Source organism: Cinclus cinclus, chromosome 3, assembly GCF_963662255.1.
Source record: "Cinclus cinclus chromosome 3, bCinCin1.1, whole genome shotgun sequence".
Taxonomy (NCBI): Eukaryota; Metazoa; Chordata; class Aves; order Passeriformes; family Cinclidae; genus Cinclus; species Cinclus cinclus.
In genome coordinates this window covers 49,696,014-49,840,192 of record NC_085048.1, presented here as the reverse complement: position 1 = coordinate 49,840,192, position 144,179 = coordinate 49,696,014, and the positions used below count along the sequence as shown (strand labels likewise).

The 144,179-nt window shown below is 36.4% G+C and overlaps 2 protein-coding genes across 2 annotated transcripts; one reads left to right on the top strand and one right to left on the bottom strand.

Moving 5' to 3' along the window:
* Positions 1-14,794: 14,794 nt before the first annotated feature.
* Positions 14,795-15,940, bottom strand: GJA1 (gap junction protein alpha 1). Its single transcript, XM_062488767.1, has one exon. The coding sequence runs from the start codon at positions 15,938-15,940 to the stop codon at positions 14,795-14,797; it is 1,146 nt and encodes a 381-aa protein (XP_062344751.1).
* Positions 15,941-65,886: 49,946 nt separating this feature from the next.
* TBC1D32 (TBC1 domain family member 32) lies at positions 65,887-136,908 on the top strand. The gene is made up of 33 exons (XM_062488766.1): positions 65,887-66,041; positions 69,364-69,525; positions 70,687-70,864; positions 71,518-71,589; positions 72,750-72,875; positions 73,733-73,811; positions 73,967-74,067; positions 74,165-74,226; positions 74,715-74,859; positions 75,538-75,597; positions 77,373-77,472; positions 77,730-77,867; positions 79,338-79,430; positions 79,684-79,826; positions 80,527-80,651; positions 81,570-81,771; positions 84,936-85,018; positions 86,663-86,801; positions 87,296-87,383; positions 88,838-88,956; positions 89,577-89,693; positions 92,417-92,505; positions 102,839-102,961; positions 104,242-104,350; positions 105,197-105,290; positions 113,705-113,830; positions 120,313-120,396; positions 128,805-128,874; positions 129,698-129,813; positions 130,794-130,948; positions 132,390-132,530; positions 134,376-134,564; positions 136,789-136,908. The coding sequence occupies exons 1-33, from the start codon at positions 65,887-65,889 to the stop codon at positions 136,906-136,908; spliced, it is 3,903 nt and encodes a 1,300-aa protein (XP_062344750.1).
* Positions 136,909-144,179: the final 7,271 nt, after the last annotated feature.

Genomic DNA, 144,179 nt, shown 5'->3' with positions numbered 1-144,179 from the left:
CTGGTTTCACAGAACTGCCCAACAACAAACTCCTGTGTGTCACTTCTGTGCAGGACAGTCTTTCAAGTTTATTGTAAGGTAAACATTTCCATCAGCTGATCACAGATTTCATCAGACCCATGAAGGCTTTGACCTTAAGTATCACCTGAACACTCTGGCCAAACAAACGCATGCCTTTACTTAAATACTAGACCATATGTCCCAAGTAATATGCATTTGAAGTGTTGTAACTCAGCTTGCTCCGTGGAGTTCCTCAAGCAGAATTCGATTTTATTTTACTATTGGTCTCTTGCAGTTTTATTGTGTTTCATTACGATTTTGGACAAAAAACATCCTATGTTCCACATACATTGTACTATACTAAAGCAGGGTGAGAGCTGTTCAAGAAGAAGCTGTTTCACAGTATTGACTGTTTCAGAGTGGTAAGTGTACAAAGGCAGATAATTCTGATGTTTAGAATAATCTGTCAGTCTGATTTACTAGGATGTAAGCCACAGGATATCATGACATCATCCAGACCCACAGCAGATCTAAAGGTTCCTGTTCTTTTACTATTGGGAGCCAATCTCTGAGAGTTCTCACTCCTGTACAGCTGATACAAAACTGATTTGCCAATACTTGTGTGAACCTCAAGTAATTTATCCAGCATTTCCTTACAGCCACAAAAGTAACTTTTCATGTGTGTTGGCATTTTCAAGACATAATCACGGAAATCTAACAGTTAGAACTGTATCTTTGGGGGGCCCTTCTCGCAAGCTCCATTGTTCATCCTCACCAAGACATACAGTGCTATTCTTAGAAGAACAGGAACGTGTGAAGAATGCTCATGGTGAATTTGAAAGAAGGTGACTGCAAAGGTCTGTTTCCATTCTAGAAGATATATCTAAACAAGAGTTATGGAGGGCCAAAAGCTTGGTATAAAAACAAAAGACAACAATTGTGAAAATGTGCATGAACCTGTAAAAAATGTACATTTTCCTGAGAGGTTGTGGTACACCCTATATAATATCCGTGTTGACCTGTTCCTAGGAAGATAAATCATACAGGAGTGAAATATTGGGGTGTGCTGGGTGGCACTATCTATTACTGCATAGGCCAGGTCAGAACTGCCTAAGAAATGAAACAATTTTCATTAAAGTTTAGGCAGTCAGTATAAACTTAAGATAGACATCCTCACACTCTCACCCCACATGTGACTACTGCACCTGCACAAAAATGAAAGAGTAAACACCCCCTGTAGCCATTAAAGATGAAGATTGAAGATGAAAACAAAACAATTCAAACAAAAGCCCCAAGCCTTACATTCACAGTTTGGTGCTGTTAAACCTCACATGGGAATGATCTGTTTGTGGGCTGCTAAAAAAATCCCAATAAATTAAGTTTATGATTTGTGAAATATGTACATGGACAACATTCCCTTCCTCCAGCTCCTCAAAACAACCCCCATTCTCCCCATGTAAACCAAACTGATCTTCCTCTCTGAGGCCACAGCCCAGTGAAGCCTCATCTCTCTCACCCTTCATCCCCCCACTTTGATTTATGAAATAAATTATATGCGATGTGATATTTGGAAGCCACATCCTGCTGGAAGCACGGCTGGCTGTACTTGCTAACACAATATTTGGGGATGACTCTGCTTCCAGAAAGTGGAGTTGATGTGCTGGACATGGTTTAATTTGTGCCAGCTTTGTCCTATTAACAGGACATTAATTCTTGACTAGATGCACAAATGGTGATGTCCTACAGGTTATAGCACCCTTATGCATTAAAGCTTTTTGTATATATTGCTGCCTGAGTTGAAAGGAAATAGTGTATGGTACCAGCAGATAATTCACATGAGCAAAGTTGCTTGCACGTGCATGCAAAACTAAGGCTCCAAATTCAAAATGCATTTTTATCTAATCCCTGAGCTATTCTCTATGCATACGTCTATATATACTTCCATGCTTACTACTTTTTATTACTTTCAAAACTTAAAAATAAAATTGGCTGGAATTAATTTTGAGGATTGGCACTAATCCAGGACAATTCTTGTTTTAACTGAAACAGTTCGCCCACTGCTAATTTTAACACAAGTGGTTTATTTTATTAACATGGGTGCAACTGGGAAGCACACTCTGCCTTCCTACCAGGAAGCCTTGGAAGCCTAGCACAAAGATTCAGAAATAGCTATGCCACAAATTTGTGGAAATGATCTCTTTGTCTGTGAAAAGGCGTTTTTAAGAGATGCCAAATTTCCATACCTGCCTTTGCTATTGTGCAGGATGGAGGGACCTAAAAACTTCATACTCTCAGATAACTACAAGAAACTGAGACAGAGACACTGAGTCTAATTATCCCAAGTTCTTCGTTCCTTTAACTTCAGTGAGAATACAGAGGACCTGCCTCAATGATTGCAGATGATGAGAGTTAGCAATACACATTTAGCTAGGAGCTGAAGAGCAAAAAAGTGAGGGAAAATTGCTATGTATAGACAGTGCAGCCATTGAAAGACCTTTAACCTGTTTATCTTTCCTTAATAAAGTTTTTGCAATCTGTGAAAGAATGACTTTGTTATTCATCACCAAGCTTCAGCACATGACCCAGCTTTTTCTACCATTCAAGGAATGTAATTTAAACTAGATTTAGAATCCTCTGCATGGCCAAGAGTGATGCCCACTGGAATGTTCAGCTTATGTGGAATTGTTTGGTTCAGTTTAAATAAATAAATAGCATTAAAATCTAATCATGGAAAATGTGGCTGTTAAAAATAGACTGAGGTAGCACTAACTCAAAGCCTTGAGAAAAGGTATGCGCAGGAGGGAGGCTGAGAGCTGATTCATCAAGTGTAAGAGCAACCAGACGACCAGTGCTGGCGAGTTTTCAGGCACGTAAGCATCGCCACCAACTCTCCCCACCCTGCAGCAGGAGTTCTCAGCTTGAGTTAGACCTGTTTCCTTCTCTTTGCACTTCAGCCACCTGCTTTCCCTCCAATCAGATTCTCCATGGAGATACAAGATTCTCATCGAGCTACCTGTGGTGAGCCTGGCATCCAGCATCAATACCGCTGTACACAGTATTTCTCCACCTGTGAAGCAGCTGTTTAAAAATGAAGCAATAGTAGAAAGGATTCTATTTTTTAGTTTTGTTTGTAGCTTTTGATGCTGAGGTTTGTTTTTCTGTGCCAAAGTAAAACCTAAGCAAGCAAAAGATGTCATGAATCCAGGTGGCAAAGACGGTTTCTCGCAAGTTGTTTCACCTTGTGCTGTTTTCTACTTACTTTCAGCCTTAAACATGAAACTGTTATAATTCTTGATTAAGACGTGTAAGTCAATCAGAGAATTTAACAAAAAAAAAAAAAAAAGCAAGACATTTTACATATTGGGTTCCATGATGAGTTTGTGGTTTTTTGAGTATTTGTGAATTTTTATAACCAGAAAAGAATATTCCATCCGGTGCAACTTATTTTCTAAGATGCACCATGAGAACAGAAAAGAAGCCTGGCCATGGTGCATCATGAAGCCTTTAAAGCAGCCTGGAAGCCAATCAGGAGAGTTTATTTCAGACAGCAACTACTGCAAAGACCTAGCAATGCTTTTCTTAACAATTATGATGTTTTTTCACTATAACTTTCAGTGCAGCATTCCACTGAATTCCACTTTCATTTTTGCTCCTGAAAAACTAAATGCCTATGGAAAACTTTCTGACCAACTGTACTCAAGCATATCAGGGCTTTTGGTAGTTGAATTTCTGTCTCTTGGCTTTGGACAGACAAATGATGGTGTTGTCACTTAAGATGGCAGGCAAGGTGCTCAGCTGCCTACTTCACCAGCACTGCACAGAGAACAACGCATGCATCTGCTCCTAAGTCACTGAGTTACAGTGAGATTTGGTTTAAATTTGTGGTTAGAACTGGCTTTGTAATGCTGATACACACATAACATCTCTGCAGGACCTGACTGCTCAATGGACCACATCTTGCTGCCCTGGGCCCTGGTAGACAGACCAGGCAATGACTCTATCTGTTTTCCAAAGGTGAACCCCCCCTACATCTCAGATGAGACTAGTTCTCATTTCCAGTAATCAGTAATCTCCTTTTCCTTAAACCTTACAATTTATCTATATAGAGTAGACAAGGGAAGGGAATACAATTGACAATTTTCAGAAAGGAAATCCAACAGTAAAGGTCATTCAGTCACAGACTGGAGATTTCCTGAGTCTTCTTCTAGTGATCTTTTTGTGGTCACTACTGTTGGCTCAGATAAGTTCTAATTCATATATTAAATATCATATGTGACATCAGGTCACTACAAAGAAATTATAAATGTAATATAAAACTTTAGAAAATGTGTAACAATTTTAAGATTTTTTTAGAAGTGAATAAAGGAAGTAAAAAAACTATGAGAAAGATGTACATTTGTGATGAATATTGCCTGCAAAAGCTACGTGATACTTTAATTTCATTCACTTGTAAATTTATTAAAGAGCCCAAGAAGAGACAGGTCCCAAAACAGTTATTTCTGACACCCTGGTTCTAAAAAGCTGCAAAATGAATCCTCCTACTTTGCCAAAAGCATCTAACCATCAACAAATCAACTACTCAGTTTGCATGCTTCTGCAAATGCTCCATTTACGTGTGACAGGGAATACCTGAACAGCTCACAGTTTGAAAAGCTTGTCAGAATATGGCCCAGAGCAAGGGAAAATTCAGTAAGATGTGGCAGAGGTCAGGTGAGATCCAAAAGCGCAATTTAAACCTAAGAGAAGAAATAGTGTGGACGAAAATGCTGGTCAGGTCTGCTGTGCACAGCAGCCTGGTGCTCTTCCCTGAGATTTCCTGTCCTTGAGCCAGCACCAGCCTGGGCCAGTGCCTGCTGGTGACTCAGAGCAGCAGGGTGTGACATCTCCAGGAGCGTGGCAGCCACACTGCTGTGGCACTCAGACCTGCTTAGTAACATCACCTTCTCTGTTGGACACACTGAATGAGCCACAGTGTCAGTAGGATGTGGAAATATTGATTGCTCCAAGCCCTAGGGCTGGCTGAGCCTCCAAATGGGTGCACGGAGCTCAGACGTATGGAGAATACCTGGCCAATCAGTAGAGGTAAAAACAAGAGAACAATATCAGATAAATAATAAAAAAGTAGGGCCTTTAACAGGGAATGACAGTGTGAAACTTGTACATATGGCTTTCAAAATGATAAGTCTGAATCTGCAAAAAAATTAAAAAGAAGGATGAGTTTCCTCCTCATACTCCTGAAGAGGACATTTCCCCTCAGAGTGGCTGTATACTGCCAGAATTGTGAAGAAAACCACATTTCTCTGCTGAGATATGTATTTATCATGTGTTTCAAAAGAGAGCAGTCAGGCCCAGAGAAACTCCATGAATTCCTGGAGAATATTACGCTCTGAGTTTCTCACCTCCGACACTTTCTACATTGTAATCTCAAATTCAAAGTTCCTTTATTGTTGCATATGGGAAGATCACAGAACATCTAGTTTAGAGCAACTCTTTCTTTTGAAACATCCGTTTTCCGGCTGTCACCTTTTTTCCTACACCACGTTTCATGTAACTGTGCCTTGTCACTCCCTTTCCTTCCTCCTGATTCAAGATCTACAGTTACACCACTGTAAAAATAGCTGGCGTGGAAGGCTAACTTCTTTTGCTACAGAAATGAAACAGCTAGGATGGCTTGAAATCTGGAAGGACTACCCAAATCATTCTTCTCACTGCTCTTTCCCAGCCATTTTCCTTGTTTCACTACTCTTCCAAAACATTATCTTTTTTTCTTGAGGATAGGTGGATGTTACAGTTTTTATATAGTGGCCATATTGATAAAGCTGTACTGATGTACCACATGAGAAAGAGAAGGCAACTTTAGTAGGTACCTCTCATATTCCTGAGGTCATATGCTGACTTTCCCTTAAGCAGCCCAAGAGTAGCTAAAAATAAGCAGAATGTAACATATGCAGAGAATAAATTTCAATTAAAACTAATGGAATAAGCAGTAAAAATAAAAGCAAGGAGTCTGAGTCCAAACCATCATTCGTCAGTAAAACCCTCATTCTGACATATGGTTATGTTTATGGTTTTGTGTGATATTTAAATATAACAGGGAAGAACACCAATTTTAAAAAAAGAAACAGTGATCTTCAAATGGAGCAAAAAATTGAGACGTGAGTGCATGTATCCATTAACCTCATGGGAAGCAGAGCTGCTTCTGCCTGTCCAGCAACTCTGCCTGACCATAACTTTTGAAAATTAGTCTCAAGATTATTCTTCATTTGACCATTAATATATACAATGCTGTAAAATGGTGTCCTTCTGTCCTATGGAATCTTCCATAAGAAAAATTTATTTGGAAAAGACAAATAAAGCATGTTAGGTTTTGTGCTGAGAAAATAAATGCTAGGCACTGTACTAGAGAGAGACAAATAAAAAAATTTGTAATGTTCAGAGATACTCCAAGCATCCTTTATACAAAAATGCTCTGTTCCTCTGCATTCTTGTTCTCACCAATTTGAATGGACTCTTACGGCTTTTTTTTTCCTTCTCTTTTCTTAATGGTGTAATTTTGAAAAGACTGTTTACAAATTCATGTTGGGATGATAATGTGCAGCAAATACCAAGTTGATTTAAAGAGCACATTCCTGGACACTGACAAGGACTTGTTGCAAGCTCACTGGAAATACTTGAAAAAATACTGTGATATTAAAATATCACAGCTGGACTGTCAATTGCCAAAGGTGTACTCCAGATATATTGTTCCCCTGGAGTCTCACTGAAGTTTGTAAAAACCTATTTAATGTTATATTTATTATGTCTGCATCCCTTCTGGATTCATCAAATCAAAACTTTTTAAATTAAAAAAAAAAGATATATTCTAGTTGCATGAAGATGAAGATTCCACGCAATGAGATAATCTACCTGTTATCTTCTGCCAGCTTGACTGAGGCATAGTTCAAGGTAAAATGTGTTTAGAATGTGTTTAGAATGTGTTTAGAGATCTGAACAAGTAGATTACTGGCAAAGAAAACATTCCTGTTTCCTTATCATAGGGAGACTGGCTTCCTGCTGGTTGTGGATCCTTCTCCTGTGTGAAGTGTTACAATATACTTGTTCAGCATTTTCAATTTCTTTTAGTGATATGGAGGTTTTGTATGGTCTCTGTGGCTGTTCAGATTCCTTCTTTGACTCTCACAGTGGTTAGTACTGGGGTTCAAGCAGTATCATCAGAGACGACTCCAGAGCAAATTAATTACACTGGGTTCTCAAAGTACTTTGAAGATGAAAGGCACTGTATCAGCGTAATTCCAAGTATTATTATTATTATTGTTTATATAGCATACATAACCATTAGTGGGAGCCTAGATTTGAGTTCCCTTTAGGACTAAGGTCGGAGGAAGATTTGGACAAACTTCATGTCCTGACACTTTCACTGCACCTGGTTAAGGTAGACAGTTAGATTTCTGAGTTCCTCTGCTGTCTTCCTTAATTGTAAAATAGTGTGAAAAAGGAAGTGATCAAAGCAAATGCGGACTCCTATGAGGTGAGATACAAAATTACTTCCTAAGCTGTCAGGCAAAACTTGTAATAGTTAATATTAATTCTAAATAAATTAAATAGATGATACACCAGCTCGTTAATTAATAGATATTTAATGGAGCCAGTTGTTCTAAGAAATTTGAGTGGTCCCCAGCACATGACAGAAGGAAAAAAATAATCATCTGGAAGGCTTTTTTAGAACAAAACACTAAATAACTGTGGCATAAGTGATATGCAGAAAAGAAGTGGGTGGTGAGCAAAGATGGCTGCATGAGAGGAGTGAAGATGACAGAGATTAAGAGGAAACCACAGGACACAGTCGAAGGCTCTGTCAGAATGCAGGAACCCTTTCACACCTTTGCAGCTTGACTTTTCAGGACAAGGAAGGATGATTGACTAGCTTGCCTTGATTCTATAGGAAATCCTATGGGAAACAATCCAGATCTACTTTCTCTAATTGCACAGCCTTTGCCTTCACCAACTACCCTAGCATTGATGGACTGAGCATTATAGTCCACTCAAAGTCCACAGAGCTGGGATAACCAAAATGGAATCTGAAGAAATTCCTCAGAGATTATCCTAGACCTCAGCAAGTTACACAGGCTCATGGACTCGTGGTTGGATCCTCTGTGTGCTTAAAACCATACCCTTACAGGGACTTGAATTAAAGAAGGAGCTAAGTAAAGCTCAGAGAAGAGTTTTCATCTCACATCACTCAACAGAAACTCCTTGTCCTCAACAGAAGTATGCTAGGTCAGGCCAGGTAGGATTCTTGCCTGAGTAATACTTCTTTGCCTCCACACACAAAACCCAGGTGGCAATCTTACATCTGGCTATATATTCAGCTTTGAAACAACTATGATGAGTCTCCCAAATATATGTCAGAGTACTCCCAGTGAAACACTTTGAAGTAGCGATGCATAGATAATTTTGAACATTCCCCTTTGAATAGGGAAATTCAAAGTGTAAGCAGAGCCTGTGTTTTGAAGAAGCCTTCCTGTGGAGGGTGTCCTATTATATGTAAATACTACTGAGAATAGCATGCAAATATGGTCATTAGGGAAGGTCTGTGCTTTTTCAGAGCTACTTCAATTTTGAGCCAGGGTACTTCAGCCTTCAAAGGCAGCAAACTCTGTGACTCAGCAGAAGTCGAGCCTGAAAAGACCTGTTTCAGCAAGGACAGTGGATTTCAGATGTTAACGTATCCAGAGGATTTTCTATTGCCTTAAATTGTTTTCCATGCTGCTCTCCTATTGAGTTAGTTGCAGACATGCAAAAGAGAATTACTACCTATTTCCTGGTTGTCATGTTTTGTTATCAACTGTGATTGCATTTATTTACATATCTGGGACCACTACTATTTTCCAGTATGGAATTTATACTATAGATGGAAAAAGAAGGAGGGGATGAGGATGCAAAGACCCTTACCCAAGCAAAGCTCCCAGAGAAACTGCTCAGGTGTTTGGGTTATGAAAAACTTTCTAACAAGGATGAGGAGAGACAAAGCGAAGACTTCACTCCCCAGCTGCCTAACCCAGAAGAGTTAGATGCATGTTATATATTACCCCACACCCCCTTATGTAATCCTGCATAAATTTGACATGGAGTAATGTAAATGTATTTCATTGTGTTTACAGAATTCATGTCTCTTTGTAAAAAATGCAAACCTTTAGACTACTTTTCATAAATTTGCCTCTAGACCAAGTTTACAGTAAAAAGACACTGTGAGGAAATAGAATGATTACATATATTTAAGTAGTCACCTTCCAAGATTTCATAGCTTATACTCATCAGCTTTCCCCCTGCAGTTATATAAATGAAAATTAAATGTCATAATACATCTTTCTGGGTCCAATCTGTTTATGTTTGATGTTGAAAATAATTTTAGCATTGATTTAAATGACTGAAATCCTGGAACTCATGTGAGCATTTTCTGTCAGTTCTAATGGGAAGCATGTCACTGTGGTCTAGGCTTGTTTCAAGGAATAATTTAAATGTCTGAACATTTTCCCTTTTGTACTGCTCTAAGCTCACATGTCTCATTTTGTTCCGCAAATTTCCTCAACACAGCAGCAGAGACCTTTTCAAGTGATGGGAGAGGCTACAATCCCCAAAAAGCCAATGCTTTTCACCAGTGACTCCCCAGGATGGGTATTACTAACCCAGTACAGGCTGTCCCAGATTCCCTGCCTCCAGCTCCCAGCATTAAGCTTCTCCAGCATATACAAGGAGTTAACACAAAGCAATCACTGTAAAAACATGCCTGCCTTTGTCCAAGGTGCTTTTACATTGCGAATATCAGTAAGCTAGGAAGCCAGATTCAGCATTTTGGCTACCAGGTGGAAAGAGTGAGGGCAGCCATTTTAGAGGAGGCTGGTTTTACCACATTACTGACCAGCTGGATCTATTTAAACTGTTTATATTCATGGTATCCATTGATGATCAACATATTTACATCCACATTATCTTCATAAGGTCTTCGGTAGTGCTCTGGGTTAGGAAGTATTTAATATAAGTTTAAATAAGTGTTCTCTTTTTTGTTCTTTCTTTTTTTTTCTTTCTTTGTGTCTATCAAAATACCTTTTAAATAGGAACAGGAACAAATAAGCTCTTCCTGTTTCAATCCAGTGATGTGCTAGCATCATGTAATTTACTTATGACACACTTTTCTAGGACTGGCAGAGTCTGGGTGTGAATATATCCTTGGACACAGTCAAAAGCACATGACTTAATTCAGGGGAAGGCAGTCATCTCTTTGCAGAACTGATTTTACAGCCCCATGTTTCTGGACCCATTATGTTAGAATAAGTTAAATAAAATGGAGGATACGCATATACTTTCATGCAACTGAGGCAGATAATACATCTAGGCAGTGATTTCTGAGACACAACTTATGTTTCTGACCTTATTGTCTATGTTGACAGTAGAAATGAAAGTAATGTAAAGAGTAGCTCTGTATCATCAAAGGACTGTATTTTTGTCAGACCACTCTTCAAGGGCATCCACCCCACCTCTGTCGTCTGAGTTCTTTGGCAGATCTCACTGCAAATGGCTGGAGAAGCATGACTTCTCATGAGCAGCATGAGAAGTCAAGAAATCTTCAAGGAGATTATGGCAAATCTGACTACTTAAATAATACAGTGCATTAAAAAATGTATGTCAAGCTCATTAGAATGCTTAGTCCTGCTAGGTTTGGATTAAGTATAAATAGAAAGGAAAAATTCTATGGGAGGAAGATAAATCCTACTTTCTGCCCTATTTTGTTTAAACTCTTGGAAAGGGAGCAGTGGTAATCATGGAGGAATTACAAGAAGAATTAAAAGTAGTTATGTCTCAGCAGAATAGAAACAGACACCACCAAAACTGGAGGAGGTTTTGATCTGATATACTCAGAACTCTGGATTAACCAGTTAAGATAACTTCAGAACTCCTACATCTGACTTGAAAAACTATACTCTTTACATCAATTTTTTTCTCCTCTGTTTTAATCAATAACAAGCTGTAGAGAAAGTCTGAGGGAAAGGCAGCATGGCACAGCTGAGCCAGTGCGCTACTGCTGAGTAGCACAGGAGTGCTGCAGACAGATGTGGGAGATTCTGGACCAGTGACACAAGTGCATTGCTCGAAAATGATGGATTTCAGTGGGTGAGACAGGTACGCTCCCATAATGTGTTTCGGTTCTCAAACTACTACTCTAGCTTCTATTTTAAATATGGAAATCTGATTTCTAAATTAGGAAATAACCTTCAGTGTGTGCTCACTGAACTTAAAACATCTTGAAATTACATGATACGCATATAGATTTTAGGCTGTCTGTAACTTTTCCTTCTAACTTTACTCTTTAAAAACATTTCAAATTACTGGGACAGGGTGGAGGCTTTAAGATGATTTGCCATTTTGCAAAATACTGCAACACAAAACACAAGCACAATTTTTAAATAATTAACAGGTTGTGAATTTGGGTTTTATGTTTTTGTTTTAATTACCTTCAGAGATTGTATTTTTGCATCTTTTCCAATTTGAAATCACTATCTAACATATCCTTCTACAAAGGCTGAAGTGTGTACTAGCATTGTATCACAGCTTATTTTGTGTCATCTGCAGACAAAGAAAATGCTGCTGCAGGAATGCACTGGGAGAAAAAGTCTAAAGAACTAGATGAATGGCATACAAAATGATGATGACTTTGAAGTGTATTATAAATGCTGTTCAAAGAAATAAATCTAGGTGGGAGAAATGGCCTCTGGGAAGTCTTTACCCTACACATGCTCACACATGCATTACCACCGAAAAAAGAAAAATCACTGAGAGCCTTGGCACTGAAGCACTAAATTATTTCAGTTGTCTGAGATGCCCCATGGGACATACCTGACAATCAGCCTGTCTAGGAGACACTACATTTTATCTCAGGGTGAGCCCTTCTCTGAATGCACTAGTGTCCATCTTTCCAAGGGCATGATCCTTACAAAATGCTCAGAATGCCCCTCCTATTGTACAGACGAACAAAGCCAGCTTAAATATGAGTGATTATTATTATTTAAGGAAAACTTCAAGGAGCCATTTCGTGTGCTGGTAATTTTGTAGTATCTCTCAGAGCTGTAAATCCACTACCACCGCCCTGCCTTTTCCCCATCTTTACTAATAAGAACGGGAAGAATTTTGACTTAAAATAACAAGCAAATTTGAAAGCAAAAAGTTTTATGATAATCACATGACCATTATATTTTGATTTTTCAAATAAAAAATTGAGTTGAACTACCTTACATCTAGAGTCCAATCCTGAAAAGCCAAGCACTGTAAGACATTATTAGTAATGGGGGTGTAAAGGGTGAAGAAGGAGAGGCAATATGCAAAATCCCAGCCTTATCAAAATCAGTACCTTTCTCCTATTGACTTTGAAGAAATGAGGTGTTAATTTCAGAAACTGAAACTGACTGTTACTTGAGCAATCTGATGACATGGGAAAATGTAAACTAGATGCAATGATTTCATAATGTAAAACCTAAGCCATATACAAAAATCGCTTGAAAAAATATGTGACAATCCTTTAGTACTGTCTTTTTTATAATAGTCTGCAAATAAATATATATTTTCTGAGACTCCTGGAAAGATCTGTTCATGCTGAACATTACTCTCTTTCATAAAGCTTGTTTTTCCAGTTGTTGTGAGGGTGTCTGAATGTGGCCCTGTGGAATTTCAGTTCAAAGCAAATCCAGATGGATTAAATAAAGGATGCTTCTGAAATGGAGAGTGACTGGGGAAAAAAAAGAAGAAGGGAACAATGAGTTTGGATTATTAGACTGAAACTAAAGATATATATGGACATATGAAGCAGTAAAAACAATTAGAGAATGTATTTATACTAAATTAAAACTTTATTGACTAATATTCTCCAGACAACATGATCTGACAAACTATGGTTGCATACATGCAATGAAGTTGAAGACAACAGTAGTTTAACATGGAATGTCAAACAAATTAATATAATGTCTTAAATGAAACAATTTATTTGTGTTGCTGCAAAAATGAAACCAAGCCATGTATTTCCTTGGTCAATCTGTGTTCAGCTAAGAGGCTATGCATTTGAAGAAACTGGTAGATTTCTTTAGCATATATTTCAAATAAATTAGTTAGAGTTGTACTCTTTAAAAATCCTTTCAACTTCACTTGCATTTCAAACATAATCTAACTGTAAACACTAAAGTTGCTAGAGCCATCTAGAAAGACCTAACTGTCAAACTCGGTGAACACTGCAGTTCAGAAAATGTGAATATTTAGAACAAGAAAAATACCAGTTACTGCAAAAGCCATTTAGGCATATTTTATTATTAATCCAGCACAAAGCACTTCTTCTAAGTTTCTCACATAAAAGACTAAAGCTTGCTTACAGTACTACATCTTCTATCATTCAAGCATCATTATTACCTATCAGGGAGATTGGCTAGATGACCTAATGGGTATTTTCCACCCCTACCTTCTAAAAAAAGAAAATCATTCATGCCAGCAAGAACATGGTTCGCTACATCTTGGGCTTGATCCTGCAGATTTGTTGAGGCAAAACTCCCAACAGCTTTAAAGAGAGATTTTCCAGAGCAAGACGTCCAGGATTAGGCCCTTTAGATTTTTTTATTTTTAAAAGAGCATCCATTTAGGATACATGGAAAATATTTTATAGAATTTAAAAAAAATATAACAACGTGTGCTTCACTTACATTGAAGGAACCAGAGAATGTAAACACCATAGTGGCCCACATCTTCACAAAATCCATGAGAAAGTGTCAACTGCAAGTAACCTGTGTGCGTTTATTTCTCAGCCTATGCTTCTGAGGGTGTTTCGTGTATATTTTTGCCTCCACATCTACATACATACGCACACCCTTAGTACACATAAAGGTGTGATAAAATTCACTAAAGGCAGTTGCTTGCTTATCTTGATGCTTAAATCTGCAAGTGGTAGCAAACTGTGTTTTGTATAATATTAAAGAGACTCTATGTAAGTAGCAGGACACAAGTATCGCAGTGGGCAAGACTGTGTCATTGCTGGTTCCACATGTGTGGAGCCATCCCATTTACGCACACCACAAAATACACCTGCATGAAGGGCTGGAAGAGCAGGTGACCAAATTATTTCTTGGTGGGCCATGCCTGAAATTTGAGTAGAATGACTCAAAGACTGTACATTGTCCTCACAGGAGCCTTCCAACAACCCAAAGGACCATGTAGGAAAGTTTACCTTCAAAGTGCACTTTCTAAGAATGGAATGTTCTTGACAGGGAAATGATCAGAGGCAATCCTGGAGTTTTTTGCTTGTTGAATAGGAAAAAAATGTTTTCATCTTCAGGTAGCACTTCACCCTGACAAATGTGAGTTCAGTTATTATTGGGTTTTAGTATTACAGAAGATTCTTTAGAAACAGACATGATAGCACACACATTCACATACACTCAGATATTTACAGCCTTTCTAGAAAAACAGCCCTTTACCTTAGTACTACCTTTTTTTCCTGTTTTTTAGTATTTAAATTCTTTAAACCAGCTACATTAAATATCAATGTGTACTGTACCACCCCACACCAACCCCACACCCCCCAAAGAACCAGCAAGTATTTTAAAAGTTTGTTTGCTTGTTTGTTTTGCTTTTTTTTTTTTTTAATGATTGTTAAAATCTCCTGCTCGAGATTAAGTACCACCTCCACTGGAACAAGATCAGCACTGACGGCATCTTCCAATGCACGTCGTTTCATAGTTGAGCAAGTACTGCATCAAGAAGCTTAGATCTCCAGGTCGTCAGGTCGAGGCCTGCTGCTGGCTCGGCTGCTGGCTCTGCTGGGAGGCCTCTGGTCCACAATGGTGAGGGGCTGCAGCTCATGTCCTGACGCCAGTTTTTTCGTGTTCTGGTGCTCATCAGAGAAGTCGAAGGGCTGGGCGTGTGAGTTGGAGATGGTGCTGCCAGCCTGCCCCATTCTGTTCTGCTCGGCACTGTAGTTGGCCCAGTTTTGCTCGCTGGCTTGCTTATTGTAGTTACGACAGGAGGAATTGTTCCTGTCTCCAGTAACAAGCTTGTAGCCTGGGGGAGACATGGGAGACAAGGGGGCAGTCGGTGATGAGCAGCCATTGTAATAAGCATATTTGGGGGAGCCACAGTCCTTGGAAGGGCTCATGGCACCACTGTGGGAGTAGGGGTCGGTTTTCCCTTTCACACGATCCTTGACACCCTTGAAGAACACGTAAAAAAGCTCAATGATGTTCAAGGCAAGAGACACCAAGGACACCACCAGCATGAAGAGGATGAAGATGGTTTTCTCAGTTGGACGGGAGAGGAAACAGTCCACTCTGTGTGGGCACGGGTCTCGCTCACAGGTGTAGATGGCATTCAGGCTAAACCCATAAATGTACCACTGTATCAGCAAGAAAGCCACCTCAAAGACAGATTTAAACAGGATGCTGATGATATAAGTACGGAGCAGTCCCCCACGCATCTTCACTTTGCCATGCTCTTCGATACCGTACTTGAATTTCTTAATTTCTATTTGTTTGAGATGCATATCCACATTCACACCATCATTTGCAACTACCTTAAGCTCTTCTTCTCTTTTGTTCAGCTTCTCTTCTTTCCTCATTACATAGAACACATGTGCCAGGTACAAAAGGGTAGGTACAGACACAAATATGATCTGCAGAACCCAAAAGCGTACATGGGAGATAGGAAAAGACTTGTCATAGCACACATTCTCACAACCAGGCTGCTGAGTGTTACACCGGAATGCAGACTGCTCATCTCCCCAGGCAGATTCGACTGCTGTTCCCAATAGCAAGATTCGGAAAATGAAGAGGACAGACAGCCACACTTTCCCTCCTGCAGTAGAATAGGCTTGAACTTTGTCAAGAAGTTTTCCCAAGGCACTCCAATCACCCATCTTCACAGGATGCTGGCTAAACAAGGACACAAAGGAAAAAAACAGCAAGAGTTAGGTCAGAGTTTTAATACCTTTGATATACTTAAATCACTGATGAATGCTAATAGAGCAGTGGTGTCAGCTTTGTTGTAATTAACGTATTTTACGCAATCTGAAGAGAAACTGGAGTTTTAGTCTGCAGGTGAAGTGGGAAGTCAGGGAAACTGAAAAGAGAAAGTAACATATAATATATCAGAGCACAATTGAAAAAGTTCCTAATTTCACTCCAGTTTTCAGTGACCACTCTGGTTGGCACAGCTTCCTTGATGGCAGCTTCAGTTGAATGACTGACACGTGCCTCAGGTGAAAAAGAGCTGTGACACACAGCTGAAACAGGGTGTGGAACTAAGTAGTAGTACTGCCTAAATATGCAGTAATATATATATATATAAGGTTTCTACATTTCAATGTGGATTGATCATTCAATGTAATTTTAATGTTTGCTCTTTCAGATACTAAAAAAGCAAACCACAGTATAACCTAAATACATTAGGTTACCTTAAATTAATATTAGGGTTACATACCTAAAATTCTACCTTTGCAAAATACACAGTTTTTCCTACTCAGCAATATTAAACTGAGCTCCTATCACTTCCTGACATGTAATACATTTAAGTGTATGGTCCCCAATGATGCCAAGTTTATATTTTACTCGAATTCAGAAAAAGTGTTTGCTGTCTAAATTAAGCTTATACATTAGTATTTGCATCAAAAAGATCAAAGAAAGCATTCTTTACCTATAGTTTTATGAAGGAATGATAAATAGTAAATACATTAAACACAGCTAAGATCATGTTTCCATATTGGAGGAACTGGTTTCCTGTTTATCTGTGATTTGCTTAATTCATTGGAGTTTCAGGTTTGTATTTGCATCTTTTTGTATTTAAATTCCTTCTTTGTTTTGAAAGGAAAAGTTTTGGCAAGAACAGCAACAACAAAAAAAAAAGGTAAATATGCTCCGTTTGTAAGGTGACTCTTGGCTTGCAGTTTGCATTCCAAGTGTTGAACACTGCAAGTTTAAAGTTTCCTGACTTGAGTTTTAAAGCATGCGTTTCTAGGACACAGGGAGCTTCTCAGGATATTTGGAAATACACAGGATGGAAGAAATTAAATAGTTTGCTTGATGTTCTAGATTCCTAGGGAAAACAAATTTCACTATAGATTTTTATCAACTAGAGAACGGCAATCTTATAAAAACTTACTCTTTAACTTGCCCAACATGAAAAAGCATGAAATCACATGAAATCAGCAACTTAAAAGGAAAAATAATCATGAAGTTTCCCTTTTAAAGGGAATGCTGCTGGGCATAGATATTTGTTCCATGGATGCTGACTAATCCCTTCCTGGTATTAGCAGTTTTGATAATGTCCAAATGATTTCCTCCCAGCTACTTCATGGATATATTCCCTAGTGAAGGTCATTTATAGAATAAATGCTTTTTTGGATAATTCATAAAATGGGAAATTTTTAGCACCAAGGAGACTTGATTTCAAGAAGCAGTGAGTCACCGGGAACACAAGATTATAAAGCTGGCAAAGTCAAACATAACAATAGATGCCAAATAAAAACACACCATTCCTGCTGCTGAGTCTGAGAGAGCAATGGGAGACGTATTTAAAGTATTCGTTCTGATAGCTCTGAGATGCCAATTATCTTTGAACCCCTGAAAAATATCCCAGGGCCATTTCCTCCATCTGCCTAAACAGCTGGCTCTGAAGTTCAGGCATTGCAGCCTGTTGACCCTTCCTCATGTAATTAGTTCTTCTCATGAATGAAGCCCCATCAAAGGATCAGGCCTGCTTTAAATTTTTTAAAACTGGAAGCCTCTGCCGGGAGGAGCACGCAGAACATGTTTGTCTCTGACACATCCCTTCAGCTTTCATCCTTCTCTGAAAAAGTGAGTTTGTCTTTTTGGGCTGGAGTGGCAGAGAAGGAGTCAGGCAGAGAAGTGTGGAGGTCCCTGGAAAGGCTGGAATGAAATGTGGCCACGTTCCTCCTCAGGCAGGGATTGTTAAAACAGAGAACAGCCTGTAACTATACAACACGTGAAGTTTGTTTTAAAGGCAAGCTATTTGCTCCCTGTCCTAAAAGTGCAAGTGGACAGAAGGAGCCTTTTTCAAGTAACAGCTCCTTGATTTAATTAGTCAGCTTTCCAGTGACTAGAAACTATTGGGTTAACAGACTTTCCTCAGACTCGGCGTACTTTTTTACTGCCTAAATGTTATTTCAGATTGAAAGCCTGATTAAGAAAACAGAGGATATGTTATTTCTAGGCAGTTATGTGTTGTTTGTTTTCTAATTACGCTCCTCTCTGGTTCATTAATGCAATATGATTTATTTCAGTTTTGACCTACTTAATCCCACACCTGCAATATTTGGAGAATTTACTACCTATTTTTTAATTTGCTTCAGCATGCAAAATTCCTAGGTTCCATTTGTGTCCGCTGGCAATATAAACTCCAGAAGGAAACATTCCATGCTTGACTTACTCATACATAGTTCTGAAAAGCAACTTTTTAAAAAGGAGATCAGTTACATGCTAGCCTTTGCCAGTGATAAAAAAACCCCACATCAATTCAAAACATTGTACTGTTAATCAGATAACCTTGTGGTGGCACAAATATATTATTCCTTTTCTTAAGTAGATTCCATTGCTTTATGAAACACAGTACTTTGCTTTGTTGTAGAGAAAATTCATTCATCGGATCTAACCTGCTTACTTTCAGGGCACTGAAAGACCAGTTTTATTAACTGATTACAGATCTGTTTACCAGGTATAAAAAGAGGTTTTTTTATCAAGCAGGTACTTAGCTTTGTATGTAGTTAGAAATGGTTGGCAGACAACCTTTTAAAATAGCACCTAAGCGTTCTGGACTTTAGCTTGTTTTAACACTTCCAAATACTTTAAATGAGTCCACTGAATGACACGGGCTGGCCAATTCAATTGATACACATTCAATACTTCAGGAGTTTAAGGATAGGTTGAGGATGAGTATGTGCATTTCATGAGTTCCTATTGATTAATACTTTACAGGATCATAACCTTCTCTGAGGCAGACTAATGCTGGCCTAACATTAAAATATAGCAGTCCTTAAAAGATGGATTTCTTCCAGGTCCTACTGTGTGTGGGTAAAGGGAGGGGAAAAAATACATAGAGCAGCAGGAGAACTGACAGCATTCATCCGCACGGGTTTGGGATGACCACATATACAAGACATTTGATTTGTAAGCCACAATTAAGAAATTCTAGAACTATTTTTTATGGATGGCATTCATCATGTCATCTGGTTCATATTTTCCAAGAAGAATAATGCAAACTCAGTACTGTGGTAATGTCCCAGGTCTGACTACAGTGTTAGAAGGTCACATGCTAGGGGATGGAAGAGCAGCAAGGGTTAGAGTGGGTTCTAAAATGGGACTGAAGTAATTGGGAAACAGGCCAAAGCTTTGGTTTTCCAACTTTTTCTATCCTTTTATTTGTGCTCACACACACCTAGACAACAAAAGAGAAGGCTCTGGACGCTGAACACAAATCAGGTTGAGTATTTCCCAAAAGTAACATGCATTGCAGACAAAGCGGATGAGATGTGCAACTCATTGGGTTTGGACCTTTTGGAACATGGAAGGCTACTTTTCCAAAATCTTATAAAAATAAGCCAATGCCTTGCAGACATTCCCTTGGGAAGGTGTAATTCATATACAGGTCTGCAGATGAGCTTCAGTTCGTTTCATTCACCAGAAAAAGGTTGTGCACAAAATGGTTGCAATAACAAGAATTTAAAGTGTCACAACCGTGGTTTTTCCTTTGTCTGCTGGTACTGCTGGTGGTCAGTCACTACCAGATCTACACCGTAGCCTCTGCCTCTCCCATCTTGTATCCTTCACACCTAATTTAATTTTACAGCATGTTTGCAAAAGCAACTGTAAGCTCTTTCTTAGACATTCTCTAGTTGTACAAGTCAGGTCTATCCTCCGTGTTAATGTTCAGATTCATCCTTCCCCTGACTCACTTTGGAATTAAGGGAAGGAACGCTGAATTCCCTGAGGGGCCCTCAGGCGCTCTGATGCTACTGTGTGAGGATCTTGAAATCTGGATGTCTAAAAACATAAATGGCACAAACAACAGCCCAGGTGCCTTTACATGAGACGAGTTCAGTGAGTAACAAGGGAAGGAGATACCAGAGATTGGGGGAAAGAGAGCAATGTATCTAATGAAACAGATGCATTGCTCAATGTCCTCTAACCTTCCCCATACCCACAGGAATCCTTGGCCTTGGTTCATTACAGAGACAAATAAAATTAATCTCTTGTGCTTGCATAATATAAAAGCTGAGATAACTTTAGAGTGTTGACTCTGTCTGCACTCCTGTGTGTATAAGCATTCAGCTTTATGTTGCAAATCAAATCCCTTGTGTCCATCCCTCTCTTCCCTCTCCTGATCCCAGCCTGCTCCTTGCCTTTCTCCCATTCGAACGTTTGTTAGGTGTCGTGGGTCAGCGCCAGTGTTTGGCTTTGAAGTTTCTGAAGGAAACACTTCAGTAAACATCCCAAAGACTAGAGGCTTAAATTCTGCCGTGTAGTGTGCTGTCCAGATGTTAAAAATGGCAGGATGAAAGCTTCACACAAAGTCCTCTAACTCGCTCCCTATGCGCACACACATGGGGACGTCAGGGAAAAGGTGTCCATGTCCCATTTTTGTGCTCATTATCAGGCTTTTTGTCATAAGTATCACGTACAGAAATGAAAAGGAAATCCTCAGATGAAATATGCTGCTTCATGAGGCTGGCTGGTTATCTCAAGGCAAAATATGAGGACACATATAAGTACACAATATTCTTGTTTGTATGTTACTCGATAAGATAGACTCTCTGCTTTGTCTGTCTTTCAGCTGAAGGCTCTTTTTTCTCCTTCCTCGTGCTGCTTTTTTGACTACTGGCAAGCAACAAGCAACAACTGCTACAAGAAATCACTCCAAGTCTCACAACATGAAAAGGTTTTTAGTTCTCCAAGAGATGCTGCTCAAGTATTTCCTCCTCTGCATTTTGACAATTAGGTCTTCGAGGTATTATACAGGGAATGTGTCATATGGGGATTATGTATAGTCCTTCCTAGAGAACTTTCATTTATATCTATCAAAGACTTTCACAGACATTGCCAACGTGGTAAGGCATATCATGATATCCCACATTCCTTCTCTAAAATCCCTCACTGAGGTTGCTAAAACAGAGTAACTATATACAAACCAGGTTAAAAATCCATAACCCGTGTCTGGACTGTATCACATCTATTTTAAAAGAAAAGGGGGAAAAAACTTATCAGGAAGACCACGTGAAAGTCAGCACTTCAGTAGCTGCAGCGTTTAACAAGGCATCTAATTAAGAAGCTTGCTCTGCTCAAACTATCAGACATCAATCAGGATTTCCATATGAAAGCAAAACGTGTGGGGAAGGAATGGGACGCATCCGTGGCAAGGTCTCCCTGTTACTAACTTCTGATGCAATTTTGGTACAGCGGAGGAGGGTGAAGCGCACCTCGGCTTTTTCTTTGAAGGAGCTGAGTTAGCCCAAAAGCTGAGTTAGCCCAAAAGCTGAGTTAGCCCAAAAGCTGAGTTAGCCGATCGCTCGCAGCAGCAGATCTGCAGCTCGCCCTCGACTTCGCCGCAGTTCCTCCTTCGGCTGAACAAGGTTACAAGTTGTAAAAGTGTAGCACTGTTAGAAATGTATAGAAATGTGACAAAAGAAAGCAAAGAACTCCTCCGAGCTGGAATTTAGAGCTTCAAGAGAATCTATGCTGTTTAGAGATGTGTGTTTTTAAACAAGTTCAACCCACAACGCATTAACAGAATTCTTAGGTTGGGGGGGGGGGGGGGGGGGGGGTGAGAGGGGAAGAAAAAAAAGAAAAGAAAAGAAAAGAAAAGAAAAGAAAAGAAAAGAAAAGAAAAGAAAAGAAAAGAAAAGAAAAGAAAAGAAAAGAAAAGAAAAGAAAAGAAAAGAGAAGTACTGTATATAAAAAAAATAAAATACACAAAATTATGGAAAAGAAAAACTTTCAACTTACCCTTGCTGATCAGCACTGAAAATGGATCAGAGTACTTCTTTGGAGGGTTAAACTAAAATGGTAGAGCACGTTCAGGCACTCAGACCTGTCTATTTAAACTTTAAAAGTCTACTGCTGTTTTGTAATTTTCATCCTTCCTTCCTTCCCCACTAATGAAAGAAAAGTGCTGATACCTCGTAAAAGTTTTTTCTAACTTGGAACACTGGGAGAGCTTTTAACAAGTTTTCTAGCCTCTGACTGTGCGAGAGGAGGGGAGAGGGAGGGGAGGCAGCCCGGGAGGAGGGGCGCGCTGCGGGCGGAGAGCGCGGAGCTGAGCTGGGGGAGGAGGAGGGAGAGGATTGAAGGCACAGCAAAGAAAAAAAAAAAAAAAAAAGGAAAAAAAAAAAAAAAAACCACACCACCACCAGCCCGCGGAAAGTCAGAGAGCATGGAAGCCCGCTCTTGCTGATGTAACAAAACAAATACAGGAGCAGTCAGCAGCCGCCCCGCAGCCCCTGGCCCCTGGGGCACCTGGGTGGCACGGTGACCCGATGATCTGGGCTCGCCTGACACAGATGCAACAGGCTGGCTCCTGGTGTGCGGCAGGAGTTTCACTGCAGGGAAAGGCAGAAATGCAGCGAGACGCATTAATGGGTAACCTGCGTGCACTTTCTGGGTGCTGGGGCTGCTGTGTCCTAGCCACCACCCAGGAGAGGAAGCCCTCCCAAGACCTCTCTACTTTTTTGTTGTGAACACAGTCTGGTTTACTGAGATCAATTTCCTTTACGTGCACACATGAAAGTACACACCAGGGGCAGCGTGTTTGTTTCGACGGGAGATACACATCACATACTTTTTTTTTTTTTTACTATTATTTGTGTGTGCGTGTGTGTGTGTGTGTGTGTGTGTGTGTGTGTGTCTGTCTGTCCCACGGGAGAAATTAAGAAATGATCTCACATTCCAGGAACCTCTTTCCAGGAAACTTCAGAAAATCAAGCACAGTACAGATAATCAGGCTTCAGTAGTGAGAAATGTTCTTGATAATTTTTGAACGCATTCTACGGAATTAAAGCATGCTTCAAAACTGATCTATGCAACTGGAACAAAACTAGTTTGGCTTTGCTCCTGCCTAGACCATGGTTAAACACTCCTTGAAAAATGCCTTGTCTGTAGAACAGAGATTAATTTATTTCTCTATGTTAAACTCCTCACACATGGAGTTCAAAGATCATTAGGAATTGGTCTTGTCCTTGTTCATGTCATGGAGTATTAGCTGCTCCATGGGACTTCTTAAGAGCTTCCCTACAAGTATTCCTGCTCAGACAGTCCTCTGTGAAGTTTCATACTTTGGGTTGTACCAGGCTCACCTGGGTTTCAACTCGTGTTATACTCAAGAGCTGTTTCTGGGCTCTGTAGCATGGATAAGCATTTTTTGCTCTCTGAAGGGGAGAAGTTCAGTAATGGGTATGGAGCTTTTCCTAGGTAAAAGTTGTCTTTGCAGTTTATTTTTGAAATAATGAAAGTTACACTCTGCAACACAACCTAGGTATTACTGGTTATTTTCACAGCTCTTCCCTAGTGTTTTTTGCCCAGTTCTCTCCAGAGAAGAGAAGTAAGACAAGATCTTTGTAGAAATATACTCAGCAGGGAGCTTTGAAGTGAGAAGCTAAACACAGCCATCCTGGTTCTTGCTCTGGAGCAGTTAATAGCAGCCCACACTGCCTCCTGTTTGACAAAAAGAGCTAGTACACTATAATGCTCACCTTCCATTCCCCTTCTTCCAGCTGCAAAAAGACAACTGGTTTGCTCAGTTTCCCCTCTTTCCTTTGATAGCGGCTGTTAGTTTGTTAGCTTTGACTTTTTTTCCCCCCTCTCTTGTTTCTACAGTTGTCCAAGCCATATGACAGAAGGAAACTCCATGTTTTCTGAAGGTGGTTTTCAGGTTGCCTTATCACATTAAGGAAGATTTGAAGCTTTGTACCTCATAGACTGGGGGTCCTTCTTCTTAAGAATGGATAAATTATAATATACAAACCATAGCATTCCACTGTCTTCATGACTGTGGTATCGAGAGTGAGCAGAGTACACGTGGGGCTCCTGCTATTGTCTGTAAAACACTGGTTATTCTGGAGCTAGGTATAAAACACCATCAACATGACTATGTGCATTAATGTTGAGACATTGAGGACATTTTGGATGTTGTATGAGTTGGTCATGAAAAGATTGCCCCTTAGGAAAGCAGAATTATGCCAGGAATAAACCCTTGAATTATAACATGCAAGAATACAAAGCTATCATTCCCCATCGAAGCTGGCAAGATGACAAGATCACAGGGTCCAGCTTGCCTGATCTTGCATTTTCCCATTATTTTCCAGTATAAGCTTTGCAATTTTTCAAACATTATGGTTTAGAAGGAAGAAAGAAGTATTTCTCCACTGAAATAAAAAACTCCAGTATTTGTGAGAAGATCCAGCAATCTTAAAACCCAGTTTGTAAAACTAAAATATGTACACACTAGCAACAAGGGAATAGTTTTGCAGCCATATTAAGCATAGAACTTGGTATTGCTGTAGCATATCTATATGCAAAAGGGAAAATTTTACAAGTCTCCACTGCGATACTGTGTAGAATTAGGAAGGAATATTATCTGTCCCAGTAAGAATTACTTGGGAATGTCTCTTAGAGTTTGGAAATATGTCTCCATGATCACATTTTACAGCCTATTACCAGAACATATTCAGCTTCAGGTGATGCAATGATCTACCATTTCACAAGGTTATGAGAAAATCTCACATTCATTTGTCTTTCAATGGAAAAAAATCCTTCAGATGGAACAAATGTCCTCACATACAACCCTTCTTGAGCAGAAACTGTGTTCAACATGAAAGCACAGGGGTGTCAGGTCTGAAATGTTTGTGAATCTGTTAATAATTATGCACTAAGAGAGGGGTAAGAAGATCACAGTTAAGTTTGAATCATGCATTGTAGAAGACAATTTCACATAAAAATTTAAACATTTTGAGGCATTGAACTGTCTGGGAACCCTCTTGCCATCCATTGACATTTTGCCTTTTGGAGCAAACAGCACTATCTTGGCACGGCAAAGACTCCAGAACCTGCTTGCTTTTGTTTTGGCAGCACAGTCTGTAAGGGCACAGTCACGCCATGACCCAGGTGCAGTGCTGGAGCCCAGGCTCTACCAAGTGCATGTCTGAGCACTTGGTGACTCTGAACATCTCTGAACCTCAGGGTGAGGTTCCATAGTTCTTCTGTCCATTCTCTGCTGGATCCTCAGCTAAATCGGTGAAATAATTCAGAGTCCACACTGCCCACTTCTGCTGCTTTTCTGTGTAGATTTACCAAAGGGAACCAAAATTTGGATTATTTAGTATTTCCAGCCTTTGGCACATATTCATGGTTAATACAGAACTCACTCCACTGTTTCTTTGTAGCTATCACTTAGCTCAAGTGAAGCATTTTATATATAAAAAAAGTTTCTCATATTTCTTCCCTCCATAATATTTGAGCAACCTGATTCACTAGAAAAGCCCTAGTGAATATTTTATTTAGAAGGCCATCTAGTCTTTTGACCATTACCAAATTTCCTATGGATACCAGTGGGGTTCATGGTCTACTTCCAATTAAGCATGTCTGTAGTTTGTGGAGCTCTTAAAATTAATCACATGTCTTCACTTGTTTTCAATTTGCTTGCAAAATTCACTTCCCAGCACTTCCATGCATGGCACTATCCTCGTCCTGTGTGATTTGGGAGAGGAATCCGCACACCAAGAAACATGAGCTAAATATATAGTAAATGGAGATTAATATACACAGGCAGTGCAGATTTTCTTGGGTGCTTTCAAGGCAGCTGTGCAGTCCCCCACATCCCTGGATGGCACGTAAGCTCTGGCAGGTTTTCACTGTTATCCCTTCTCACAAATTTGGCTTTGAAGGCAAACTTGTGAATAATGTGTGGCTCTGTTTCATGCCCTATGGAAGTAAAGCTTTTCAGAACATTCAAGGAACAATAATGTAATACTTCATGATTACCTAAGCACATAAATGTGCAGACTAATGCTTTTTTTTTTTTTTCACCCAGTGGTGGTTTTTTCTTTTTTTTTCTTGTTTAATTAATTTACATCACATATAAATACAACTCACCTTTGAAGTAGCTGACCACAGTGCTTGCACACTCTTTCAGCTGGGGTGACTGTGTTGGAGCCCACTGATGCAGTCAGCATACCCTTGAGTCTGAGAAACACAGCCCTGCCCCAAGTTTCAAAGGGTCATTGCTTATTCAAAACAGACAGTTAAAGTCAATTTTCATCCTTCAGGGTGATATCTGGTCCCACTTGGGTGGCACAGTGCATAGTCTATAAGCATATTTTCTGAGAATTTAAGGATAATAATAATAAAAGGAGGATAATCACAAGACTGCTGCTTAGTGAGTTCACCTTCCACTCCTCATTGAAACAGGTCTCTCAGATTCACTTAATTCAAAGCTAGATATTCCTCAGGGGAAAGGGAGTCTTATTCAGCATAAGATAGATTCTGCTTTTACTTCCTGCAAAATAAAATTGCTGCTTTAAAAGAGACCCTCCTGGAAAAAACAGCAGACTGAAGTACCCAAAATGAAAGTGGGAAGTTCCCTATGACAGATACCATTGCATCAGAGTCCACCCTAGGGAATGGCCACCATTCTCAGGAAATACATTGCACTGTTGTACAGTCATCTGTCTACAATCTCAGAATGTTTTATAAATACTATCATAGAAGAAGTTAGGTTATAGTAAATTTTATGGACTTGGAAATTTTGTCATGGAGAATATCACCAGCTCTTCTGAGTCATAGACAGCTCATAGCTCAATTGGAATGAGAAGCAAAATTTCTGAATGCCAGGGTCCATCCTTTAAGCACCATGTTTTTCTGATTTGTTCTCAGTTCCATTTTGGAATATCAGCTAGCTGGACAAACAAATGTGAGTTTCTTTTTAAAATATATGAGGATCACAGAGAAGGAAAACAAAGCACTCAAAATTTCGGGTGATTGTTTCTGTTCTTTGTGCTGGTTGGTACTTGCCACTGGATACCACTAAGGTCTCACCACAACCTCATGGAAATTCTCAGCTTGCTCACTTTCACATGCTACGTTTAGAAAAATGAATTCACTCCTGTGTCACTAATGGAGAAAGGGAGGAGGATAATACATGAAGGCTCAGATGCTCTTCAGCTGTGCCAAGAAACTTCTAAACCTCATTAAAGACAGCTTAAACCCCAGAAAAGTTGGTCTGAAAAGGATTTATCCCAAGATTGTAACTGATTCCAGTCACTACATCTTCCTAACTAGTTGCCCCTCCAGAAAGACACTAGAAAAGTATTCAAAGATTGAAGCATGAGTTCACAGATCCTTATGAATTTGGCTCCACCTTCTGTACACAGTGAAAATAAACATGAATTATATCAGATCTTGAATGGCGGGTAATCTTTTTGTTTATTTTTCATTTCACACTAAAAAATCCAGCAGTGAGATGGTCTTACAGTATTTTGTGAGCTTTTGTTTCTCTCTCTCTATTGATGGTGGTGACGCTTCCAAGTCCTTCGGTCCCAAAGGATTGGAGATTTTTAAAACAAATATGGCCATTTCACGTTTTCAAACCATAGAGTAACATAGAGTAAAAATAATAATGTCTTTCACAAAAGTGTCTTTAAATTCTTCAAGAGGTTTGGAAATGATGGGGTATATTAACAATAAAATAATAAAAAAAATCAGGATGTGTATTGACATTATTTGCTACTTAGTATTATGGGAAATCTCACAGAAGACAATAAATTTGCATACATAAAATATTATCCAGCAATATAAATAAAGGTTGTACAACCAAACTACAAAGTAGCAATCTTCACAAATGAAAGAAAACCAGAGTAGGTAAGTCAACAAAATTAATACCCAGCTGAAAATACTTTTGTACCTTTATTGATGACAAGAAATTATTTAATATGAAAAAAAATGCTGTTAAATAATCTTTGGGCTTTGGATGTTTAGAATAAGTGAGCTGTTTTGACATAATTCTAATATTTTTTGTCCAGGATTTGCAAACAGAAACTGCTCCTTTCTATGGAAGTCTTAGAAATCTTGTAGGGATTGATGAGTTTTCCACATGTGGCTGAACAGAGGGACAGAAAGTTTGGCTACTTTCAGAGGAGCAAAGAGGAGATGGGTGAGCTTCCTTCCCCTCAAGTAACAGTATTGTTTCAATCCTGTTTTCAGAATATCCTCGAGTTTTTTCTAATTTTGATTTTTGATCTTATTTAAATAATTCCAGATTCACCATCTTTTGAGTAAATTTCTTAATGAGAGGCACTGTGTTTTAGCAATAGAACAGTATTTTTACATTTAGCTAGGCCATATCATATGTTACAGTGAATTAAACTGAGCTGCTTCAGTATTTAAGTAAGCATTGAAATCTAACTGAAAGGACTTTTTATCCAGAACATCAGAATGAAAATTTTTTATTGTTAGCCTACACATTGATATTAAGGAAAAAATGTCCCTTTTTTTTAATCAATTCTGACATAGAAAGAAACTAGTTTCAATATTTTATAGGCTCTCTTATTATGTTATACATTAGAATAAAGTGTATTAATCCCATTGCAATTTTAACTGTCTTGGGGCTTTATTATTCTTCCCAAGATTAGAGAGTGCTTTTGGGAAGCTTTTTCCTGTAGATACAATTATTTTTAGATTGCCATGTGGCTTCATTCACATTTCAATGACTGACTCTGCTCACTCACCTGCAGACAATGCTGGTCATTTATTTTAAAGGCTTCTCCACACATGACTTGCAAGGAAACAGAGAGGTTTGTCTTTTCTCTCACTTTAAGGGGGTTTTTGCCTGCAGAAAAGAGAAATTTAATGCCATCTAAGAGAATGGGCCTGAAGCACACCATTTAAAAAAAATTCTGAAAATCAGAGGCAGAGTGAGATGTTCCTGGCTGAAAGGGAGAAGTGCACTCACTGGGTTTCTTGATAGCACCACAGGGGTGTTTGAGGACATGAACATTTCAAGGCTTCCCACTAATTTCCCCTACACCACTCTGTTGCCATTTGCTGTACAGATGCATATATGTTGGACAGAATCACTCGAGGAGCATAACTACTTCTTTCTTTTGGCAGCCTGCAGGATTAATGGTGGTGTGATGAAAGGGTCTGCAAAGAACTAAATGTCAAGAAATTCTACATAAAAGCAAAGTAAAATTATTAATAGTGTTGACTGCTGGTAAAAACACAAATTGATTTAAAATATACTACTTATTAAGGGGTTCCCATAAGAACAGCTTTGGGAAAACAACTGGAAAATTAATCTACTGGAATTAGCAGTTTCTGTTATAAGATTTTCCCAGAAGGGGATCTTCTGGTACAATCCATGAGTCATTTTCTTAGGCAGTAAAGAACATCAGGCCCAGAAATCTGCCTTGAATTTAAATGTGTGTACATTCATTAATTAAATTCCTCAGAAACTTTTAGATTAACTGAACTGAAAAACAAATGTAGTGAAGTTACACAGTATACCAGTAATCTAATGACGTGTACAAACCATGCATAAAGAACATAAGAATCCCTGACTCCACAGTTTAGGCTGGGAACTGCTCAGTAGTTATTGCCAACACTGTTCAGCAAACATGAACATAGGTGCATAAGGGAAAACATCACATAAAAGATAACAATAACTTTCAGCTATTAATCTTCAATACAAAGCACATTTTATCAAAAGTATGCCAAAAGCATGTTCAATAATGTTAGAAAAATTAGTTGTAATGTACTGAGTATTAAGCTAAGGGTTTTCTTTTACATGTCAAATTTGAATAATAAAACCCAGCAGCTTTATAACTTTCTGAGGCTGTATTCAAAAGAAACAACTCCCAATTACCTGCCCTAAAAAACTGATGCCGGTGCATTATCCAAAAAACATAGTTCTTGTACACTTGATTACAATAAAACTTCAAATGGGCACTAATAATCTCAGAGTTTTCCATATGTACAAGATACTTTTAGAAGATGGAATATAAGAATTAAAACAGTACTCTCACAACCAAGGTTATATCTGGCAAATTCTCTCTAAAATCTAAGTGAAAAAAATGGTAGACAATGCTGGTAAGGTGTTATCTCCTATGAAAAAAAGTCCTTATACAATAGCATATTAATGACCTAGTGTTGTCAGCAGTGAGGATAAGAATGAATACAGAATTTAGGTCCTAGTACAGCCATGGACAACTGAGGCTCAAAAGTCCTAATTTCTGGTCCAGCTGCCTTTCTTCAGTGATTACCAAGCTCTGGAAAAGCATAGATTCCTGCAGAGCTCAGGAAGCACCTGTGGTGCTCAACATGCCACAATCACCCCACTGTGCTGTCCAGAGTGCCCTTCCATCCTTTCTCTGACCAGAAAACCCAAGATACCAGAGGTGCTCCCACCTCCCCCCCCCCCCCAGGAATTTTGCCCCATGCTACATGGAGCAGCCCAGGATGAGCTGCCATGAGGGGGTCCTTGCACCATTCTGTTCTTCCTGGATGAAGCTGCTTGTGATTCTTCTTCGGCTGCTGCTGAGATTTTTGCTAATTATTTAGTGATCAGAACACTTGCTCCCAAGGTGGTAAACTTACTTGCAAACCCTGCTGAGACTGTAAAGTTCAAAACTGTATCTTTAGCTTTTGAAGCCACCGCTCTAAATATAAAAACTGAGGACAACTGAAGGAAAACTGTGGTTTAGCAGTGGGCTTCCCCATGTTGGATTTATGGTTGGTCTCAAAAAAAGATCCCTTCCAACCTTAATAATTCTATGAGGCTGGAACTAGATGATTTTTATGGTCCTTTCCAGCCCAAACCATTCAATGATTATATGAAAAATAATTGAAAAGTTTAATAACATGAGAAATAATTGAGAATTTTTTTTTTTCTTAACATCCTTTTCAAAAATGGTCCTAAAAGTGAGATAAGAATTCATAACAAAGTGTTAAAGAAAGTAAATTTGTTTCTGTTGGTTTCAGGTGATCACAGCACAAAGTGGATACAATCTACATCCTGAGAACCTGAAGAACCTGAGAACCCCTTGGGCCACCCACTGCACAGTATTCTGTGGAAATAGCGAGTGACTGCTACATTTTGGATGAACTTCTTTATTTGGATGAACTGTTAATTCACTATTTATACTCCTCTGAGTAAATTCTTAAACCTGGAAAGCAGTCATGTGTATGAAGGCAGTTAAGCTGATATCTGTAGCAGATGCTGCTGAAAATGTTTACTGATAGAAGAAGATCCACATGATTAGCCAAGTGAGCCAGAAAAGAAGGGGTAATCTTGGGTACAGGACAGGGAAACACACGATAAACTGCAAGCTAAATGCTAAAACAGAAGTAAAATCACATTGGATTACTTCATTAATGACTATATAAAACACAAATCCTTTTATGAATTCATGTAAAGTGATACAGATGCATGCAATTTTTTTGCTTTTCCATGGCACATAAATAGCTCTTCGTTATCTATTCAGCCTTTGTTTCCTGCCCTCAACACCATTTGATTTCAAGAAGGAATCCTACATCAAGAACAAATAGGGTCTCTACTAGCCTTTGAAATGGAAATGTAAAAGTCTCAGTGTGAAATTGTAAAAGTCCTTGATATGCAATCTGCTTGATCTGCAGACTGCATCTGAGAAGTGAATGTGTTGGGAACCCTGGTGCTATATATACTGCCATAAAACAGCTCACTTCTACCACTGGTCTTGCTGTAACAACTCAGCATGAGTTTTAAAATAAGTGTTATGCTTTGATGGTATAGATATGCATAGATTTATTATAAGATGACCATTTGGGAATTAAGTCTTTATTAATTAATCTTAATATTAATGAAATTTAGGTCAACACATTTAGGCAAATAATTTGTTCTTAAAAATGTGTGAAACATCTTTTGGCTCCTTTATGAAATCCCGAGAGCAGGACTGATAGAGAAATGCATATTATTTCTTTTGTCTTATAAATTGTCCTGAGGAAGTTTGTTTGCATAAAACTATCAGTGCTTGCCACTCTTTTCAACTTAGGGATAAAAAAACAAAACAAGAAAAGCATGAACAAAAATTATAACATCATTGTCTTTTTTCTTTTTTTTCTTTTTTTTTTTTTTTTTTTTTCTCTTTGAAGATGCTAAGGATATTCAGGAAGGAAGCATAGCGAGGATCTTTGCAGATTAAATCCATAAAAAGGATCTTTACACCACAAGTCTGGTCATTATGGCCACCCTGATGACCATCACAAACGCAACCTACTCAAAGTCCTGTTTCAGCTTAGAAAGTTGCTTTCCTTACACAGACTGAGGCACCAAGCAGCTTCATGCTCTGAAGACCAGCATGCCCCTCAGCAGTCACAGCAGGAAGCAATTAGTGACTTCTCAGAAAATGACGTGCCTCCAGACATGGCAATTGCTGACCTGGAGCTTGCGGGCTATTACAGCAGGAGAGAAAGGCCTAAAACGTAATTCAGCGCCAGAAACATTGTGCGTCTTTAAACCAAAAAATCTTTGACTTAATTGCAATTGTTACACTGAGACGTAATCTTTCTTTCTGTCCCTGTTAATTAGCGGTTTTACGACAAGCTCACATTTCTAAGCAGCTCTGCAGACCAAGGTTGCAGAGAGATATCAAGACACAATTTTCAAATGGTGCCAAGAAGAATAACTGCTGCTGGGCTAAAATACCAATGGGCTGTTCTGACACCCCAATCCTAACCAGGGTTTGAAGTTTTGGTGGCTAGAAAGAAGTATAATCTGCCAATATAGAATATTAGCCCCAAAGACATTGAAGGACATAGCATACGAATTTTTACATTTTACATTTACTATTCAGATTTGTCCTACATCTAAATATAAAAGAAGCTCTATACTTAGGGAAAAAAATACATAAAACCACAAAGAAACGATGGAAATAAAGATTTAAAAATATATTCTAAAGGCTTTTTAAAATGTCTGTATTGTGGTACCGAATAATTTAAAGACGGAAATTTTGAATTACGCGAGGCTAAGGTTTTGAGCGAGGGGGAGGCAGGAGTCCGCTTTTCCAGCAGGTGCCGCCAGGGGGCGGTGCGAGACAGGGCAGCCCTCGGGCCCCGCGGTGCGGGAACGGGACTGGATCGGGAACGGCTGGGAACGGGGCCGGATTGGGATGGGCTGGGAACGGGACTGGATCGGGAACAGCTGGGAACGGGGCTGGATTGGGATCGGCTGGGAACGGGACTGGATCGGGAACGGCTGGGAACGGGACTGGATCGGGAACGGCTGGGAACGGGGCCGGATCAGGAACGGCTGGGAACGGGACTGGATGGGGAACGGCTGGGAACGGGACTGGATCGGGAACGGCTGGGAACGTGGCCGGATTGGGATCAGCTGGGAATGGGACTGGATCGGGAATGGTTGGGAACGGGACTGGATCGGGAACGGTTGGGAACGGGGCCGGATCGGGAACGGCTGGGAACGGGACTGGATCGGGAACAGCTGGGAACGGGACTGGATCGGGAACGGCTGGGAACGGGACTGGATCGGGAACAGCTGGGAACGGCTGGGAACGGGACCGGATCGGGAATGGCTGGGAACGGGGCTGGATCGGGAACGGGGCTGGATCGGGAACGGCTGGGAACGGGGCCGGATTGGGAACGGCTGGGAACGGGGCCGGATCGGGAATGGCTGGGAACGGCTGGGAACGGGACCGGATCGGGAATGGCTGGGAACGGGGCTGGATCGGGAACGGGGCCGGATTGGGAACGGCTGGGAACGGGGCCGGATCGGGAATGGCTGGGAACGGGGCTGGATCAGGAACGGGGCCGGATCGGGAACGGCTGGGAACGGGACGGGATCAGGAACGGCTGGGAACGGGACCGGATCGGGAATGGCTGGGAACGGGGCTGGATCGGGAACGGGGCCGGATCGGGAACGGCTGGGAACGGGACTGGATCAGGAACGGCTGGAATTTGCACTACATGTAAATACAAAACAAGCTCTATACTCAGGGAAAAAAAAAAAAAATCTACATAAAGCCACCCTCAGTCTCCTCGTGTCCAGACTGAACAGACCAAGTGGCCTCAGCTGCTCCTCCTACAGCTACCCTCAAGGATGCTATTGAATGTTTTAATCTCTTTTTCACCTTGTGGCACCCCAAAGCTGCTCACAGCACTCGAGGTGAGGCCGCCCCAGTGCAGACCAGAGCGGGGCAATCCCCTGCCTTTCCTGGCTGCCGATGCTGTCCCTGATGCCCCCCAGGACACATTTCCATTTTACACGGTGTAGTGATTTGACTAGTACCCTAGGGCTTTCAAGGTCCATTAGTATTGTCATTAATTGTTTTCTTGGTTCTTTCTTGTCATTCATATTACTCTATTAAAATGTTCTGGTTCTTCTGGGAACAATATGTTGCATACTTTTGTCAGTAAATCTACAACACAAACATTTTTCATTAAAAGTGTCAGTCAGTTGCACAGAAAGTGAGTGATCACTTGTAATTGATTTGGTCAATTCCTTCTGGGAAATATGATAGAGCAATTGTTTTAACAACAATTTCTATTTCAGAGACTGTATGTCAAGCCTTAGTGTTTTTCTCTGGAGATTATGTTTACCTGCAGAAAAAAGAGTATTTAGATCGCTTGAGATCTAATTATCTCTAGAAGCACTGAAATTTCTTTTACAGTAAGGTAACAGAAAAAGTTGTCAACTGGTAATTGAGGACACGTTCCCATCTGATGTCACTTGTAGAAAGCACACTGAATGCATTTGGGAGAAAAACGCCAAAACAAGCTCTAAGGTAAATAACCTGAGGTAATATGTGGAGTCACTGGTGGATTTAAGCAGCAGGAGTTTAAATGCTTTCTTATTGCTCCTTATAGGATAATCAAAACACAGGAGGCCCTCCACTTGTACTGTAGATAGAAGTTAATGTTGCAGTAAATAAATTAACAAAAAGTCAAGAATTCCACAAAAAAAGTTAACACTTCAATTAGTCTTAAGTTGTTGTAGCAGTCCTGAAATTGTAAATTATAAACATGGTAAAGAGAACATCCAATTAATTTAGACAATTCATTTGGATATTTACATGATATTTATTTGGATATTTACATTTTCCAGGCATGGTTTGATAATTGCAAAAGCATCCATTGCTCAACACTCTCTATTTAAATATTTGCATTAATTTATTTTGGGAATGATCCTGTAACATGTAATTCCAACTCTTTATTTCCAGCATGAGTTATTTATAAACTACAGTTTATGGTTGCTATATTGATTGACTTCTTAAACCCACAAAGGACCTTCCAGAATGTGCACTCTGCTTGTTCTCCCCTTAAAAAAAGACACATACACACCAATATGAATTTGTTTCTAATGTTTGATTTTTTAAAAATAAAAAAAAACCCTGATAATAAGACTTATCCTGAAGGAAATTTAGAATACAGCATAAGATAGTAGCCAGAAGAGTGCAATTTAAATTCCAAGCCAGTAATACAAATAGAAATGAAGGATAGTGGCAAAGTTTGGGATTTTCTTGTTTGCCTGATTTTTTTTTCTGTTTTGTTGTTGTGGTTTCAGGGTTTTTTGGGGTTGTTTTTTTGTTTGGATTTTTTTGTTTGTTTGGTTGTCTTTTTTTGTTGTTTTTTTTTCAGGGAAGGTGAAAAATATAGTAAGTGAAAACAAAAGGTAGAAAGATGCTCTTGAATGAAGGAAAATATCTTCCAACAGCCAGGGAATGGAAACTTCCTTTTGTTCTCAGTCTTTATATGGCTTGAGTTGTTTATAACTAACTTGGACACAAACCTTCAAAAGACAACCATTTGGAACAGCAAAACCATAGGTGACAGGACATAATGAAAGCTATTTTCAGCTCTGAATCTTCTGATTTCACATTTCAACAACTGGGGTCTTCTTCGTTTTATTGGGCAAACCTGACATATTGTCATAGGAAAATGAAAGATGTCCTCTCCCTGTGTCCTCTTTGAAGGCTTTGAAGATCAGTCTCAGTGAAGTGAACAGTATAAAGAGATATCACCAAAGGCATAGGTGATTCTTAAATATCAAATCACAGAAGACAAAACTATTTGAAAAAGAAATATAGCACACAGAGATGAAAACTCCTTGTTGAAAGCCATGCAGTACATGATGGATATACACAAACCGATTCAATATTGCTACAGACATTTCTAGTAAACTGCTATCTCTTTAGAAATTATATTTTAGAATTTCCAGTAGCTGGAAGGAAGTCTCAACATGGAGTTGCTCTTAACAAAGGTGCATTCTTCAGAAGTGTGAGGGTTTTTTATGGAAGAAAAATGAACGTAGGTCTGAAGCAACCATGTTGAGGCATTTGTTTTATTGTGATCATTACACCGACATAGATTTTCAGTTTGCTTTTTCAGTTTGGGTTTTTGTTTGTTTGTCTTTTTGCCTTGTTTTCTATTTTCTCTCATAATAAACAGTGTGCACTGCTCAGTATTAAAAACTTTTCTGGATTAACAAAGTTCTCAAAATCAGATTAAGTACTGAAATAACCTGGACTTTAAATCATGGCTCAAGGTGGAGCAAATAAAGGATGAATGTAGGAAATGGGAATTATCTCAGTTTTAGGGGTGTATTTGAAAGATAATTTCTATAAGTATCTCATTTATGTGAGATTTAATGTTTGGACAGACTCAATAAGTCTATCAATAAGTACTCCCATTATGAATTTTGTGCAAAGTTGTGGAATGCACATATGCAGTGCTGCACCATTAGTGGTTTTGCTAGATCTTACTCTAACTCATTTGGTTGCCTTTTTTCACCAGTTTTTTGAAACTACTCTCTTTCTATCAAGCAGGGTTACATTTGACATATACCCCCTCTGGCAATGTATGGAAGGAAGACATGGTTATGAAAGAGGCCATATTAAAAGACAGATTCAAATTTTTTCAACATAAAACTTCTGTGGTACCCATTGTATCTACAGTATCTGGGATGGATAGCCAGACTTAAAATGCACAATTAGAAAAATCATAATAGTTGACACCTTGTAAACAGGTGCAAATGTTTATTTGGAGGTGAAAGGTGAGTAAAATAATCATTTGGGGACTGTGATTACTAAATAGGGAACAATATTGCAGTCTGCAAGTCTCAGTGCCTCCTCCCAAACCTGAAGGTCCACAAGTCATCCAGTTATGCCTGCTGTAATTTCTTCTGTAGGTTGGACCCTCCTGTGCTCCAGATTGTGAAACAGTAATTGCTTCCAAGGCTGAGCTTTTGCTCAGGTGAGTGCATTAATGGGATTTGCCAAACCATCAACAGGTTCATATCTTGTTCCCATATCTTAATACCAACAGTTCAATTTGTTTTTCCACTTTCTGAGATCAAAACTCCCATTTTTGTGGAGACAGGGTTTTTCCTAGCAGTGATTTTCTCTGTGGTTCTAGGATCTGGTTGCTTTACCCTCAACTTTTCCTCCAGGTGCAAACACAAACACAGGCATATGAATTCCTGTCAGGTGGTTTTCAAAACAGCTTGGCTATTGAAGGATTAACATTCAATATCTGTTACATAGTGTTCTTCCATCCAAAGCATAATTTGCCAAAAGACTTGAATTTTCTTTCTGTCTTGAATTGGCTGGTTTATGCATGTTTTTCATTTTGGAGTTTAATTACTGAAATTCTCAAGATTTAAATTTGCTGAATTATTAAATTATGCTGCAGGGCAATGTAGTTTATTCATGGTCTGTCCATTTAAAAACACGATGGCAATTTTATCAATGTTTTAAATAATTATTCACACTGAGACCCAAATAGCTAGCTATTAGTGTGAACAATTCTGTCATACTGAAGGAAGGATATTGATGGCTGTGTATTTTTTGGAATGCAGAACAAAATTATATGAAACCATTTTTATACAAGGCACTTTCCCCTCCAGAAGGATTTTAGTTGAAGTTTTCTTCTATTATTTATTCAAATAATGTAATAACCTGTTGCAGAGCAATTAAAAAGACAGACTGGACTGAACCCATACTTGGAAGAATAGGATATTATCACTTTTTGCTGCTGTAAAAATTCTGTTTAATTAGCACTGAAATTGGCAGCACTTACCTTTCTAGCTAAATTACTGTAGCCAATTGAAAAGCAATGTTTCCATACCTGTAAAATGTTCAGTATAACCAGGAAGGAGCAACTTGTGCTTTAGGGTTTTCAGACTCCCCTAGAGATGTAGCTGAATGCACTCACAAATAAAATCTTTACCAGTATCAAAGTAGCAGATTACAGAACTGGCAATAACTTCAGATTTGTTAAAAGACAACACAGCTATTCAATAATTAAGAGTTGAATCCATTACTTTTTCACTCTGAAAACAAATCTGTTATTTTAATATTCAGCATGCCCAGTAGAGGCAGGCTGTGGTCTGTGTGTGTGTTTACATAAGAGAAGGCAAGAGGAAGGCTTGCTAAGAACAGAAACATTAAGACCCAAATGTTCTCAACAGTTGTACAAGCTCGAAAATTGTCAGAAGCTGGGCAATATCAGTCCAGCAGTGTCACCTGCCTGAGAGCCCAGGGTGCGTGGTTTTAAGTGTCACAGTCAAATTGCTGCTTATGCTGCTGTCTCAATGATTGTTGTGGAGATGCAGCCTGTTCCACAAGCACACTTCATCTTTCAAATTATTTTAGTGAAATTAATAAGAACTTTCCACCCAGGAACTCCTACAGAGTTTCAGTGGGATGACTTCTGAGACAAGATACTGCTTTGCTGAGAAAAGCTGGCAATATTTTTGAGGAAGAATGAATTAGGAGCAAAAAGGTGGGAAAAGCTGAGAGATAAGATAATATTTCTTTACAAAAAGTAGTTTATTTATCCTTTTGATAATTTTCCATCATTAAAAGTATGAATTTCTATCTGGACACCAGGAATTTTAGTAAGGTTGGAGCTGCACTGAAGGGGTTTGCCACCGAAACACTAAGATCTTAGAGATATCCATCTGCTTGCCTGATCCTTCCAGCCACCACTAACCCTTCTTGCTGATCCTACCTCTTCTGGCAGCTGCAGGGCATGGATTTGTTATTATGAGATACCTCTTGTGGACCACCCTTAACACAGCTCTGGAACCTCAATGGAAGCAGTATGTGCCCAGTTATTAAGCATGAGTAGCTTATTGGTCCATAGTAACAACCAATTTTACCTCAGTTAAACATGGAATGAAATCAGTTTCTAACTTGTCACTACGATATGATAAAATTCTTTCCACAGACACATTTTAAAGCTCTGGTTCCATTTGTCATTTGTCTTTGAGAGGCTTGGAACTAAGTTTTGTGTTCCTGATATGAAATTCACACCCTTTAGATGGGCTCTGAACTGGAGCTCTTCCTGGGACTGGGTAAATAATTCTTCAAGGTGACTTGAACTGTGCAGCTTTGAAATATGTTTTTGTAGTAGGGACCTGACAAGTATCACATTTCTACCTTGTGCATTTTATTTTAAAATATAACTATGGTCTGATGCTAATACACCAAACATCCATGCCTCTTTCTCCTGTCACCTGTGCAGAAATACTTTCCTGATACAGAAATCTACATTTTCTTGTTTTTTTTTTTTCTGAAAAAAAAAAGGTTCTAACTTGAGTTTACCAGGGAAAATTTAAAATTGATAAGAATAGAAGATTCTAACTGAGATGTAACTTGGAGGAAAAAACTTGTATGACATCAGGGGTCAATTTCTGTGTTAAAAAGCAAGTTAAAAAACAACACTGCCAGAGCTAAATTGATCCTCCTATCAGAAATCATAAGCCGCTATATTTTATTTATAAAATAAAGAGAAGGAATTGATTCTCTTTCTTCTTCATTCGTTTAATTTCTGTGTTCACCACTCTGATCCCACATGTATTAAGTGCCTCAGAGTCAAGGGGGGTGAGTGTGTTAGTGCAAAACAAATAGGCTGAACTAACATGGTAGACTTCACTGACAGGTATGGTTTCATACATAGCATGTAGAAGGCTAAATAGAAATTAAGTAGATGTTAAGGATAAAATCTTGTTGCATGAATTGCACATGGTGAGACTGCCTATATTTAAAGGTGACTAGGGCCATTTGGTGCACTTAGGATATTCATGGGAACATGACAAAGAACAGAAATACAGGAGATGCTCAGCCCTTTGACAAGACTTTCCTTTAAGTTCAACTACAGGTAGTTTCTATGTTAGTTGGCTTAAACCCAGCTTAAACCTGAAAGTGAGCTTAAACCGAAGGATTGATTCAGCAAACTCAAATAGACAACTAGTACCATTTTAGATGCCTTAGGGCACTTCAGACATGTGTCTGGCAGATGTGACACAAGACAAACAGGATGCCTACACTGTTATGAAGCATCTGGATACCACACACTGGGCACAAGAATATCTCAAACTAAATGACATTTATAGATAACTGAATTTGATGCTTATTGTCCCACAAAAGATTTCAAAACAATTACCCACAATAATGTATTGTTATATTGCAAAAGAAGGCCAGACTTAACCCAGGAATTTTCATGTGAATTGCTCTACAATAAAAACCGGATTTTGATAACAGATGGATCATTTTCCCATTGTTATTTTTATGTTGTTCCAAATCATGTTCCCTTCAATTGCAGGGTGCTTTACAGTCGTCATTGCCAATGAAAACTCACAAATATCAAGTAAAATTGTTTTGCACTGTCCATTTCTGCACAGCAGGGTGCTTCACATAGCCAAAAGATCAACACTTGCCCACATGCCACTGCCATTCTGTCAGATATTGATGGAAACAATTTTATGAGATTCCTTTGAGCTCGCTAAGCAGAATGTTTTAATCAATTGCCATTTGTACTTTCATTCTCAGCACTGATGATGTGGAAATTAATGGCCCATACAGAGCTGAAGCAAAGGCTGGTGGTTGCTGCAGGAGCCCCTGAACACTGGAGCACTTCTGTCACTTGCAGTCTGTCAGGGAAATGGGGTAAACAGTTACATTCCAAAGGAGGCCAGCAGAAAAGAACTTCAGCATGAAGTCTATGACTCCATGTCTTAACATGGACCTCACCTTAGATAATTCAGTTTCTATTTCCTTTGGACTCCCATTTACGTGATTGGTACTTAGGGAGATTTTGAATGTAATTTTAGACAGATTCTTCCATCGCTTAGAATATTATAAATGGAGCATGACTTCCAATGGACTAACTTGTTGGTATGAAATAAGCAAAAAGAGGGAGAGAAATCAAAACATTTTAGATTGCCTGCATGCCTTCTCTCAATTTACCACTATGCCATTAAATCCCTTCTGATTTTGTTTTGTTTATTCTTCTAGTTAGCAGCCCCTCAGTTAAATAATTAATTTTTGCCTTGTTTTTTATTCCTGGGATCTTGGAATAATCTAAAATAATGGACTTCAGTATTTTATAATCCAACTGGTTTATAATCCAGTTCCACTGAATAATTTTCATAAATGTAAATACTTTAAACAAAATAAGTGTTCTTCCCTTATAAGACTTGAGATTTACAGTTCTAATTTACTTCAGATTTACCCAGCACGATGCTTAATAATAATAATAATACAAGAATGCAAATTAGTGATTTTTCAGAGTTAAAATAAGTAAATTAAAGAACTTTGAAGGTTGATAAAGTAATGGGAAAATACTAAATTGAAAAAAATCAATACTAAGAGTGTGGCATTTTTGAAGGGAGGTGCTAAGTGTATGCAAATATTTATAGGGTAAAATATCTACTATGCAGAAAGCTTTATAGCTGTGCCAAGCTGAAAAGCACAGGACAAAATTTGTGAGTGTATGGAGACAAAGAATTCCTCAATGAAGGAATCCAGTTACAGTGAAAGAAAAAAAAAATAGAAAGTATTATAATCTCCCTTTTTTAGGAAACACACCAAAACCTTAAATAGAAAAGATTCCATGTTTCATGTGAGAACCACACTGCTTTGTACTAACAAATATTAATCCATGCCACCCACAACCTGTATTGCAGGAATCTGAAGAAAAAAAATCAGAAAACCAAATCAAAAGAATAAAGAATCTCAGAAGTTAAAAATCACACAGATTGAAAAAGAAATATGTAAAGAAAAGAAAATACCAGGGACTCTCTATCTCTTTAGGAACTTCTTTGCTGTTATTTTTTTTAGCTGAAAGATGACCGGACACTGTGATAATGAGTTGGAGTATAAAAATTATACTGAGAGTTATTTTCAAAATAGTATCAGTGAGACTGGCTAAACAAAATGCAAATCTGATTATCTGAACTCTCACAAAGATTGCTGTTTCTGCCACACCAAAAAGAAAACAAAACAAGCAAGCATGCACTAGAAAACTCTTTGGGAATATCTTGTAGGAGAAAATTCCTTGACAGTCTTTAGGACAGAGGGTATGACCTTAAGAGACAACTTTCAAAGGGCTTCCAGCTTTGGCCATAAATTGAGTATGTTGACCGCAGGCACAAACAGGATCTGTGATTATCAGATAAGACTTTGCAATGTTCTCAGACAACTGCTGGGTCAGTCACTCACTTGCATGCAGTAGATCTGCAAGAGACCATTAAGGACTCTTGTCAAGTTGCTCTGACAAGTCATTTCCTTCTCCAATTCGAGTATTTCTACAACAGACCATGTTAACCTATGAACAGCTTATAGCATTAACATGTTCAGGAATGTTCCACCCTCTACATCCAGCAAGACACTGTTTCCATCAGCAAGAGCAGATGACATTAAGCACTGAGTTTATTCCATCAGCAGGCACACAGCTTTGCACTACTGGGAAAGTAATGTCATTATATATTTCTAATACCAACTTTAATTTCATTGTGACTCTGTCTTCAACTTACCTCTTTCACTGTAGTTTCCCCAAACCTTTTTCTCTTTTTCTCCTAGTCTTTCATGCTGGTCCTTCTCTCTCTTTCTGAAAAGATCCTAGCTCCCACTCCAGCCAAACTCCATCTGCTCTGAGTCTGCAAGAGGCTGCAGGTTTTACTGTGCTTTCTGGCATCCTTATACTGAGGGTTTATTTTCAAAAGTAGTTGATCTGGAAGAATGCAAACTCTTTATTCAGCTTTCTTAAACAGAAATTTCAAATTTCAATTTCGTGCTGTTATGGATGAGCGCTACAGGATAAACTGGCATGCTCACAGAACAGATGCCATTAGATGGAGAGGAAGGGTGCACAAACAGAAGTTGGAATGCTTTATTCACAGAGAATATTTTTTCTTGTGATGCTAAAATGCTCTTTTGGTTAGTTTCAGGAGGCTTCTCCTATCACCTGGAACTGCAAGAAGGTAGCCTGAGATTTTCAGCAGCGGCTGGCAGTGATGTGTGAAAAGGAAACACACAGGAGCTGTGTGGAGCATGAATACACAGCATTTCCTAAAAAGCATGTCCCACCAAAGTTTCCTGAAATATACTTAAACACCCCAAAAATAAACTATCTTTTTGAAAATCCTAATATCCACCTTTTATCATTCTCACAGTGTGTCACTGAATAAGCACTTGGAGGGAGCTTTGAATAAGCACTTGGAGGGAGCTCTGGATGGCTATCCCCTTTCTCCACCTAGGGAAACCTTCTTCTGTACCCACTGAAGTTAGTCAAGTCACTTACACTTGCACTGCCCAAGGTATATCTTTTTAATAAATTCCTATTTTATTTCTTTTGCTCTGTCTAGTCTCTGTTCCAGACCAGCCTTTCCAGGCATCAACACAGTGATCAAAATTAACACAAGAACCCCAGTGTGTTTTGTTGCATTAAAGAAGCTGCCACTATCACTTTAAATAACCAAATTCTGGTGGTGTTTTGTTTCAGGCCTCCAGCAAACACAGCAAAATTCACGTGGCAGAAATAACCTCTCAATTCAAGCACACATCTCTAGCTTCTCTGCCTTTCCTTTATCCTTGATGCAACCACTTCTTTCCTGCCACTCAACACATAGATTCTGTTTTCTTTGTATCCACTCTTGTAATAAAATGCATTGAGAAACCACTGGATAGCCATAATTAATTTTTTGTTCTATTGCCCTCAAAAGACATGCTCAGGGTGCAGTAAGGGCTGAGTGCTTCTGAAGTGTTTTTGTTATCATTGCTCTAAACCATGACAAAACATCAGAATTAAGAGGAAATCTTAGCTAGAAGCACAATGCAAAAATAAGGGAAGTGTAGAAAAGATTGTCAAGTACCTGTGTTAGAGCAGACCAAATCATAACTAGAGTATCTGTACATTTTTTAATTAGAAAAGAAAAAGAATTTTTTCACATGTCATTTTATTAACATACAGTATCCAAATATGCTAGTGGTTTTTAAACCATACACACAGCCGCATGAGTTTTCATGTTTCTCTTTTTTTTCCTTTTTTTCCCTTTCTTTGTATTTTTTTATTTTTGTATTATTACAATGGAAGTTGTAATATGGGACAGATATATATCATCAGTAGAGAGAGGAGGAGAAGAGGCTGCTGTGACTTTTACTAAATCACACAGACACAGCACACATAGCAAGGTGTATAGCCACTGTTTAACAAGTATGCAGCACTGGCCAAATACTGTCCTCCTTAGTGGGAAAAAGTGGGAACTTTATGACCAGCTCAAATGTTCAGTCTCTCTGATCTGTCAGAGGTTCATATCACTCATTGGACCCTGTACAGCTGCCTGCTTGCTTTCTTCAGAGAACTGTGGGTTCCTGCACTTTGTACTAGTTAGACCCAGGCTGAATGGTCAATGGCAGGGAAAGTTATACTGTTGTACATAAGTAATGTAAGCATTATTTCTGACATGTATAATGGAAAATTAAAATGTTTGCTGTATACTTATATAGTGTGTGACTAGGAGTATGAGGCACTATGATGCTGTGCTGAAGCAAAAGCCTAAAGCAATGGAAACATCTATTTATTCTTAAGCATTTCTTCCACAATCATGTCATTGTATTACGAGATAGAACTGCTGTTGCTCTTGCCTGTAATATCCTACTCAGTACATGCATAATCAGTATAGATCTAATGACTTCTATTCATAGCTAGATCAGTGGCCACAGGCACTGGCATACAGACTGTATGACATTTCCTGTACTCTGTGCACTTTGTTAGGCAGAGGTTGTTACCAAAGGAGAAACGCCCCAGCCCTGCTGGGTGGGCAGGGATCCTTTCCTGGTTTCCTGGGACCAGCTTCTGATTGCAGGCACCTTGCATCAAGAGAACACACAGGATTTAGACTGTGAATGGCTTCATTTATCCTCTGAGTAAATAATAAAATTCCACAGTTTAAAACTTACATTGCTGACTCTAGGCTTTTCCCCAGTGAAAAAAATAGCAAGGAAAGGAATTCACTGTGCTCAGACCCGTTGACTGGACTGAAATGCAGCTCAGCTAATACTGCAGCACAACATCTCCTTAGGTCCATTAGGCTTGTTAAGTGCTATCCGAAGGTCTGCTCAGGAGCACTGAGAGCAGAAGCTTTTGCAAATATTTGGTCCCACTGAAAACAACTGGAAAAGATTTTGCATCCTAGGAATAAAGAAGGAGGGACATTGACTTGTCTAGTAGTAATTTAGTAATTCTAAAGAATAAGAATATCTCTCGAAATTATTCTCCGCTTCCCTCCCCAAATCTGACTCAAACATCCATTAGGTAAATAACTGCTTTAGATTTAGTATTCTGTCCTGAAACTTTAGGAAAATTTAGACTGTGTTTTTTTGGCCCCTCCAAATTTGTACAGCCTAGTTCAGTCCAATAATCTTCAAAATACTTCAAGTAACTCTTAATTGACCACTATTAAGTAAGCTATATTTTCATGTAAAATTAGTTTCATTTTCCTGACTGTTTATAAAACTATTTAAAGCAACCTTCAGTAATGTAGTGAAAGCAGTTCTATTGACCTCCTGCAACACAAGTTATCAATTGTCACTCATATAGAGAGGGGAAAACAGTAAAGCAAAATGCCTGATCAGGAGGAATGCATCTAAGATTCAACAAGCAGAGTATCACTTTTACAAAGCATATGCATCCATAAATCTTCAAATGACTGTAAAGAATTAATATACTTATTTTAAATGCAGTTTCAGCTTTTTCAAAAGGAGTTAGTCAGTAAGGTACCTTGCCACTATGCTGCAACACTATTGCTGCTTGGTGCCTGCAGACACATTTTTCTGTCTGATTTCATGCTTTTCTTTTCTCCCTCACTGCAGCAGACCACCAGACCACAACCACAGGCACAATGGGGAAATGTTCCTATGATGTGGTTTCTGAAATTTGTCTCAGTTTTTCTTTTCTTGGCAAAGGCTTGTTCATTTCCAAGCTCTGTGCCAATCCCGTTCCCAGTAAATGATAGCTGTGTGAATACACGGTGCTGAATTTGGCTTTATGTGTTCAGCTGGTTTCACAATGACTTTTTCTGACTCAGTGTTCATTCTGGAAAATAAATTCAAATTCTAGTAAGTAGGATTGCCACTTAGTAAATCATTTTTTATTAGTAAATAGGTTTATTCCTACTACTTTGATTTTGTTTACTTTTTCTCCGACATTTAAAATCAAATCCTTATTTTTAAGAACCCTCTAGAGTCTACATAGATTAAATTTTCAGGTGTAAGTAACATATTGTTCAACTTCAACAGAGTGCAGTTGTGCCTGGTGCCTGATGTAAGCAATTTAAAAAGTTACTTACATGAAAAGAACAGTCTTTCAAAAGAAAAAAAAAGTGTAATTTCTAAACATATCCTTTACAGAATGCAGACACTGACAGTTGTACAAAGGCTATATGATACAAATGCTTGGGAGGTCCTTACTGCAGCCCTGCTACAGAAGGCTCAGTGCTGGGGTCATACTGGGGCGCTCCTGTGATGTCAAACAGAACAGGTCCCAGGGCAGATGCACTGGTGGCACTCCATTGCCACCAGCCTCCAGGTAAACACAGTCCTCAAACTACTCTCTGTCCTTTGAGCCCAACCATCCGACTGCTATTAAACCAAATGTCTGTGCACCCATTCACAGTGTAACGACTCAAATTAGTTCCATGAATTTTGAAGGAGGCTCTATTGAAAGCCTTGCTAAAGGCAAGGTAAATGACATCCACTGCTGTCAGCTTGGTAAGGTATGACTGATCACTCCCTGGAAAATCCATGCAGTCTGTTGACAATCACTTCCTTCTTCACCTGCCCCAAAATGTTCTTCAAGAGGACTCGCTCCATGATCTTCCCTGGGATCAGCATTCTGGAGACTAACTGGTAGAAATCGTTCCAAGTTCTATGTAAAATACATTGTATTGCATGTCCTTCTCTACTTCAGAGTGAATACAACATTTAATTAACCACTGAACTTTATTTTAAGATGGTGTCTTCATAACTGAGGCTCCTGACTACAGTGAAAGGTAAGGATCCTCAACATATATCTAGTTGGTAATTTCTGAGATACTTCTAGGTTACGTGTCACTGCCCAAAACAATTTTTCCATAGCTTTATTTCTTTCCTTCCCTTCTCCATACATACATAGTTTAATATGATGAAATGGGGATTACAATTGCCTGGTTTGTCTGGCACACAATTAAGAAGAACTCAGCTTTTCCTTTCCCGCTCCTGCTCTGTGTATCATACTCCAGGGAAACACATGAATTTTGGGGGTACTGCAGCAGACTTGGCAATAGATCTAATTCCAGTCTTAGCTGTATGTTCTGGCATTGCATATTGATTCCATTAGAAGTAATAACTGTTTTTTGCCCTGGCTTCTGAATAAGACCAGCCACAGAGTTTCACAGTCTGTGAATATTTCAGCTTGCTATCATAGCCTTTACTTGTGGTCCATGCATTAAAGAAGGCCAGTGGCTGTATAAGGCATTTACATCTCAGCAGAAGCATACCAGAATTAACAGGACAAAGAAGAAATATTTCATCAACTATAAGTACCTCTCCTCTCAAAATCCTCCTGCAAATTATATATATTTATATATATATGTATATGTAAAAATGAGTCTTGTAGAAAATTTTGCAATTATGCTATTAATGCGAAGTGTATAGAAGCCAAGATTTAGCTGAGCTTCAAGATAGTATAAAGGAGTGTAACTCCTTTACATCTCTGAAGGCTATCTCCAGAGGCATTAGCCAACAAAAACGAGGAGGTTTTTGAAGAACTATGTCCAGTTTTCAACTCCACAATTCATAAAAAGACATGCAGAGGTTAGAGAGGGTCCAAATGGGGGCCACAAAGATGATTCAGTTGCAGGAGAACTGGACTTACAAGGAAAACAGAAGGAATTAGGCCTTTTCTCTCATGAGAAGACTAGTGATCTCTTCACAATTTTCTAGTACTTAAAGGGCAGTTAAAAAGCAGACTGAAGGTCACTTCAGAAGGACACACATGGAATGGACAGGGGATAATGGGCTCAAGCTCCATTAGGACAGGTTTCATCCTGATATAAAAAATATCTTTTTCACAGTGAGAACAATCAGCCATTGGAACAATCTCTCAACTATGTGATAGCCTCTATCATTGTTGGTTTTTAAGATACCACTGGACAGGGTGCTAGATAATGTCATTAGGGCTCCCTTTCACATAAAAGTCGGAACCAGATGAACTTCCTATCTTTTCCAACTTAGGCTGTTCTATTGTTCTATGACCCATCTACTACGTTTTTACTACTACTACTACTACTTTTTGTTAGCATTTGGACTTGCATTATTAATTAGTGTACTTAGGTTTTTTTTTCCGTTTGGTTGTTTTTTGTTTTGCTTGGGAGGGGGGAGTATTTTGTTGGGTTTTTTTTGTTGTGGTTTTTTTTTTCTTTAATTCAGTAATTCCATTCAAGCCTGAAATTTAGAAGCAGATGGGACAATTTACCATTTGCTTGCCTAAACAGGATAACATCAGAGATCCCTCCAAAATGTTTTATTATCTACTTTGTCTCATTCTCTTTACAATTCTCCTGGATTCTGAATCAGATTTGATAAATTATTTGAGGATTTGGTTTTGACATGAACAATTGCCTTTTGTTGTGGCTCCAATTCATAGTCAGCACTGAACAAATGGCTTATCTGCCTCACACTGTGATTCTTTGGCTCTCTAAAATAGAGACATTATCAATATTGCAGTGACCGCTTTTTTTTTTCCATGATGAAGGATCAGGCTGAATTTGTAATAAAATTAATTACTTTTAACATCTAAGCTGGCAGGGATAAGAAACTAGAAAAAAATTTCTACAGTTTAGAAATCACAGTAAAATGAGAGGAAATTATTATAAATATCAACCAACAAAATGTAATTTGTGGATCAGCTTGCATAGATTTTTGTACTATCTTCATTTGACGTAACTTTAGAGCACAAATCCGGCACAAAAACCCCTAGGATTTAGAAACACATTAAATTCTAGTTTTCAGAAAAAAATAAAAGACTCCAGAGGATATTCTGATCTATTCTTAAGGACTGGAAAATTGCATCTTGAGGTCAAAAGTAGCTGTCAAAAAAGAAAAAAATAACTACAGAGGAAAGATCTTGTGTAACTTAAGCCAAGAATTTATGAATATTTTTATATGCATAGTTAGGATATATGTGAGAAGAAGAAAATTAGGAGTTCCAAGATATGTGAAGTAATTTCTTCAATTGCTCATTAAAAATATCAATACATCATGCCCACCCTGTTAAACAAATTTACCAGACAAATACTGAAATTTGAATAGAATTTTGGCTAAGAGGTCAGCAATTTTTAAGCTACTTTCAAGAACTAGAAAAACTTTATTAAATTAAGAAGTTCGCTGAAGAGTAATGGAAATGATCAAAATGTTGGGACTAATTACAAGGGACAATTAAAAGTGCTGAATACCTCAAACTTAACAAGGGGTTGGCTGAAGAGCAACATAACAGACGTTTATTTAAAAATGTTGACCTCAGTATGATACGAAGTAAAACTGGAAACAATAGGGTAAGTATCAGTAAAAATTGAGAATAAGCATTTTCTGGCTTTCTTCATGACAAATTAAGGAAATTGCGTACCATGGAAATATTTGGTACACATTGCATCACTGTAAAAGCACAGATGTATTGTATGAATCAGTTGGCCACTTTCTTTTTTTTAAAAAAAGGATTTTTTTTGTGGAAAGAGAGCAAGAATTCATAATATTGCAATCACTGAAAAAGTATATTTCCAACAGTTCAAGAAACAAGTCAAGAAAGATTTTCTCACTGCTGCTGCAGTTACCACTGACTATAACAGTGAACAAGTGTTTTGGAGAATGAGGGTGAGCCATGGCATTGTCCTGGATTCCTGGATAAGATTGCTACAGAAAGAAATTCTGACTAACACAGTCACGGTCTCACGGCCAGTACCAAAACCTCCCTGAAATTATTGGAGTCTTTCCATGGACTTAAATAGACTCTGTCTTTCTGCCATAGTGAAATGAACTTATGGCTAGCACCCAGAGTTCAGGAAAGCCCAGAGGACAAGATCCTGACCTTTCTATGCCTAACAAGGGGAAAGCAAAAAAAAAAAAAAAAAAAAAAAAAAAAAAAAAAAAAAAAAAGAGAAATAAAAGAACAGTAAGGGGGGAGGGCAGCAGGCAGGAGAATGGTGGAAGCATAAAGGAGAGTAGCAACTTTGGGCTATGTACCTCTTGTAGAAACTGATAGGGAAGGGAATAGAGATGATCAAAGGAAGCTGGGTCAAAGAAGAGGGAGGGAGGAAGAAGGACCTGGCACAGCAGAGGGAAATTGATAACACAGTTGGCAGCCCCTTCATGGAGCTCTGATTAGAGCTGCAAGGATCCAATGTCCTCCAAGTACCTCTCCCACTTTCCTATTCCTATTGCAAGTTCCAACAAAACTGGAAGCAAAAAACCAAAGATGACAAAGAGAAAGCTTTTGCACTGGTGGCAAGAAATAAGTTTGCTAGTTATGAGCAAAAGAGAGAATGCAAATCACATACCAATAAAATATAGTTTCTTGAATTCATAAGTTAACACTGAAGAGAAGGTTTTAGCTCAGAAAAACACTTGGTGTTTATAGTGAAAGACACATAATCCAAAAAGATTATTAGCTATGGGCATGGTAAAAATGGTCCTCTATTAGTCACGAGCGTGCGTGAAGCAGAATGGGTAGCCTTAGAAAGGGATTATGAGAAAAGATGGGGAAAAAACAGAACACCCACGTCAGAAAACTGATGAAATCCACAATACTAATAAGCTTGCATTAAAAATATTTTAACCTAAGACTGAACTAAGAGAGACTTAAAATTCTTTGTCCTGGGAGATGGTGAGCAGACCAGCTTTAGTTATTGATGAAGACAGTTCCTCACCCAGGCATGGGTCATGGTCCAGATGGCAGATGCTTCTTAGAGATTTCACCAACAGTGACTTGAGTGGAAGGGTTTTGCCTCTCTTCCCCTACCAGTCAGTCTAAGCACTAATATTTATTCAAATGGGATAAACAGTAGAAACAATTTTGGAAGAAATAGAAAATCAGTTTATTAGGACTATGGAAATTCAATGCCAGGTATTTAAAAGTATAATCAAGCCACTTAAGTCCACTCATAACATTTAGATTCTGTTTAATTCCTAATGTATTTTTGTAACTGATTTTTGATAAATCAGGCTTTTAAAAATTTTATGTAAACAGTTCTTTGGATTTATATGCAAATAATATCCTTTGTAAACTGAAATCTTGGCATCTCTTCCTTCCACAGTGTACATGTAACCTAACTATTTATACATCAGATTATTCCTAGATTTTTTGATGGTAAATAGCATCCAAAGAAAGGAAAATGCTACCTTTTGGTATTCCACTACAATAAACCTTTAGAGATCACAAAAATTCCCTCTGTTAATATTCTTGCAAGAAGGCTAATCTGAACCTGAAGAGTTAGCTCAATTTTTTTTTTCCGGTTGTTTGCTTAACATACGCATAAAGAACAATTTGGGAAATTACCTACATTATGCATGAGGTACTTCAAAGACTGCTAGAATTTGTCAAAACATGTCATTTTGCAATGTTTCCAGTTGACCAAAGTGGTATTCTTAGCTCCAGCTGAAGTAAGACACCTGAATAGAACAAAATTCAAAACAGGCAACAAAACAACCTCTTAAAGACTTGCTGATCTCCCATCTCCTTTTCTACAAAAAGGGTAAGAACCTTTCATTTTCTTATGTCCCCATCCTGCTATGGCACTGTGTGCTTCTTAAACTTCTCAAGACACTTGTTTTTACCCACTCCCATTGAAGCTTTCACACTTACATGTTTGCCCTTGTGCTACAGATATTTTCATCCCTGTCCAGAAATTTGAGTGGTCAAAAAAGTCAAAGAGGCTACAGAAAACAAAAGTCACAGTCTGAGTTAACAGGGTAAGCAGTGAGACAACAATTTGGCACAGCTAGCTTTAAATATAGTGAAAGGCCCAAAAATGGCCTGTCAGAGCAAAAAGTCTCTAACCTCACCTTTTAAGAGGAGCAGAGATTCAAACTTTATCTTGCGTCACCTCAGATTTCCAAGAGATCTTCCCACACTCCACTCTGTGGGTGATTGAAAGCTGTAATTTCAGTTAAATGTCAATAACGCTCATTCTGTATTTTGGTGCACTCTATAATTCCAAGCTCCTACAGAGGCTTTTAGGTCTACTTAACTTCATTTATATATTTCTCATGGTAAAGAATCAAAAAACACTCTGAGTAAAACATTCTGCTTAGCATACAGGAATATATAAAACTCCTCCAACAACACATTACTACATTAGGTATCACACTGCAGGTCTAACATCATGTCCCACAATTTTTAGCTAGTATATTCTACATAAACACCCTCAAATATCACCATTTTTAGCTAGTATATTCTACATAAACACCCTCAAATATCACATCTGAAATGCAAACATACAGGGTAAGGCATAATGAAATAATATACTATGTATTTACCTAACATAATGGAACATAAATACAAAGCAATTTTTTTCTCATTAGCCAATTAAATCTTGCTCAAACAGGCACTATACATAGTTAGGCTTTAAGGAGATATTTTGAAGAGTTCAGACAGAGCTCTATATAATACTAAAATTTAGATAACAAGTGTAACAAGGTTCACCTGGGGACACTTTTAGCTCATTCCCACATACATTCTTGAAATGTACTTTGTCCCTTGGTGGTACAGAAGCAAATTAACAACCTGGGAAATCTACTACGGAAAACAGAAGGTGTACATTAATTTCACACATAATTATTAACTAATTTGCTCAGGCTCTGCCAGAATAATCAGCACTTGAACAGCTTCACTTGTTCTCAATGAGCCTCTGCAGCTCCTGTGTTTAAAATTCCAGGGGGGCAGAGTTGCAGCAGGATGAATAGTAATGATTGTAGGGAACTTGAGTCTGGCTTGGGCATATTTTCCATGGGGCCTGTGCCACAGTCCTTTATAGTACCAAGAATGACAAGGATACTAATGCTAGGGCAGATAGGTTTAATTTCTTTCTGACAGATGTGCTAACTAGCATAAAACTGAAGGGGAGGATGATGCAGGTGAAGTTAGGCCATTGGTTTTGTGTTGCTGTAAAATCGTAACAGTATTAAGACAAAGTGTTTTTCACACTGGAAAAAATTACTCAGGACAAATGAATTTGCTTGATGTATTATGAAACATATTATGAAAGGCTTTGATGCAAATAATATGTAGTGTTGGGAGATGACAGGTTCAACTAACATTAAATAAAACACAAATCATCTTTAACAGACAAATGATGTGAAAGGCCAACAGGAATTTTTCCACATGCTGCCTCTTTTGCAGGTAAAACTTCAAAACATACAGTACAAATAATCAGTTCCTTGTATGTTTGATCCAGATTGCCTTCCACTTCCTTCTGTACCCCATGCAGGTTTTAATTTGCTGTAACAGCTGTCTGATAAAAAGTCTTACATTTACACAAAATAAGTGAAAATTTGAAAAAACCATTATGCTTATTTAAAGATACAAACATCTTCTACATCTTACCTTCATTATGATATCCTAGGTAACAGAAATTGATATATAACCTGCCATTGACCTAGAAAAAGAGGCACATGTGAAAAACGGAAGACATTTAGGACAAAATTAAGAAGATCTGAAACTGAAAATTAGGGTGCAGCCTCCTGTTTGGCTCTTAAGACTCAAAATGCCTACACACCTCTTTACACTTCAGTCTCACAGTGTCCACTGACAGAATACAACTCAGCTCTAGAAACTGGGAACTCAAATTCTGCTCCTAGGAGAACTTTTTAGTGGCTGAGAAGCAGGCAGGCTAGGCTGAGCAGGGCTTTCCTCTTCTGCTGAAGATTTGTGAAGGAGGTCATGATTTGCCAAAGAGGGAGGGAAAGCCAACAGGTGGAAAATTGACTCTGCAGAGACACTTGGGTAGGAGTGAGTTGTGGGACTGTCTCTGTTGTCCGGACTGATCATCCATTATATGTTAAACAGTGACTGGACTTAATAAAAAGAATAGTACCAACACTCCAACATCAGTACTTTACCACAATGCTACAATCAAGCTTCATCACTGTGTAAGATTTTAAAGACTTTGTAATTCGTTTGGGAAAGGAATGCTTTCCTTCCCTTCTCTGTGGAGCTCACAATATGGAAAGCTAAAAGAGAAAGATTTGCCTAAAAAAAAAAAGGAATTTCGATGGTTCCTTTTGGCTCTTAGGTCCCATTCTAGAATTAAGTCAACAAAATGAGAGCCACACAGTACATTTCTGCAAAGGTCAGCTCATCTCATTAAGCTTAGGATCATATCATAGAACAATAGAAAATTTATTTAGTCTCTAAATTTACTCTCTTAGCTAAGTATTTAGTCTTTGATGGATAGGAATTGGGATGTTCTGGTTAACATGCAAAAAAAAAAAAAAAAACAAAAAAAACCTGCATGGGGTAAATAAAAGAAAGAATAAATAGTTCTAGTCTGCAAAGTGACATACTTGGCATCCATTGCCTCCAGAAACAATTAAGAATGTGCAATAACACTCAGGAGTGATCTTCAAGCAACCTGTGAGGCAAAGCATTACAAATATAAACTAACTTCAAAAGATAAGTAAAAACCATAAAGTCCTAGCAGAGCTTATTTACTGTTTTATACCAAGACCTCTGCTTCCATAAAACTTTGCGGAATTGCACCTAATTTATCATAGGTTATTTCTTGAATAAAAACTAGGAAGAAAGGTAATAATAATTTCCCTATAATTTTATATTATTTTCATCACAGTAGGTAACCTACCTATAATAAAAATCCATCAACTTTGTTTTGTAGTATTATGATTATTGTATTGAGTTATATGCAATATAATACACATCAATACCATATGGTGCATAAGCAGTAAAATAGAGAGCATGAAACACAATGGTATTACAATTATTTAGGGCTATAAGCACTATAAAGCATCAGAATAGCTAGCAAAATTATTCTAAAAACTAAGCAGGTATTTTTAAAATGTTCTGAGAGCTTTGCCAAGAACTACTCATCTGTGAGTATATCCTCCTTTCTCCTTAAAACTGAGGTTGAATCTTCCACTGGTGTATTATGATAGATACATCAGCATAAATCAAATTAATAAACCTACAACAGCCTAGAGTCTACATCCACATGGATTCTTCCCTCCAGCTACTCTATTATTTTCCAATGCAAGCTCAGGAACCTCAGTTAAGCAAAAAAGAGTGCACCAAAAGGGAATCAGACTTTAAAATAGTAATTATCACATTCTCAGCATACTTTGCATACTACAGAAGTGCTCCAAGGATTCCAAGCAGAATAATCAGCCTCCAATAAAATCACAAGTTCACAAAACCCATCTGACAGATGACAAACAGATGAAGATTACACTCAGCCTTATTAAAACAGAATATGCTCTCATTTGCTTTGACTGTAAAGCCAGGTTATAAAATTCCAACCCCTATCAAGAGTTACTTTTATTCCAGAATCCCTGCTCTTTCTCCCACATCAGCACCAATTTGCACACTGCAGGTCTGGTGTAGTAAACAAGACCATTCACAAGTCCGAGAAAAAGATACCATCTGAATCAAGAGACCTGGGTCTCATCTTGTGAATTCAAATAAACTTCTAACCCAAGAGAACAGGGACTCAGTGTGTGCTTGTTCTGGCAGTTGTCCCATACAGGTGTATAAGTACAATTTCCTGGGTGGAGAAGATGGTTCCCTGACAAAAAAAAGAATGGAAAAGTTGAATTTTCTTAGCTGAAGAGGAGATGAGAGATCTGGACAGGCTGGACTGATGGACCAAAGCCAGGTGTCTGAGGTTCAACAAGTCCAAGAGCCAAGTTGTGCCCTTGGGTCACAACAACCCAGAAATACAGGCTGTATGATGAAATATACATTACAAAATTTGTAACAGTCAGTGAGCAGGTGTGTCAAGATATAGAAGTATTTGTCTTATTCCTCAGGAGTTTGACTGATAAAATCATCTCTCTATTGGAATTTCATTCACACTAGAAATATGAGTGAAAAAATATTAAATATTCTTCTTGATAGAGATAATTTTTCATGTCAGAGTAATAGATTTGCAGATTCACTGAATCAAATTCATCCTTATCACTAAAATTCACTGGAATTATATTGAGATGAGGGTGGCATATTGACTTCAATAATACAAAACGACAACACTTTCAAAGAAATTAGATTCATCATCTCAAGGAATGGGTGTTACTAATAAGATTCCATTGAACAACAAATTCTGCTATACAACAATCAAAATAAATTTTTATTAAAAGACCATATTTTGTGTATGAAGGCATTCAGGACTGGTGTTTTTCTTCATCTATTTTTCTTTATTTCAGACACTGTATTTGTTCAGAGAATTTCAAAAAACTTTTCTTAGATGTAAAATTCTCTTAAGATCACAGATATTATCTAAGCAAAATAAAAGAAAAAAGTAAAAACAATTGTTTTCTGGAATTTAAATAAACAGTGTTGCTACCAAGCAATGCTTTTACTATTTCTTTAAAACATAACTTTGAGGAGAAGGTCACCGTTTGCTAGGACACAAAATATTTGAAAAATAAAGCACACAGTTCATGTCGCTGAAAGTACACAAAGGAATAAAGCGTGGCAATGGATGGGCCAAATTCTGTCTTCCTGAGCCTGTTTTATGAAGAGTATGGCTTCAAACAAGAGCACGATTTGCTTACTTTTCAGGCATTTTACAACATTCCAAAAATGAACAGAACAAAGTTATCTGTGCGTCACATCTGACTAGATTAATCTGTACTTGTAGAAGAGACTCTTACAAGAAGACCATAACTTATATTAACAAGAGAATATAAAAGAACAGCTTACATAGCAAATGTCTCCAGTATTTGACTCCCTGCAAATATTAAGATTACAGACAGCACTTGGTTGATGATGCAGGAAGGAAACTGTATTGTGTTTGATGCTGGGATTTAGAACTATAGCAGGATAAGCCACTGGACAAAGAAAGCAATAGTTTATCTGGATGGGTACAATTTCCAGAAGACAAATGGAAAACAGGAAAGAGAAGGTGTGGTGGCTGAACACTTAAACCACAAGTAAAAATATCACTTATGAAGGCTTTGTAGTAATAATGGTGCAATAAAGGAAGTGATAGCAATGACACATTTTAGAGAAATCTGAGAGGGAGCAGAAATGAAAAGAGAAATAGCAGTCAGTGTCTGCAAAAGAATATCACATCAGCAGCTCAGAGGAGCTGATGAATGAATTCTAAAATGTCAATGTGACAAGTGCGGGAATTAATGCTGGTCTTGAGAGGAAGTCTGAAGTTACTTTAGCAATACTTTACTAAGAATTAACATAAATTGAGAAATTATGAAAATATTCAACTTCAGGACATCAAAGTACTGTTTTGAGAGGTAGCACAAACAGTCATTGGTAAAGACAAGAAAAAAGATAGACAATTCTAAGGCACAGGAATACTCACATACAACTACTAAAAGGCCACCAAGTTTGCTGAGCAACCTCTTTAAGAAGCACAGTGTAATAAATTATATCAGCGTAACTTAAAATTGTAGCATTTCTGTTCCACACATATTTAGGAGTGGAGATTACTTTAAAAAAAAATATAATTTCCTCCTTACTTTTCTCTCAGGATGAAACATTTAGATCTGAAGACATGCAAGGATTAGGGAGTCCATTTCAACCAGTGAAGACTCACAAGAAGGCCCCTGTTTATGTTTTGCATTTTCTTTAGAAGCATGGACATTGGCAGCTGTGCAATTGACAGAATCACAGAATAGGTAAGGATAGAAGGCACCACTGGAAGTCATCTGGTCCAGCCTCCCTGCTCAAGTCAGGTCATCCTAGAGCACATGGCACAGGATTGTGTCCAGATGGTACTTGAACATCTCCAGTGACGGAGACTCCACAACCTTTCTGGGCAGCCTGTTCCAGTGCATGGGCACCTAAGCAGTAAAGAAGCTCTTCCTCATGTTCAGGTGGAACTTCCTGTGCATCACTTTCTGCTCACTGCCTCTTGTCCTGTTACTTGGCACCACTGAGCAGAGCCTGAGTCCCTCCTCTTGACACCCTCCTTTCAGATACTGATAGACATTGATAAGGTCCCCTCTCAGCTGTCTCTTCTCGAGGCTGAACAGGCCCAGCTCACTCAGCCTTTCCTCTTAAAAGAGATGCTCCAGTCCCCTCATTATCTTCATAGCCCTCTGCTGGACCTGCTACAGGAGCTCCATGTCTCTCTTGTACTGAGATGCCCTGCATCAAAGTTGCATTTCTGGGACAGCAGTACCAGTACTTGGGCCCTGGTCCTGGATGCATTGTGAGAGCAGCCTGGAGCTGACAGAAGACTTGCAGGCAGAAAAATCACTTGACATAATGCAATTTTGTTAGTGAAAGGCAAACGGGAGGAAAGCCCTACTGCAGAGATGTCACTGTGGGCTTCCGTGATCCTCCATTTAAATTGCAGTGTGATCTGCTACTCCCTGACCAGGCAACTGATAGCAAAATGTAAGGAGACAAAGGTTCTCTAAATTATTTCAATACTTCTAATGTTGATGCAATTGACTTGCCTCAGTAACACAAGCATTTCACCACAATGCAGTGTACAACATCTGATGCAAAAGGAGAACTGTTAAAGTTTCTTTTTAAATAAAACCCTGTGATGCTGTGAGGTAGTTGGCCTGAGTGGCTCTAGCAATGATTTTAAATGATTAAGATCAAATGCAGGAAAGGAACTGAAAGAAGCCTTACAGACAGGCTATAATCTTCCTTCACTGATCACACACAACACTTGTAGTGTTTTGAACTGCTAATGTAGTGCCCACAAATGAACTTAGAGTTCACTTCAGAGAAGGCATACAATACAGGCTTCAGTGAAGACAATGTAATGGATAATTTTAACTTCAAGCAATGGTAATTTGTTAATTAAAAATATTTCATACTTTAGGAATCCTCCTCTAGGTTACAAATTTTTATCATACAGAAGAAGAAGCAATTCTAACACTTCAGGTCAACATAGTTTCTTCATATTTTCTAGTGATAATGTACATCTACAATATGTACAATGTCTACGACTACAAATCTATGTCATCAAATTTTGATTTAAGCATATGATTAATACTAATAAATAAAAATACATTTACATTGAAAGAAATAGTGTCTTAGAGGTCAATAGGTTCAAAAGTCAGACATTCACACAACTCCTGAATACTGCTGCCACCTTCAGGAAACACATGATAAAAAAGGACCAAAATATTAATTACAAAAGAAATGAAAAATAAAGTCAAGATCTGTGACACCACTTGGCTATTATGTTGTTCTTCCATGAGATTAGTTTTCATAATGGCTTATAAAGATAATTTTATTATTCTCAATTTCCAATAAAGACAAGTCTGATGCTAAGAGAACTGCCTAAGGTCACTCACAGCTAGTAACACATGTCCTTCGCTCCTTGAAGTTTTGCCAAAAGAGAGTAGTGTATCAGAAAATTATTTTATTGGCATTTGGATATTTATATTGTCATTGAAGCTCATTTTGTCTTTGATTCTTTTACGTAGTTACTTAGCATTGCAGTATAGATTTTATCACCTGAGTTCCAGTAGTTACTTTTGCAACCACAAGCAGAGCATCTATTGAAAACTGCGTCATAAAATACAGATGGAAAAATCAGTACTTATATATTCACTAAGTTACATTTTTAATCAATAGCATTCCTGACTGGTATTGGACAGGCTGGTTCAGAGCTGGTGCTTTACAATGTTATGTGGGAGTCCTATTGATTTCCTGCCAGTTTCTCACTTTTCAGGAAAAAAAAGAGATCAGAAACAGCAAAGTAAGATCTTCGGTTTTTTTGAAATGTCAGCATAACTGAAGTTTAATAACCAAATAAGCAAACTGACCCAATTTATTTTTGGATTCCTATAATAGTTTACATGCATCTCATACCAGCTTAGCTCTCAACAGGTACATACAAAGTCATCGGATGTAACTTTAGACCTGTCAGGACACTTTACATTTTTCCTGTTATGGAACTGATACAAATTCTGTTTGCATGGGCTTTTAACACAAGACTTCTAAGTGCAGCTGACAGCATAAGTGCTCCAGCCTGCAACCCTCATGACCATTTACCCACCAGTTCCTTAGAGTTTGTTTTAACGGAAACATCTATCCAAGGGTTAGTATTTCCCCAGAGTGCACAGGGAGGAAAGGACAGATGGTCTCCAAAACAGAAAATTTCCTTTGGAGATTATTTAAAAATATTTTCCCATCAGCAGTAATATTTTAAGCAGTTTCCTTTTTGATATTTATGATTAGATTATGATCTAATGATGTCTTAAAACATGTTCATTGTTCTTCCAAATTTGGGAAACTGCCATAAACATGACATGAGAGGGCAACAAATGCCACAGCATTCAAGGGTTGATGAAGCGTCCTCATCTGTTATTTGGAGGCTCAAGAACTGCTTAAGGGATGTCAGTGTGCAGAAAGGTGGTGAAGACTTCTTGTGCTACCTCCAGAACCAGAATTCACACTTACTTCTCCTTTCCTAACTCATTTATTCCTTTTCATAGCTTAGTCCCAGTTTGAGAAACTCTAAAGTGAGGACACCTTGGCTCCCTCTGATCCTGATTTAGCTCTGAAATGGGAATATTGAAAGTTGCTTTTGTTTTGGTTTGGCTGGGTTTGTCTTAGTCTAATGGAGTTTGCCTTCCCTTTTAGTTCTTTGGCATATACTCCTTTGAAAACTATATCAGCCAAGGAAAGGCTGATAAACTGAAACTTCAATAGATACTGGCTATGCTAAATTTTTAAATCAGATACTAAACCCCAGTTCCTTTAGTAGGTCCTACATACAGAATTGGTGAAAATCTTAGCTAAAGAGACTTGGAGAAACTAACAGCTGTGCATCAACTACATAAAATCAGAATTTCTCCACACCTTTGTGTGTCATCCAGAAAAAGAGTGGTCTTGCTGGAGGTTACAGTGAAGGAAAAAAGTCAGAAGGAGCAGAAAGAGGGAAGAGAAATTATGTCCCTGTCGTAATGACATATGCACCAACACAAGCTGTTTCCACTACTACCACCAGGTGTAAAGAAGATTCCTCTGTTTTCCACAGTTTCCTTTTTTTCTGGTCTGCCACATTGAAGATACTGCAGAAACATTTTAATTTTACAGAAAGTCGGCATAAACCGATAATTCAAATTTTGGGACATGTTCAGGGTATGGGAAGAAAACCATATAAATTAAATTAAATTTCTCTATAATACTTAAATTACTCACACACCAGCAATGCTTCACAGTTTGAAACTCTGCTTACATTATTTGCTACACACTCTAAGAATTTGTGTATTTGTTATTTCCTTTAAGTTTCTAAAACTATAGAAGTGAGCACTGTGACTTTCTAAGAATGCTGAGATCTTATGAAAAGTTATTTGTATCTTGTGCCTTCCTGAACTGGGGTAAGGAGCCAGGCTTTCCTGTTTGTACAACCTAGAGAGAACATTTGGAATATTTTTACCAAGGAGAAAGAGTTTCTAGAGTAAGAGAGAGTGGAATTTTACCAGTGTGAAATCCACATGAACAATTTCACAGTGATTGAAACCTCTCTCATGTGACAGACATCAATCCATGCAAACATACTGTACTTCAGAACAGTGTTGTTCACTCTGGAGTATTACAGTCAGTGTGTCTGCCTGGATGTATCCCAGTAATCATGACCAACAGCATCTGAGGTCTGCCTCAGATGGGGCAGAAAGGGCTCCAGGTTCCAATGGCTGTAAAACATGGCTAAAGAAGCTGGATGCAATACAGAAGGTGGGAGAGAGTAGAAAGGAATGGAAGGATTTCAGGAACATCACAAGCATCACAAGATCATCTTTCTGTGATGCCACTACTAGTGCAACTTTTTAATGTGTTTTATAAGATAGGGAAGGCTTGTTAAAGTGGAGGCTCTTTCAGTGAGGACTTAGTAATGCTGAACACTCTGTACATTGTTCTTTGTCAATTCCTTATCAGCTATGAAACTGAGATACTGTCACTTGAATCAGCGCTTGTGAAGTGATAAAGGAATTAGAAGTGTTGGTAGGAGGACAGAAAAGAAGCAAACCATTCTGTTGCCTGTGAAGGGAGAGCCTGGCATGGATGTGGAATAAGCTGCTGTCATTTCTAGTCCAACAGTGCACTTAGAAGATGGGGAGAGTGCATGGCCAAGCTAACAGGACTCTGATCAGTTTATTGGAGCTCCTTTGCAAGCAGACAATTTTTCCAATTTTATTTGTGGGTGCCTGTGGGCACTGGCCACATCCGAGCACTTAAGAGCTCACTGCTAAAGGTGTCACAAAAACTTTGCTGCAACTGATCAAAATCTGGTTTCTGAGAACCGGCAGTAAGAGAGTTTTGCGTCGCTCCTGAATCGTCCCTTTTCAATAGAAATAATGCAGTTTACAAGCCTAATTCTACTGTGCCAGTGGATCCCCACAACTAAGTAGAGCTCTGTTAAATGAAGGGGCTACAGGTCCAGTTAAAGGAACAAGTCCTCATGGAAGATTAGTGTTTAGTCCCTTCTATTATCACGGAAGATAAACATTTAAAGGACACATCACCATGGAACATTTGCATCACCCAACATCAGAATCATTAGAAAAAGGTGGGAGGGAAGGATAATAATGCACTATATAACAACTTGCAAGCGCTGACAAACATCGTTATGAGTGTTTACAGTAATCAAACGCTGGTTTATTATAGCTGACCTAATAGAAATTACTTCATATCGAACTGCTTTTGCTGGCTTTGTGCTATGCATTTATTTGTTGGAGAGAAAAAGAAAAAAAACAAACTATTTGATATCTTTGTAACATTTCCTTCTCCACAGGAGGGAATAGAGAGTTAAACAGGACTGAGAAACGCCTTGCCTTTCACTGTTTTATTTACTGAGACAACTAGCTCCCCTGCTGATATAAATTGGGAATAACGCCATGACTCTATTCCTTTGGGAAACCTGGGGGCCACCACCCCGGGCTGAACAGAGGGGAGCCCGAAGCCAGGGAGCGCTGGCTACTCCCGAGCTCTGCCCGTACCGTCAGCCCATCCCGCTGCCCTCGGAGCGGCTCCGCCCGGAGCCCTCACGGCGGCCGCCCCGAGTCACCGCCATCCCGAGCGGCCTCTCGCGATGTTTCCAGGGCCCGGCGAGAGTCGTCGGCGGCGCCGCGGTTGCCAAGGGCCGCGGCCGCCCGAGGTGAATCCCGGCGGGCCGCGGACAGGGAGCTGCCCCGGGGCTGGGCGGGACGGGGAGTGCGGGGATGGAGCCGCCCTGGGGCTGGGCGGGACGGGGAATGCGGAGCTGCCGGGGCGGGGGCGAGCGTGGCGGAGCTGAGCGGGTGCGTGGGGCGAGCGCGTCCGAGGTGCCGGGGCAGAGCTCGCCCTCGCTGCCAGCGGTAGCTGAGAGAGGCGTAGCCCGTCCCGACGCTTGGGAAGAGACCTGCTGCTCTCCCCGTGCGGGGCTTGTCCTGGGAATCCTGCTTGCTGCCCAGCCCTGGTGCGCAGCCGAAGGACCGGGAGGTAGAGTGCCAGGAGGGGCGGGGATTCCCGCACTGCTCGCATTCTGGGAGCTGCTCTCCTCGGTTTGTTGCTAAAGTTGCCTCCTTGCCCAGGCAGGGAGTGTGTAAGGATAAGTGCTGACGACAACAGGCCCCTTCTGAATCGTTGTCTGAGTTGTGGGGCAGGATTTGCATTTGGGATAGTGCCAGGACCTTGAAAAGACTGCCCAAACCGGCCTTTGGTTAAAGTTGTAATTTAGGGAGAAAACGACCATTTAAATGTTGCCCGGAAACTGAATGGGGTATACGTGCCTGCTGGGAAATAACCCCCTAAGCAATAACTACAAAAAAATCAACCACAACAAGCCACAAACTGTTACCTAAATGGAATGTAAGATATTTATTTTTGTTAGTGATTACACAAGTTAGGTAAGAGTTTTTTCAAGACGACCTGGAGGTGAAGCTGCAATACTCTCATGATTTCCCTTTATGAATAACCTAAGCAGGGCTTTGCACTGACTGCCAGCCAGTATCTGAATACCTTGCACTTTTAAAAATTAGTTATACCAAAATACTTGTTTGTTTTTTCTGTTTTCTCCAGGGATCAGGATATTGTCTGATGTTTGTATAGACCTAAAAGTGCATTGACTTTGATTAAGTATCTTGAGAGTCTGTAAGAAAAAGAGGGCTGCAAATCAGCGAGTTAAGATTATTGCAAGGGATTTGGGATGTTTTGTTTGCTTGCTCTGAGTTTAGTTTAATGAAATTTCTGGTTAGATGACTGAGCTAATATTGAATAATGATAGATCAAAATAAAATGTTCAGCAACTGTGCAACTTACCACAGAAAAGTGCTACCTTGATGAATTGTTACTTTTCATAAAAGTGAACTCTTCCAGCTGGTGCAATATGGTGCTTTTTTTTTTCTCCCCCCCTTTCCTGATTGATACTGTTTGATACTTGGACAGTAATTTACTATATTGTCTCTTCCAAGTGTGTGTGTATTGCTTATGCACAGGTGCTTAGAGAGTCTTTAATTTTTAATTCAAAAAAGTCAAACAACTCTAAATAATTTTTCCTTAAATAGGCTAGAAATATGTAAGCGAAAACTGCCACTGAGGTTTGAAAGTATTCCATGGCATATAAAGATTTTTAAGCCATTGGTTAATCAAACTAAGAAATGAGCTTGTGTATTTTTTTTAAATTTATTTTATTTTATTTTAGCTCTTAAAAGTTTAGCTGACATCTGTCTTCTGGACATGACAGATGTTTCCAGTTTGTCATTGCTTCTTCTCCCAGCTTTTCCCAATAATTTCTGTTTAATTTGACAGCACTCTGTCAGGTCACTGCTGTTGATTAGTGCAGGGCAATTAAACTATTCTGATAATTCCATGGCCCTTGCAAAAGCTGACAGCAGTTTCAGTCATGGGAACAGCTACAGCTCTGACTAGAGGGATTCCAAAGGCAGAACTGAGTAGTAATAATGGATGAGAAGCAGATGAGAGACTATAAAGTTTTCTTATGATGCAGTCATTACATCTGTAAAACTTTCCCTCCCTTTTTTTTTTAGGTTATTGTGTGGTCCTGTACTTCTGTGATTGGCAAGTACAAATAGGATTGTTCAGGCTTTTCTTAATGTAATACCTCCTTTAAGAATATTATGCTACCATATTTTTTTAGTTTTAGTGAACCTGATTTGATTTTTTCTGTTTTCAGTTTGTCTGAAGATAAGCTCTATCAAATATTTCCTGTCTGTGATTGTATCTTTTGATAGAAAATCCTGTTGATAACAGTAAAAAAGTGGCAATTTAAGGTATTTATGCTTTTCTTAGCATCTTGAGGAAAAACAAAACTATGACAGTTTCTCATTCTTCTATTTGTTTTCTACAGATGTCTCATTTTACAAGTGAAGATGAAGCTCTGTTGCAGTCTATGCTTAGACAGTTGCTGCAGAGTGTGAAGGAAAAAATCACCGGAGCCCCATCAGTAGAATGTGCAGAAGAAATTCTCTTGCATTTGGAGGAAACAGATGAGAATTTTCACAAGTACAAATATTTTTTGCTGTTTTTAGCCTTTTGAAGAAATTGGTATATGTTAAACTGTACTATTGCTGAGAAATGTCTACACTTTATATTGCTTTATAAATGTGTGTTTATTTATACATATATAGATATTCCTGTCACTAAACAACTCTCAGATTATGCTAATTTAAATAATAGAATTAATGTTGCCATTTTCTAGGTTTGCTTTTTTTCTGATCCGCCCTTGGTAATATATTTTTACTGTAGTAGTAATTCATGAGCTGCTTATGAGAAAGGAATTTATGTGATGTGATGCATGTGCACACATAATGTACTAAATGCACATGTGAAAAGGAGATAGAAAAAGCAGTCACTGAAGACTCTGAATATATTTGACACCTGCTAGACAACATTGTCTTGTTTTTCAGAATACAGTACTTTTTCAGAGGGCCGTTTAGCTTCCATTTTTGGTTGTTCTCTCTGGCCTATATTACTGAACATGTCTATCTTATCTGTCTATTCCAATCATTCTTTCCATTTGTTTTAAGTAAAAGAGAAATGTATCCCCATCACACTTTTGTTAAATCAGATTTGAGTGTGACTTCTCATACTAGATTTCCATATCCCACGCTCCTCTTTCCTTTCCATGATGTTATAACTTGATTATTTTTTTACTACATGGGAGATTTTTAGTACACATTTTATGACAAGCCAAGAGAATATCAGGCTGAAATGACGTGAAGACATTTTAATAAGGAACAGAGCTCTGTGACCTCACTTCTTCTGAGAAAGCTGATTCTCAATCAGTTTTTTCAGGAGTGGCACTAGTTACATTCTCTTAAATTTACCTAGGTATTGCCATTCCTTTGTCAGTGGTAGGGTTAGGTAAAAGTAAATAAGTGAAATAGAACTAGTGTTTATCTAAAATTTCACTGTAATTTTAAAATCTTGATGCTTGCATGTGTTCTGAAGATTGTTTAACAGGTATTTTAGCTCAGTTTTAGTTTTTGTTGCAGATTATATTGGGTTATGCTGTTGCTTGTCCTCTTGTGAATTTTTAGTGGTAGGTTGCAGGGTGACAAGCATGAGAGTAAAAGAATTTGTTTGTAAACTTGTCAAAGTTGAAAGACACATAATTTTGAAAGGAAAATAAATATTTAGAGAAGATATATACAATAAAGCTCAAACAAAAAAAAAAACCCTGAAATTATTTATGCCATTTTTTTTCTGAGAACCTAATGGAATACCAAGGGTGGAGGGAGTAAATCTGTAAGTGGTTGAAGCAATGCCTATATAGCTTTTCTTTTTACAGCAGTGAAAGCTTGACATCCATTACTCATTCTTGTAGAGAAAAATTGGTGTTCCTAAGGATACTTTATTTTCATGAGAACAGTTTTAGTTCAAATTTAATGGAAAATCAAATTATCTTTAAATTCAGAACATGAGGATTGCTGTCTGGTGCTGCAGTATTTCTTCAGGTATTCTTGTCTTGTTTGTGACCCATGGCAGTGCAGACTGGTTTTCATGGAAAGTCAAAGAGATCATATGGTCATTTGTAAGTGAGGTCATTAAGAAAGCTTCTCCTTAACCTATCCATCCCCATTGCAAGCTCTGTTATTGGTACCGTGTGCTTTTGGACTGTCCAGTGCTGTACTTCAGCTCAGCATTTTGAGCAGTACTCTTTCTGCCTCATGCTTATTTTGACTCAGTATTTCTACTAGATTTTGAGGCTTTACTTTACCCTTTGTTCACACTTTGATGTAGAAAAGACAGAAATACAGGATCCTTAGAAGGCTAATAAAAAGGAAAATTGAATCAAGTACAAAACTTCTCTGCAGTGGCAGACATCAGTATTTTAAATTATATAAGTAGAATTTTTTCTGTTACATTAGAGGTATTTTTAACCCCACCCCATGTGTGATTCCTTTGTAAATCCTAGCAGATCAGTCTGAATTGTTTCTGCTTGTGAGGAAGTAGTACTGTCATTGCTGAAACACATAATTGTAACAAAACATGTCTAAGGTGGAAGAATAATGCAGAAGATGAAGACTAGGACCTCAGACATAAAAGTAGAGGTGTGAATAGTGATGTGGTTACTGTATATTTCAGAGTGAAGGAGTCACTGCAAAAACATACCCTGAAGTGTTTCCCTTATAAAACAAAGGGGCGACAGTTTCATGAAAGCTTTCATGCAGTGGAGAGTTGTGTGCAATTTCACAAATGAAAACAGAAGTAAATGTGGTTTGCATCTTTCTTGAGATGTATTTCTGTTACTTTCAATGAGAACAAGAATGGAAAGGGAGGGGAAAAGAAAGATATTGACCCATGTGATAGAACCTGAGGTAGGCAATCCAGTGAGGAAGTATCTATCATGATATAATTTTATGTGCTTTGTTGTTTGTTTTTTGGGGTTTTTTATCTAAGTTAACACGAAGTAGTTGCACATCTACTTTTGATACAAGGAAAATAAAATTATGCATCTATTGTTACTATGTCATTACTTTTTTGTGTGTTTCTGTTTGCCTTGCCCCTTATACAAATCACAAAGCTAGCCAAAAAGAAAAGTTGATTTATTCTGAGCTGTACTCTTTAGCAATTTCTATAGCTAATATAAAGTTGGAGGACCCCGGGAGAGTCTTTAGTTTGAGATCTCCCTCTGATTATTCTATTCTTTTAGCAAGTTTCTGTGGGTATATGATCATAAGACTGCAAAGTGGTCAATCCTTGAATTTGGTATGTTTGTGTAATCACAGACAGCTGTTTTTTCAGTTTGACTGAGATCTATGTATTGTCATGACACTTAGAATTTCATAGGCAATAGGTGTTCTCATGTATTCTAATTTATAAATTGTGTCTTTTGTGTATCTTCTAATTTTAGGTAGGCATAATGTATAAGTAGTATTACCAGACAGTTTATACTCTAAGACAGTATTAATTTATGCTCTAAGACATATTCAGAGTACTATAAAGAATGTTTATTTTGGATTTTGAAATTTCTTGATACTCTTTGTCTACAAAACCTTAACCTTTTCTCTGAGTGAATTTTTACTTTTGGAAGAAACACAAAGTGAATTGTGCTATTTGGTGTAAACTAACTATTGGTTTTATTTTTTCTGTTTGGTGTTGTTTCTTCCTACAATATGCTAATAATGACCATATTGAAGAAAATCAAACTTTAATGTGTTATTTTACACTCCTGAAGTTTATTTCTATGCAGGTTATAAACTCTTATCTCAGGGTAACAGATCTGCTGGGAGAGAAGATAGTGATTGTTGATATAATGTTGAAAATGTTTCATGGTGAATTCAAGGAGAAATTACATTTTAACTTTGCATATTTCTTGCAGCTATGAGTTTGTGAAATACCTTAGACAATACATAAAAAATACTGTGGGACCTGTGATTGAAGAAGAAGCAGAAAAATGTACCTCTGCTCAAAATCAGGGTGAAATATCTGGCTATGACACACTTGTCCAACATCTTACTAAGAAGGCCCGTGAATCAAAAGAGTGAGTTTATACCTGTAATTCACATCTCTATTTCTTCTTTGTCTTAGTCTTGCTTTCACTTTTCCATAATGTGTTCTGAAAAAAAATAAGATGTGAACCAATAGCAATTCTGAACCTGTAACCAAAGTCAGTGCTAAGAAATTCATATATTGCCACCCTGCATTGCATTTTGTCATGCTTTCTGTCACCCTAGAATTAAGTTTGAGAATATTTGCATAATAGGTAGCAAATACGTGAATTTTTTGAGATATTTAGGATTTTAGCTTCAGTGGTCATTTATATGCGTTGCAAAATAAGAAAATAGGAAAATAGATGTTAGGATGACCATTTTTCAGATTATGCTGTTTGTATAATTTTGTTTCAAGGATCAGGACCTTAGGGTTTTGTGCTTATTAATATTAGTAGAAGAAACTCCAATGAACTAACTATGTATCTTATATTTTTAATTTGGCTTGTAGGAGGGTATTAAGGCACAACAAGATAATTTGTATCTTTGATGACTGTAAAAAAAAATTGTAGCATTAAAGTAAAAAAAAAATTGAAATAAAATATCAACTTTTTACAATAGGATGCTTTTCTGAAACATTTTTTATTTTTAACTGCTTCCCTGTGGATATTATTTTTTGATTTATGGAAATAAGATAAAACCCTGGTTTTGCTGAAAGAAAATTATTTTGTGTGCATGACCTGATCTCAAGATCTTGAATTAGGATAATGTGTTCACTTCTACTGATTCTGCTCAAAGTTAATAGCAAAAGAAAAATTGGATGTTGAACTGCAAGAAACAAACAGTAACAAGGATGAGAACTGGCCTGTTTTCTCAGGGGCAGATCCTCCATTTTGGTGGACTTATCTTGTTCTTTCTTCAGAACATCCCAAAATAGAATTATGATAGTGGCATTTCTTTGAATGGTTCTGGAATGGAAAAAAAGCAGTTTTATTGTAGTTTTAAAATATCATTAACTGAATCATGTAAGGTACATACATGTTTCCTTGCTCAGTTTGGATTTGCAGTTGGTATTGTAAATTCAATGAGTTCAATTCCAATTTGCATTTTGTCGTATTCAGTTATTCATGATGTAGCAATTTCTTTTTCTTTTCTTTTGTTTTCACATTTTGATTTTTGTGTTCTTATATATTAAAATCCTCTTTACTTTGAAGATACAGAGAAATGATGAATGCCTTGAAGAATGTCATGATGGTTGTGGTAGAATCTTTGATTAACAAGTTTGAAGAAGATCGCATGCACGATAAGGAGCTGGCTAGTAAAGCAAAGAAAGAGCTTCAGAGTGGCTATTACACAGACAACTGTTCTGACAGTGACTCCTCCTTCAACCAAGTACAATGGGTTTTCTCTCTATGTTATGAAATAATCATGATACTGCAAAATTGTTGAATTTCTGTCAGTGGAGTTGCCCTAGAGAAAGATTAATTTTTCCCGTCTTTGTTATTTCTTAAACCCAAATTATTTGCTTTTCTTTCAGTTTTAAGTTCTAAGCTTATACTAGCTAAATTAGTCATCATATGCTAGATGAGATCAGTATGATGCCCATATGCTTCAAAGTACCTATCCAAGTATGGTGAAGAAAGCTAAAATCATTACATAATCTAACTTTTGTGATTTTAGTTTAGAAGCCAAATAATGTGCAATTAATTTCCAGACCACTGTACTATGCTACATTTCTTGCTGAATAAATTATTATAAGGGATTTTTTTAAGATATAGGAAACTTTAAAGTAAAGCAAACAAAATATGTGATTTATATGTGTGATACATGTGATATAGTGATTTCATTATCTTAAGTTTAACTTTGGGTAAACAGCAGAAAACACTTGGAATATTGCCTTTACAGTAAAATTAGTGTAGATGTTGAAGTCCTATTATTATTAATTATTAAAAGTAAATTAGGTATCAGAAAGACTGATGACTTTAATCTTCAGGTGTTCAGTTTAATAAAATATACTGATGATCATTTTATAATGTGTATTACAGAGTTATGCATTCATGAGCCAAGAACAATTGCAGCTGCTTGCAGAAAGGCTTGACCCTAGTCAGCCCAAGGAAGTAAGTTTAAAAGCAGAAATGAAATGTTAATACAAATGAATGCTTATGACATATTGGAGAGCAGCCTGTATGTACATAAGAGTTCCTATGTACCTAAGTGGAAACTTTAATTTGTTGGTTTATCTCTCTTACCTTCAGTGCAGAAACTACTCTGCAGTGCAGTGTTTCATTGTAACCATCTGGTTCAAATACTATTGTTGCAGCAACTATTTAATTTTTTGGGGGGATCTATGTGCTATAGATTGGCATTTTTAGTTTATAAAAAAGTTGTTCCATGATAAATAAAGTTACCGAACGTTATTTGTTCTGTATACATGTCCCTTGCCCTTCTTGATAACTTCTGTGTTGCCCTTTGAGTTACCCCTGTCAGAAGAGAGAGATGCCTGCTGATTTGCCAACAACCTGCTGCCAAATGGAAAATGGAAATCCAAGTTAGGTTTGCTGTTGTGTCAGTGGCAGTACTAATTTGTCTCTCTAACCAACAATCAACACCAGCTGTTGGTATTTTTGAATTTTGGAGAAATACCAGTTTGAATGTGCTGTCTCAATAACACTTGTTTTGGCTTTTCTGGCAGTTGAAAAAGGCATGGTAGGCAGGAGGTGGTAAAAACATTGTGATGGAGTTTTATTAGAAAACCAGGTAAAAAGTCTGATGCTACTAAATGTTATTAAAATGTCCTACAGTTTCTTTCAGTAAGGTGGAATAAATTGCTAGAGATAACAGTTCTCTATGAATTGAAAGAAAGAAGTTACTTGAAACTATTTTGAATGCAGATGAAAATTCAGCAGAATAACATAATATCTAATAACTGTGTCTGCTTCTCCTAGCTGAGAGCTTTAGAGAGCTATATTCCCCAATAGCAAAATATTTGATTACAGGCAGAGAGTAGAACATAAACCTTGCATCCAGTATTGAAAACCCATTTAAAATGGTTTTATTGCTTCTTCGAATGAATGCATTTTCCCCAGTGTGATGTAGTGTTTTGTCTAAATAGCCATAAAAAATATAGCAGAAAATAAGTATTTGTTATTCCTTATCTGTTCTGCAGCCAGGTTCTGTTCCTTCCTGTCCACCCTTCCTGCCTCTGACTTGTTAATTGCATATTTTGGAGGTTGCTGTGAATGAATTTTTTTGGTGTTTATCTTTTTGACTGCTCCAGGTTCGCCAAGAAGCTTTGCAGACGCTGTGCTTGGCCCCTGCCTCTGATATCCTGAGCTCTGACAGTTGGCCAGGTTTGCGTAAGCATCTGACCATCTCTCTGGCAGATCCTGATACAGCATTCAGTGTAAGGGAATGTTTTTGTATGGAATTACCAGATTTGTACCCAAAGAAAGGGCCACCAAAGAGGTGTAAGAAGTTACATACATATTATAAGGGTTCATGACATTTCATTATTAGTGTGTGACTCACATAAACTTATTTTTTGAAGTAACAAATAGAGGATTCCAGTAAATTTTTGTTTTAAGGACTGCAACAGGCTTTCAAAAGGATTTTTAGACTGATACCAAAGTACTAATTTGCATTTCTTTTAATGGCGGTGAAGACATTTGAATTTCTTTTAGCAAAAACACACATAAAAAAGTGGACAAAACTGCTCTGTAAAATAGGTCATGTTAATATTTCCTGCTCAAGTCAGGTTTATGCTGCATGTTGATGAGAAAATGATACATAGTAATATTTCACAGGCAGTGATGAGGAAAAGAAATGACAGCTGCTTAAATGGCTTTTTGATTATTTATTATGTCAATTAAACTTCTTTGCTTCTTCAGGTTTTAAAGTGATTACCAAATAAATAGGGAAGATGCCCCTGCTGTTATCATATATTTCTCTTTCTCCTGAGAAATTTCTTTTAAAACAGTGATAATTACAAGTCACTGATTATTAATTGAGAAGTAATGTTCCTTGGTCTGCTTTGTAACTCAGTGAGGCTTTCAATTGGTTCTTTAGTTCGAGTATTTGAATAAAATTTCCTTTGAACTGGAGATTTCTGTTGTCATAAACTATATTTTTGTAAAGAATATAACATCTTCACAGATGTTCAGATCAGTAATATGTAATACTAAGAATAATGGTATACTGGTTATCTTGGAATTATCAAACACAGTAAATGGCTAATACACTGCTTGCTTTTTTCATCCTTAGGAGAAAATTCTTAGGTTCTATGCAAAAACCTTTTCTTCTTCTCCATTTAATATGACAAAAGAAGTCTATACAAGTTTAGGTATGTGCATTTAATTACATTTCAGACTTCATGGGTCATGCACTTTTGGAAAAGTTAATTTTTTTAATGAAGACTGTATAAGACAGTCTGTTTTTTCACGGTTGTCATGAAGGTGAAGTGTTTTTTTGTTGTTGGTTTCTCTTTTATTTTTTTAGCAAGACACTTGGAGTTGTACTTTCTTTCTGGAGAATATTCTCTTCATATCTCAGCTGGTCTGGATGTATCTAACTCAGATGTAAATCGTTTACTTAAAAAGGTATAAATTACCCTTTTGTACCCTTTCTATCAGTACTGGAACATGGTTCACTAATTATTTTTAGTTTTAATTTTAATTTTATTAATTATGTTTTCAGATTCGTCTTTTAAATGAGTACCAAAAGGAAGCACCATCTTCCTGGATTCGACATCCAGAAAAGTATGTCACCTTCAAAACCCTGTAACTGTTTTTTAATTTAATTGTTACATAAAATAAGAAGCATGTAATTTTAGCAAAGGCTTGACTATAGGATGCACAGTGGCTAGTCAGTGACAGCAGGGGAAATAAAAGTAGAGGGCAGGAAAAGAAAAATGGGGAAGTTGCAGAGGAGTAATCATATTAAGCTGCATTTGGAGTGTTCTAAGTACTTTTGAACAAAAAATAATTTGGATGCAAGCATGGTAAGTCTAACATTCAGCACTTAAAATGTGTAGTAACTTAGGAGAATATTGAGGCATATTAGTTTTATTTGTGGTATTACAAAGAATTACTGCCCATACAAGATCAAGTTAAAGAAAATGCTGTTGGTACTAATGATCTATCTGAGGGTTTTTTGAGACGTTTGTTCTTGAGTATTACTGGTGGAAGGACTTCAGTGATTTTTTTTTTTTGGTTTTCTATCCATTTTTTCCCATTTGTGTCATAAGGTACATGGAAGAAGTAGTGGAGAGTACCTTGTCACTTTTGTCATTAAAACACAAGCCTAATCATCCTGCCTCTCCAGATTTCTTGAGTCCAATGCACTTCTTGGCTCTGCTAGATATCAAAGCAGTGTGGTTTAAGAAGTGGACGGTAAGCAAATAACCCTCAACCCAACACAAATAACTTTTTCATGTCAGGCATTAACTTTGAAAAGTTACAGTTCTGACATCATGGACCTGTTGTGTCCTGTAGCAACCTAGATTAAGGAAGTGCAGGGTGTTTTTTAGACTTTTATGTCCACTGCTTTTCAATACTCTCCACCTCAGTCTCTGTTCAGTTACTTGTTTTCTGTGCTTTGTGTCTTCACTCCCTTTGGTAGAATTGACTGACAGCCCTCAAAAGATGCAAGTATTTCTTTGAAAGAAATGATGAGCATGAAAAAACAATTCTGTATTACAGGCTACCCACAGTTTGCTAACTTCAGTGGACATCAGAGCTTTTTCCAGCCTACCATATATAAACTTACAATTTTGGATTTACTTGGCAATTTCAAAATGTGGAGTTTAGCATTTCATTGGTTTTCTGTTTTAACTACATGTTCTACCACACTCTTTTCTAGTGATGTAGGTGTTTTTTTTGTCATAAATGTACTGCAAACAGAAGTCTCAGTTGAGTGTAATACTGGCTTACTCAAGCTGGAGTTCAATACATTGAATATGTACTGTATATGGGATCCCTACTAGAACAGAATTAGAGATAATTTCTACTTTTTAGTTAAAAAACAGACACTTCTTTGCAGTTGACATTACATCTTCTTTGTCAATCAAGCATGCATATTACAGCAGAAGAGTGGTATTTAGGCTTCTGGAAAGGAAATACAAATCCTTGGTAAGTACTTCTATTAATATACTTTATTCAATAATAGTCTGTAAATAAAATTTATGGATAAAACACAGGGTAATTGCTTGAAACTGAAAGAGGGTAGATTTAGATCAGATATTATGAGGAAATTCTTTTTCTGTGAGGGTGGTGAGACATTGGAAAAGATTGCCCAGAGAACTTGTGGATGCCCCTTCCCTGGAAGTGTTCAAGGCCATATTGGATGGGGGTGCAAGGTATCCCTGCCCACAGCATTGTTTGGAACTAGATGATCTTTAAGGTCCCTTTCAGGTCAGATCATTCTACAATTCTATGAATTACTGAGGCAAGTTTACTTGCTACTTAGCCTTTTTATGCACATAGTGGACAATTTTTATTATTATTTTTTTTTCTTAGCTGTTCCATGTTCTTCAGCTAGATAAGACTTTTGGAATTTTAATTTTTTATTTCATTTTTTCTTTGCTTAAATAATAAATGCAAAGAAGTGTGTATGGCCAGATCTGAGGAAGGGGAACTTCACTATTTTATTGCAGGTGTTTACTTAGGATTATAATTTATTATTTTGTTACATTTCATTGTTGTTTAGAAGTATTTCCAAAAAAAGCATAAAAGTGACAAATGGTGCATGATAAATACCATAAATACACTGTGCTAAATTTGGACTTCTGATGAAAAGAGGCTAAAAAAACTGCCATTGTATTCTCTGAAGCATTAAGGGTTCAAAGTCAACAAGATAAATCAAACTGGGAAAATATATTTAGTAATATAGCTGTTAGTCCCATCATATATTTTGTGTGGGCAGATCTCTTTACGGGGATGGAATTTTCATTGTTTTTAATAAGACTACTGTAGATGTGAGATCCATTCATATAAACAGGACTTGGCTATGTTTTATAAAATCTTGTCATACAAATGAAATAAAATATAAAATATATGGGACCGATAAAACCTTAAGGTGGAGAAAAGGACACAGACAACTATAAGAGACCTTTATCTATGTGTACAGAACAGGCCATAGAATAAAGCATGAGCCATGCAACAAAGAGTTTATAATAGAAAGTCCATGAGCAGGGTAGTTTAATTTATAAGCAGAAGGTAAACATCTGATTAAGGTTGGGGTTTTGTTTATTGTGTAGGTCTGAATATTTACACTTGTGAATAAATCTTGGTAGCTCTAAGCTGGAATAAATCTATAACTTTTCTTCCCAGATCATAAGAAAATAGAAACAATTAACTCTATCCCAGCTGAAACCAGGACAATGTGCTTTGGGTTTCCTTGCTACAACCATACTTATAAATTTTAGCTTTTATATATCTTGATTAGATTGTAATGCTATGACAATGATATACCACCAAGAACAGTAATAACACTGACAGCACCTGGCAGCCAACTGCCTTCAGTTTAGTAAGTGTATTCAAGACAAAGTTTTTCACATGTGGAAATTTAAAATCTTCAATAGTAATGACAATAGGGCATTCACAGATTGCAGTTGACTTCTCAAAACACTTCCACATTCTCTCTACTCTTTTTCATAGACTGTCTTTATGTATATAGAGCTGGTTGTGTGATAACGTAATAATAATGGTGGTATATTTTCTTATCCCTGTAAAATTTTGTCTCCTCTTGACTAATCTGTCCAAAGCACTGAAAAATGAAGTAATTGAAGTTGGTATTTAAGTTCTTGTGTTAAAGGACAGTACTTGGATGAAAGAGAGCATGAGAATTCTGTGAATTGTGAAATTGTGAAATATCAGGTAACATTACTTCGTGCTTTGTTCCACAGATTAATGCAGCGGTCCAGCAGTGTCTTGATTATTTTGAATTTTGCAAGGCAGCAGTTAATAAAAATTCCAAAGTCAGTGACTTTTCACAGCAGCACTGTAGTGAGTATCTTTGCATGTCTCACATTATATACACATACATCCTCTTTGTGTGGGTTTTTGAGCATGCAGAGGAAGACATTCTATCTATTCTATTTATTCACAAAACGTTCTATGACTGTCTTTTAAAAGAAAACTAATAGCAGTGGTTAATTACTTAAGCTGTCTTTATATACAAAATGCTTGTGTTGCAGGAAGTACTTAGGTGCTGTAAACTACAAGAGCAAAGTTCTAATTTTTTTTTTACTTTATTTTTACAGGTGATATGCAGAATTTTTCTTACACTGGACCAGAATTGCAGTACATCTATTTTGTTCATTCATTGTGCCTCTTAGGAAGATTGTTAATCTATAAGCAAGGCCAGAATCTCTTTCCAGTACAGCTAAAAAGTAAAAAAGGTAGGAGGAGAGTTGAGGAAAATGGAACCTGTTGAGAAAAACTGTATCCATTCTTATATATTTTCACTGCAGTATTGTGGACATTGAAGAACAATACTGTGTTCACCAATTCTGGGCCTGGAAGCTTTCATAATGGTGGTATGTGTGTGTATATATCTATATATGAGCATCTATACACAATTTTTTATTCTTTGACGGATGTGGTTGAAAGGATTGCTTGGATGTTTTACTTTTAATATATTAATATTGTGTTGAAGGACAGTTGGATCAATGTGTAAGTGACTCAGTTTTTCTAGGTGTGACTAATAGCTTCTGTCAAACCATCCAATTAGTTGGATGAGAGACATGTCCAGGGATGAAAACTGTTTTTCAGGTGTGAAAGAAAAATCAAATTGCAAATAGAAAACAAATACTCTTGAGTTTAATTTGTTAATTAAGATAAAATAAAAGTAGAAGGAAAGTTCCGTACCTGTGGAACAGACATGTTAGTAGGGACACCAGGCATGAGATGGAAAAGCCCTTGTTGGACAGCCAGAGAAATCTACATGGTGCAGGGCTGGCAAACAGAAGTGTGTGAGGGCAATTGTAGCATTTCATTGCTTTAATTTCTCTGCTAATTCAGTGTAGAATTCCAAACACTACTGGATACTAGTTCTGTGACTTTTCTTTTGTCCCTCTGGTTAGAGGATCAAGACTTGATAGATTCAGTGCAGAGAGCAGTTGTGAATAAGAAACATCTACTAATGAAGTGCTTTTATCATTTATGCATTACAGTGTAACACCCGTCCAGCAGAGATCCAGGGATGGTGGTTGTTTTTTTATTTTCCTGTGAAATGTAACAAATTTGCCATCTCTTTTCTTAATATTTCCCTTCTCAGCTTCACACATGGCAACTCCTTCCTCACAAATTGGCTGATTTATTAACATAATTACATTAAACTTGGAGCAATTGTTCCCATCTTGCATTTAGTGACATTTGTTATATTTGTTTCAGACCTGAGAAAGAGCTGTGTGACAGCCTGTCTTTTCCTGTTGTTTCACTTAATCTAATAGTAAAGTGATGCTTTTTTTTCCTACAGTTCGGTATATTCAGTATTTTCAAATATTAGCTGCCATTTGTTGCAGTGAAAGACATTGTAAAATTTCAATTGGCTAAATTGAGAGCAAGATCAAGTCTTATAAGTTGATCATGAAATACCTTTGTAGAGTCCCAAGGATATGTATGTCCTTTGCTTTAACATTTGTGCAAAATTGATTTCCTCTATACAGCAAAGGATTCTTTATATATATTTACAAAATCAGTCTTTAATGTCTTTTTAGTCTTTAATGTCTTTTTAGTCTTTAATGTCTTTTTAGTCTTTAATATGTTTTTAGTCTTTAATATGTTTTTAGTCTTTATGTGTTTTTAGTCTTCTATGTGTTTTTAGTCTTTAATTGACAAAGTACTTTCCTTTTTTTTTTTTTTAATAGATAGTGTATCCATAACTGATGTGCTGGTATTATTTGCTCAACTTATTTATTACTCTCCAAGTTACCCAAAGACAGATTTGGTAGCAGATACAGGTAAATGCTTCTTTTTCCTTACATGCTAATATATTTGGGTTTAATGAGGCATATGGTAACTTCTTCTGCAATTTTTAATTTTATCTCTTATTAGTGCAGCTTTTCTCTTCCCTTCCACCCTTACCCTTTCTTCTTCCGTCTATATTGAATCAGCACTTAACAAAATTAGTAATAATTCAGAAGCAACTATGTAAGTCATATAGGGTTATTTGTGGAAGCTAAAATATAAATAAGTATTTCTTGTGTTCACCAGACAATTATTCTCCAGCAAGTCTTGTTATGGAGATTCTGCAAGTTTTTTGTGATCAAACAGGATGTGCTGCTGAATGTTTGTATAAAGACACAGTGATAGATGCCCTGCTTCATCCTGTTCAAAGTTTGCTGAGTGGCGCAGAGGTTTGTAATAATCCTCCAAATGATTTTTACATGTACAGAATATTAAACTTTCCATATCTACATATTTTTTATGTAGAAAGTTTATTTACTCACGTAATATGGTAGCTTCTCTGGTATTTTGTACATTAACTGTCACAGTGTGCATTGAATAGTTGAGTCTGTTGCTGTGATTGGTCTGACATAGAATTCTTGTGAATAGTAGCAAAAAGTGTGCTGTAGTGAGACTGTTTCCTTTGGAAAAAACACACTATTTCATTTTTTTTGATTGGTTTTGGCTTTTTTCTGATGTCTTTTGGATATTTCTTGGATGAATGTTTTCTCTACCTTCTATTTGAAAGGCAACCTACTTTTATTTTCAAATTCAGTTGGTTGGATGTTCTCAATAACTAGTGTAAGTAAAATATATAACTCTCCATGGGAAGCCATTATTTTCTGGATTGATAAAAGAAGAAGGGTTTTTTGATCTCTTTTTTGGTAAACATTTTATGAAAATATTGGGAATTAGTGCTCTTTGTAATGAAGATTTCTGTGTGATGACATTTGAACACAGGCTGTTAACTTACTGTGTTTAAGATATTAAGAAATCATCAGAAAGGTGACCTTCAGGTTCTGCATACCTAAGACAGACTTGAAAAAACAGCTTTCACAAAAGCATTGAATTTAAAGCTTCCTTTTTTTTTTTTCCCCCTCTTCCAAATAGGTGCATATAAACTGTCTTGAAACCACTTTACTTGATGTAGCTGATATTTTGGCAAGGATTGCTGCTTCAGAAGATGGTCTTTCTCTTCTTCTTTATGGAGAAAATGAAAACAATGCCAAAGACACGTAAGAGTGCATGAATGGATTGCATTAGTGAGCGCTTCAGTGAATTACATTGTTCTTACAAAGACTCATTTTCTCATCTTTCATTTATCTATAACATAACATATTTTGGTTTTCTTTGAGTAAAATATCTGTATAAATTAAAGTAGTAACTGATTTATAGAATGTATGAGGGAGATATTTATGTTAGAATCAGGTGAAATGACAATGTAAATAAATAATAATAATAGTAATAGTAATTTAATGTTTTTCTTAATTTTTTAATTCATGTGAGAGCTTTCCTTTCTTTGAATATAGTTCCATTATATTCATGGTGTTACTGTTCAGACCAAAGGCCTCTCTTCAGTTTTCTTTGTTTTTAGAATAAGTATTAAAAACAACCAAATTCATTTAAAGAATAGATTTAATGTAGCATTCACATTTCAATCAATCTAGTAGAGACAGATCTTGTATAAGAAGCTTCCATGTGTAGCGCTGTACCTAATTTAGGATCAGTGTGTTCCTATGGGTGGAATATAGTTAGGTGATGCTAAAACTTGTAACAGCAGTAGAACTGAGATGAGCCTTGAAAATAGTTAAACTGCAGGTCATGAAAATGTTTGTTTGGAATGTACATCTTCTAAATGGAGAAATCTCAGAATTTTCTTCCCGACTGGAATCCTATAAAACATAGTGTCTGTGTAGTTCATGGGCCTGTGGACTGTGTGATAGGTAATGGATATATTTTTGCATTGCATATAACTATTTGTACATTTCTTCTGACTGGTGTTACAAGTTACAGTATAGTTCATACTTCCATAGTGGGTCATAGTTCTCTTTCCATAGTTCATTTTCCCCTAAACATTTAAATAAGTTTAGTCAGAGGATTTGTTTCAAGGGTTGCTACAAAACAAAATTTTAAATGTATTATTTTATTTCTAGTCCTACAGCTGCTCATGTACTTGTTCAGTTCACAAAGAAACTTCTTCATGACAACATTTCTCTTTTATCTGGATCAGAGCTTATGCCAGTTATTAAAGGAGCTTTCATTTTTGTATGCCGTCAAATGTACAGAACTTGTGAAGGCCTACAGATGCTAATTCCTTATGGCTTGCATGAATCTATTGCAGAGGCCTGGAGAAAGGTAAAGCTTGCTTTTGCATTGGGAAAAACCTTATTGTAAGAGGTTCAGCTTGTGTAATAATTGTTCTTAGAGGTTAACTATTTTTAAGCAGTAAAATAGTACTTGAAAATGTAAAAAATTAAGTTCTACTTGCAAATTTTCCTTCTGAGTGTCAACCTAGCAGAAGTTTAATTTGAGACTTCTATGCCTAAGATTAAAACAGGAACTCTTGATACATTGATAGATCTGTCATTTGTTGTCCTTGATGGTAGAAGTCACTTGATGTCATGATAACCACTGTCTACCACAGATCTTTCCTTCATTTTTGGTTTGGAATATTTTGAAAGAAGATACTCCTGAGTTGTACTCCTAGCAGTTTTTAGTTAAACTGGTTTGTGTCATGTGGGAGATACAGAGGAAAAAAAAAAAAAAAAGAAGCAGATTGCAATTATTTGTTAAATAGTGAGCTGACATTGAAATATTCCCAAGAGACCATAGTGAGAAGTGCCAGGCAAGAGTTTTTTGTCGTACCTGTGTACACAGATTTGTTATAAAGTTTAGACTTTGTTCTTCAACTTCAGTTTGATTGCTAGTCACATGTTTTTTCTACATGAAAGAAAGAGGTTGGATCCAACAGTTCTGTGCGCCTTTTTTCTTTTATCACAGAATCACAGATTGGGTAGGATGGGAAGGAATCACAATTGGTCAGCTGGTCCAGCCTCCCTGCTCAAGCTGGGTAATCCTAGAGCACATGGCACAGGATGGTGTGTCCAGAGGGTTCTTGAGTATCTCCAGTGGGGGAGACTCTACAACCTCTCTGGGCAACCTGTTCCAGTGCTTGGCCACCTGCACAGTAAAGAAGTTCTTCCTCATGTTCATGTTTTGTGCATCAGTTTCTGCCCACTGCCTCTTGCCCTCTTGGCATCACAGAGAAGAGCCTAAGTCCCTCCTCTTGACACCCTCCTTTCAGATACTGTCAGACCCCTCTCAGTCATTTCTTCTCAAGACTGAACAGCCCAACTCTCTAAGGCTTGCTTCATAAATGATGGTGCTTCAGTCCCCTCATCATCGTCTATTCTATTTTCATTGTTCTGATAGTGACATGCAGCACGAGCATTCTTGTGTATTGCAAAAAATCGCTTAAGGTGGAGAAATTATGACAGATCCTACAAATGCAGTTTTCAAAAAGTTCACAGGGAAGCAAATTCCAACATTTAAGTCATTAAAATAACAGTGGTACAATTTAGGTAAAGGTAGCAAACAAATCTCCAACTTTGGCATTCAGCTTAACTGAAAGCATATTTGAAGTGTGGATGTTAGGACTCATAGTGGAAAACCAAAGTCTGGCTGTGTTATTCACTTCACACTGAAAAATGGGACTAACTTTTTATATCTTAGAGAGGGATCAGATCGACCTGGAACAAAGAATGGACTAAAAGACTAAATTTGTTTGTTTTCTGGAGGCGAGGCAGTGGGAGGGAAAATGAATGGAACAGCTATTCTTCCTTCTTCTTGTATGCTTCTACTGTATGCTTTTATTATGATGAGATATTTAAAAAATACAGTCACAATGTAAACTGAGGCAGAAAATACCAGAAGGGTAGAACATGAATAGAAGATATTAAATCACCAGTTTGTGGGTATTTCTCAATGTTTCATATATTAATATTGCCATTAAGGCATACATTGTCTTGCAAATAAAATATATTATTACTTAAAATCATAATTATATCACATTAAATTTTTTTTCTCATCAAATAATGTTGCTTTTGAAACTTATGTTCTTCCTTGCATTGAAAACTTGAGGATTTTTATTGAGTTAAGGAGCTTAGTTCCTAGATTCATGCTGTAATTTACGTAATTCAGCAATCTTATTTTTGATGCTTTCCTATTGTGTAACTCATTAGTCTTACACAAACCGGTCTGTTATTCTATTTAATGTTTATCACAGACAGTCTTAAAAGCTTCTGATGGACATTTCCAGTTATTTCCTCTAAAAAATCGGCATTTGCACTTTGTACAAAAGACTTCTTTCCACATTAAAACCCCTTACTATAATACAGAACATAATTTAGACAAATTGTCTTGACATGTACAAGATAAGAAGATTGAATGTGTTGAACAAAAACAAAGTTTACCCTACAAAATGCTATTTCTTCACTGTTGTAGTCAAATATAAACTGAAGTAGAATCAACATATTCTTGACTTTTAAGAATTAGCAAGTTATTACAGGAAAGTGAACTCCATCATCTTACTGTTTTTAAAATTATTTTCTGTCATTTTTCAATTTTAAAACACCTGAAGTTTATAAAATATCTTGCCATTTGTTGTGTAGCAAAAGCTAGTTGACCATGGTGCATTCTTTCCAAGCAGTAGTGTAACTTTTTTAATGGCTGGACTGGTAATTTGTATCCTTTTCTTTTACATGTCTCCTGGAGTTTTAAGACTGATGGAGAAAGAAATTCCTTTTTTTCCTTGGCAATACAATTGACTAGTTTAATAGAAGAATCTTGTTGATTTTGTACATCACGTTTATGAGGCAGCAAATTAATAACTGCTCACTTTATTTCAATGGTTTATTTTTTTATCCCATTAATATAAAACAAATAATAAATTTTAAATATGCAGTTTTTCATGCCAGTTATTTTCAAATATAATTTAAATTATCAAATATAAAATATGTATATATTTGTGTCTGTAACTCTGATGACATCTATACCAATAAAGACATACTTCTATAATTTATGAATAAAAAGAAAAAGTGGCAGAATTAATCAATAAGTTTGATATAGTGACTCCAGAGGCTGTTATTTCCATTACCTGTGTCAGAAATAAAGAGTTGTGTTAGATTTTTTCCTTTTTTTCTTTTAAATGCAAATTTTTCATTTGGGAGTCTCCAGTTGGAAAGTAAAGAGGTTTATTTAAGAATTCTAATAAAAAATCCTAAAATGTTCTAGCTTTAAAATTGTTTATACCCAAGGAAGAAGTATAAAATAAGCTTTTCTGGACGAAAAAACATGTAGTGGAATATTGTATTTTAGGCTACAGTCTAGTGTAGACTAGACTACAACCTGATCACTGTGTTTTTTTTCTTTTGTATGTAACAAGAGAATGAACAAGATCTGGAGTTTAAACATGGTGTAAATAAACATTAAGGAGGTGTTTATTTATTTTCATTTTACAGACAAATTTGCTCTCAGAGAGAGTACCTACTCCTGTAACTAATGCAGACTCCACTTCATCAATAAGTCAAGACTTAAAATCCAGGTAACTTGGTACTTAATTTATGCACGTGTGTACGTGTGAACACACACTGCTGTGTTAACTACAACTGAGACATCTTGTAACCCTGTTGTAGACTGTTGTAGTTCCATTCCAGCTAGCAGCTAAATACTGCACAGCCATTTGCATCCCAATGGCATGGGGAAGAGAATCAGGAAAAAAAATTATGGGTTGAGATATGAACAGTCTAACACTTGAAACAAAATGTAGCAAAACTAATAATAGTAATACTACTAATGGTAATAATAACATTAATAGTAATGGAAAGAAAGAGGGAGAGAAGTAACACACAAGACAGACAAGTGACACGTAGCTCAATTGCTTGTCGCCTTCTGACCGATGCCCAGCTCACACCTTAACAGTGATTTTTTGGACAACTTTCTGGGCAACTCCCTGCATTTTATGTACTAAGCATGGCTTCCCTGCTGTGGAATATCCCCTTGGCCAGTTTGGCTCTGCTCTCCTGGCTGTGCTCTCTTATGGTTTCTTGTGTACCCACTCACTTGCAGAGCATGGGAAACCAGAAAGTTCTTGACTGTGCTAAGAATTGTTTGGCAACAACTAAAATACCAGTGTGCTGCCAGCATTATTCTCATCCTAAATCCAAAAAACAGCACTGTGCTGGCTACTTAGAAGAAAACACAGTCTATCCCAGCCACACCCAGAGCAGTGTTTTTGCCAATAGGACAGTGGTAGGTAGAGAAGCTATCCTAGCATAGATCTCAGTCGAGCTACAAAGTTCTTCCTGATCTTTGAGAACTTTCTTGGCTTAGAGAGTGGTGTCTGATCTATGCAAAACTGAGGTATAGTTGATTCTCTTTGACTAAAGAACTTGGTTCGAGGAAAATGTGAATTAGAAAGCACAGAACAAAACAGCTGTCTGCTTATCTTATGCCTTTGATGTGGTGCTTATTTTTAATGCTGTTCTGCTGAATCATATTTACACCTTCAAAATATTATGTAGCAAGATTGGCAGCATTTTGGCTGAAAGCCTAATACATACCAAGTGAAAGTTGTCCTTCCTTTTGTACTGAAACTTAGTGTCCCTTTATAGAAGTTTATATTCATTAAGATAAGAAATTTAAAAATATTTGGGTGTCTGAAAATTCACAGCAATGTTGATTTTCCATTTACTGCTCTTAGTGTGTGAAGCTGTTGTGTAAGTACAGTGCCTTTCTTCATAATTCTGTACCAATTTCTTGCAGGAACCTCTAGCTCCTCAAACGTGAGCTCCTCATAGAGTTTTTACATTGCTGAGAAATTCTGTGCCTGTTTTGCCAACATGTAACTGCCATGTTAATATCTAAGACTGTATAGAGTCAGATTGTAATTCATGCATATATTTAAGGATAGCATAGGTCTTTTGGGTTTCTCATTACATCATCTCTCTCTTCTGTGTTTTTACCTAACCTTAGTTTTGCCACACTGAGTTTGAATGTTTGCACAAAATGCAGTCTAGTATATTATCTTTTTCCCAAATGCCTTTTTAATCTAGCATAAACTTATAAATTAAGCAAAGACTCTAGTGAGTAAAGTACTGTTGTTTATCAGAGTTAGAAATTGTACTTTTTCTTTTTTCCCATGCTTTTTTGCATATAGTTTTTAATTGCTATTTTATTACTCTTGCAGTTTGTTATGGGAAGAGACTTTGTTAGATGCCTTGCTGAATTTTTGTACCACACCCAAAGGACTATTTCTGCTTCATAGTACAGGTGCCATGTTTGACTGTGTGCACTTTATGTTTAACAGTTTATCAAAAAAAATCCAGGTAAGCATTGCAGAGTCTTTATATATAGTTTACTTTTTACTGTAAAGTTTGAAATGCTAGAAAGAAATAATTTTTTCTTCTAAGTGCAGATTTTTAGGTCATGTTGAAATCTAAATATGCTAGACAAAGCTTGTAATATAAACAAAAAAATCAGATAATGTGCATTTTTAGGACAAAAAAAGTAATTCCAAAGGCATCCTACTGAATCAGTGCAAAAGCATTATAATGCTAATTTTTTTATGTGTTCATATTGCATGTCTCAACCACAGTATTTTGTGTTTAAATTTTTATAAGATACTTGATAAAGATGTTTGGTTAGGAATCTGACCCTGGTAAGTCTGCAGAGGATAGTATCTGTGAACTGCTCATGTATAAACATAAAGTGGATTAAATTCTGTAAACAAGTTTAACAAAGATCAGTATTTAAGAGATCACTTGAGAGTTTCATATCTTCTGAATAACTAACACTGCACTTACATACTTCTTATCAACAGACAAATGAATATGAAGACTTTGGTAATAGAATCATTGTTACACAAATGGCAACAACACCAATGGCTGCAGTAGCTCTGCGGAATTCAGGTAAATTGAAGAATGATATTATTATGAATAATTGCATGCTGTAGTCTTGCATTTTGGAAAGAGAGTGAGAAAGAAGTTAAAAAAAGATCAACTGTGTAAAATAATTACACAGTTTTAACAAAAACTCCTAAATATTTGCTAATTTGTTCTTGATGGAAATTAATTATCTCCAGATTTCAAGTTATTCATTAATCTTGATGCAGTGTTTTAGGGTTTGTTTTATTTTTTTCTTCTGATATTATACAAAATCTTTACTTCACTAGTTTGGATTTCCAGAAATTTCCTGTATATGTGTGAAGGCATTTGTACTGTTTAAAAATAAGTTTGCAGGTGCTTCTTATTGATCTGCAGATCAGAATGAATAACTGTTGATGTCTGCAATTTGTATGTACTTTTCCATAATTACTGGCTGCTCAAAGGGTGAGGAACTGCAAGGGCCTGAATGTCATTGGTGCAGTTACACATTAGCAGGATGTAAATGAGATTGTGCTACAAGAAGAATTGTCAATTCAGACAAAGTCCCTTCAGAGTCAGTCTCAGATAACCCAACTGTTACCATATCATTAACTGTCCAGGTAGCCATTATATTAAAACTAGAATCTCATCAATAAAATGAAGGTCATGTCTTAAGTTTCTAAGGAAGACCATGAGGTACAAAAGTTTCAAATAATCTCTTTTGAGTATCTAGAAGTGGCTGGTGTTGACTGAATGACTGTCAAAAAGGCAGGCAAATTCTGCCAGTCAACGAAACTGATTAGTTTCATATTTATGCCTCTGGGATTTTTCACAAAGCAGGGAGCAGATCTACTGAGGAGTTACCCATCTGTCCTGTTTTAAGGTTTTCAGCAAAATTGCTTCTTATGGCCCTTTTATGCCCTTTGGCATCAGAGACAAATGATATACCAAAATAATCAGCATTGATTTTCAACCCTTACATTTGAAGATTGTTCAGAGTTAGATGGCTCTTTCCTCTTCTATTTCAATATTTAACATCTTAAATTCTAACAATTTAAATTCAGCTAGTAATGCTTCTCTTAAACTTGGGATTTTTCTAGTCCTTTTCACTGCGGTATGTTTTAATTTATAAATGAGATATTGTGAATCTGTATTTTTAGAACCAGAGAGACAATGGTAGCTAAGCCTTGGTCCATTGCAGTTAACTTCTTAAAGAAGGTCAGAAGCATATTTACATAGAAGATATATAAATATAACCCTACTCTAGTGTAATAGTCTTTGGAAACCATTGTTGCAGATTGCAGAGAGAATGTAAGCAGACTGCTCTAGAAAGGTAATTTTGACTAAAGGATTGAGAATAGCAGGGATAGTAATCCTAAGGCAATCTGTGTTGTGAAATTTCAGCTGTCAGTATAGAGGATTTTGTGATTCTTGGTTAGAATTGTGGTGTAAATTATTTATAATATGAAACTTATTATTAGAACAAACATTTGTTTTAGGCTTTATAAAGGCACTTCTGACTGAATTATGGGCTCTTTTGGAGTGTGGAAAAGATGATTTGAGGATAACCCAACCCAGACCTACTCCAGTTGACCCTATAGACCAAAGTTGTCAAAAGGTGAGAAATTATTTAATCTTAGCTTTTTGTGTGGAAAGAAACAGTACTGTGTTTCTGATGGGATGACATATATCTTTGTTATTTTTTTATTACAACTATACCTTCTTCTTTGCACAGGTGTCAAAATTGGTATAATACACTAGTTGAGTGATGGCTGATATTGAGTGATGGCTTGTATTGCATGGTAGTTGACAATGCCAAGGATGAACTATGAAAAAATGAATACCAATCATGACAAAACTAAGTCTTAAATTCTGGCCATCAGTTTATGTCCACATTACTGAAATAAAATCAGAAAGAGTGATGTGTTTTAGAGTATTCTTTGTCTCCAGATTTTAGAATTATGTGATAATGAAATACTGTAATTTTCAAAATTGTTTGTACAATTTGATAAATACTAGATATTAGATAGATAATAGTGTATCAGACACTACTGCCCTTTTAGCTTACCCAGATGCCTACCAGGGTATGCAGCCTTATTTTGGGCAAGTCTATTTATGTTAAGTTCAGCCTGTAAAGGATAAGGACAAAGTTAATGTAAATGGCAAATAATTGCTAACATTTACTTGGATGCACTTAACTGATTAATATTCCCCGTTGTTCCTTTTTTCTTTCTCTAGTCTTTTTTGTTTCTGGTAAACGTGCTCACTTACCCAGCAGTTTTTGAGCTCCTGAGTAAACAAGATATACCAAATAAACCCATGTACTCATTCCGTGAAGTACCCACAGATATAATTGTAAGTGCTTTGAAAGAAAAATACTTCTGTGAAGACATTTTTTCCTGAGAAAATGTTACAATTATAAAAGAATAAGTTTTTTTCTTTATTGAAAGAGTTTGATTTTTTTCTGCATTTTGTATTATATGCAGCATGAGGGCAGTATATGCACATATTAACCTAAATTTTCATTTTGAAGTCTTCAAGGTAATATAATTATAATGCCTAATTTAAAGTTCATCTTTCTTGACTTGTGTTAGAATTGTGTTTGTCCATAGAAAAAATTAACATAAATAAACACGTTTGTATGTGCATACAGTTACATATAGGAAAATGTTGAAAAATATGTATACTTGTATTTTATGCAGCATTTCTCTATCTTACTATCTGTGGATTTAAAAAGAATAGAGAAAAAAACCAAAATGAAAACATAAAAGCCCCATGCCTCAGGCTATTTTTTTAATAGGACACATGATTCACACAAAGGAAAAAATCAGTAATTGAAAAGCTACTGATTAAGACATGCTTCAGAAAAATAGCATCAACATTTCCATATTTAGTATTATTTTGTATTCAATCATTCTACTGCAGTCAGTTACAGCTTTTTTTCTCATCTACAAAGCACAGACAAGTAATTTGTGACCTTGTGTGGCAGTTAAAATCAGTTTTGTTTTTCTTTTCTAATGGGTTGGCACTTTAAATTGCTGTTATGTTTAAGTGTTTGTTTAGCACAGGCTCTGGATTGGTGATATTTTAAATTGTTTAGAAAGAGTTTATCATAACAGTGTGTGTCATTTGTGGAAGGGATTTTTGAGTTCTTTTTTGCAATAGTGTTTTGATGATTTCAGGAAGAAATTGCATGATAAATTTCATTTTTCCAAACTACTCAATTCTAGTGTGTTCACCAATGGATCACTTTTTTCAGTTATCAAGATTTTTAAAGAACTGGGAGTGAGATAGCTGTATGCTGAAGACAATAAATATCTGAGAGCACTCAAATTGTGGTAGATCTTGAGAATTATTTCTTATAACTTTTTAAATCCAGTGTTATTCTAACTTTTGAGGTGCTTGAGTATTTCTATGAAATTTTGTAAGTTTCTAGAACTGTCAGTAGTGATACAATTGTTCAAAGTTCCCCAAGGAGATAAAGATGTTTTGGATGAGGCTTGTCTCACTCAACTACTGCGCAGCAGTGGATTACAGGCATCCAAGATTATGTAGTTAACAGGAAGGAAATAGTCAGATCCTCTGATGAGTCTAAGTACTCAGAAAACTTCTGAAGTTAGGAAGATATATTGGTTTATATGGTTATAACCATGGTTTTGGCAGTGATTTCAGAAAGCAAAAGATCAAAGATTTTGACCAGATATAACTACAGAAAGCAAAGTAAAAGCAATTTCTGTGCCACTAGAAGATTTGATTGGAAGGTACGAACTACTTTGTGTGTGTTTTTTCTCTATTTCTGAATTGTGTTATAGTTTAGCATAAACAAGTCTGTGGCAATGTATTTGCTAATGCACAAAAGTTAATAATTTTTGTATATCCTTTATTTCTTGAATACCCAGGATTTAAACATTTTTACCTCCTTTGTATTTTTATCAGACTAGCTGTGTCATTGACCGAACAGATTATCAGTTGAGCTTTTACAACTTTTAACTGTAGACTAATCAGGTTTTTATTTGCGCCCTTAGGAAAATTTTTCTTAATACGTGCAAGATTTCTCTTTACTGTGTTTAGCATGTACAATTATTTTAGAAAATGGAACGCATAAATGAGGGTTCTTCTGCCTGCCTCCAGTCTTTGAGGGTTTCTTCAGTATATATATATATATGCAGGGGAATCTAGTTTGGAAGGTACCCTCTAGACCTGTAGCTTTGAAAAACATTAGAACAGGTGATTGTCTTCAGTGATCTTACTGAAATGAGTCATTCATCTAATTAGGTGAATAATAACTCCCTCTGCTGTCTCTGAAACTGTACTTCTAAAACATGAGAAAATAAAACTTCGTCATTAATCAAGATTAACTAAAACTTGTAAGGATTTTGTAATCTGCTTCTTATGACCATAGCACAGCAATCTGTCTCTGACATGATAACATCACGGAATAGTCTTGTTAATTCTTAGTTTCTTTAACAAAATAATTTCTTCGGAAGCAGTTTGCATATGCAGTGAGCCAGAGGGGAAGATAATTATGTTGGCTTTGTGGAAAAAGTGGGAAGCAGCCACAAGTCATTGTCTGTTACATGAGATCCTCCAAGATGAAAGGTGTAAGCCTCAACATCTGAGCCAAGCCTTGATAAACTGAGACTAAATGGCTGTGTCTTCAAGCATGTAGTACTAATCAATGTGAGAAAGGGTTATTATACTAAAGCAGTTGCTTTTCTCTTCCTTAAAATAGACATGTACACACTTCAAACATACAAAAATATTTTAAGTTTTTATTGTGATTCAGTACTAAAGAAGAACTAGGATAGTTGATACTATCATCTAAGGATCTTTTTTGTATATTTATATTTTTTTAACAATTTTTTTTCCTCACCTTCTACATGGTTAAGAAATTTTTGCCATTTTTGCCTTCATTTTTTGCCTTGGATTTTGTGTGGAAAACACCTCCTATTACAAAAATAATTCCAGTATGTGTTTCAATAATAACTTTTATTCAGTAGTAAGTATCCCTATGAAACTATGATGTAAGTAAATTATAAAAGCATACTTTTTTTTTTGCATTTCTCTTCCTTTGACAGGATATCATTGACAGGCTTATAATTTTGAACTCAGAAGCTAAAATTCATTCCTTATTCAATTATGAACAATCCCATATATTTGGTCTGAGGTAAGATGCATGTTTTTTATTCTCTGGTCACATTAACTAAATAGGATATAATATGTTTGGATGTGTTGCTTCTGACAAGATAACATTGTTTGGGTTTTACTATGTATGGAGGTGAAATTCTCCTTTTTTTACCATAAGAAGATTAAATGAAAAATGGCCTACAAAATGAGAACAGTGATGAATCTAATCTTATTACCTGTTAATGGATGTATTGTAATATGAGAAGTGTAGAAACTGCATATTATTTTGCCTACTTGACTGTAAAAAACAAGTTGTACATGCACTGTACACCAAAATACTAGAATTGTTTTTACTATATTTATGTCAGTTTGGTTTTTGAGGTCTCCATGTACTTAAAATAGTTTTTTGAAGTATTTGTTTTATTATGACCTATTTCACAAAAACTAAGTTTGAGGAGTGTAGCATTTGATTCTAGAAGAATATTTCTAGAAGAACCTGAAAGAAAGAACCTGAAGAATCATTTGCATCTTATAAGATGCTCACACTGTAATGCTCATGTATTGTAATATTCAGTGCGTAATAATTTTAACATAGAAATTAGTTTCTGCATTTTTATTCTGTTTTCCAAGGATGAATATAGAAATCCTTGAATTCACAGTTTTTGTTAGGAACTTATTTTAGAGAGTTGAAATAAAAATCTATTGGATTGTACTTCATAATATGGAAAACTTTGGTAGCCTTGCTTGAGCAGGATATAGTCTAACAGATTAGGTTCTTGAACATTAGCTTTTTGTAGCCATATTTGTTCTTTGATATCACAGTAAAATTATTTTGTACTATATATGAATAACCAGATACATATAATAAGATACAGTATCATTTGTTGATAAGGATGAGCATAGAGGAGATGAACAGTGGCAGAGATTGAAGTTGGGAGATATATGATTTTGAGATATAAATCAGAAGTTATAAATGCTGCTTTGGCGGAAATCACTAGTTTATATAGCGATGAGAAGTCTTAAGATGAAGTTTGAAAAATAAAATATTGTTCTTCATTTAGGAATAGACTGACTCCATAGAAAACTTGACAGAACTTCCATTGATTTAATTAGAGAGAAAATGAGATGTTTTGCAATTTAATATAAAGGGTGGTTGGGCACTGAAACAGACTCCCTGGGGAAGTGGGCAAAGCACCAAGCCTGACAGAGTTAAAAAAAAGCATTTGGACAACCTTCTCAGGCACGTGGTGTGATTCTTGGGGTGTCCTTGGGGTGCAAGGCCTGGAGTTGGACTAGGCCCTGATGAGTCCCTTCTGACTCAGGATTTGCAATTTTTAGAGTATTTATTTAGAGTATTAAGATTTGGAAGTAACTGTGGCCTATATTACCTGAACATGAGAGTTATACAGTTCATTTTAAAGTTCCGTGATCTTTCCTATGTATGCTAATGACTGCAGACACCCATGTTCTGTAAAATGAACCTTGCTCTGTGTGCCAAGGTTTGCTTCTTGACCCAATTCCATCAAGAGTTCTAAGTATAGCAGTAGATAGACCAAATAATATTAGATGTGTAACAGATCTGAAAATGTGGTAACGAGAGCAAAAGATCTACATTTCTCTTTGTTGTTATGTAGAAATCCAATATTTAGGTGTTTGTGATAATTACGGCATCAAAAAACAGTATAATTTTGTGAAGAATGTGTTTAGAAGCATTTCTGCTAGACTTCATGCTGATAGTACAACCAAACCCACTTTATTTTAATTGTTCACAGACCTACACAGCCATACAATATGTTTATATATAGGGCCCACACAGAGCTGAGTGCTGAACTTCAGATGTGTTTAACTTGCAGTTTATACTGTAAGGTCCTGCTTTCGTTGTTCAAAACAGTTATACATTTACTTACTTGATTGTTACACAACTTCTGTAATTTAGAACTACATTTTCCTTCGTGTGTATACTGAACTTCAGTGTCTTCAATTTTTTTGAAATTTAATTGAATATAAAAATAAAATGCATAGGTATTTCCACAGTCTGTTTAATCCAAAATGTACAGGTGCATATATTAATATTTGTAGTGTTATTATTGCATTCTGTGGTGGATAGTTTTCTTCATTTTGAATAAGTATGAATTCTGAATTATAATTTTAAAAGGACAGTCTGGTAGAGGCTCTGCTGTCAGTTTTCCTTTTCAAGCTTAACTACTGTGTAAAGTGGTGTGCATGCAGTAGAAATCAAAGGGAAAACATAGGGATGCTAGATATGGTGTGCATAGCCAATATCTCTTAGTCTTTAAAGAATGCTCCCTATGGTGCACTCACATAGATTGGGGTTTGTGTGGTCAAGGGTGAAATATTCAGTTCCACCACAAACTGTAGCCAAATCTGTAATTCCTTCAGTTTTCTTGTTGATATTGTTTGGTTTTGTTAGGAGTTTTGTTTGTTTGTTTGGGATTTTTGCTTTGGTTTGGTTTTTGTTTGTTTTTTTAAGTTCATGGAAGTATCTTGGCCTAGGATGATTCTTCAGTAGTTTCAGAGACAGTGATCTGGTATTCCATTAATTGCATCTATTATGTGTTTCTGTGATGAGATTTGTTCACTTGAAGTTCCTTTTAAGCTAACTGGAAAAGAAAATATGTTACTATTATTATTGTTATTATTATTATTATTATTAATTATTTATTTATTAAAGGCAAACATTAGGCAAGAAGTTGAAGATAGGAATAGAAACGTGCAAGTATATAGACAGTTCCTAATTTGCGTATAGAAAGATGTTCAAACTGTCAGTTCAGCTTTCAGCTTCAAAGTAGATTTACACTTTATTTAAAATCAAGAAGTCTCCCAGTTGGCCAATATCAGTTGATAAAAGAACACTGAAGGCTGTCTCAGACACTGTTTTGTACAGGTTGAAAATTGGATGCACAGGAGCTAATGCAGAAATTCTCAGTAGTCTTTCTGTTTTGGAAGGTTCTGAATTTGCCATCAGAGCACAAATCCTACAGAAAGGAAATTCAAAGCAGTGATTAAAGCAATATGTTTTTAACATACTAAACACAGAGTATTTTCTTAATTTAATGATCAGCTTTATTTCTCTGATACAAGTGTATCCATCGATCTGATTTTAAAATATATTGCAAATAAGAAATAAGTTTTCATCAAATGTTACACTCGAAGTATTCACTGCCTCCCTTTTAAGGCCAAGCTCTTTGAATCTCTAACTTACAAAGGAATCTTTCAGATTCATGATTTTATATATTATCAACACAATTTGTCTACTGTTTCAGTAAAGACGTTCATGGATTTTGAGTTTTTAGAGCATGCCAAGAAAATATATGCATAATATATATATTTTGAAAGTTTTTGCCTGAATCATTATTCAGGCATTTACATATTGCTGTTCTCTCTATTCAGAAAATAATTTTTCTGTGAATGTTAGTGACACCGTTTTGTTAGCTGGTTTAAAGTGTAGCAAAATAAAAATTTCTACCTTTGATAATCAGGCTCTTGTCCCTAAACAGTATCAATACCCCAAAATAAATTCAAAGATGTGCAATTAGTATTGGCTTGAGTAAGAAACAGAAAGTGAAAGAGCATTACTGGAATATGCATAGACTGTGGGCAATTGGAGGGGATAAGAGTTGGTTTACCGGCAGGTTTGCAAAAATTCCTTTTACTTAGTAGACTGTTTTCATAACATAACTGTTCCTGGACTCTCTTTTTTGTGGATATATGATAATATGGCCGGGGCATTTGAATACTATAAAGAGGAAAACTAGACATTTTCTTACTTTGGCTATCTTAGCTTTTCCCCAGTGGCTTATTTTGACTTAAGTCAATAAAATTCCTAAATATTGTGAAGTCAAAAGATCTTTTGTATGGACATTCTGAATCAGAAGAACCTTTGTTAGCGCCACAGTTTTTCACTGAGGTGCCTCCTCCTAGTGACATCAAGTGACAAGGAGAGCACTCTGTTAAAGAGTTTGGCCTGCAGGGAAATACCTGAAAAATTCAGAGGGTAAACCCTTTTCCTTCAGATATGCAAATTTTGGCTGTTTAATTTTAAAGACACAATGTGCTTACCTATCATTAGAGATATCTGAAGATAACCCATTTTGTAGAAGTGTAATTTGAACTGTAATGAAAAATGGATTCATTTTAAGCTTGTGTAAGGCAAGGCTGAAAACCCAGTATTTATTACAGTACTCTGTGTGAATAAATGCATTTCTGTTTCTGTGGAATTGTAGAAAATTGTAAATATTAGTCCAAGTCATATGCTCATGTGTATCAGCCTCAGGATTGCAATGTTACTGTCTGATGCAAATAGAAAAAGAATATTGGCTTGTTATTTGCAGGTTTGTGTAATAAAGATTTTGACATTGTTAGGTCACATTTTCTTTGTCATATAAAATACCATGGTAAATATGATTTTTATTTATGTTTTCTTGCTTACCAGATGAATGCAGAAAATGATAAAAATGTGTTACATCTATTTCTGTTGCCCTAAAAAAGCCAGGAAAGAAAGATTTAGGAGAGCAAATTTAAATGTCTTATACTAACGTCAAAATCAATCATCAAAAGCATCTTGAAGTTTGCCTTAAAGCAGTACGTATCTGTCAAAATTTCATCCAGAGCACTCCAGTGAAATCCAGGTGAATGAATTAAATGGATAAGAAATAGGATAGGCAAAAGATAACTTTGTGATTGAGGAAGTACAAATAATAAACACCCCTGCATTTTTCTCCATTACTTTTTTCAACTGCATTGTAAACATCCCCCTTATGTAATTGCATTTCAATAGTGTGGTAGTCTCAGCATATGAAACAGGTCATTCCTTAATTGTATGTGCATTATGTGTATTGTTAAGTAAGAGAATGTGTGACTTCAGTGATTGCAACACAATGTTGTTTATATTTAGTGTCTTTTTTTTTTTTCCTTTCTCTTTATTAAAAAGTATTATGAGTAGAAGAATCCAAAGGTAAAAGGGGACAGGGTCTGGATTAGCAGTGACTACTAGTGATGGAGATTTGCAACAGAATTATGTGAGAGTACTTCCACATTATCTCTGATTGTGTAGTTGCACAGTTATTTCAATTTTTTGCTAATTTATATGTTAATAGAAGTTGTTAGGTTTATTAATTTAAAAAGTTATAATTAAAATAGGAACCGTAGATTCTGTCATCAGATGTCACTTGTTGGTTGATTTTTTTTTCTGTACTTAACCAAGGGAAATTAAAACCCTTCATTTCTGGGTCCTCTAGGCTGGCAAGTGATGCTTATGAAAACCATTTTTGTTTAGCTAGGGTAATGTTTTATCGTCAGCAATCACATTACATATCATTTGTAGGTACATGGGATGGCTGAAGTGGTGTAGGTGCTCTTTTGAAAATCTTTTAATGTGAAAAACATTGTGAAGAATAGATTAGTCCCTGAGTTTTCTCCCTGAGAGAAACATGACTGCCCTGAGGTAGTAGCTTCCAGTGCCCCAGGCACCAAAGGTGTAACTTGTTTATCCAGGAACTCATATATTTTTTCAAAACCTTTGTTCAGTTGTTCAAACCAATTGTTCCTCAGTGGAACAATTAGAAGCCTGGATCCTTTAGCTAGAGCAAGTGCAGAGGCATCCTCTGCTCATTGCTAATGCCTTTTGTTCAGTTTGCAAAGGCAGTGTGCAAGGCTTTGCTTCGCTGAAGCTTCCAAACACCTTTTGTGTTCCAACACTGGCTGAGTGGCTTTTGACTTCTTTAGGGTTTTTTTGTTAGCCTTTGCCTTTGTCTACTGGTCTGGCACTTAATAATTGCCATTCACTGTTTGGATCCACATTCTCATTAATTTCAGGCTCTTACTCAAAGCATAATAAAGAATAAACCAAATTGTTAATGTAAGCTCTGGCCTTATATGATTTGAGGCTGTCCCCCATGATGATGACACTGGAATTGTTTAATGCAAGTTTGGCTTTGGATTTCACTTGTGTTGTACATAGTCATTTAGTGAAAAGGAGGTCCTGCTACTTCAGTGAGGTTCCAGTCCTTCATTTATTTCATTGCTCTTCAGTTTTTAGTAGTTATTCCTGAGAAAAAAAGAAACACCTTACCTTGTCCCATAACTGAGCTCTCTACAAATATCATGCTATGTATTTTGCACTGGCTGATTCAGCCATGCCTGTATCTGTAGAAGGCAGGAACTACAAACCAAAATAAAACCTTTTACGAAAGACCAGTTTATTCCTCCATTTCACCATCATGTCACTGTCTATAGCAGAGATGTAAGCATTTTCTGTTTAGCTGGCCATTTGATGCTGCATTCACACATTTATTAGTGAGATTGTAGTATAGTTTACTTTGGATGAGCTGCTTTCTTTTTACTATATGGTGGAAATTTCGTGCTGCATAACATTTTATCTTGTTTCACTTGACTGCAAAGGGACTGGGGTTAAGTTTTTTAATAGCACCTCACATGGGTGTTTTGTTTTGAATTTGGGACTAAAAGAATATTGATAACACAGCATGTTTTCACTGGCACTGTACAAGCATCTGCTCAGCAACAGGACTTACTTTTTTATCAACATTACCCAGCAAGAAGTCCAGGAATGTGCAAGAGGTTGGGAATGAAAACAGCTGGGACAGCTGACCTGAACTGACCAGAGGAATGTTTTATGCCATATAGCATCCCTCTTAGTAGTAAAAACTGAGGGGCTTGGAGGTTGGTCTTGAAGGTGTCATTGGTCAGAGACTGGCCAGGCATGGGTGCCGAGGGAGTGAGAAGCAGGAGGTTGCTTAGTTTCTGACTGGTGTCAACCTACCACAGACTCTTACAGCTTCTGTGTTCAAGAATAGTGTCCTGCATCTTTCACCACCAGCTGGATATTAGCAGATATGCCTGAAGTTAGGACAGAACATCAGAGTGGCTTTGGAAAGAACATGTATTATGAAAGTAAGGAAGACTAATGTGTGGTGATGTAGTGGGAACTGCAGAAAAATAGAATTGGGTTTACCATAATAAAGGTCCTGTTTGAGAGAAATGTGATTTGACATTGGGAAAAAGGAACAAAGGACATACTGTTTTGTGTTCTTGAAAGGAACTCATAGAAAAAGTACTGAGATGTTAATAAGCTATCTTAATAATATGCTTTTTTAGCAACTCGGAGTAAATCAAGGGCAGTTTAATTATATTATTTTCAGGGCAAAAAATTTAGAGAGGCAGCATAAAAATTAGCAAGGTTTATTTACTAGCTGATTTATATCTCACAAAGGACCTTTTGTTGTGTCATAATTAAAGAAGTCATTATGATTCTGCATACCAAAACCAGGAGATAGCCTGTGGAATAAAATACTAGTTAGAATGCCTTCTTTTAGATTAGGGATTTCTACAGTGAAATATTAGTTGTGCAATTGTAGTTGAAGGGGTAGAATCCAGGGAGCACCTTTTAAGATAGATGGATAGGGCTGGAAATGTAGAATTCAGAACAAAATTACTTGTTCCTAGCATGTTTTTACAACTATGATATTTATTTTGATATTTCTGAATTTCTTTAAAATTACTCTTTTGTAAAAGGCTGCCTTCAGATATCTTATTTTATATGCATTTCAGTTTGTTCCTGGGTTTATGGTATATGTTAGTAGTAGTGATCATGGAATTATATGATCAGAATTGAAAAGGAAATGTAAGATTGTACAGTACAGCTACTCTGCTCAAAGTGGGTTCAACTACAGAGCATTACTCAGGGCTGTGTCCCGTCTGGTTTAGAATATTGTCAAGGCTGGCAATCCTGCAGCACCTCTGGGCAATTTGTTCCACTGTTTTACCACCATCACAGTATATTAAAATGGAATTTCTTGTCTTTCAATTCATGCCCATTGCATCTAGTTCTTTCGCTGGATATCAGTGAGAAGAGTCTAACTCAATTTTCAAACCTTCCTGTTTGATATTTACACACACTGGCAGGATCTACCCAGGATCCTCTTTTCCAGGCTGAACAGTCACAGCTCTCTCAGCTTTTCCCTATGTCAGATGGCCCAAGTCTTAATCATCTTCTTGGGCTTTTGATTCACCTAATCCAGTGCACCTATATCATGCTGTTACAGGGGAACACAGAACTATACACAGCATTCCAGGTATGACTTTACCAGAATCAATGGAGGGGCAGGGTTGCCTCCCCAAAAAGAGACTTTTGGCAGCACTCTTTGTTACACAGCCCAGGATGGTGTTGGCCCTCAAGGAGTTTCTGGCTCATGTTTAACATACTGACCATCGGGACCCCCAGGTCCTTATCTGCAGAACGGCTTTCTGACTGATTGGTCCCCAGCCTGTACTGTTGCATTGGGTATACTTCCCAGGTACAAGAGCTTCATCAAAGTGTATATTCCAATTTTCAGTAGTATTCAGGTTGGGAATTCTGTCTTTTGCTCTCCAAAGAAAATTTTTAAACAGGTCTCAAAAATATATGCTTTAATCTTATTGTGTTATATCTGTAAAGGTTTTATGAATTCTCATAAGCATGTACTTCTTATAGATGAGATATTGAGATGGGAGTCTGATCCAATTCTTATGTTCCAAAAACAAACAAAAAAAGAAAAAATAAATCCATAGCTGTTTTCAAGCATGGTTACAAATGTACTCACTAAAAATATGTTTGTTTTTTGACTGTAAACTTTAGTCTATATATTTATGACTTTGGAAGGTAATTAATGGAATATTGCATTTAACCAAATAACCTGTTATTGGTTAAATAATACTTCAATAATAGCATTTTAAATGTGTTTTTCTATATAGGTGAAAACTTCATTTGAATGCCCCAGCAGCAGGTGCTCACACTAGATCATTTATATTTTGTCATTTATTCTACCACTATTCCACTACCTAATTTTATTTGCTCATAGTTAATTGCTCTTGTTTTTTTGTTTTTGGGGTTTGTTTGTTTGTTTGTTTATTTGTTTCTGTTTTGCTCTGCATGGCCTACCAGAGGAGATGTTACAAAGCTTTCTCGGCTCTAGTTTTCTCCCAAGTGTTTTTTAACTGCTGAAAACACGTCTTTTCCATTTATTGTACTCAACAGAAAATAAAAATCCATCTTTATCATGGTTTCAGTGCTCTTTTCTGGGTTTTTTCTTCTAAATAATAATAAAAATTATGGTTGAACTGTCATTTCTTCTGTGATTTAGAGAAGTACTGAGAACAAATTATGAAATATATATATATCATGAAATAGTTAATGTAAAAGAAAAGCTGAATAGTACTGAAACTGAACAGATCAAGTTGTTTAAAAAACAGGAGGAGAAAAACTGAGACATATTCTCATCTTGACTGTTTAATCCTTGACCACAACTATATGAATTTGCAGGTGTTATATTATTGAGAAAATGATTGATGAATTTTTGCTATTGTCAGTAGAAACACATTAGGAATTACAGGGAAGACAATAAGCTTTGACTGACAGACTATGAGTTTAAAACAGTGTATTTTCTAGTTCCTGTCAAATACGAATACAAATATGAAATATAATGCTGATCAGCCTTAATTTATGTTGCGTTTAGTGACTGTTAAAACAGGAAATGAAGCCAATAGCAAGAATGTTTCGTTACATTGTTTTCCTTGAACTGGAAGCCCTCAATGAAATTATTCTGTTGTGTTCTTAGAGTGAATAAATTAGTTAAAAGTAATATTATTTGGATTGTTTTTTTTCAGATTTATGCAAAAATATATTGGAGTGCTTATCCTGTTAATCTGCCATAAACTTATGAAAGAAAATTGTATATAATGTACTGTCTTGTGCACTCGTTATTAATTTCATTTGCAATTTGTGTTTCTCTGAAAAAATCCCAACCAGCAGATTTATTGGTTTTGTTAAATGTTAAATCTTCTATTGCTTTTAAACTGTGTCATATTTGATTATACAGAAGTATTAAAAGCCTCTTTTTTAAAGGATTTTTTTTATATTTCCCTGCCTTCCTCTCCTTTCAGACTACCTAATTCTGAATTGCTTTACCATCCTGTTATTGTATAATTCCTTTGCATTTCACATGGAATGTCTTATTTACCCTGTATCGTTTTGTTACACTGTGATTTACACTTAAAAGCAGACTAAGCTGACAAGTGGGTATTTTCTCTGGTTGTTCAGTGCAGATAAAAAAAAACCTGTTGGGAGGTATTCCCTATTTGCTTAATGTTGTGACACTTGAGTGGTTAAAAAGGATATAAAAGTGTTCCTGACCTAGTTGTGTCTGGGTTTTTTTCAGACACTTCAAGAGGGTGTTTTTGTTGTTTTTTGCTCCCCTCCCTTTCCATTGCAAGACCTCATAAGCATGTTCACCCTTGGCTTTCTGTATGTTACTGCAGTCCTGACTGATGTGCTGCCATTTCAATGTGTCCTCCTGCAGGCTGTTAAATGTGCTGTGCTGTGAGCTCAATACCTTTTTACTCTTGGAGACTCAGTATAAAGTATCACAAGTTTTACTGACTGCTCAGGAGGAAAATGTCACAGAAACTTCAGAAGGACCAGGGTAAGAAGTGATTGATGTAAATGTTATGACGCTCACATTCTTCTGAGAGTGGATACATGTATGCCATAGTAGCTTTAAACATACAAATGCTTTCACTTAAGCTGGCTTCTAATCTCCATGGGGTTGCTTACATGCAGGTTGCTTATATGTCAGCAGTTTTAAATTATGAACGAGTAAAATAGCCTTCTTTTTCTCCCATGTTCACCCAAATAGTATAAGAAATTAAAAAGCAATTATTTTTCTACTTTTTAGTTGTATTACTCTTCTTTCTTAAACAAAAAGTGTTTTAAATTTGTGAATGTAAGTCTGCCTTTTAATTTTATGGTATTTTAATCTTGTGTATTTAATATAAAATCAGGGTATTTTTTTAATGTTCATGAATTGAAGGCATCATCGGTACTTTGGGGTTTTTATGGGGGAGTGGTGTTGTTGTTATTGTTTGGTTTGTAGCTTTGTCAACTCTCCACCAGTTTTTTTGTAGCCTAGTCAACTCTCCAGCTTCTCTGACTTTCCATTGCTGTCTTCTAAATAAAATTGTACAGCGCATCCTTTTAAAAGGGAAATGTGTTTTTGGGAGAGAAGTGGACAGTCATTTACTTACTGACATTTTTTTCCGTTCTCACGGCAAGCTGAGTTTAAAGTATTCTTCTCTTACCATTTGTTATATGGGACCATTACAGAATGTAAGTCAAACAGTGTGGGTGAAGATTATAGTTATTTACTATTTAAAGATGAAACCTGCTATTTCCCTACTAACGCAAAACTTTTATTAAGAAACTTGATGGGAAAAAAAAATGGATTTTACTGCTTTCAAAAATTTTGTACCTTGCGCTGCGCAGGGACTTCAAACAGCAAGTTGTCTGTGTTTCAAATAATAACTCTGTTTATTTGTGACAGCAAAAGTATACTGGTAGGCCAAATAAGCAGCAAATTTTGATGGTCCATTAACTGTCACTGCCCTAATTATGCATTTTTTATGTGACATAAGAAAATTTGTGAGATTTTCTACTCTTTTGGGTCCAGTAATTGCTGAATTTTTTCTAATCAGTAGTAGGTAGGGAAGCACAAAGTTAGAACAATGCTTGGAGACATCTCAAAATCCTTCATTTTTCTGTTTATTTATATGTATATATATTCCAGGCCATGTTTTAACTCTGGTATGTTTCTCAAAATATACTTGCTTCCTTAGGTTTTCTGAATTAAACATTAAATTAAAGCTTCTAATTTTTGGAGGTTTATTGTGTTTTGTTTGTTTTGTTTTGTTTTGTTTTTTTCCACAGAATTTTTATAATTGATGCTCTGTCAGTGGAGAGAAACCATGTTCTTGTAAGGATAAATCTGATCGGAGGACCACAAGAAAGGATTTTGCCTTCGAGAGAATTAGATAAGGTTAGAACCTAAAGTTCACAGGTTTCCCTTTCTGTAATTTCTGCCTTCATTAACTGAACACTTTTGCTGATAGTTAGGCATGTGAAAAATTATTTAACACCAGACCACCTTTTGTTTTATGAAGTGTTAACATTCTAAAGGGATACACTGAGCAAATACATTGCCCCCGCTGTCTGGGGATTGTCATGTACCTAGGACATACTATGTTTAGACAACATGTTTATTTGACTCCATTTTAATGTTACTTTTAAGCAAATACAATTTGGGGTTTTTTTTAATTTATTTTTGTATTTCTGCATTTTCTTTACTAGCTTTCCATTTATCTTCTTATTATTTGATTTTTTTCCATTCTTGGGTTTTCTAGATATTCAATATCTATTATGAAAGTGGAGCTTTCATCAATGTTCTAACATTGAAGTGTTTGCTAAAAAGCTTCTTTAAATGTTCTACTTCTCACTGGCTGTCAGTCTCATAAAGATGAAATATAGGCTACTGTCAGCACAACAAAGACACCTAAATCAATCTGTGAAGTTGGAAATACAGTTAATAGGTTATTGGGGTTTTTTTAAAAATAATTTTTATAAGCTTCTCAATTTCCTTTGTGGTTGAAAAAAGGAACTGTAAAATCAAAACTTTTAGTGGTATATACACCATAAAAATTATATTCTCAAATGCTTTTTGTATTTTCTATACTTTATTTTTTAGTTACATCTCATTGGAAATCGTAGTATCAAGCATAATTTTGGTGCATAGACAGTAATTCTGGGAACTGTATCTTTGTGTGTTAATTGAGAAAAAGCTATTAGTTTTTCTGCTAAATTAATTTGTTTCTGGTCCTATTTCTAGGGCAGTGGTCTATATCCATGGCCAATGTTTTCATCATTCCCTGTGCCAAAGTGCTATGTTGCAGAAATTCCTAGGAAAGCTGAATTCAGACAAGGTACATAGAAAGCATGCAAGCAGTGTAGATTTCATGCAAGCATCTTTGTCAATTTTAAAAATTTCTTTTTCCTCCCTCCCTGCACCCTGCTCCCCACGCTCACATCCCACAGATTATAATCTCATTCAGTATTTAAGATTATTTCAGTGTTGGCTGCAGTTGTAGCTAAATAAGTTGGTTTGGTTTTGTTTGTCTGGTTTTATGCAACTGTCAATCTGCAAAGCTCTGTTTGGTAATCTAATTCTTATACACACTTCAAGATTAACCTCCTGGCTCGTCTCTGGTGGGTGACTCATAAGGTACATTTATATCATCTCTCTAGTAACTGAAGCAAGACAGTTTGCTTAAACTGCAGAGTTTTTTGTACCCTATTTTCCTGATTCACATCCCTGTGTTTACAGAGCTTGGTGGTGTGTGAAATAGACAGTGTTTAGGATAGTTGGTTTCCACATTGAACATCAATTTGGAATGTGAGCAGACTGAAGAATTCTTTGAACTGCCTAGGCACAGCAGTTTAATTCACACAGAGAAACCGTTTTAAGGTTTTAGTTTGCTTAGACAATGCAAAAGAATATGGTGAATGGTTTGGTAAATAAATAATTCATTGTATTTGTTCATGTTTACTATATCCATGAGATTAATTTATTAGGAATCATTAATTTCCTTAGCAGAGACAGATGTACAGAACTAATAGAAATTCTGCATTAACTGTGGACGATAAAATAGTCTGTTCATATATATCTGAGGGAAAAAAAATATTAAAAGGTGGTTTCCAGCTCTGATCAGAGGAAAGGGCATATAGTTACAAAAGAAGGGATTTTTTTTCTGTTATCTTAGCTTTTGTAATACTGTTCCAGGCTTCCCAAGACAAATTTCATAAGACAACAATCAGGTAATAGTAAAGTGGGTGTCTTCAAGGAGGCAGTAGTATTACTCTTGGGTTGGAAAAGCATATTGTATCATTCTTACTATTCTCAGAATGTGTTCAAATGATCCCTCTGTTCTCTTGTTTAAAATAATTCTGTTGCTCCTCATTACCCGAGTGGGATAATGAAATAGATATTGCAGTTGTCACATTTGTGGATGACAGTCAACTAAGAAAACTTGGGTAAAACTGTGGCTAACAGAAAATTTGCTGGAATGAAGTTTCAAAGATTGGCAAATGAGTTTGATGAAGAATTGAAATCAAAGAAATATTTTAATTTATAATGGCATTTTTGATGTTAAAGGTAACTGAAGTAAGAGATTATATAACTACAAAATGAATAGAATATTTGGTAGTGGAGTTAAAATACTATGTGTTTGTTATTTGAAAATAAGAGAAATAAACTATTTAAACTGTCCTATTTCAGTACTAGGTTAAAAAAAAGAACTGTGAACATATGATTTGCCAGACTGGAGCTTTCAGGATGTGTAAGTTATTTTGAAAGAAAATATTAGAATAACTAGATCAAAAATCAAAATAATGAAATTCATAAATTGTTGTTGTAGTGCTTGCAAAAAAGAAATCAAGAGCATAAATAGAAAATTGAGAATATCTGAACTGTATTTTTAAGCACTATTATGGCAGTGATAGAAGTTTTCTTTCACAAGAAAGGTTAAAAAAACAGTTGCAACATGGATCCATGAGTTGCACTTATACAAGATTTTACAACTTGTTTGTTTTGCATGTTCAGAATTCATGTTGTGTGTTACTCAGATTGCTTGGAGTTTAGAAAAATATTTGTTAAATTTTCATTCTGCTTTAGTGCAAGGTGATGGACAGGGTTCACCCAGATTTTTGACTGGCAAGAGTTCTGCAGTCATGGTGTGAGTGGGAATGCATGGCTGCTTCATTGTATCTGTTGACAAGGATGGAAGGCCAACACAATGTCTGGTTGCCTGAACCTGTGTTCAGATTTCATGCTGTGGTGTTTCATTTTGTATGTAACCTGTGAGGTATCCTTCTGGTCCTCTTCATTTGGGTGTTCCTATGACATGAATAATTAAGACTACTCGATTCTTACTACTGTTTAAGAATATATAGTTTCTTTGGCTGAAAAAGCTGTAACTGTAGGTTTTATTCTGTCTGTCCTGACTTCTTACTTGTTTCATCTTTATTGCACGAGACTTGGACATCTCAAGAGTAGCTTACCTTTTCTTTGTACTTTGACAATGTATCCTATATCCATCACATAATTGTGATGGCAAGTGTAAAAACACCTGATAACCTGATTTTTAAATATATTTATATAATAGATATTGGAGATGGCTGGTGAGAGTTAATATATATATATATATATATATATATATATATATATATATATATGTATTTACAGATCTGCTCTTGAATATGATACTGCTAATGCTTCTGTTTCTAACCCTCCCATCAGATGGAGCTGAATGACTGATACCATAACAGAACATTTTGGAACTAGTGTGGCCAAACTGAGGTCAGGGAAAAGGAAGCTTCATTTCTAGATCCTTGGATTTCATTTATCCTGTGACTGTATCTGGTATAATGGAAACCATGGATAAAACTGAAAGTAGCTTATGAGGGGTGGTTACTTGAAAGGACTTGTTCACACTGAGCTTTCTAGCATGAAAACCCAAGAAGTGAGTAGGGTATTTCATTATGTAAATTATTTTGAAGGACAGGGCTAAACGTGCAACACTGACACCTTATGGTTCCATTTGGGTTGCAAAGGGAGAACCAATGAGCTGTAATAAAAACCAGAGCATTGGTAACTCTGACAGTATATGGAATGTGTTTCCCAGCATCAAGGCCTGAATGCTGTATGTAACAGAACTCTATTTTAACACTCTTGCTTTTATTCCATGCTATTATAGTGGTCACAGACACTGGTTATTTTGACCCACTGAATAGAAAAGGACTTTATTGTAATTTATGTTGGTGAATTTAGTAACTGCATTGGAGTAGTGGAGTATCTCTCCCATTTCATGAGGACACTTTGAGTAAGCAGACTCACCCAAAAAATATATTTGTATCTGAGAAAAACTTGTTGTGCATCAGTGTTTACAAATATCTCTCCTGGTTTTGCAGATATTAGGTATTTGTCTGTGTGGTGTATGGGTCTGCAGGAAAGGATTTATGGAAAAATAAATTTGGTTGATTGTATATTAATATGCTGTAATCATTGCAGCCAGTAGTTAGAACTTCAAAACTATTGGATAGAAGTATGTTAATGATTCACTTCTGTCAAAGATAATTTATCGTGAAATTTCAAATTATATATGTGGATCATTATTTTTATGTGAAAATTAATTATGTAATTTCTACCTGTTTACACTGCATCAAGATACCCTGTTGCTTTTATTTTCTAATTGCTCAGTTATTATTTCATTAAGGTAATCTGATGAAGAACTATTAAGTGGCTTTCAAAGAGTGATATAGTCCTTTTATATTCAGAATGCAACTGTGAAAAGATTTTTTTTTACTTGTAATATTAACTATAGTATGGACTGTTAGAAGATAAACTCTTTAGAAGGTTATTAAACTGCAATATTCACTCTTCTGTTTGCACAGAATATGTTTTTCTTTTCTAGTCCTAGCTCTGCAATTCTGACAGTTGGTAATGACTGTGGCTGAAGAATATTGTCCATAAATGTCCTGCAATGATGCATTCACTGCTTAGCATTTCCTTAAACTTGGATACCCCCACCATTCATTAATCATATTTTCTTCTGAACTTGAACTCATACAGTCCAGAATTGGTACCAAAAATCTGTAGTTATTTCTTACCAGAAGTATTTTGATAATTTATCTCAGCCACTTTCTCTTGAGTTCTTTATTTTGTACTTCTAACTTGAATGGGAACTTACTTCCATGTTTCAGGTTTGGTTTCATTGAGGGTTTCTTGTCTGTTTGCTTGTTTGTTTTGTTTAGTTTTGCTTTCTAAATCTGATTTCATTCTCTTTTGTGTAATACCTGGTATTAACAGTGTCTTTAATTATTTTTCTAAACTTTCTCTGTGAAAGAATCAGCTGTATTGTCTTTCCTGTTATCCCTTATAATGTGACATAAATGCCTTTGTCACATACATTTCTTTGACTTGTCCTTTTTATATTGGTCTTGGTATTCGTCTGCTATGAGTCTGTTGCCTTTTGCTTTTAAGTCCATTCAATTAAAAAAAGATGAAAGAGTAGTAAGGTCTATGAGAAATGCACATGAGGTTTCCTAAATTATGTATCTCTATATGGATTTGTTTCTATGTACTAGTCAAATAAATTGCAGTCAGGTTATTCATCTCTCCATTTAGATTTTGACTAAGATACACATTGATTTACTGATCTTAGTTACTAATCACAGAAAAACACTTCTGCCAAAAAACACAGTCAGATGAGAAGAGGCTTGTTTCATTTCTTATGTTTTATAAAACATTGATGAATTTTTCTGGGTCTTACTTGCTTTAGAAGAGCTAAACAAGGTAGCTGAAGAATTATTTGAAGAATTATAAAGCAGCATCTTTTAGAAAAGTGAGATCAATTTAAAATTGCTATTTTGATGTAGTGATTTGAATTTTATACATGCATGTAAGTGTAGCTTATTTGTAGTACAATTTTATAGCTTCATAAACTAGTAAATGTGGGGTTTTTGTTTGTTTTTTTTTCCATAAGATTTCACAGAACAATCAATGCTATAGCACAAATTAAGTACAAGTAAGGGATGGGATGGCAAAATATAACCACATATGAAGAAGAGGAGACCAGGAGTGCAGCAGATTGATTAAATTGACATTAGCTTCTTTTCAGTCATGACCATATTTAAAAGCTAGTATCAGTAGAGGAAGGTCTTAGTCATTTTCTTCCTCATATTTTCTCTTCCTATTTTTTCTCTTCCCCTGTTCCCTCACCTTCTATCCTTCACATCATTCAGTAGGTCTAGTATTTTTCCAGGAAAAAAATAAATTTCAAGTAATTAATTTAGGATAAATAGTGAACTCATTTAGTGACAAATCAGAAAAGAGAAGAAATAAAAGCAGGATTTCTGTTTCTTGGTGTTGGTAAATTTAGAATACCTCTAGTGGTAGTGGTAGTGTGACAGCCTGCCTTCAGTAACATGAAATATGTTACCCAGAGCTCTGTTGTTGCTTCAGTTTCAGCTACAGAGTAATACTGCTGGGCAAGGTATAGTTGCCTACTAAATTGTGAAAGTAAGCTGGCATTGTTTTTGATATCATGAATTTCTGTAAGCAATTGTCATTCAAAAAAACCCTCAAGGTTCTTTGTTTTTTTTGTACTGTGATGACCTAGTGGCAAGAGGTGATAATCCACATTTAATGGCCAGTTAAGGGAAGCAAGTGGTTTGCCTGGAGGAAAATAAGCTGCAGCAAGTTTCCACAATATGATACCATACATATTGTGGATACAGTTTGTACTGGATATATTCAATACATGACTGCACCACAGTATGTTGGTCGCATGGGTCACTGGTACATTGACTGATTAAACCTCAGCTTGTAGTCTCCAATCCTTGTCTGCCAAACTGAATTACTACAATCCTTGAGGAAGTGAAATAACTGATTAACTTGTATCAAGGAGTATTTCTTTGCAGTTCTAGAATTTTCCTCAATACTCACCTGTTTCAGAAATAACAAAAAAAGGGCAGAGAAAGAGCTAGAAATAATATTGATAATACAGTATGAGTTAAATCTTTCTTCACATTGAGTTTTCATAAATAAGTTGTTCTAAGCATGACTGCATGATATTTGAGAATATACTGAGGATTTCTTTATTTGAGGATAGCAAAGAAATTTCATGTTAATTTGGGGTCATTAATAATGATGATAATTAGGTTACGATAATAAGGTTGTTTTGAATTTTTTTGTATTGCATAATAAATTCTAGTGACAAGGATATAATATACTAATTAGAAATCATTAAGTCTTTAGATAAACTTCAGATAAATTACATGCAAAATCATAATTCTGTTGAAAATATTCTAATAATTTTAAAATAATAAGATCATTTCAAGAGTGTTTTGAAATAGAAATGCTATAAAGAAGTAAAATTAATATCAAATATTCTAAATATCCATAGACTGGCTTAAACAACTGTTGAGACTTGTCCTGGTTTAGAGCAAGTTTAGGGAGAAAACTTCCAAAGGGGTCCCTCTAGAAAGCAGATTCAAGCAGCCCCTCCCCCCACCAGTTCAGGAGAAAGCAACCTCCTTCAAGAAAAGTGGAAAAAACTGTTTATTTAACAAGCAAATTACTCACAAACATGAAAAAAATAATAATATGGAACAATGGAATCCCTTGCTGTTCTGAAGTGATGGCAAATTCACAGAGTCCTTGTCATGGGGTGTAGCTCAGCTTGCTCAGTCTCTTATCAGTCCCTCCTGCTCTGGAAAATGCCATGTTCCAGCCCTGGTGGGCCACAGGTGTGAGCTCCTGGTGTTCTTCTGGGTTTTCAGTCCAGAGCAGGGCTGATCAGTTCTAGGAAAAAGAAAAGCCAGGGAACTTCTCTACCTCAGCTAGCTAATAAAATTAACTATAAGCCAAGGAGAGCTCTCTCCTGCTATCTGTCCGTGCTGCAGACAACACAGTCCAGGAGAAGGATGTGGTGGAGCAAGTGCAGTCACTGATAACAAACTGCTTCTCCCCTCTTTGCTCTCAGAACCTGTCTTAAGGCTGTAGAACTTAATATCCAGCTTAAACAGAACATACATTTGGGGATACAGACATCATAAAGTTACCCTAGGACAATGCCTTAATGAGAAGTCAGTTTTCATGGCAACATTCATTTCTATCATGTCCAAAATGTAGAAACAATAAAGGAGATCTTGTGAGTTATGAAGAATGTTTATCACCCTGGTGAATACTTAGTGTACGTTGCATTCCTTTCATATGATAGGAACTGCATGGTCCAACAGCAGAGTGATTGTACCCAGCTGGAGCGAATGCACGTGCATTTGCCTTGTCTCAGATGCCATCTTTATTTTTCCTGTCAAAAACTCAGTCCCTTTCAGCTCCCCTCAGAAACTATTTCATAGTAGTATCAAGTACTTTGAGAACCAAGTTACCTGGCAGTAGCCAAGTGCCCTGGCAGCCAGGAGGGCCAACCTTGTCCTGGGGGCATTGGTCAAAGCATTGTCAGCCGGGCAAGGAGGGGATTGTCCCACTCTGCTCTGCACTGGGGTGGCATTACCTCTAGTGCTGGGGGCAGTTCTGGGCACCACAACATAAAAAAGACATTAAGCTATTAGAGAGTGTCCAAAAGAGGGCAGCGAGGATGATGAAGGTCTGAAGGGGAAGCCTAACATGGAGGGGTTGGGGTCACTTGGTTTGTTCAGCCTGCAGGAGACTGAGGGGAGACCTCACAGTGGTCTTCAACATCTTTACAAGTAGAAGCAAAGGAGCAAGCACTGATCTTTTCACATTTGTGATAATGACAGGACTTGAGGAAATGGTATGACACTGATTCAGGGGAGATTTAGATTAGATATCAGGAAAGTACTATTCATCCAGAGGTTGGTTGGCTGGTACAGGCTTCCCAGGGAAGTAGTAACAGCAACAAGTGTTTATGAGTTCAAGAAGTGTTTAGACAACACTCTCAGGCACATGGTGTGACTTTTGGGGTGCCCTGCATAGGGCCAGGAGTTGATGACCCTGATGGGTCCCTTCCAACTCAGCCTAGTCTATGATTGTATAATAGAAATGCAAAAGCCATGCAAGGAATTAATCCAGGTGAAAGGCAGGTATTCAGTCACTGGCAGGAGAGCAGGACCCCATCACCTCTAATAGTTACTTAGGGACAAATGCGATCACAGAATCAATTAGGTTTGAAAAGACTTCAGATGATGTTGAGTCCAGCCTTTGACTGAACACCACCATATCAACTCGCATCATGTCAATGTCACACATAATGTTCCTCCCCTTCCTCTTTCTCCCCTACTGCTTTATATATTGAGCTTATCATATGGTGTAAAATATTCCTATGGTCAGTTTGGGTCACCTGTCCTAGCTGTGTCTCCCCCCAGTTTCCCAACCTCCTTGCCCGGGTAGCAGTATGAAAGCAGAATAGGTCAGATCTGTGTATGCTGTGCTTTCACAGATCTCTAGAACATCTCTAGGTTATCAACTCAGTGTTCAGCACAAATCCAAAACATAGCCCCATACCAGCCACTGCGCAGAAAATTAATTCCACGCCAGCCAAAATAAGCACAAAACCCCATCAGTAAGTAGAATGAATGTTCCTGTTTTGTATAAAGCAGAATGTCATCAGCTTTAGCCTCTCTAGTTTAAGTGTCTTAGAAAAAGACATAATTTATGTAGTCTTTTCTCATAAGGTCTGCAAAAAATACATGTGGCAATGGGGTTGGAGCTATGTGATCTTTCAGGTCCCTTTCAACTCAGACTATTCTGTCAGTGTAAGATCATTATAGAATAACACTATTTTTTCATTTCTTCTAGATAAAGATCTTGACAAGCTCTTAAAACTCCTAAAAGGTCCAGGCAAGCCAACCAGGTGGGCAGAAATTTGTAGAAAACAGTTCTGCAAAGTCATGAAAACCAGACCAGATAGCATCAGTGGACCAAGTGAGTATGGCTTAAGAAGTTTAACAAAGAAAGCAGGCAAAAGGCCACTAGTAAGCAACTCTTCTTCATATTTTCATTGAGGAGTATATCATCAGTACAAGAAGTTCCATAATTTTGTGTTGATTATGAAAACTATTTAATGAGATTTTCACAAGAAAACCAGTTTTGTACTTTTATGTCCTATTTTTCTCTTTATGTCTGTTGTCCCTCTGTATTGTCAGTGAAATTTGATGGAGAAGGAGGGCTCAAATACAAGTCTTTGTTCCAGATCTCTGAAGAGTCCATTATTGAAATACTGAGAAAATGAAAAAGAAAGCCTGAAAGAAGCCAGACATTTCTCAGAGATTAGTGAATGACTTAACATGGGTTGGGAAATTATATTGATGGGCAATTTTAGTAAAAAAAATGTCAGAATTTAGCCATACGAAATATCAAAGAACCTTTTCATTCTGGTTTTTCTTAATTTTCATATGCATTTCTAATGAACAGTGTGATCATGCAGGAGCATTGCTATAGCTCAGTTAAAGAACAAAAGCAGCCAAAGAAAAACACAGATCATCTGTATGGCATACATCATCAGAAGTAAGCCATAATAATTCCCTTATGATATCATATAAACTTGTGTAGCCATAAAGGTGTTCTCAGAAATTGCTGGCTTCTATTCCTATAGGAATTCTGATTATGTTCAGTATGTAGTCTTAACTTGTTATTTACAGATGCCCAAGGCTTCCCTTTGTATTATTTAGATAATATTTAGTGAATACAACTGACTGTTGCAAAGTTCTTCAGATGTTTTGTATCTTCTTGGAGATATTTCAGAAGCAGCAAAATATCTGTAGCTCTGTGGTTTGAGACAACATCATGTTCACTGAATTCATTTTACAAGAGACAGCTGTGCTGCTGTGTATCTTTTGCAGCATGTAAAACTCTCCCAAATTTCAGAGGAGTGAGAGACTTCAGTCCAGATGCCCAGAAATCAAAGCTTTCTCTATAGTTACAGATGGAGAAATCTCCATGGTTTACAGAACAAAGTACACTTGAGCTTTCTGTACTGGGCCCATTCTTAGGGGGACCGACATTAGCAGGAATTAAACAAGAATATAATGAGCAAAAACAACATTAGAATCAAGGACTGTATAGTGTAATGTGTATTGATCTGTTAAAAATATTCTGTGATCTGGTGTCAGGATTACCAGATGCTGAATCTATAGAACCTGCTTGAACTCCACTGAAAAATTCCAGAGCAAACTGTACACTGTCAATATCTCTAATTCACCCTTCCCATGTTGATTACTTTACCATCAAGTTGATCGATACTTTTGTGCTAAATGCTCTGGCAGTGCATTGCTTTTGGGATGCCCTTAGACTGGGGTTTTCTCTGCTAAAGCATAACCTCTGACTGTAGCTTTTAAGTAATTTCTGTTCTCAAACATCAAGATCCAGTTTTGAAAGCTAATTGAACTTTATTTAGAAGCTTTATTGAACTGCTAAAAGGAGATGCAAACCTTCCTCAGGCTTGCACGTCTTTTAATGTGTCAGGACTGAAAGTCTGGGATTTTTCTTGGTCTCCTAAAGCGAAACATATTGTAGACAAACAGCAGTTGTCCTACAGTCTGTTGTTCTAAGCACAGTAAGCTATGACAAAGACATGGTTCCAGTCATTCCTTCCATGAAGGTGACACAGATTTTGGGTGCTAGGGTGCATAGCTCCTTATTTTCTTTGGGTCATTTATCAGCTAGAGAACCATGGGGAGAGCCTTTGGTCAGGTTATCTCTTTCAGGTACAGCAGAAAGCATTTCTATTGTTTTCCATTCCAGCAACTTCTTATTTCATCCGTTCCCAGTAAATATTGTATCAGCAGCTGTCTTCTGGGCAGATTCAACATCCTTATTCCTTTCCCCTTTTAGGAGACTTTAAACTCAAAGCAAAATTAAGGGTGTTGCAGAGATCTTATCAATTATATGCTAAGATTCTTCCCTTCATAATGAGATATTTCCCAAATATATGTGTTCCCAAATCCTATTCTTCTCAAGCTTTATATTCATGTGTGATGTGGATAGGGATAATTCAGCTAAAATTACTCGCTCCATAGTCTTTCAGATTTTCCGTCACCTATTTCCCTGAGGATCTGGATTTAGATCTCCAGCATTTTTTAGGACCTATTAATTTACCTCCAAATCATTTTTTCCATAATAAAAACCAACCAACCAGGAAAATAAAAGATAGCAGCTCTTGAACTTGCATGTGAGAACTTATGGTAAAACATAGGCATTTTCTTCAGCTTTTGTAAGTGAAATGTTTGATGGAAGCAGAATGGTTACAGTCAACATTGGAATCCTTCAATATTTTGTAAGCTTTGCATCATCTCAGCTCTATAAAAAAATGTTGGCAAAAATACAGTGAGCCTTTGAGGCAGTGTCGTTGTTTGTGATGTGTGTGTGCTGCAGCCTTTAGCAATTGCAACAAAAAGTTTAAACTAACTGCAGGACTTTCCCCATAGGATCAAGAACCCATAACAGTTGTGCTTTTAGTGTTTTTAATTCAGGATGACAAAATGCTGATACTGTATTTTCAAAAGTAGTTTTTAGAAGAATGCAAAATAGATGTTTACGTTTTTATGTCCTTGATTTTCCAAGGAAGTTTGTGTCAGAATTCAAGGGAAACAGTGGGAATAGTATTTATGTTATGCAGAAATAGCAATTGCATATCAGAAATTCTTTCTTCTGTCCCCCAAATCAGTTTGGAACCACTGTAAGAAGTGTGAGTCCACATGAATGTGCACGCAGGTGTGTAAAAATTTGGTTGGGATTTGAAGGGCTGTTTTTTTCCATTAATAAAGAAAATACTTGTATATTGATATAACATATGCAATGTTCATCTCAATGGAACGACTGTTAAAATTTTTGTTATTGTGTTTTCGTCTTTTCAGATAAAATGTAGGTTGTTCATTTGTCATTTTAATGTACAATAATTGAAAGTCCTCCTTGTTGTTACCATCAACAATGAAATTGCTAACTCTGTTTTTCATATACTTATTGAACTGAAGTATGGTTGTTGGAGTTAAACATTTCTGACACTACTCTTGCAAAAAAAGTAATCTGTCCAAGATTTTCACTCTTGAATTTCTAGCCTCTAACAGAAGTCACAGAATCAGCTGAGTTGGAAGGGACTGTCAAGGATCATTGAGCCCAACTCCTGGCCCTGCTCAGGAATATCCCCAAGAGTCACACCTTGTGCCTGAGAGCAGAACTGCTGTAAAAGGAATCCTTTGTATTTTCTTTTAAACTCCTCTGAAACATCTGGATCATAGAATATAATCCAGTAATGCTACTTACATTAGAGGATTTAAAAACACCCAATGCTTTTTGCATTTTTTGATCTTTTTTCACTTAAAACTTTCTGTGTAGGAATTAGGTTAGTGCTTGTTTTTCTTATTAAAACAGTGTTAACCACATGCTTTTTTAAAGCAGTATTCTTATGCAGTTTTGAAGCTGTTTCAGGTACCTTCCTCTTGTACACTACTTCATCAAGGAAAAAGAAAATCCTTCAGGAACGCAGTTTTTTTATGAGCATACTGCCATAATTTAAGAAATTTAAAAACATTTCCATTTAGTTGGTACATGATTACACACCCTTAAATTAAAATTCTCTTTATTTTGTAAGAATTAAACTTCCGTGAGTTGATTGCTAGACACTTAAAAACTTCAGTACTAATACAGCCAAGCTACCATAATTTAAGAAAATCCACATTTTCACGGTGTTGGTAGGCCACATAAACTTTACCTGAATATTTTGGCTTTTATAGCAATACTGACTGTACTGTACAATGAACCTGCCTAAATGTCTTTTGTCTAGTTTATCAGTTAAATGGAGAATCACTGAACCAATTTCTACAGTGGTGTCCAAATGTTAGCTAAATTATGTGGTATTAAAAGACAAAAATTAAAATAGCTACTTGTTATTTCACATGGACATTCCTTTGTATTTCCTTTGGAAAATACATAATATTTATGTATTTACTACATGTTTTTTGAAACACAATGTTGCATGTCTTGGTTTCTCAAATTTGATTAGAATATTTTCAAAGATCCGATAAGCACTTAGATAAATACTTTCAAATGGTGGAAATCAATTTAGTGCTTGAGTTTCAAAATACTGCTTAGTAGTTGAACTGTCACTTCTCCTATTAACTCAAGCACTGAATTGAAGCATCCACCTGCTGGGTTAAATATATGGACGCCTTATGACAAAAAGGCAAGAAACATACACTGTCCCAACTTGTTTTTAGGTTTTCTGAATTATGGGCTATTTTAATGCTAACAGAGAAATTCCCATTTATTATTATAGTATGGCATATTTCAGTAATCACCATGCTAATAGTCATACAATAAATATATAGCTAGTTAGAAATTTAAAGTCTAATTTCAGAGTTTTGCTGTCTACTGTTTCAATAATAAACATGGTTGCTCATTTTACACAAATATTTGTTATGTTATTCGTGGGCCAAATTCCACTAAGCATATTAGTGAGGATCAGTGAGTTTGTATATTCCTCAAAAAAGAATAAATTGTTACTCTTCTGTGAAGTAAATTGCTTTTTTTTTAGCACCATGTGTTTTATTAACTGTGATTAAAAGTAGCTATGTTGCATTTAATTAGCAGTTTCTTTTCACTATAAGTGCACATAAGAATATAAATTACACGTGTAGGTTTTTAGTTTTAATTTAGTACTCCTTTGCAATGCAGAATTAATTTTGTTACTGTTGGAGTTGGAACTCTAGCAGTAAATTCATGTTTAGCTGTTGAAACTTCTTTAGCATTACCAAAACACAGCCTTTTAAAAACTTTTTTTGTAACTCATTCAGTGTAAATTAATTTCTGTAAATGTTTTAGGCAATTAAGACAAAATAATGTGATGTAATGAATCTTAGCTTAAAATAATTGGAAGAATTAATTGTCTTTATTGCATATTTTTCTTCATTTTTTTTCTGGCATAATAAGCATCAGACTGTGGTTGTAGGTTCTGTCTTTCGCCTCCTCCTCATTCCCAAAAGAGCTTGCACTCTTCTTCCACTGTGTCAGTTTTCCTGTCATCCTGGCTAGCTCAAGCAGTCTCTAGCTTTCTCCATTGCCACCTCCAGCATGTGTTGTTGCTCCACCTTACTTGTGCTGCTGCAGCTGCTCCTGCCCCTCTCCACTTAAATGGTGTAGAGATACTGAGTGTTCTTTATGGTCCCTTCCAACCCATGCCATTCTGTGATTCTGTGAACTATTCAGTTTAAAACCAGCATACCCACCAGAGCAGTGGGTGCCTGGAGCTATGTGCAAGAATGGGGGAATAGGAGCTGAAGCTTCATTGCTATTAAATGGTAGTGCTGCCAGGGAATTGGTAACATGGTCTTTGAACAGGAAATCCCACAGGTAGCAGCAGTTGTTACTCTTAAAATATGCTCCCTTGCTTTGCATTCTTATGGGAAGTATCCGTATACATATCTTTATGCTTTATATCCTATTTATGAAACCAACAGTAGGTCTTTTAGGATAGCATTTATTTAGGAAAAAAGTTCATTGTTGCTATCCTAGATTTCTAATATGTCTTACCTCATATAGGACTCCTTGTAACCTTAGTTTAAACTTGTATGGTGTCATGTGTTCAGTTGCCATAGCCTCAGACTTGCAGAATTGAGGAATCAGGGACAGTTTGGATAATGATTTGTCACTGGGAGCTCTTGCTAACTTCCTGGCTAACGTCCTGTCAAGGTGAGAGATAAGATTTCCTCCATAGTGAACAGATGTCAGCATTGGACTTAGTTATGCTGTATTTGCAGACTCAAAGTTCCATAGCAAGAACTGAAGAAGAATATTTTGGTCATCGTTAAATACAGAATATCTCAAATGAAATACTTCTATTTCATAAATTTAAGGGAATAATTTTTATCATGTGATGGCATAGGTGGTTTCATATTGAGGTTTTTTGGAAACAGCCCTTAAACTTCAGGTGCTTTTGTTAGCATAATTTTGGAATGGTGTCGGGTTTTTGTTCTGTGTGGGTTATTTCGTTTGTTGGTTGGTTGGTTGGCTGGTATTGTGGTGTGTTTGTTTTATTGTTTTCCTTTCCTGTCTCTGTACACAAATGGAGTAAGATATTATAGTTTAATTATAGTTAATTTTCATTTCATATTGAAGCCATGTAACAAATTCTGAAGTAATCCTTGGAGCATATAGAGATAATATGAGATTCTCTTTCTGTTTACACTGAATATATTCTCAGTAAAGCTATTAAAATTTAATTTAAGTTAGGGATGGTGTTAGGAATTTAAAAGTTCAATGCATGTTTTGAGTTGTCCCCCCATAAAAATAGGAATAAATATGCAGGAAGTTAAATAGCTTTACTTTCCCACACATTGTCATTTAGTTAGATGATGTTGTTCCATATTTTGTTGGCTTCCTCTAATGTTTTAATGGGTTTTTACTTCTTTCAGTTTTGGCAGAATTAATTGAAAAGTTCGTGTCACATCTTTCTGAAAGCAGAACAGATTGTTATTTCAACACAGGAAGCTATAAAGGTCAGTGTCCTAGTATTTGGTTGCCATGCAGCCTCTTCATATTTAAATTACCTTCTAAATGTATCAGTATAATTTTGGGGGTTGTTTAAAATGTTCTTTAACAGCTCAGAAATTCCTTACTTCATTGGTGGGAAGTACCTCACTTTGGAGAAGAAAATGATGTGCTAGATTGTACAGAACAAATAATTACCCGTGATAGGCTTTCACATTCTTGTGTTTATAATGGAAAGATGAAAGTGCAGAACAGGTGAGGGTGTGATTCCAAGTATTTGTTGACACCTATTACATATTATTTGCAAAGCGGGTGGCATAAATATTTAAGATGGTGTAAGCAATCTGGCTCACCTTTTGAAAGCCCCACAAAGATGTACACTTTATATTGTATTGAAGGATATGTATTAAAGAACTGTTATTGTTGTCAGAGTAATCTCAATGTGAGTTTTGTACAGATGTTGTGCTTACAGCCAAGAATAAAGGATGAATGATAAAGCTGATTTATTCTGAGTGTAATGTGTTTTAATACTTTGAAGCACTGGTAAAATTAGAAGATTTAGAACCAATGTTAGTATCTACTAGAAAATGCACTTTCATTCTTCACTCTTTGTCCACAACTCTTGTCTGAGTTTGTAGTTCAGCCATTTAAAGTACTTATTATGTTACTAACTGTGGAGAATCAAGCCTGCTTTGGAGAGTCTATTATTTATACTGATATTTTACTCTCCGATCCATTGGATGCAAATATAGGATGCAAGTATCTTTGGATACTTGGGGCCTGCCTTTGAAGTTTCAAAAGACAAAACCCCTTTAGAAATTTTAGAAGCTGTCTTTCTTAGTATACAATGGCCTTTACCTTCCAAAAGCTTGCTAACAGGATACCATTAATTTCATCTGAGAATCTGTCTCTTTGCCTTATGAAGAGAGTTGTTGATGGGACAGTTATTTCTATCACAATTTTATTTTTTTTTTCTTAAAAGATACTGAAAGTGTTTTGTCTTGTACTTTATTACTTTTCAACTTCCCATGAGGCATAATGAGCAATAAAATAATTTCATGGACTCACAAGGCTTGCTGATCACATATTTCTGAGACTTCCTAATTCAAATAATAATTTTGGTTATTCCTTTAAAAGCTCAAACTGCAAGAATGAGTTAGAGGAAGAACAAACATCTGAGTGTGCATCCTCCAAATAGATGTGTTACCCAGCAAAGACAGCAATCCTGTTCTTCCTTAATTATGATAGCTAAGTGCTTCCATCAAATGTGAAAGATCTCTATAGAGAAGCAGTAGGCCTTACTCTATTGACTTAGTCATCAAGTACCTTACTTGCTCTCAACATTTTGGTGAAAGCTGGGATTTAAAATAAATTCAGGAAGTTTGAACCTTGATCTTCTATTTAATTGATTTCACCATGAATCACTGATTAGATGGAGGTGGCATCAACACTACATGATTTATCTAAAATTTAATATCAACTTGAAGAAAGACCAAGTTTGAAAATCCTGTGACAATTGCATATATTAAATTAATTATCTAGAATGAAAAATCTGAAAGAATAGATACAGAAGCAAAGATAACATAGTAAAAACCCTGGTTCTTGGTTTTCTTGAGCCTTAAAGGTTTTCTTTTAATGATAAACCAGCTCAGTCTGTCTAATATTTCGGTTTTGTTTTCTGAATGAGGGTGTTTTTTGGGTCTTATCCAGGCACCATTGGACATTAATTCTGGATAAGTTTGCCTGTTCAGTCATCAAATAAAGGTTCCAACAATTAAAGAGTTTTCTAATGAACAATTTTCATGTGCAAATGCTTTTGATATTCCATGTGCTTTAATGAAGACAAGCTCTGAAATGGGAGAATAAGAGGTCTTCTCAAGGATAGTCAGTAATCTGGTGGTAAGAGGTAGGTGAAGGTCTGGTGGTGCCTTACTGAGTTCTTTCCCTGTCAGCAACAACACTGTCACAGACTTCTTTTGTGAAGAGTTCGCCAGCCCAGGAAAGAGTGTTGTTCAGGCAAACAGCACATTTCATTAACAGTTTATTTTTAACTTTTATAGGAAAATAGTTATTAAAACTTCACAGCACCTTTTTCAGACAGGTGTAGCAATAAGGGTTAATCACAAAAGTTAGTTTAGGCCAATAAATTCATGCTGATTGAGATGAAACAAAAGTCTGGCTCTAAAACTGGATCTGTGATCATATTCTAATTCTACTCTGAAAGAGTAAAAGGGCATGATTTTAAGAATTGGTCATAGAACTGAATATATGTTCATTTTGGGTTCTTTTTTATACCATAAAATAAAAAGTATAGCTTTCCTGTGAAGGAAGGTTAATGCGCTTTGAGAAGCCAGGTATGCTTCCTATGTTTGTACCAAAGGGACAACAAAGCACACTCAAATCTTTATCAGAGCTTATTTGTTTAAAATCAGATCTCTCACTGACTGAATAGCAATTGGCCAAATTTCTGTACATCTCCCAAGGTTTTTAGAGAGTCTTTATGAAGTGTTGCAATTTCTTCAAGAATTATTGAATGCCATGTTATTTCACGGTATCTTTTTCATCTACTCCTGTAAGGGCCATCTAACCTAAATACTAAAACTAGTTACAGTAGAGACATTTTTCTGTATGAGGTAAACTAATGAGCTGTTAGAATGTAACAACTTTCTGGCTCCACACCTAAGTAAACCAACATGAACTTAGCAATTACGTGTTTCCACCATTCTCTTAAATTTGCATCTGAGGAACTGAAAACCAGTTTCTTATAGTTGTTTCATTTCAAGGAAGAAAGGTCACATTTTTCATGAAAGTGGATTCAGTACAGTACATAGATATTCAGAATTTATCATTTTTCCTGAAATGAGAATTTGATTATCTTAAAAAAAAAAAAGACAGCTTTATAAACCTATAGCTAGTTGAAATTAGAATAACACAGTCAACCATCTGCTGTGGAACCCCTCAGGATTTCAGTCTCTTATAAAATTTGCAAATATGGAAAAATTAAATTAGATTGGGTTGTTACCATTTTCAAGATAAGAGAGAAGGAAAAAATATCTGATAAAACACTATGCAGTTGCAATGTTCAATTATAAACAGTAACACAAATCTTACCTGATGTTTACTTTCTGCTAACAGCAGTGAGACTGCTGTGATGTTTATTCAGATGACTGAATCTTTGTTTATGTTAATGATCTCTATCTGTCCCCTTTCCTGAAATTAATAATTTCTAGTTTGCTATTTTTTCTTTCTCCTTTATAAACCCTAAAACATTTAAAACCAAATCATTGGTGTCTAGCTGTAATAGGTAATAAAATGGTAAGGGAACTGAAATTTACTGTAGTAGTAAAATACCATGCATTCGTATGGTATTTGTATGAAGTTCCTAAAATAGCCTTTTGCTCTTTCTCTTAGCAAATTCCAGTTCAATGTAACAGAAACGCTTTGTGAAAATGTCATTGTTTTCTCTAGGTTTCAATAAACCCATTTGTCAGAGAAAGGCGATGTCATCTACTGTATTGGTATCTGTGCTTCTTAATTGATCTTTATGATGTGTTGCAGAGCTCCCCAAACTTGGGACTGCTGCAACATTTTGTGATCAGCAGGGTGTTTTTGGGAGTTCTGCTTTTGCAGATGGCCTTGCAGTCAAGTCCTCTGTTTCCACTGGACTTTGTCTGTGAAACAGCGCTGCTATGTACTGCCAAAAGAACAGAACCTCAGGGATTTCAGGTCTTGGCCATAAAACTCAAATGTCATGGTGTGTTCCTTCTCCTAGATGAGCCTTAGTTCTCTGAACAAAATCTCTTAGGAGCTTTCTGCCATTTAATGAGCTCATAATCTTTGAAGGGTCAGGAGAGTCAGTTAACAAACTGAGAAATTTTAAAAACACCAGTGGGAAGGTATCAGTATATAGCTGTTCAGAAGGAGCAGCAAGTTAGAAATATAGGATTACAACCTGAAATTGGGCTGAAAGGGAAGGAGAAGGAAGCTAATTCTTCCATTCTTTTTGCATAATTTGATAATTGCACTTCTTCAAACTGTCCACCATTTTGAAGATGCTGTTAATCAGAAAGTATTTTACCCATTGCCAGTTTAGGTAACTGGTCTGAAATATGGTTCATTCTTAATGAAGCTGTTGCAAGAAACAGCTTCAGTATTTATGATGATCATAATAAAGTTCTAGAAATGAGTATTGGTATGTCTAGAGTACTGATGACATAACAGATATTTTCAATAGTCAAGGTAGAATTGCACAAGGTTACCTCTGAGAAGCCATCAACATTCTCCAGCAATTACTCTTGGATCTTGTTTACATTGTCTCCATTCCCAGTTCAAATCCAACAAAAGTAATACTTTTCTTTTAAATAAGACTTTTTATAGACAACTCTAACAATGAATATGAGGTCAAACTGTCAGAAGTGTTCTAGATGAGTAGCTTGGTGAAGGAGGTGACATCATGGAGAAACAGTAGCAAAATGGTGGAACAGAATATGGGGAGAAACTTATAAATTTTGCCCTGACACAAGACCAAATAATGTTTAAAATAGAAAACTTTCATAAGAACATCAGAATGAGAAAGGATAGTTACTGACAGAACATAAAGATTAATATTGACTCCTTGGGTATCTGACAGTGGACAGGGTCGGTGTTTAGGTACCTTTTGAAGGGTAGGTGAAAACCTACTGGTTTGTTAACAAGAATAATAAATCATAGGAAAAAAATATGAGTTCCACCATTTCAGTTTATATGGACAAAACCATAGAATTCTGATACCAAATATACCTATATACTTGTAAGTATTTTAAAGCATTTGTGGGAATTATGCAGGTGGCTCTGGCTGTCATTTTCATCTGTTTGCAGAATCTTTACTTAAATATTTTCTTTTAATCAAAAGTCTTTTTCATCCATAGGAAGAAACTTAATCTTCCTTATCGTCACTGAAGCTAAAATTTAGCATCCATTAGCATATTGCAAAGATTATTTATATAGACATAAAACTATTTGGCCTGGGCACCAGGAAGTGAAATAACTAAACCAATAATATGAGTGACAGCTTTAGTAATATTCTTTTTATAAGACAAAAGGGAAGCCAGTGGTGTATTTGGTGTAACAGCATTTTAAACTGGGAAATAAAGTAAATATTATCCAAAAACCATACAAGCTGCATAACATACGCTGTAAAGCTGTTTCAGCTTGACATCCTGTCATTTCAGTATAAATTCAATGTAGCCCACTTTCTGACTAAACACATAAAAGCTTTGTCATGGTAAGAGCGAAAATGAACAAGAAAGCAATCTTTCATATAAACGGTAAAGTTAATTAAAGTATAGGCTGATCATAAAGAATGCCACAGGACTATGCATGGCAGTTAATTTACATTGGCGTGTTTATAGCTATAGACGGAGTTTAATAACAATACATAGTTGCCTTTGGAAATCATGCTTCATGGGAGTCTCTTTTTGGGCTCCTGAATGCTACAAAGCATTTTGAAAAGTGCTGTCCATTGAGGTGCTTTCTAAGAGTTTTCTCACAGCTCCTAGAAAATTCTGATATCCTTCAAGTCACTAGTTTAATTTTGTTCTCTGTTTTTCAATTTTTCCTGTGGTTCTGTTTTTCATTTTTCTTAAAAAAAAGAAGTGTGAAATATCTGTTTGACATAGATTTTTTTTTTTTTTGCTTTAAGATAAATAAATAAGAAGCTGCCAAAGTATGTTGTTCATTCCATTTAATAATAGCCAGAGTGCTGTATCATATTAAGTCTCAGTTCAGAGAGGTGGTCTGGCCTTTGAGGATGAATGTCATTCTTATTTAGACAACTGATTTTTCTCCATGCCTTTTTGTTATGAAACATTTTGTGTTTCACAACAGTTATATCAGGTGTATTGAAAAATATTTGTCAAAAAAGTTGTGTGTAAAATTAGTGCATTAAATGAGATGTATGAGCATTATCACAATAGAACAGTCCCAAAAAGCAAGCTTTTTGTCTGTGGATTGCAATATGCAGTATTTAAATATTCCATTTGTTTTTCATAGCATTTTTCTAAGTTTAATGCAGCACTTAAGGTTTCTAGGTCCAGTTTTTAATCAGTGGGAAGTAGTCCTTTTTGTATTCTAAATAGCTTTAAAGTGATCTTAAACCAAGTCTTCCCAGTTTAAGTGATAAACAAAGGAGAAAATAAAAGCTTTTGACCCAGGACAAAGAAACACAATTTATATATTAGCAGAGTACAGAGCTGTGATTACCAAATGGTGTCTGAAAGCAAGAGGTTTTGCCTTGATAAGGTACTGTATGGTAGAGAATTATTCTTCAATCCAGACTTCAAGTTAATTTTATTTCCCTTTGCAATACAGAGGCAAATATCAGAAGGAAGTGTGGTGGGGGAAAAAAGCCCTTTCTAGCCACTAAGAAATTGTTACAACGGAGAAGAAAAGTCAGTGAAAATCAGTGAAATCAGTTATGCTATTTTAATGTTAATGGACAATGGGTATTCAGTACTTGCTGTCAGCAGTTCCAGAATGAATGCTGGGCTCACACAGCGGGTTGTGATACAGCTTTTCCTCATTACACCCTTGCTGGACTGGGATACCTGCACTGCTGCCCACAAGAGGATCCACCTCAAAATGGAAGCAGGACTGCATTGGAGCTGAGAGATCACTGCTCTCCTTGTCTCTGCTGCCATTAAACATGGTGATGTTAGGACTGAATTAGACATTAGCCATGGCCAACTCATTTAAATTCCCCCTATTTTCTAAGCTATGTCTATGCTTCTTGCCCTCCCACTTGCACACACAAATTTGGAAATGAATTGACTCAGTATGGCAATTGCTGCCTGAGTAAACAGGTAACTTGGAACTGGAGCTGTCAAAGGTTATGAATATTTCAGTTATCTCAGGGGGTTTTAACTGAAATATCCAGTAAATTTATATATATTCTTTCAAAGATTGCGCTGCTGGTATGCTATGCAAAAGATATTTGAACTTCTGTTCTTTGGATTGCAAAAAACCTCTCTGATATGGGTTTACTGTTTCAGTCCCATCAGATTATTGAATAAGATGATTTTATTCAAAGAGCGGTTGATTTTTGTTATGTATAAATATATTGTCAAAGGTACAAGGTTAATTTCTCACAATAATAGCACTTAAACTGCTGTTCTCTGTGAAAGTTATAAAACAGAGTGGGGTTTTATTCTTGCCATACTTCCTCTGCTGAATGTTATTGCTTCATTGCTGAATTTAATTTTGCTGTATTCTTTTCTTCATAAAAATTTTAACCTACCTCATCTCATATGAACAGACAGAGTCTTCTTTTTGGTGGCATTTTTTTTCTTCCCTCCCCCCTCCTTGAGTTCTTTTCTCCCTGAACTTGTAACTGTTTCATCTTTGATACCTTAGTCCCTGTTGGTGTGCTAGGAACATAGAGTGTTTACCTGCATAAATAGCTATGGAATCCTTTACTTTCTCTGGCAGATTTCTGTCTGTCTGAGGATATAGAAAAAATACATCAGAAGTTACTGTGTGATCTTCTTAACTAGATTTTTACATTTATAATTTAAATGAATATACTTTAACTTCTGCTGCCGTATCTATTATTTAAATTTTCAACAAATGTTTTCAGTTAATAAGAGTTTTAATTTGTTTTATTTCTTGCTGTTTTTAAGTAGCACTTTCAAAGTGTATGAAAGGTTTATTCCCTCAGCTTTGTAACTCATAATATTATTAGTCTTCAATTTTTATCTGTGGTATCATTATCTTAGAGGATAACATGTACCTGATAGGGAAAGTGTCCATTTAAAATTTGATTTAGAATTTGAAATGTTGTTGAAATGCTACAGCAGTGGTTTCTTTAAATCATTATTTATTAATTTTTCTAACTTGGATTTTTAATTTAAACAACTGCAGAAATTGGAGTATATTTTTCTGTTTGAAAAAAAATGCATGTAAATTCAGGATTTAATTAATTTTTAAATCCATCAGTTTTAAAGTTTTCTGTGATTCCTATCAAAATAGAATTTTTGTAAATAAAGTTGGAATTACAGCTAGGAAATTTTAAGGCCTCTGGAATGGAAGAGAGTGGATCAGAATAGGCTGTCTTACCTGGTTTCTAGGCTGGAAAGGATAAAGTTCTACTAAGATATGGAGCTGAAAAAGATGTCACTTGCTCTAAGTCTAATGATAAGCATCATGATAACCATACTAACCATGAAGATTTTCTTATAAAGAGGGTGATTTTCATTTTTAAAAAAGTCTGTGAAGAATGCGGATTCTTTATGAATCCTTTCCAAACACTACCCAAAATGATTTTGAATAGGAGGCAGTTCTCCAGAATTGGTATTCATACACAAAAAGAGCTTTACATTAGCATTCAGTTCATATCATATTTTTTATAAGGCTTTATTTAATTTATTTTCTTTTGTTTTAGCCATAGATGCAGATGTGAAGAAAGAAAACCTTTCATCTGTGCAGCAGCTTGGTGTTGAAATGACAGTCAGGTACATGATAGTAAAATATTTCCCTGGAGTATTTCTAGGATTTGTTTGATTTTCATGGAATGACTTTAATAGTACTTAATCCATCAACTCATTTCCTTATACCATTTAAATCCAAGATAAATTTTAAGAAAATGAAATCTAACTGGAATTGAAAAAGGTATTAGTACATAATTAAATTATCTTTACAGTTTATGTATGTTACTATCCTCTGTTTTTGTAAAGACTAATTGTAATGCGCTAGTAAGATTTACCATAAAATTGCCTTATCCTGAATTATGTGTCTTTTTTTTCCCCCTCGCATTACTTCTCTAAATGGCTCTGTTTAGCTCAGCTTAGTTATATGCCATTTAAACATTTTATTTGGCTGGTAATTTGCAGAGCTGGGATGAAGGAGAAGATGGATCATAGATGTATGTACTTCCACAGACTGCTGTCTTTAGCATTAGTGTTTGAATTCTGCTTACAATAAGTACAGGTATAATAATTATATCAAATTCTAAATATTGTATAATATTGTGTGTGAAGAAACTGAGTCACATGTGTTAGAGTACTTGCTCCTCACTACCACAATCTCTAAAATTGACTTTTGGTGTGGATTTGTAACAATGAGCAGCAGATGTTTGCTGTGTATCCTTTCCAGGTAGAGCATAGAAGGTTTTACTTAATCATTTATGTGCATATCTGCAGCACAGTTTTAGCGATAACTTTATGATAGTTTAACTTTTAAATAATGGTGTATTAAATATGAGTGCTTCCTTTTTAGGAATTTTAAAAATATTTCATCTTTAAAGAGGTTTGGGGTTTTTTTAACTGTTTGCAATAGATATGGAAAATACTTAAACTTGCTAAAAGAAGATGCTGAAAATGGGCTGTGTTTCGTGTTAATGAATTGTGAGGAGTTTCTGAAACAACAGCAAAGAACTGTGGTATCTTCTCTTTGTATCCTTTCCTGATGGTGTAAGTTCTATAGTCTAAAAATTTTAGTGGAATTTGAACTCCTGGTTTGTACTTTTAATAGAGGTGTAGGTGTGTAATATTTATGGAAAGAAAAAAGAATTAAAATAGCACTTCTACTTTGAAATTTTATTAAGTTAAATGCATACCAAATGCACTCAAGAAAATGTTCACCCTTTTGTTCCCATACTTTGTTAGAAGTGCAAATCTCATTCACATTTGTCTTCAACTGTTTTGGAGCAGGATCACATCTTTGAGTGTGATAAGGAGCCTGTAGCAATGCACCTTTGAACATTAATGAGTATTTGTGGTAGACCCATAATACCAACACTGTTAATGATACTGCCCATGTAGTGATAAATGTGATAAGTATATGCAGTCTGATCTACAGGAGTGGCTAGACTTTTAGTTCTTTTGGATCAACTGTGGAACTTCCTGTAAAAAAATTAAAACAGATAACAGCTTTTCAACAAGCTTCACTGTATTCTTTTTCTGTTAGATGTGCATACACTAATAAATTATACTTCAGGTGTATTAGTCAGAATGTGCCGAATCTAATTTTTAAGGTTTTTCTTTTGCAGTTTTTTTTTCAATAATTGTAGCTCCTGTTTTACTCCTCCACTATTCTCCTTTCTTGCACTTTGTAAGCACACTTGTTTTGGTGCAGGTTTTTTTGCATTTACTTGCTTTTTGGTTACTTTTACTGATTTAGCTTGACTACTTATGTACTGAAAAAATTAGTATATTGCGAAAACAGCTTAAATTATTTTTCTTAATTCAGTTTGAGAGACAACTGTGTCTTGATTCTGCCTTCTGTACAGCTCTGTTCTCTTTGGTCATGTCTAACAACCCAGCTCCTGGCTCTGTCTGCATGGGCCTGGGAAGGAGGAGAGCTGCAGTTGCTGAATGAGAGTATGAGAATGAGGAGGAGATCTCTGCCCAATTTCCTTAACCTTCCCATTCAGGCTGCCTGCAGAAGCACTATGATGGTTATGACTGGTTTGCATCTTCCATCTTCCTCATAATGTCAGGGGACAGGGAGAAGACACTGACGTTTCTTCAGCAATTTTCATGTCTTCTTGTTTCAGCATTTCTCTGGCTACCAAGACTGCATTTGTCTGTAAGAATTTATAACTTGTTTCTTTCTGAAAGGCTCCTTTAAAAGTTTACAAATGAGACTTTATTAATCTTATTCATCTCCTTAGTTTGGTTTACTTCTTGGTGGGTTTTTTGTTGTTGTTTTTTTTATTGTTTTGTTTGTTTGTTTGTTTTCTTTGTTTTTCCTAATGCAGTATATTTTCCTTAAGGCCTCCTAGCTAAATACATGGCCATGAAAAATTCATGGAAAAATGTAAATCTGATATTTGCTTAAATTTTTGTTTAAAAGGAGAGAAGTAGCAGGTGGACTGATAGTGAAGACAATGTTAATGAATTTGAGAGCTGGCAGTAAAACAAACTTTGTTAGTGGCACTAAATTGTGTGTGAAGACTGTGATACTGCTGGATGACCTCAGAGCAAGTCTCTTCATCTGATTTCTTTTTTTTTTAAAGTGACAGTTTCGAAATTTACTTAATACATTTGAGTACATTTAGTAAACTTCAAAAAATTATTACTGCACACATACTATACGATTGACAATTTTAAATTGTCAGTATTCTGGATTGAGATTGTAGAATAGGAAGCATAATTTCCATCTTTTATTATGGGTGTTCCCAGCTATTTAAAATAAAACCCTTTGTTTATTTTCATATTGTCTTGCATGTATGGAACATAAACTCTAGACTGTAATCTCTACCAGAGAACTCTGGGGTACAAGAAGCACAGATTAGATTCTGTACTTCTTCTACATGACAATTTCTGTAGCAATGCCAAGTGATCTGTCTTGTCACTAGAAGGGATAATGGTATCGGTCTATTCAGCACTGAGTCTGGCCTGAGGTTGTTCCAGCATAATGAAATTTGGACTGGAATTTGCTCCATTGTATGAGTGCTAGAAAACCACTGGTGACAAAGATTCATTAACTGGAACTGGGCATTGATATGCAGAGCCTTCCATAGTGATAAAACCTCTGCTCCTTTTGCTGCACATCGCAGAATTTTACTCACACTCTTCGCACATACTGCAAAGATATGTGCACATAAAAAACAACTTCAAATACAGTATTCCACCACTAAATGGAGGGAAAAAATCCAGCAGAAATACGTCCCTTTTTTTTTATCTTCTGTTCTCCTGTTTAAATTATAAAAATAATTTCTCCACCCCTGTTTGCCCAATTAAAGCCTGTATACAATAAGGAACGAGACTGCTAATGCACTGAAACAATAAGGATGTACTTGTTAACACTTTAGTTTAATTACCTACATGTTTTTCTTGATGGAAGTACAACCTATTTTGTTTATCCTGTTTCCTGTCTCTAAAATAATCAGACTTACCTATCTTACATCTAAAAGTGTATATATATTGTTCTCAGCAAGGCATTAAAAAACAACACATTTCTGTCATCTTTAATCCTGTTCCTCAATTTCATTGTTGATGATGATGATGTTGTTGTTGTTCACCAGATGCACCTTCCTGTTACAACAGTGGAATATGGCATCCATCCAGTCTATTTTTGCAGTGCTCACCATGTTGAAATGTTGCTGAAAGCAGAGTTGCCCCTTGTCTGTTCAGCCTTCCACATGTCTGGTTTCACTCCATCCCAGGTAACTGATAAAAGTATATTAAAGTATCATCAAGCTATTCACTTATATCTACAAAATCAAGAATTCTGAGGAACTACTGGCTGTTTTTTATAAGTGGTACTTGTGTGGGGGTTATAAAACTGAAGGTAAGAGGTAAGAACACAAAGTAACTTAGAGCATCTGAAAATAGAAAGTAACTGACTCATAGAATAATATCAGTGTACTGGAGCTGATGACCTTTTATTACATGTTCGTGCAGAAAAATTGATAAAAATAATATGTACTAAATCCTCAGATTTAGCATTTTAACAGAATATTTTATTCCCTGGAACAATTATCTAAATTTTCCATAGGAGAGAAATAGGTAATTTGCAATTGTTATACTAGGAAGCAGTTGGTGTGATATTAGAAAAAAAATAAATAAGTGCTACTGTAACTATTGCAATCAGGTCAAACACTGTTCTTTCATATTAAAGAGGTGTTACAACAGAAGAATAACTGTACAGAAGAATATCTGTAACACCAGCTTTCATTTTGGCTACTTGTAATAATTGTTTAGTAGTATGGAAAGTTATGGATGAAGCATTGTAAAGATTGCAATCATGATGAAGGGCAAAAAGCTCCATGCAGTGAGTTAGATTGTCCATGCAAAGGACATCTCGCCAGAGTGAGAAAGCGTATTGCTGTGCCAAGGCAAGAAAAATAGTTTTTCATCTTATGCCTTCAAAATTCCTTTTTGCTGCGAGATTTGCAGGTGAAGAGACATTTTAATGGAGACAGATGCCATTGTGGTACAAACATTGCTTGAAGTAGTCAGCTAGGGGTTTGGTCTTTGGGGAGAGAAGAGTGGCAGATGAAGGAATTTATCTCAGCGTAGTAATAAGGTGCTTGTAATAAGGTTCCTGTTTTGGGATGAGGAAAACACATGGGGACAGTCACTCCTTCAGCTGTTCTTGTTGAAGTTACACTATTTTATTTCGTTTAATTGTGTGCACTCAGTAATTGACGAGATATTGTTCTAAACTGCTAACAAGGATAATTTCATTTATTTAACGAGTTACTGAAAGGCGACTCGTGTGCCTCTGTATTTTCTGTATGATTTTACAGTTCTACTGCAATAGTAAAAACAAACTCTGAACTGTGGAAACAGTTCTGATGTATTTAAGTGATCGTGTGCTTCAATAAAAGTACCTTGAAACAGATTGACTGCCAGACTGTAGTTCTTGTCACCTAACTAGAATCGTGGTAATTCTGCTGCATATTTTTAAACACTTTAAGGAATGATTAGCAGAAAATTTGTGGTCTAGAACCAAATGAAAAGTGCATTATACCTCTTTAATACATTGCAGTTTAGAACAGGGCTAAGGAGTCACTGTGTTCATGGTCACTTCATTAATTGGAAATGTGTCTTAGGGAATGGCCTAACATTCATTTATAATGCAGAGAACTACTTTAAGTGAAAGGAAAACCCACACTGAACATGCCATCAGCACTGTCGTTACCCTTTAGGCCACATTTAAAACAAATTCTTGAAAAAATCACTTTTGCTTTCATTGAACTTTGAATCTGAGCCTGAGGAGGTGCCAGAATGTACTCGAACAAGTGAGATGCATGGATACAGAGTGGTCCATTTAGTCACTAAATTCACCAGGATTCTGTTCAGAGAAGTAAAAATTAAAAAAAATTAATTTTTAAAAATTAAAAAATGGTGAATCTTGGCTTCTTTTGTACTTTATCCCTTTTATTTTAACAACTGGGGTAATGTTACAGGGAAAAGGTTCTGTAGTATAGAAGAGAGATAAAGTTGATCAGTTATGACTGAATGTATAGAATTATTTAATTATATATAATTTCATTCTCATCTAGATCTGTCTGCAATGGATAACTCAGTGTTTCTGGAATTACATGGACTGGAGTGAGATCTGTCACTACATTGCCATATGTATTTTCCTTGGTCCTGATTATCAAATATATATGTGTATTTCTGTGTTCAGACACCTACAGCAAGACATCCTGAAGCACACAGAAGCCCGAGATCTTCAGGTTTTTCTGAAAGTAAGGGTTTCTTAATTTTTCAGCTGCTGAGGGGCAGTGAAGCTCTGAATACTGAGAATATATGCATTACTTAATTTGAAACTCTTACTAATTTCACTTAGTCATTTTAAATGAGTGAAATAATACTTTAATTTTATTTGTTCCCTGGCAGGAAATTGTGTATAGTATTTTCCAGACAATAGCTTTCCTACATTTTGTACTGAGCAATTTCCTTCATGAGCAAAGAAAATAGGCACATTAAGTCATGAGAGCATTTGATTCAGTTCTCTGTTTGTGGGTTCAATCTCACTGAACAAGATGCTCTCCAGAAAGGTGGGTTTGCACAGTGGTCTCTTGCAGAAGTTTGTAGAGGTGTGTCACGAAGCTGAGCAAGCTGGTAGTTTGAAGAAATACCAGTTGCTATACAACCAGCGTCACGATTTCATATTCTTTCCCAATTATAAATTATGTTTGGGTTTTTTGCAGGGCAGTGCATAGCTATAGCTGCAGTCATAAGTAGGTACAGTATCTTGATCTTCACAGGGACATTTTTGTCTATTTCTCTAGTCTTTTTTCACCCGTCCAAAATTTTTTGAGAAATAGATATCTGTATCTTAGTCTGTCATAAGAATAACACTTTTCTGACTGGTTTGCATCCCACTTAAATATTCTTAAATATGGAAAAATATCTGAGCCTAATCAGCTTCCTTGAAAATGTTTGGTACACAATCTAATGAATGTATTGTTTTGTTTTCCCTGGTTTAAGACAATTCTTAAAAACTGTACCTTGATGTCATTATTGGATAGTATATGTAAAATACAGAAGAGAGAATTTCTATGTTGCCACATGCAGTATAAATAGACTAAAGGTTTGGCATGATACTGTTAAATTAATGAGAAAAGAATGTAAATTAATGCAGTATTGGAATATCTGCAATTTATTGAGTGACCACTGAAGAAAAAAAAGGAGCATACTTCACTTGTACTCCTGCTATTGATAAGTCTTAATTAATTGAAACAAAAAAAATTGAAGTGCAGAATGGTTTGTCTTGGAAGGAACCTTAAACATTATCTAGTTCCAATCCATCTTCTACTACACCATTGAACTTGGCCTTGAACACTTCCAGAGTGTTATACAACTTCTTTTCAATGCCTCACCATCCTCACAGTAAAGCTCTTCCTCATACCTAATCTAAACCTAACCCTCTTTGAGTTTGAAGCCCTTCCCCCTTGTCCTGTCACTACATGTCATTTAGTTCCAGAATATGTGTGAGAATAGAATAGAATAGAATAGAATAATATTTTATATAAATTTATATTCTGCTATAGTCAGCCTTCGCACAGTGCATGAGGAGCAGCTTAGAAGGTAAAAATCTTACTTTTGCTTTGCTTCTGTATAGAGGAGAAGAAATATAAAGACTATTTTGAATTCCTGTTCAGAGCTGAACTGGAGTTTTCCAAGCCTGAATCCCAGGAGAATTCTACTTAGCAGAGATTCACAGTTAATACACCAGAGGTACAGCTTATGTCCACAGAGGCTGGCTCCAGAGAGTTTTTTGCAGCACATGCTGCCAACAGTGGTAATACGGATTAGTAGATGATGAGCACACAACAGCAACAAATTAAGCCTTTTACCTGTTCTTCGGGATCCTGTGTTCTGTGGTGCATTTTCTTTACCCCTCCACTATAGTAGCCATGAGAAGGAACATGATCTGTTCATTTCCTGAGGGCATTTTGGAATTAGTAAGAATTATTCACTTGTAGTGGTGCAGAACGGTTGATTCTGTTTTCTTAAAGATCATATTATATCATTGATTTTAAAAATACACATCTACTGTTTTTCTTTAGAGTCTAGCTAGATAGAAAAGTCACACTTATAAACTTATGCCATGTGCTGGTGTAAAATCTTCTTTCAAAAGAATATTTTAGTTCCTAGGTTTCCATTCTTAAAGCTTACTTTTTTTTTTTTCTTAAAAACCTTCAATGAAATATTCTTCAAAAATGAGGTAAACAATGTTCCCATGAAATAAAATTCTCTGTTACCAAGTGTGTAATTAGAAGAAAAAAACTGGCTGGAAGCAGACATTGCCAAATCTGTATTTCTAAATAAAATATAATCTATTTTAAACAGCCAAGCTCTGGCAATCAGAACAAAATTTGCTATCTTTAGAAGCTTGGAATTCATTGAATTTGAGTTGTACATTTTTTTATAGCTGAATAGTGCTTTCTGTGTGTATTTTTGCAGGAGGAAGCACTGCATGGATTTCGAGTGAGTGATTATTTAGACTACATGGAAAGCTTGGAGGAGATCTACAGACCAATGCTGCTGAGAGACATGAGGACCATAAGAGCAGAGAATACATAGACGAAGCAAACAAGCACTTCATTTTACAGTTTTGATTACATCCTTTAAAATGATGCTGATTGATTTATTGCTTGATACATCAGTCACCTAAAATCAGCCAGGCTGTTGAAATGTACATACTGTAAAATAAATAAGAAGGGTTTTCAGAATATAGTTTTTCAATAAGACATAACCTACTTTTGATAATCAGACTTTCCCAGACAGGTTATGTGCACAACCTCATTTTCAGTTACCAGAAGGCAACTTCAGAAGCCACCTGTAGGATGCTGAAGTGTCTTCCTTATAAAGCCTTGAACCTGTTCTCATTATCCCTTTGTCATCTCCTTGTAGCATCGTCCTAAAGCCTTACTCTGACAAAGGGATATATATATTTAGAAACAACTGCTATTGTTATTGCTAAGTGCTAATGAAAAGTCAACAAAGGAAAACAAAATTCTCTGTTCCAACTTCATGCATAATGTTGAGAAAACGGGATGTTCAAATACATGCAATGTAAAAAGACTTGATATTTCTGTCTTTAAAAAAAAATAATAATTTTATGTAATAAAGCATTATTACCTTTTGTTCTCAATGAAATTAGGATCTTTAAAAATTATTACTTGGCTAAAGAAGAAGGAAAAATGCTATGTTTTTTCAACACATGCAATAACATTTTATTTGCAGAATGTCTGGAATCTCAAAATATGTTTATTAGAAATTAATGACCTAGTAAGTATTTTGGAATTCCAATGAGAGCTACAAATGTTGAATTTAGATTTAGCCAATATTGTTACCACATTCCTGGGAGACAAACTAAACCTTACTGCAAAGTTCCTGAAAAACAACTTTGCTAGATAAAATGGATATATATATGTGTGTATATATATATATATATATATATATATATATATATATATATATATATATATATATATATATATATACACATACATGAATTGAGCACATATTCAAATTATACATCACATTAGAACCTTCCAATGAAATTTCTCAAATTATATGCAACCTAAGAGTGAACATTGACAAAGGTTTTGCCACTAACTTCTACTTTCCTGACTGTGCACTTCCTAAGTTCATAAGTTTAGCTTTTTTTCCTGTCTAGCAAAGACGTGTTTTAAATGTTTTTGCACTTTTGTGAACTGTGTTAGCTCACCTACATGAATAAAAGAGGCTGGTAAGTATGAGGAAGGAATTATGACAAGAACTGATAGAACCAAGTGTTTACCTGACACTGAGGCCAGTGGACATTATGATTCACATGGTAAAATTTTCTTTTAACCTTAATAGCAGTTTCTGTTTTCTTAAATAACCTTATTTTGGCATATATCTCAAACCAAGAAACAACAAATAACAAACATCCAGGTGGTGAATAACACTCGAACACTAATATATATGTGTTTTTGGACAGACCATGATTGATTAAGTATCCATTGTGAAGTAAGGCATCAGTTCCTTTAGCAGCAGCAGAAATTTTTCAGGAAAATAGGCCCTTGTGATAGGCATATGAGTAACCCAGGGACTCTTGCCAAATAAATAGCTGTCATTTTGTAGTCCTTATAGCCCAGCAAAGACGAGAAATGTACTAGAGAGCTGACCCTTAATATTAACAACTTTCATTACTATTGCATCAAATTAATCCAAAGAGACCCTGTACACAATAACCAGAAAGAAAAGTCAAATACAAATAGTAGAAAGCAAACAGCCTGACTACCAAGCAGTGCTGTTGATAAAAGCAATTTTTGCATTGCTTCCAGCAATTCAATCAACTGCAGTTTTCCCATCTGCAAAACAGGTACATTTTCATACAGTCCATATATGCTGAGATGATTAATTAGAGAACATCCATAAAACAGTGCATGAAAATTTTATGTAAATGCTAAATCTTAATACCTGGTAATAATTTAAAATTCCATTGTGCCCAATGAGAGAAACAGGACACTGACACTTATTACAAGAAGACTGAAATAAAGCTTGAAGTGATGGGGAAACCAGTGGCATCATCTCTAGATCAATGACAGTCTGAAAACAAATTACCATTTTAGCAATAGATACCTGAAGACATGCTCACATAGTATATTACCTCCAGTCTGAAGACTCCCTTAACCAGCTTTTCTGGTTTATATATAAATTTCTCCATTCAGCTCCTTATTTTCTTTCAGGAAACTATTCTACTGAGATGTAGATGGTTTCTATGTTAAAGTCTGTATTTTTCTGGCTTCCTCTTCCAGCTGCTTCTTCCTTGCTTTCCATCATGATTGTATTTACCTCTGTCAGGCTTTTTCTGTCTTTTATTTTCAGCTGTCTCATTGTTCCCAATCCCAGTGACAGCCCAAGCACTAAAGGATAAGAAGTATTTCCTTCCTTGTACCTAAAACGTGTAACTAAGCTTAATTTAAAATTAACACAGTGGTGCAAAACCCCCAAAACAGGACACTAAATAAATCCCCAACTTGAAAAAACTGAGAAGCTGGTTGTAGGAAGACATGACCCTCCCAAATATGCTGTCAGCAGTCCTGACCCAGGCTCCTACTGGAGGCAACTGAGCCCTGCTGCTTCTGCCTTTCTGTCATACCCCCTGACCAGCAGCTGGGATGCCAGGCTGGATAGAAACATCTGTATTATTTCTAAAATATATGCCATTTCCAAACTACTTCCTTTAGTCTCTGCAACACGAGTCAGCCTTTTGGTATAAAAAACAGTAATATCCAAAAATACTTTTCACCTCTTCATATCTACCAAGTTGCTTTTTTCCAAATTATTTTCTCTCTGGAAACTTTGAGTATCTTTCTAAAAATTTTTTTTTTTTTTTTAATGACAGTTCTGCAGGTAGAAACAGTGTCTCCATTACTAAATAAACTTTAAAACAAAATATTTTAGATGTGGTAGGAAAAAATAGATCAATGGTAAATAGTTCCACTCAAAACTCTGGATTTGACTGTTTTAATATATCCAATTCAATCAGTAGGACAAGAGGTAAAAAGACTCAGCTTTTCTAAACTATTTTGTGTTGTCTTCAAGTACTTTTTAACTAATCCATAACAATTGTCCATAGATTCAAGAATAGATGGCAATTTCAGCATATATTTCCCCTTTTAAATTATAATATCTACCTATATAGCAAATTGGACTACAACTGAATATAAAATTTTAGCTAGTTTACACAGATAAAAATTAAAAACTTGCTTGCAATGTAACAGTGTATTTGTGCCAAGAGAAGTAACTCATTTATTTCCCATTTGGACAGCTGCAGTGTTTGCACTGTTTCTGCAAATCTGTGGACTATATTTATGACACTTCTACCATTTTGTTTATTAACTTACAATACATAAGTAGTCAGAGATATGACTCTTCCAAGATAGATTACTCAAGGTAGTTTCCAGTAATTTAAAATGACATTTCCATATACACAGATTCTGCCCTTTTAGAGTTCATTTTTATTCAACATCAAAGCTAAAGGAGAACAATTTTTTACATTTCAGATCGTGAATGAGGTTTTATACCAGTTTTATTCACCTAGCAAGAACTGATTCAAAAAGTTTTGTATACTCGGCAGTGTATCAGGGAAAAAACCATCTTCCCTGTTCCTCTGATACCAAAACACCAGTAAATTAAAAAATCCCCACAGCTCCAGAGCATATTGTTGTTTGTTTCATCACAAAAAACAAAAGGCCTTAAAGCATAATATACAGAGCAGTGGTGCATAGGGAGGTTTCAACATGGTTTGAAAAATCAGTTTAGATGGTATTAAATCAGGAACTGACACCTGACTTATACTTCATAAGGTCAGTTTCCTGTTCAGAAATAGAACAAGACAAGGAGACTACATGAAATTCACTTAAAATTATGAATGAGGGAAGCAGACTTTTTTGGAGTAGGTTTTTAAGGAAACAAGCTCCACAGGAATAAAATCTCCAAGGGTAACTAATCATTTAAAAGAAATTAGTGTTTACTCTCTCAAAAGATTTCATCTGCTCTTGGTATTTTCCCTGCTCTAACTCAAAGCCTATCATGGAATCAGATTCATCCATGTTGTGGGAATTAACCCCTTTAAAATTTGACTCAGCTTTTCAAATGCTGCTTTGGTTTTAATACAGACATTCACAAGTGCAAACATCCAATTAAACTTCCCTCTCCTCGACATTTTTGATGGTTTAGATAGGGTAAATTTTTTGCGTTATCCAGGCTATCTACTGCCACACAATTTTCACCTAGAAGGCAAATTACAAGTGTTTGCTTCAGATCAACCTTTTCTTGATTTTCAAAACCCACTGTTGTGAACAATGCCATAATGTGTATACTGTCACAATTTCTGTCACAGATTTTCTAGGTAAAAATTCTCCAAAAGTACTTATTCCCCATGTTGATTCAGGATTCTGTTTAGGTATGATGCCCTTTTTCATCTAGCTCTAAATCAACAGAGAAAAGCTTCCTGTTAGAAAATAGGAAACCAAAGTTTGGAACAAATACCATTTTGGCAAGGAGTTCCTTCTGAGGGAAACTGTAGACCCATGAAGCCAGTTAGACCATCTGTCTAAATCACTTTGGAGTCATTCAGATATTTGTAGGAAATTAATTTTGTACAGAATCTGGAAGTGAGAGGAAGCTGTGGTCTCTAGATATCCCAACCCTTTTCAGACTCCTGTGGAAGCTAAATTTGATGAATTTTAAGTCAAGTCACTTGGAGCCATGCAACTTTCTCCCTTCAAGAAACTAATTTTATATCCTGAATAATTACCTTGACCTTCAACATGCAGTAGAGTTGAAGCTTCCAAAACATCCTGAACTGAAGGAGTGGAGAATATCAGTGTAGCGTTTAACAACTATTGTTCTGTTTTTAGCCTGCAATACTGCTGCAGCTACCAATGGCTGTTCTTGGTGCCAGCTGTTTCACAGAGCTATGGACAACATCATGCAATACTAACATGCTATGCTGAGGAAAACAGGGATATCTTCCACCCCAAATCAGCTAGCTCATCCTCTGTGGTGAATAATAATGGCACAAAATTCACAACACAATTTTGACAACAGCTTTCATCAAATATTTTCCAAAAGCACAGCGATTCTTTTCAGAGCAGCAAATCATTTTAAATGTCTCTCATGAAAAAAGTAGCCCCCCTCTCCATCAGCACTGCCCCCCAGAATTACAACAAATTATTTTAAATGTAATACTCATTACAAAAAAGAGTAATAAAGAGCTCCTGGAACATGCTATTTCAAGCAGTTAAAACAACAAGCTGCTACCTTCTGTAATCCCTGTCTGTGATAAATACTCTCACTACTTGCACCCCTCAATTCTTACCAGATCCTTCCACTAACTGGTTTATATAATTGAAACAGCAGAAGCACATAATCTTATTTGTGAGGGATGTTTTCTAGATGATCAGGTGGGGTGTGGGAGCCCCATCAGAGTTGCAAGGTGAACCTGTAACATGACTAATAGCATGCACATGGAAAAATGTCTCCTCCATTTGTGCCACAAGCACATAAACTGTCATTTGCTACAGTAGAGAAGATGAAAGTGTCAAAATTCCAAAGTAAGAATAGTTTGTTTCACCCAACATGAACTTATTTCTACCACAAATTTCAGCCACTGAAATTTGAAAGATTTAAGGAAATACATTACCATTCTTTATGGTACAGCATGGTCTGGATTGTGAGCAGCCAGTTTGATTTGACTTTGAAGAGGAGATGGGGTAAATGTCAGAACCGGTCTTCCAAATGACCCTTTCAGAAGATAAAAATGGGCAATAAACTAGAAACAAACCCAAACGTTATCTCCGATGCTAAGAAAACAAGCTCAGCACCTGCAACAACACAAGTTTTCCATTGGGAGAAACCCTGCTAGGACTCACAGCAGATTTTCTTTGACACATAGCTATGATTTCAGATTGCTGATTGATCTGTCCTTTTCCTCCATCTTCTACCACACCTGCCAGTGTCTATCCCTAAGGTCCTTGTATACCTATGTCACTTACACACTTTTAAAAAACAACAGTGGAGTTACATGGATATTGCAATAGTAGAAGATAACTAACTCATTTAGGAGTACTTAAGGTTACAAACTCTAAAGGGGTACTTGAACCATTACTTGCAATTTCCAAGTTGATGACAATACAGTCAATTCAAATTGATTTTGGACTGTCACAATGTGGTTTAGGATCAGCCAATTTTAGCTTTTCTCTAGCCTCTCCGACACTAGCCACAGCTTATTCACACAAGAGTTTCTTCAACTTGCTACTCTTTAAAAGCTGTCACAGGTCCTAGCAGAAATCTGTCTGGAAGCTTGTCATAAATTGAATAAACCGAGTGATACTTAAAAGTATGAGTTGTATGGAGAACTTCACATACATGTCTTCAAATGTCTTTTGCCAGGAAAGGGTTGTGATTAGTTCCTCATTCCACATCCCTACTCATGGGCAATGGCATGCAAATCAAGTTTTCTGTGCTGTAGATCCACAGCTGTAGAACATGGAAAAAAATGCTTGGTCCCTCTCCACCTTAGCTCATGCAAGATCTTCAGGAAAGAGCCATCTCCTTAGTATTTGTACCAGCAGTTTCTGTGGCAATTTCAAAAGTTTCAGGACATGGGACAGAATGTATGAAGAATTCTTTGAAATACAGTAACAATATAATGGTTTGTATTCATGAAAAAGTCATTTACAAAAAGTATGTGCTGTTCACAAACACCAAGGGACTTAACTGCACTTTATCACTGTAGCAAAACATTAAACTCTGCCACGTAGTAAAGGCCAATGCTAATGCATTTTTATTTCATTTAATTCTGATGACAATTTCACTGAGATTTTATTATTTGCAAATTCTACCACAAAAGTTTCATCTGTGAATAGAAAAAGCAATGCTAACACTTACTAAATATTTTTCACAAAAAAAGTAAATTATGAAATTTATGCTAGATGTGACAGGTAAGTTAATATGCAGATTTAGACATACTTAATCCATCTAAAGAAATTAAAGCTTTATGTGTTCTGCTTGCAAATAAAATTTTAGTATTGTAAGATCAGTGTACAAGACAAAGCACTCAGTTTAAAACTATAGCTTGGAAAAGTAAATGCTTTTCTCTCTTGGCCTCAAACTAACATTATAGTAAGGTACATCATTACTTACACAAAGACCAGTATTGGGATTTCTTTTAGTAATATCTTATTAAATCCAGAGCAACTGACCTAATAAGATCCCAGGTTTTGTTCTGATGGAGCTGAATGTTAGGTAAAGTTTCCAGCTCGGTGTCAATACGTAGTATGAGGGCTCATAAA

Coding starts and splice junctions, on each gene's coding strand:
- TBC1D32 (XM_062488766.1), top strand. CDS start 65,887: ATGTCTCATTTTACAAGTGAAGATGAAGCTCTGTTGCAGTCTATGCTT. Junction 70,865..71,517: donor GTGACTCCTCCTTCAACCAA/GTACAATGGGTT, acceptor TGTGTATTACAG/AGTTATGCATTCATGAGCCA. Junction 120,397..128,804: donor CAACACAGGAAGCTATAAAG/GTCAGTGTCCTA, acceptor CTTTTGTTTTAG/CCATAGATGCAGATGTGAAG.
- GJA1 (XM_062488767.1), bottom strand. CDS start 15,940: ATGGGTGATTGGAGTGCCTTGGGAAAACTTCTTGACAAAGTTCAAGCC.